The sequence below is a fragment of the Cavia porcellus genome, unplaced genomic scaffold (assembly GCF_034190915.1).
Source record: "Cavia porcellus strain 051 isolate PalLab524CR breed Dunkin Hartley unplaced genomic scaffold, mCavPor4.1 scaffold_22, whole genome shotgun sequence".
In the NCBI taxonomy this organism is placed as follows: domain Eukaryota; kingdom Metazoa; phylum Chordata; class Mammalia; order Rodentia; family Caviidae; genus Cavia; species Cavia porcellus.
Genome location: NW_026947505.1, coordinates 6,816,965 through 6,961,143, shown reverse-complemented (window position 1 = coordinate 6,961,143; position 144,179 = coordinate 6,816,965). Strand labels below are relative to the sequence as shown.

At 37.5% G+C, this 144,179-nt stretch overlaps 1 long non-coding RNA gene across 1 annotated transcript; it reads left to right on the top strand.

Moving 5' to 3' along the window:
- The first annotated feature begins 48,252 nt into the window (after positions 1 to 48,252).
- Positions 48,253 to 106,052, top strand: LOC134472183 (uncharacterized). The gene is made up of 3 exons (XR_010042058.1): positions 48,253 to 48,355; positions 97,527 to 97,711; positions 105,860 to 106,052. It is a non-coding gene; the product is annotated as an uncharacterized LOC134472183 (long non-coding RNA).
- The last annotated feature ends 38,127 nt before the right edge of the window (positions 106,053 to 144,179 follow it).

The following is a 144,179-nucleotide window of genomic DNA, read 5'->3' as shown; positions in this document are numbered from 1 at the left end:
GTAGCCTTGAGGAGAAACAATAATACCTGATATGATTGTCTAGGACAGAATAGATGTACTAGAGAAATGTATCCTGATTGCCTCTCAGAAGGGAAGAATCACTTGAAGTAATTAGAGTTTAATTTAAAATAAAATGATGAAATTATTTCCCCACTCTCATAAAGAAACCTGCATTTAGAGTTGAGAGACAGATAGATGGTAACTGGGTTGGTTTCACCAGAAGAGTACAAGGAAGAAAGGGAGAAGGCGATCACGGGAAAAGGTGAGGAGTGAAAATATCACAGTGATGGACTATGGAAAACAGAGCATTATAGGTTCTAGTAGGACCCTCAGCGTGGTTGAAATAAGAATATTGGAAAAAGTAAGAAAAAAGGAGGGAATGGTTGAAGAACAGGATGATCAAAATGATGATTATGAAATACTTAGATGTAATAATATGACAAGGTCTAGAGCAATGTGGGACACCAATGGCACATGTGCGCAGCAGGCTGTTATCACTGACTGCTCTAAAAGGTTCGCTCTTGCTGGTCAAGATCATAACAATGAGAGCAGGTTATGAAATCCAGAATGCAGGCAAGGAACCGGCAGTACAGAAGCTCAGGGAGCCTCGGGGTTGTATGGCAATCACAAGGAGTTATGACTAATGCAATGCTACAGAGACTATACAAGTAAAGTAAAACCTTCAGAGAAAATGTGAGTGAGGATTCCACAGATGACTGCAGAGAGGAAGGGCAGAAGACAGAAAGATGTGCAAGCAGCTTGAGACTCAAAGATACCATTTTAGGAGGAGAGGAGAGATAATTACACGGAAGTAGAAGTGAAGAAGAAATTCTTCTCTCTGCAGCTGAGTCCCGAGGCACACAGATGAAGAACAGTCACCATGCAGGGGGTTGCTGAGGAATTACATTACGTTTAAATCACAACTCAACATAATAGTTCAAGTCCAATTGGAGACAGATAATCAACTGAACTCAGAGGGTACTCACTTAATGAATCTCAAGCTGCTGATCACTCTATTTGCTGGACTTTTTTGGTACAATCATCTGTGGAAACTTTGTCGACATTCACACCTTGTCTGTTTCAAAAAAGAGAAATATTGCAACAGAATGGTAGTTGGAAAACACTCTAAAATTGTAAGGGAATGTCTTGGAGTGCTGATAAGCTGCAATCTATGGCAAATTGGATATTAAAAACAATCTAAAAATGTTAACAAATTGTGCTGCTATAAACATAAGTGCCAATATGTCCCTGTGGTATGATGTTTTCAGTTCTTCTGAAAATATGCCCAGAAGTGGAATAGCTGGGTCAAATACGACTTCCAATCCCAGCTTTTTGAGGGACCTCCAGACTGACCTCCACAATTTGTAAAAGCTAGATCTTGGAAACAACCTAAATGCCCATCAACTGAGGAATGGATAAGACGATGAGTTACTTTTATACAATGGAGTAGTATTCAGCTATAAAGAATTACCACATTGACATTTTTATAGGTTAATGGATGCAATGTGAGACCATACTCATAAGTGAAATAAATCAACCTCACATTTGTAAATACCGTATTGTCTCCCTAATGTAAGAAAGGGTAAGAGTGCATAAGATACAAAATCCTCAGTAAACACTGCGAAAGAGTAGGAATCTGCTCAAAGGGGGAAAAAATAATATCTCAGGGAAAGGAGAGGGGAAAAAAGGAAGGGAAAAATATCTAAATTTGTATAAATACACAAAATAGCTAAGATAATTATACTACAAATTCTATTATTTCTTGAAACAAAATAGTTAACATTCATAGGATTAGAACAATTTTGCATGTCTGTGTCTGATGATCTGAGGAACTCTTTTGACTATCACTATGTAAAATAATAACCTTAGTTATGTTCCTACCACCTTGTTTTGAAGGCCTGTATTGTCATTGTTTTGGGCTCCTTGCTATTGTTGTTGGTCTTTTTTGTTTCTTGTTTTTCTATCTAGCAATTTGTTTTCTTTTGTTTTGTTTTTCTCTTTAATGCAGAAAGGATAGATGTATACATAGAGGCTAATACATGCCTAGAAATTCTCCTAAACAGTTAACGAGAATCAATTGTATTGTACATGATGATATGAACAGCTACTTGAAGAAAAAGAGACATGGTATCCATTGTTGATTTCCTATTGTCATGCTGTGAAATCCAGTAATGATTTTATTCTTTGTTTAGAGTGGTTTTAGTCTGTTTTGTATTATTTAATTTCACCATACATGAAGGTACGGACAGGTATTTTGAAGAGAACAAGAGATGTTATGGTAGCCATTGTTGATTTTACTTTTGTCCTTTTTTGAAGGCCTGTATTGCCTTCATTATTCTGTTTTGATCAGTTTTATACTATTCTGTGCCATATGAATTCATTGTGTGTGAAGATATAGACAACTATTTAGAAGAAAACAAGAGACATTATGGTAGCCACTGTGGATCCCTTGTTGGGTTGCTTTGAAATCTGTGTCACTTACATTGTTCTCTTCTGGTCTGCTTTGTTCTGTTTGGTTATGGCTTGTTTTACCCTCTTTAAAATAAATAAAACAATGTTAACAATTATTAATTAAATAAATTCCACGTTTAATAATAAACATTAATTATTAGGGACTGCAAAGCAGAGCCTTTATTTGGGGGGTGAGGGGGTACCAGGAATCAAGCTCAGGACCTTGCACTTGCCAAGCAGGCACTCAGCCCTAAGCAGAGCGTATTTTTAATAAAGAGGTTAAGGGAAAAAACCTGAGAAAAGCATAAATATCTTCATTATTATGAAGAGTAATGATCTAAGAGTAGCAGAATCCTTATTTCTGAAAATTCAGGATAAAATGAAGAGTGAAGACAATGCTTAGAATGTAGTATTTCATTCTTTCCTCAATATCAATAATTCCTTTTTATGCCAAGAAAAAAGTAGCTGTGTGATATTCTAGAGCAGGGCAATGCATCAGCACATTTTGTATTCATGGAAATGTTCATAGTCCAACATGGTATCCACAGGAGGAACACTAAGCCCTTGAAATGTGGCTGTTGTGATTGAGGGAGGAAATTGTAAATGTTACTCAACTTCAACTGAATTGCATTTCACGGTCCACAAGCTCGCTACCATATTGGATGGTAGAACTTTCTAGAAAAACAAGATAGAAAGTGAGGAGGCAAAAGTTCTAGGCAAGGAAACCGACTGCTCTCCAACCTGTTTCTCTGCTGGCTCGGTGCTGACTGCTTGTGCTGGGAATCCCCAGAGTATTCACCTACCAAAACACTATTTCTATTTCCACTAACCTCTTTGTAGGAGTCCTTCCAAATTATTTGTTTACTAAATAGATATTTTAAAGATTTCAATCTGTTTAACCTAACAAAATTGTTTTATGATTTTATTTTAAACTAAGTCACTCCAAAACTCAAAGTCCAAAATGAATAGAGAAAGCAAACAGTTAAACGACTTGTAGTCTGATTATTTATTTTACAACCTAATACATTACTCATATGAGTTATTACAAGAATACTGTAAATTGACCAGTAGTGTTGGAAAGTCATTTTTAAAGATGGAAATGGAAGAAAAATATAGATATTTTTAAATGAGAGTTTATTTGATTTTCCTTTTGCATAAATGGATTTTATGTACTGAAAAGGTAGCTAATCTTGATAGATATGCCTGGAATTGGTTTTACAGCTGATGGCTGTTGGAGCCAGCTTTCTCATTCTAATTTCTTTTCTGAAACTTCCAATTGAAGATGACATCAATATTTATGTGAACTGGGAAAAAGACCGAAGCACAAGGTACATAAAACTGATTAATGTAAACTGGAAAGGAAAACCCTAAAACCAAACCTAATGAGCCATCAAACAAGAGCCACTCTTCTTCTTCACAGTGTAAATGCTGCCAATTTAAAGTAACAACTTAGATCACACAAGATACTGAAGGATAGCAAAAATATTGCTCTTAAGAAATAAGGTATCAAGGTGTATTAAAATCAGAGAACAAGAGAATGATAGTGAATGCTTTAGCATAAAACACGCATCTTTTGTCTATTAGCTGAATACCTTAGAGAGGACTGTGTACTTGTGTGCCATATTTAAATAAACTTTACTTGTAAAATTGCTCTGTGCCACAATTCAAAATGCATCTGAGAAATCACACTTTTTGCCATACAGATGATAACTTAATTCCAACTATTTTCATCTACTTTGTAATTCAAGTGATGCAGGCCATATATTATTTCCCTAAGAGTCAAAATTATATTTGGAATTAAAATTGGCTTTATATAGTTCAAGTTATTGCACTCAAAAGCAATGAGTCATGCACCAGAAGTACACAGATCTAGGAGGCAAATACGGAACGATTAACTGCTCAGCAAGAGCTTGCTCAACCCTTAACATGAAAAAATAAGCTTTAAAAATACTCTACAATTAATGTGGGCTGAAACAACAAGGTTACCTCTGTTCCTTTTCAAAGGTGCCATGGGTTTTTTGTCTTCTCGTGAAGGCTGTGGATAGAATCACAGTGGGGGAAAAATGGCAACATCTTGTAATTAAATTCTATGACATACATTTTATGCAAAAGTAACACTACTGACCCAAGTTCTGTACAGCTATTTTTCCTAATAGTAAAGGTGAGTATCAGTGATTGTGCCACACATTATTATCTTGTAACTATGATGAAGAAGCCAGAGAGAAAGGCAGAGAGAAAGAAAGGCTTTCTGCTTCGGGGAGATTTAACACCCGGGACCTTGATCTCATTATCATCTTGTTATAACCAAATGGACCAACAATCCAGACCTTTAGCATCCTGCAGTGATATTGTACTTTACACAGGGTTCACTTTTCACTATTACACTAACACTGAATGGACAGGAGGAGATTCACATTCAGGAAGCGCCCGCTCCGTGCCGTGCAGTCATTTCATGTCTCTCATTTAATCTCCACAAAAGTCCTGTGAAGGGTGGCCTCTTAACAAACGTGAAAATAGAAGTCTGAGTGATGAGGGATTTTTTTCTAAGATGACATGATCGTCAGGAAAGCGGTTGGAATTGGAGCGTGGGCTAGAAGATCATCCTACTGTGTCATCCACAGCTCTATAAATCCCATTAAGATTTATATTATATTCCCACTTTTGCTTTCTGCATCATTTGGCAAAGCAAAGTGAGTTCTCTGCAGCCATTTTTTTGGACACAAATCTTGTGAAAATTTTATCAAGAATTTAGAAAATCAAATGAGCCCCCATAAAACCATATGTAACTTTGGGATTCAAAACAACTAATTTCTTACCTTAGCTCCAAAATCCCTTTGCACTGAAATATGCAAACCCTATATCAGATATCCCCATGTTTGCTCATTAAGGTTAGCTGGTGCACAAAATGCTTATTTACTGCCAAGTGACAAGAAATAAAGAAAAGAATAGCAGAAATGTGTACTCCCATGAAGCTATTCTTGAGGTAATGGAGTTAGGGATAGCCCTTAACATGTTCAATAAGAGAAAATACATTTCCAACAGTGACAAAGCACCTTGTTACACTAATTTTACTGTCTAGAACATATGAAAAATCCTATTTATAAAACAGTTACAATTACAAAAATGTTTGAAAGGCATCAGACATTCTCCAAGACTCTGGGACTTAAAGAGACTCATACTCTAGCAAAAATGGAAGTGCAAAGGTGAGCATAATGTTCTCAGTCACTTTTCTTTCGAAGTCCTTTACTGTTAGTGAGTGACATGAAGTCAGGAAACCAAGGGGAAAATGGTTGTCTACAAGTTAGAGCAAATTTACTAAGGGATAAAGACAAAATGGATTGTGAGGCTAATAAGCTGGTCAAAGTGGCTGACATTCTAGAGAAAAGAAAATCAGAGAAACAAATTCAACACTTTAATATACTGTACTACATTTCCTTCTTTGGCATTTAAAAATACTAAACTGCATGAGGCGGGAATCAGAGAAGCCAAGCATGAACTCATAGCTAAGTGATTGAAAAGGCAGTTGAGGATTTCTGCAGTAGAATTGTGCTAGAGACAGAAATTAAATGACAATGCACACCAAGCAAGAGGCCTAGATAATTCCACAAAATTTTAGTTGAGATAATGAGGGCTTCCAGAACAAGAATAAACGGGAAATACCCTAGCATGAAAGCATTCAAATATCCTGGAGTCATCTCACACCTTGACTGAATAAAGATAATCTGCCATTCGTCTAACTACCAGGCAAATGTAAAGACACAGTCCATGGAAGAACAGAAAATAATCGAGATACAAAACATCTGACTTTTAATCTAAAACTATCAGTCATATCAGAAAAAGCCCAAAATCAAAATCTAAAGTAAAGGCACAGACAATAGAAAGTATCAGTTGCCTATAAAGATAAAACTGGAGTTCATCAGACACTGATTGTAAAATATTTGGAGTTTCTATATTTAAGAAAATCAATAAGAAAACAGAGAAGTCATCAAACACAAATGTAAGCTATAAACAAAAAGCAAATTGAAATTTCAGAAGTTAAAACCGAAGCAACTGAAATAAATACCTAACTAGATTTGATAACAAATTAGATACAGCAAAAATGAGGCAGACTAAACAAAAAAAAAAGAGATTGGTAAACATATGCTTGTACATAAAAGAGCATATACTACATGACAGAAAGGTCTAACACATCTGAAACTGGAATCCCCGGAGACCACGCAGAGACCAGAACAGAAGCAGTACTTGGAAAATCTTACCAAAATTATAGTACATATCGTCACAGAGCCACGGAGCTTTGAGAAAGAAATAAAACAAGACAGTCCACAATTAAACACATGATTCAATGGTGCCTCAATTTATGAATGCCTTAGTTCTCAAGCAACTTGTTTTGCAAACAAAGACGTTTGGCAAAATTCTATTTCTGTTTGCAAACTCTGCACTGGGTGACAAATATGACTACAGTCATCCTTCCCACACGAACCCATGAATGTGGCCGTCTTTTCCAGAATCATGGAATGAATTCAGTTCATGGACTGAGGTACCGCTACAGAAAAACTGTCAAAAGACAAAGATTATCTTAAAAGTCACTAGAGAAAAAGACATATCACTTGAAAGGAGCAGTAAGGAAACGGACAGTTAATTTTTCAGCAGAGCCTGTATGAACCAGCCAGGGTAAAGGCACTGAAACTTTAAAACGTTGTAATAAAATAACTGCCAGCCTAGATGCCTGTGCTAGCAAAAATAAAAGCCATATTTTCAGGTTTAAAAAAAACTAGAAAATGCATCTCCAGCAAACCCGTATGAAAAGAACAATTTCCTGGCAGGGGGAAAAAGAAGACTTCAAACAAAGGTAACAAAGTGCTGGCAGCAATGAAGGCAAGTTGGAGAGGAAAACAACAAACAGGCGAGTATAAATGCATAAGGAATGAATGGAATAACAGTAATGCTTTAGGCATCTACCTGGAGCTGCACACTGAAGATACCACACAGAGACGGAAGGTAAGTGACATGAGAAAGGATTCAAGGCGTTTATAGGACTGGCGAATGCTAAGGGCACTGAACTATAATAGACTATACTAATCAAAAGAAATCTCTCATACCCTCTAAAGTAGTCACTCAGATGATGGTTTAAAAAGTACAATTAAGCTTTTCGTTGCTAATTAATAAAGAAGGAAGTAAAATCAGAAAGTTTTTAAAGTTAATGCAAACAAGAAAACTGAGGAGGCAAATACAATGTGACAAATGACTGAGAAGGAGTAAAATGGCCAATTTAAACATCAATATGTCAAATTACATAAAATACAAATAAGTGAAAAAGTCTAAATATAATATAATGATTATCTGACCATAATTTCTTTTAAAACTCACTTGTATGGTACTTATAGAGGATGTACTTTAAATGTAAGGATGCAAAATATTAAATAGCAAAGATTAAGAAATACTGAGAATATCTGACCAGAATAAAACTGACATAACTTTACTATTATCAACCAAAGAATACTTCAGGCAAAAATTGGCCTGGCAGGAACTTTGCTGCTGAGTTAAATCTCAGGCTAAGGCAAAAAACTGGTACAGATAAAGAAACACATCATAAACATAAAATGTTAAATCCATCAAAAAGAGATAATAACTCTAAGAAGCTATAATAATTCTAAATTTCTGTGCATATAGATTCAGAATGTATAAAACAAACAGCAGTACTGAAAGAAAAATTTTTATATTCTACAAATTGTTTAGGAAACTCAGTATATCTTTTTCAGTATATGTTATAACTGCATGCACCCACATATCCAGAGAAAAGGAGACAAAATAGTGGAATAAAAGAATATAAATTATAGAGTATATTTTTTTATGAGTAAACAGATACACAGTCTCTAGTGTTTGGAAACTTACCAGTACTTCTCTAAAACAAAGAGAGAATTTAAAAGAAATTAGAAAAATCAATAAAAACCAAAGTTACTTTGTTGAAAATATAAATAGCAAGATTAAGAGAGAGTACAAATTACCCAATTGTAAGAAAAAAATGGAAAATATTACTACATATCCTAAAGATATTTTAAAAAACAAAGAAAGATATAAACAATTCAATGCTAGTACACTGGAGTAACCAGAAGAATGAAAAATATAAAAACACAATTTTAAAATTCTATCAGTGAAAAGAAAAAACGGTGAATTATCCATTAAATAAAAATAAATCTATAATTTAACAACTTCCCATAAAGAAAATTTATAAGTGCATGTGTCTTCACTACTTAATTATTTCTAACATTGAAGAAAAATCTTAAACAATCATAGGAAAAGACTTGAAAAGAGGAGAACATTTTCCAACTTGTTTTATTGGGCCCACATGACCCTGACATCAACACCTGGCATGGATACTAAAGAAAGGGGAAATTACAGGGCAATTTCTTCATAAATACGGGGGGAAAGTCTTAAACAATATACTAGCAAAACAAATCCAGCTATGTGTAAAAAGAATTGTAAGTCAATGTCACACATTATTTCTAATTTTTGAATATCAATCAATGTTGTTCACAAATTAACAGAATAAAAAAGAAAAGGCATGACCATCACAAACGACACAATTCAACTGGTAAAAACTGACATGCTCTTCACAAAATTCTACAGCAAATCAGGAATTAATGTAACATTTTAAAAGAATGTGTATAAATAATGTGAACTGCAAAAAATTATATTTAGTTAAATACTGAAGGCCATATTTTTTCCACTTGGGTACAAGAATAAGGATGACTGCTACCAACTTCTGTAAATTATGTGGATGTGGCTCCTAACTAACAGCATAAATTAAGAAACAGGCATACAATCTATAAAGAATAAAGAGGAAGTAACAAAACTTTGGCTTTAAGATTATATAAATGTATATTTTTAAAAGCTCAAAAGAATCTACAGTAATCTATTAAAATTTCTATATGAATTTAGCAAATTTAATGAATGCCATATAACGTAAAGAAGTATACGGTTGTAGTTAGGGTTTGCAAAGATAGAGCATACATAATTTACATTATTATTATATTATAGTCAGCCAAAGAGTTAAATACAAGAAGTGCAGGAAATCTGACCACATATTAAGATCCAAAGAATCCAGCTGAGGGCCTGGATCCCACAGCCATGTCCTGCATGAGTCCATCTTCGGATGGCCTCTGACAGTGCCCCCAACAAGCACAACTGGAGGTTTGGATCTCTCAGCAATGTCTCATGCAAGTCTGTTTCATGGATCTGTGCTGAGAGAGCCCAAAGGCAGTGGAGAGTCAGCAGTGGAAGTTAGAAAGTCTGTGCAAGCAGGATGACGGATCTGGGCCAAAGGATCTGCACTGGATTCACAAAGTGATGCTCAACGTAAGGACCAGAGTTTCCCCGAAAAGTACCATCCTCAGCAACAACGAGGTTCTGAGTCTCTCCAATGATGAGAATAGCTGAGTTCATATCAGGAAGCCAGTGTGACAAACTTCTTCTGGAGACTAAAAACACATATCTCCCCCTCCAGAGCCAGAAAGTGGTAAAGGAAGGACCAGAGCTCCCCCAAAGTGAAATGCAGCCATTCTCAGAGACAAGATCCAGAGCTCCTCTGATGATAACAGCAGCCAAATTTGTATCAGGAAAGAAGCTCAACAAGCTCCTCCAGAAGAACCAGTGGCAACGGGAGAACCAACAACACTATTCCTTCCTCTCTAATTCTCCTTTCGTGTTAGCAACAGTCCTCAGGTGGGATAATTTACACTTGGCACCACTCTGATTTAGTTCAGCTGGGGTTACAAGTTGATCACCAGCTACCAGTTCACCTCAAGTACCATGTACATGTACAAACAAAAATAATTGCAAAAGGAAATTTTAAACTGATGCTATTTGTGACAGAATTAAAATGTCAAATACTTAAAAATTAATTTATCAAACTATGTGAACAACTTTCCACTAAAAGTAGCAGAGCATTACTCAGAGAAATGGAGATGACTAAAATAAATGAAGAATAAACCATGCTTGAAATATCATCCAAAACTGTAACAATGTCAGTTTTTACCAAAGTAACTAACACATTTAATAGAAATTCACCAAGAATCCCAAAAGCATTTGCATGTGTATGTAGGTGTGTTTATGTCTGTGTGTATAAATCAACAAGATAATGGGAAATTTTATGAAAATACAAAGAGCCAAAAAAGGGGACAGTTTTAAAGAATAAAAATTTGAGATATCTTAAGCTACTGGATATCAAGATTAATTATTAAGCTCTTGCAATCAAAACGGTAAACACTATAGTGTTGGAACAAGGGCAAACACCAGACACATGAATCAGAATTGAGAATCCAAAATAAGACTTTATTTGTGGCAATGATGTCACAGAATTGAACTGTGTAGAAAAAAATTTTTTTTCAAAACTTGAAACAAAGTAAAAACCCATAAAATACACTATGAACTTTAAAAGTCAATGTTAGCTGATTTTTGACATAAATCTCTCAGTCAAAACATAAAAGAAAATACTTTCATTATACTGTGATCAAAAGAATTTCTTAAAAAGAACACAGACACCACTAACTATGAGGCAAAAGACTAGTGATGGGACATTGTTGAAATTATACCTCTAATCATCAAATTTATTATTAATGAAATAGGGAAGAGACTTACATTGCACGTGTTCAGCAAAAGATTCTCATCCAGACATAAACATATAAATATGTATACTCAGCCATGTATTTGTGTATATTAGTTTGCATGATTTTTTTTCCTACAGAACAAGAAGAAAAAACAAAAACAGAATTGTATTATTTCATCACTTAGAAATTTGTCTCATATGCATTTGCATATAATAGATGACACAAATATATGCCAAAAGATATACAAAAGTGATTATTGTGACATTATTTATTCTAACTTCAAACAAGGAACCCAAATGTCCATCAGCAGTGAAATATATGAAAATAAAATACTGCAAAACAATTATTCTTGTATGCAATACTCTTGTATGTTCCCACATGAATTCTAATATAATATTGAACAAACAAAGCAGGCATAAACGACTATATACTATATGCTCTTGCATATATATTAAAACAAAAATAAATACTTGACAGTGGGAGTTAAAAACAGACAGATTTCCTTGACACAGTCGGCTGGTAGAGGAACCAGAAAGCTTCTTAGTTTGAATAAGGTCCTTTTAAATTGATATTTGTAATGTTTGTATAGACATGTTCATATAAAAGATTGAGCTGCTCACTTATGATTTGTGTACTTTGTTGAATATATGTTACATTTCACCAAAAAAAGTAATTTTATAAATCATTTATATATCAACCTATATCTACATATGCAAATAAAGCTTATGGAAATTTATCATAGTTAAATTGCTTATATACATAAATAGTTGGTTGAGTAATCACAAGCATCTATAGTTATTGTACAAATGGTAATATCCTTTTACAGAGAGCTTCTCTGGTCAACTCATTGCCTTTCATTATAAAAGAGCTATATTTCATTTGATCTGTACACTAAAATCTGTGAAGTTAATGCCACTGTTTTTGCCACATCAAAGGTGAGCAAGAGTAAATAGAAGTATAAAGTGAATAGAGAGTTTAAGGAATTTCCCCAGAATTGCAGTCATAAAATTGTGGAACTCAGATTTAAGTAGCAATGAAAAGTCATTCAGTTAACTTTCAGGAGTCAAGTCCTTTGTCTTCTGAAAAGAACTCCCCACTGAAAAAGCATCTTTAGATCAATACTCCCTAACACCCAGTAATTTAGGAGTTATAGCTCTTGACCTTTCAATAAGTGAAAAGCAACAGGTATTTACTGGGTTTATATTAAGCATAAAGGCTTGTATCAGATTCACAATGCATGGCACAAATATATGCCAAATGATAGACAAAACTAAAAATAGATACTATATCTTTAAACAGCCCACAGATCCAGTAGACAAAACAGTATGTAAACAGAAAAGTGAAAATTCAAAATCACTGTGGCAGTTTTAGAACACTGCCTCCAATTTTCTGACTCTTCTTCCTCTGTGAGGAAGGTCTGTGTGCCATACTTTGAATCTGGGTGGGCTCGTGATGGCCTCGGCCACTGGAGTATGAACGAAGTGAAAAGGGTCATAAATAGCCATGTGACTTCCATTCCTTTGGAATGCTGGCACTCTTGGAATGTGCCCTCTCAGACTCTAGCTGCCATCCTATAAGACATAAAGTGGGTGACAATTTCAGCTACACCCAGCCTTTGAGTGACCTTGGGCCAAGAGCTGGACTTGTGAATGAGAAAGCTACAGCCCAAAACAAGAGATCCTAAGCCCATCTCTTTCAGCCTTCCTCCAAACTACCCCAGACACCTGCGTCTTCCTTAGTGAGACCCTAAGCATCATGGAACTCAAAGCAGGGCCCAGGAAGAGAGAAGCCTGGTCATCCCTCCCGTGAGCTGACCGGCACATGGGCTGGGAATCAAGAACCAACACCACTGCCCCCCCCCCACCCCAAGCAACAGGCTGGTTTGGAGAACAGACTGAGTTGATGGCAACTGGAGTACAAAAACCACTGAATGCTTGTATTGTTTAATTGACTTCGTAGGCCTGGAGCCAGTAGTATGCAGTATAGCAAATATGGGGGATTTCCTTCTGTCTTGCTTTTGAAATCCAATATTGTTCTCACTGCTTTGTTTTGTTCCGATTTATTGTTTTATTTTATTCAATGCTCTGTTTTGATAGGTTTTATTCTGTTTTGTTGTATTTGATTTTGTTATGCTATGGAATGGACAACTATTATAAGATAACAAGATAGAGTATTGTAGCCACTGTTGATTTCCTCTTATTCTGCTTTGGGGTTGTGTATCTCTTTCACTCCTTTGTTTTGATTCACTTTGTTCTGTTTTATTTTGTTGGGGTTTATTCTCTTTAAGATAAAATAAACTTTTTAACAAGCCATGGGACTCACACAAATACTTGAGCCTCAGAAGCCATAAGCTTAATAAACACTTGTTTTCTAGTACCTTTGAGTCATTCACTTGTGCCCCTGAGGATGATCGTTCATGCAACAGAGGTAAATGGCAGAGTCAGTCTCAATATGTGTTCTTACCCTGCTTCCCATTGACCTGTAATGTCTACAGAAATAGCAAATTTCTAGATCCATCCTCATTAGTGTTGAATCAAGATTTCTGGGAATGAGTTTCAAAAACTTGGGTATTGTCCAATACGTAGGCAATCCTTAACTTTGATATCACTGTCCTAAGCCAAGCATGTAATCAGCTACATGGGAAACTTCTCAGATAATTATCTCTGAAACAGTCAGTGATCCTCAAACATGAGTGTCTTCAAAAGAAAACAGCTCCATGAAATAAGTGTGAAGAAGTGAACCTACAGAAAGCTTGTAGCCTTGTAAACAATTTGTGCCAAAATGTGGCAGAAGATGCACGAAGGAGCTGCATGCCAGGAGCTGAAGATGAGAGCAGTTATGCCTTCCATTTGGTCAGAAAAGTTTTCAGTGAGCATATGCCATTATTACGATTGTTGCAAGATGTATATTACCTCTTCAAAAGAGAAAGATCCAGAAAATTTCTGTGTAGGCTCAGCATTGGCAAATGTGTCACAACTTGATGAGACAGGGTGTGTATTCTCCAGATCACAGAGAAGTGAGGTCAGAAGGGGAATTCGCACTTTTGCCTGAGGACGAGAACAAGCCTCTAAAGGATTTTAAATTAAGAAAACGAATCAATGCGCATTTTTCAAAAACCTTTGTACTGACGTTGTTTGAAGGAAAGAATTAAAGCCATAAGAATTCTACTGTAATAAATCAGGCAAGAAAAAACTGACAGTGGAAAGAAAGAAAAGAGTGAAATCATACATGTCAGAAGGAAGTCCACAGGACTTAATCTTGATTGAATAGGGCATCCTCAGGTCTAGGATGGTTTCTAGGTCACTGTCATAAAATCAAAAAAGAAGTAAGAGGCTGAATCCATCCCCTTGCTCTAGAGACCAAAAGCACATAAGTGCAAGAAACAGATACTTACTATTCCCAAAATATGACAAGAAAAACTAGCAAGTTTTTATTTATACTATGACATTGTTATTCCATAACCTAACTCCCAGATTAACTTTTTAGAAACTTTTTGAAATAACTGAAAATGAAGTATGGGTTTTATGGTTTGTTTTTTACTACCAAGTTAAATAAAGGTCATTTTCTCTGCAGAAAAAAAAAATTTGAAATTATTAAAAGAAGTAAATATTCTAACTTAAAATGTCTCCACTCAGCCATTCATTCAACTGGTGGTTTCTCATGCAAAGTTAGGTGGCACTAGAGCTATTATCCAGATTGCACAACAAAAAAGAAATATATGTTGAGATACGTACCATCCTTGATTGGGTTGTCCATTTCAGATAGCTAACGACAGGCTATATGTGATAGTAAAATCTTAAATCTGCGACAGGAATTGCTTCTGACATCTCCAACTAGGCAACAGGCTGCCCAAACTGGGCCATTCAGTCACTAATTCTAAGCCTAATGGAGTGAGAAGAACAGTGCAGATACAAATTAAAATCTACTTACCAAGCACAGTCAGTATTTTTTTTCCTTTTTGTGTACTTCCTTGTTTTGTGAAGAAGAAAATATCTGTAGGGAATAATCACCCTTTTTAAGTTTTAAATCAACACAGTAGACCTGTTATTAACCACAAGAAGTGGCCATCCAGTAATTTTAATCTGTTATTGAAACCTTTGGCTTTTAAAGAACTATTTTTAGATACCTTTAATGATTCTTGCTAAGCAGGTGATAAGAGATGCAAAAGAAAAAGAGCCAGTCGAAAATAATGATGATCCTATTGCTTTGTACATTTTTTTTTAATTTTATTTTTTCTTTTCCACAGCACAGTGAAAATTTTTGAAGGCCCAGTTCTGCTGTGAACTGCAGGATGACCACGATAATATACTGCGAAGAGCTGAAACTTCAGAATGATGCAGAATGATATCAATAACTTAGGGTTGTGACTAATTCCACGAGTTCACTTTCCAGTGATCATAGGTTTTATTTCTGATGTGAATTGTTTGTGAGTAACTTTGTTAACTAAAAAAAAGATAGAAAACCTTGAATATATGACTCAAAACAGAAATCACAATTTTTATATCACTTCTGAGTAAAATGGAAGCTGAAACACATTTTCTGTGACATAGAATCTCCAATAAGAAAACAATGTACTTCACGTATCTCAATAGGTCAGCTATCATTCAATAGCCAATTATACTGTCACACCTCTAATTTAGAGTTCCACAGCTCAAAGAAATCTCCTTGGGCTTTAAGAAATGGAACAGAAAGTAGTACAAATAATTTTATTCATGTTAGAAACAATAAAAGATTTATATATTTTCCAAAATGTGGATGCAACCCATATTTATAGTATGTTTTTCAAATATAAATTTGATTATTGTATTGCAAGTGAGACAGACAACATGATATAAGAAGGGAAGAAATGAGATTGGAGCCAAACAGTTTAAATTTGAATACTTCCTTAGTTTTCCTCCCTCTTTACTTACTCTGACAAAGTCCATTACCCTCTCTGATATCAGTTTTCTCCTCCTTAAAATGAGAAAATAATGCCTCCATGTGTAATACTGTATACGACAAGTGAAATAGTAACATGAATATATCAAGTTGAATTGTTTCAGAAACACCAGTATAAAAGGCTGATGGAATCCTGAAAAAGAAAAAGTACATAAACCAGGTAAATCTAAGAAAATTTAAATGAAATATAGACTTTAGTTAATAATAACATGTTAACATTGGCTCATTGATTTTGACAAGTATATGACATTAATGTTTGACATTAGTAATGAAAGAAACCAAGTACAAGGCTCAAGGAAATTCTCTATGTCTCTACAACTAAATTTGAATCTATTCTAAAAATAATGTGCATATTATTTAACAAGTTAACAAAACACTAGAATCCATCCCTTTTCCTTCTCATGTATATATTGGCCATTTACCCTTTTCTTTGAAGTCATTGAAGGCATTGGTAGTGACATATATGTATGTTTAATTCAATTCAACAAAAACAATATGTTTCACATTGCTCCCTCTAAAAGCTAAAGGGTCTCCACTGTGCCTTCTAATTAAGGAAAATAGGAACGCTTAGGGGAACTGGAAAAACTAACCAATGACAAGCATCCATTTAATTAAGAGGACTGCTTTGTAACTCTAAAAAGTCTAAAATTGAACTTGGATTCTCATACAATCTTTCCTATATTCTTAGTGTAATGACAAAAAAAAAAAAAAACAGCTGTGAGGTAACCACAAAGCTGCTGGGGATCATTGACCTGGAACAGCACCCTCTCTTCAGATTCCTTCTTTGCTTCCACTGCATATCATAAATGTGGGTTACGTGGACGTGTGGCTCAGTTTCCTTCAGGATCTTATTGATTACTATGAAGTTGCAAAGACAGAGACAGCAGAAGTACATATTGTGTCTCAGGAAAATTATTTATTAATACATATGAATTGTGCATATAAAATATTGGAACAAAAATATCGACTGGAGAACTATGCTTACATGCATTTAAAAGTTTTTGAAAATTCCTGTGATACATAAAATCAAATTTTTAAGAAAACCTGCAAAATACAGAAATTTAAAGAAATCTTATAGTGGTATTGTCTTACATTCTATGACTTTCTGCACAATATAAAGAAAAGGAAGGTCTTAATCTGATGTCACTGCAGAAAGAAGAAGGAGGAGAAGGTGAAGAAAAAGGAGAAGAGGAAGAAGGAGGAGGAGGAGGAGAAGAAGAAGAAGAAGAAGAAGAAGAAGAAGAAGAAGAAGAAGAAGAAGAAGAATCAGTGTAACAGGACTAAGAATGGACTCACCCCAAAATAAAGAGCAGGCATTTACAAATATGCACTGGTTACATCCTATGTCCTTGTCCTGCTTTTTTGCGTTAAGGAATGTAAAGCACAATCACTCATGTTTTTTGCTTTCAATAGCTTTCCTGTTCGTCTGAGCAGGAGGAGCAAACAGGGTAAAGAACACCAAAGAAGAGTTACTGGGTTCTTCTTACATCTTAGTGTAACAAGGGAATGGCATGCAATATCCAATTTAATATAACATGCAACAGTCTGAAAAGGTAAGCACTATTCCACCCATTTTACATATTAAAAAACTAAGGCTCAGTGATATGACCCCAGGTCATACCTTTAATCACTACGTAATGACAGCACCATTTTAAAGTCAATTTGAAACACTTCACTGCCAACCTTTATTGTGGTTCCTAATATAAAAATAAAACAATAGGCATTATTTGTGGCACATCTCAGTAACAATGAGAGGAAAAATTCAAAGAGGAAAATATGAACTATGAAGCCTTGTGAAGCCAAACCTCCAAGTGCCATTGAAAATGACCTGGTCGTGAATGTATTTCTGCAGCATATGTGATCCAAGAGTCCTCTGGTAGTAAGAACCCAGCAGACTTGAAACTGCTGTGGCATTCAGGCTCCTTGGCCATTCTGCACATTCTTGGAGCGTTACCATGATAAAGTGTTCACTGATGCACAGATAACAGCTAAGCCAACAAGGGAAAAACTGACTTGGAACATTTCAAGGTCAAAAGTTACCCAGCTGTGCAAGACCATGTTCAACTCTTGAATTATGAAAGTACAAACCCAGTTTCTAAAGGTCACTGGCATGAAGTCCAAATTAGATTGTTTAAAAGAGGGCTGTTATCACTTTTATAAAGGAGCATTTTTTTGGAATTTAGCCAGCTTATTTGATAACACTAGACAAAGGAATTTTTCAGCAGTAGACCCAAGGACTGAACAACAAAAAGTTAGAGACTATGTTCTGTGCTGGTGCAGATTTAACATTTATCTCAGGAACCTCTTCTCCAAGAGCGTTAGAATGCGTGCCTGCCTCTGGGGACCTGCTTCTGTTCCACTGGAGAATCCCCTGATGTGTCTCACCATCACACATCTCTCTGACTCTTAATATAAAGAGAGTGTTGGTGAGTTCCCTAAAGAAACTTTACCCAAACTAATGAATGGATGGTCAAACAATATTTAGCAAGAATTTACACGTGCTCTTTAGCAACTGAACTTCTACTGAGTTTGACTAAAGCTGAGTACAACGACTAAGCTGTTAGCCATTCCAACAGTTCCTGGCCACAAGCATTTCTTTTGCAGAGTGATAAGTTCATATACTGAGATATGAATTTAGATTTTATTTATTCTGCAATTTTTTTGTGTTCCTGCCCATCCCAGTCCAGAAAGGCAGCCAAGCCCTCTGTGTCACTGACCTCGCTTCAGACATTGCCTGAAAACATTCCAGTTCCTTTCCTGACTTTTATGCACCTGGATTACTTAAGAAGACTAAGTTAAGCTAAAGTTCATGGAGGGGCAAAGAAAGGAACGAATGTTTTAGTTGGGACAGATGGGAAGCTGGAGGCTGCTCTAGGAAGGACACAGAGCAGAAGGATCCATTGTTGATGGGGCAGGGGACACTTGCTTCATTTTGGCATCACGTTGACTTTCCATGTTCAAGGGCTCCACATCTGTGTCATTAACCAGTGGAGGGTCAGAAATATTTAGAAAAAAACCTGCAGAACACTGTTCTCTATATAATACAGTTTAATAGCTATTTGCCTGGCATTTATAGTATACATGGTGTTTTAAGTGATCCAGAAGTGAATTAAAGCGCACAGAAGATATATACAAGCTATAAGCAAACATTCTGTTATTTTCTATGAGAGTCTTGAGCATTTTGGTTTCTGTGGTGATCATGGGACCAATCACCCACAGATCCCAATAGACAACTATAATTCACAGTGTAGTAAAACTTCAAGAAGAAATGGTTTCCTGATGGATCTCGAGGGCTGGATCCTAGAAATGGAACTCCTGACTCAGGCAAATACCATCACAGCCTATTTGACACTGGAACAGCAGAACAATCTGTGTTGAAATCCACAACAGTATGGGCAGTAAGGATTTCAGCAGCAACCAGGACACTTTTCCTGATTTTTCAAGAACCATTTCAGCTTTGTGATGACCCCAGGATCACAAAAGGACTACAAGAGAGTCCCCCGTCAAATTGAAAGGAGATTCAGTTTGATTTAGCTTGTGACTCTTCTCTTACACTTGAGCTCCTTCCAGCTCTAACACTATTTGAGCTGCATTGATCTGGCTTTACTCTGCACTCACCCATTCCCACTGTCTCGGTCTTCTGGACTCCAGCCCAGATTCTCTGTCTGCCTACCTTACACACGCAGCCAAGTCAAGATCATACATACCACTTTTGCTTGTATTTGATGAAGGGAGTTTAAACTTCCAACAAAAGGGAATAGTCATTCATAACTTGCATATGAAAACCATAAAGATTTATCTTCACTCAAATATGCAACTAAAATTGCCAAATAATTTGCCAACTCATTACCTTTTGAAGAATATCCTTAAAAATATGAGCTAAAATTAAGTGAAAATTTTGCCAAAAGGAACATTTGAATTTTGCTTTATTGAGCTATTAGACTAATATGTTCTCTTCTTTAAAGTTTCAGCTGTGACATGTGTGATTCGAAGCAATCTTCCAATTGTTTTACCATTCGCTTGCAGCAAAGGAAAATGAAAAGCATGACAAGGCATAAAATTGGTCCTCGCAATATCTCAGCTTGGTTCAGCCGTGACCATCACCCTCAAAGCTCGTACAGTCTGAACAACACAGCCATAAAATTGGGTTATTGTTTTTAATTTTACAACCCATGATTTATTTTGTTTAACTTCAGTGACAGCCTGCGATCCCAGTAAGTGTCTTCAGTTAGGAAATGCAAGCAGGAAATCAAGGCCCAGAAGTCATTAGTTGAAGCACGGATTCATCTCATTTATCTTCTTGTACAACTACCAGAGTGTGATCCAGTGATTCCTATTACATAAACTAACAATAGAAATTCTGAAATAAGAATGGCTCATGGAATGAAACAATCTTACACTGTTAGATTAAATCTCTCTGATGTTCTTACCCAGAACAGCTAGAATCTATTTTCTATAATTTAAATTCAATGTTTCCCTAAGCAAAATGTTTATACAAGGAAGTAACACAGATTACTGCCAAGAGTACAAGTTAGTATTTAGGAAGACACGGTCTTTAGTAGCAGTGTAATCTTTAGTCATTCTATTTAACTCTTTAGACCTCAACTTCCTTGCTAAAAACGAGGAATAATAATGCTGCCTGCCATGGGGTCGCTATAAAAAAATAAGACAATAGATACACAGTACTTAATATAGCTAATGTTCTGTATTTGTCATTATTGATGTGCATTTTGGCTAGAGAGAGGATGATGGTTGTAATAGTGACAGTAATTAATGGATGAACTTTTCATCCTTTGTTAATAACAAATTAGCTGGCTTTTTAACAGAAAAGACATTTCCTTTCTATAGTATAATGCTACTGTGTCTTGGAATCAAATAGGATTGTGACCCATGTTTCCAGAATATTATTTTGAATTTGTTTGAAATTTTAAAATGTACAGATATCACGTATTCTTTTTTATACTGTATATCATCCATCAATAAAAAACAAACCACCCCAATGGTAAGTGACTTAAAACAACTTGCAATTTCATCATGTTTTGTGGTTTCTCTGGGTTAGTTTAGGCATGTCTGCATGGACAGTTACAGATCAAGATTTCTCCTGACACAGGAGCCAGAGTTCAGTCACTTGAAGAAAATGGAGAAACCATTTTCTATATGACCCATATGGGTGGCAAATTAGTGATGGCCAGTGGAGTCCTTCCATGTGGACCTCTTCTCAGGGCTGTGTAGGTGCTGTGGCATAACCCAAGCTGACTTCCCAGAGCTTCAGTGCCTTTTATGGCCTCGCCCCAGAAGACACGTACTATCATTTATGCCATAACTAGTTAGGCAGACAGGCCAACCCTGATTCAGTGTAAAGAGGTGACAGAATGCCAGAAAATAAGGATTGTTTGTGGCGCCCTTGGAGGTGAGTTTGCACTGCCCACACCCCATCTCACACACACACACACACACACACACACACCACACAGATGGCCACCTCAACCCAAAGTCATCATAATTTTTGTCTAATGACAGCATCCATTCAGGATCAGAGTCTAAGAACTTAATGTCTAGATTAGGTCCACGTACAGATGAGAATAATCCAGCATTGCTTTTCATACAGTTCTTCTCAAGTAGAGCTCCATTTAACCTAAAAACCTATGAACTATAGAAACACATTATCTGCCACGTGTACACCAAAGTAAAATAGGCGTGGAATAATCACTGTATATATTTTCATTCCAAAAGTGTCAAATAGGAGACATATCGAACCCATTGGTCCAAAGCAGTTCTGAAATATACATGACTGAGCACAAGATACCAGCTCCATGATTAGGGCCCTGTCCTGCTTCCTGGGAGTGACTTTCTACAGTCAGCCTCTCCCTCTGGAATCTCTGTTTTTGCTTCAGTGTCCCCCTACTTCAAGGTACCAAATTCTATTTTATTTATCTACTGCTGAACAACAAATCATTTCAAAACATGGTGGGTTAAAATCACATATGTTTTTTTCTCTTTTAAAGTTTCTGCAGGTCATTAATTCCTAAGCATACTGACTTGGCAGTCCTAACTCAAGAATACCCAGGAAGCAGCAATCTAGTCACACCTAGGTTTACAGGGACCTGAATACTGGACCAGCGCCAAAGGATCTGTTACGTAGCTCAGTCACATGGCGCACAAGTAAGCGCTTTTCATGCAGTTTTCTATATAGGACTTTTCAGTTTTCTATGTAGGTATTCTCAAAATATGGTGGCTGGGTTTTCTTAGACTGAATGGTCCAAAACAGCAACAAGGAAATTGCAGCACATTTTATGAGTTTGTCTTAAAAGTTATGCATTATCATTTCTACTGTATATTATTTGTCACGCAGGCCAGCCCTTATTCATTTAAAAGGAAATACAAAAGAGCAGGCATGAGAAAGATGACTGGAAACTGGCTACCACTATCCCTTCCCAAAAGAGAAAATTTACTAGATATTGTACTTGAATTAAAATATAACTCTACGTTTGTATTTTATATTTAAATAGGCCCATTAATACATTACACTTCCATTCATTAGAATGGAATTCCAATCTCTAGAAACTTCACACAAGCAAGGAAATTTTTACCCGTAATAAATATAATACAAAACACTTTGAAGAAAAATAGACTACAAAGTCCATGTTCCTGGAGAGAGTGGCTGTCTAGACAGAGCAAACACAACTGACTGTTATGGTTCGAGTCTAGATGTTCCCCCAAAGCCTCATGTGCTCATAGGTGGGGCTTTTTGGAAGTGGCTAGATCTAGGGCAAGTGCATATAGATTAAGGATATGTGATACTAAAATAGTGCACTGATTGATCAGCATACTTCTGGGTGTGGATGACGTGTACTATCCAATAGGCTTGTAGTCTGAATGGAATAAAACGAACGAAAGGGAAAAGGCTGCTGCTTGGTTACTTTCTGGCTACCCGGCCCCAGACTGCTTTCCCTCTGTGAGGCCACCCTGCCTTGGGGCTAGCCAACGATGGAATAAAACCTCTACAATCTCTGAACTGGAATAAACCTTTCCTCCTATAAATATGTGTGTCAGGTATTTTGCTCCAGTTATTAAAAAGTGACTAAGATACTGACATTGACTTGGGAAGTCATCAGAGTCTGAGTATATTTGCCCTTAAATTATAAAAATTAAATTAGATGCTGCATTAAAAAATAATTCGCCTTTCAAGGGTAGATTACATTAATGGAGCTTCTAGGCTTATGTATAAAAACCACAGTATCAATTTCTTTATTTAAAATGAAGCTCAAAATCCTGAGGTTTTCTGCAATGGTGATTACATTTTACCTGACAGATATATCTACATTGAAAGTAAGTGTGACTTGAAGAATTGTTACTATTTGTTGGGCACAGAATCATACACATCAAGGGAATTTACCGGAATAATTCTCATCAAACTCCAAGTTGTGCTCTTCTTTTCTCCGCTTATGAGGACAGACCTGAAAAACAACTCAGTTCTAGGTTGCATTGCCCTAAACAGCACTAGGACAGAGACTACTGGTTCTTTCTTATGTTCTTCAACTTTCCCAATACAGCAGACCAACTTGCCTTGTATCTGTCCTTTATATGCATTATCTTTATCATGTCATAGACAAATCCATGGCCACCTCATTAGTGGAAGACAGATGGGACCAGAGAGTGCTGTGTTTTGCTTTGCTTTGCTGTTTTGTTTTGTTTCTTAACCTGAGAGAAATAACCCATTTCTACCAACACTAGGTAAACTACAGAGATGGATTTAAGTAGGGATGGAAGGGGAGAAAGTTACAATCAAAATGATTATTTTATGATTTTAGGGGAAAAGCCACTATTTTAAAGATTATAGTATAAGATCGGGGCATGATAGTACACCTGTATTCTCAGCTCTCAGGCAGACTAAAGCAGGAGGATCAAAAATTCAAACACAACCCAGGAAACATATCACTTTAGATCCTTTCTCAAAACAAAAAATACATAAAGGGGCTGGAAATGTAGTTCAACGCAAAGGATCTGGGTTCGATCCCCAGAACAACAAGCTGGTGGCCTTATAGTCTGAGGAAGGTTTAAATATTTTCAGAGTGATTCTTTAAATGTTTCCATCATTTGACACTCAGTTACTTTCCTGTGTTCTAATTTTGGTAAAGTATATCAATTTATCTCCATATCTTGCCTGCGACCCCAGCTTTTGGCTTAAGCTTGGAAATAGGCGTGCTTTCTTCCAAGGTACTAGACTACATATTGACTGGGTGGATTAGCTTGAACAGTAAAAGCCATTAACAGCCCCTATCTCAAAACTTCTGTTTATTCATTTCAGTAATTTGCATATGACCCAGGGGTCTTTTGTGAGCCAGGTCCTCTCATCCGCAGTTCACCTAGGTTGTGGTCTTGAGAATTATATCACTGTGTCATGCTTTTTCTACTAGGAATCAAACCAACCATGGGCATTTCTCTGTTTAGTTTCCACCAGACTTTGAAACCATTTCACGCTCTGTATTTTCTGGAGTTTCCATTCACAACAGTTGGCATCTCTTTCTACTTCTCAATTGAATGTGAAATATAAACTTTCCCTGGCCTTATACATTTATGAGAGTTCTGGTATCACTCAAGTGTTCAACATAATTGGTGTTAAAACTGTGAAATTACAGTAACTTTACCTTTACCTTTCCTCTCTCTCTCCTGCTCTTTTTAAATGTGTGACATAATATATATATATATATATATATATATATATATATAATCCTATGGCAAATTGGCCTCTCCACCTTTCCAATTAGATTGATTTTTTGATCCAACATAACAGTCTGCTATTTTGAGGAGCAATAAAAGCAACAATTTACAACTAGTAAAGATCAAAGCTACCAAAATTTTTAGGAAACTTACATAAGTTGGCCAGATATCCTCTAATGGGAAGCTCTGGGTTTTAGACTAGCAGACATTGCCTTATTTTAGGAAATGCCCATTGTGATTATTTACTCAAGTACTTATTTTCACTGTCTAGTTTTAAGGTGTTTCAGGGAACCTTTACAGAAATACTAGGTGTTCCTGCTGTTACAAGTCGAAGTGCTTGCTTAACTGATGAAGCTTCTCCAGAAGCACATCTGCATACTGCCAGGCACCAAAACAGGATCATTCACCAGGAATGTTAATACTGTTTTAGGTAAATATGCAGAGTTCACATCGAAGCTCTGTCTATGCAGCTGTGAAACTCTCCGGGGCAGAAATCAGCTGCGCCTCACATCTCACCATTTCCTGAAAGGCTAGGAGGAGCTCCGCACAGTCTAAGGCACAGCACCTCACAAGTGCCCTATCACTACAGCAAAGTCACTGAGAGTGGTTCAAAATAGATTCCATGTGGGACTGTGGTCTGTGGAAATTTCCTGAGGACTGGAGAAGAATGGGGCATCTTTCCTGTTAAATGACTTACATAAAAAGTCCATAAACCAATGAAGTGTTAAAATTCAGCTGTTTCCTCTCCCCCACTCTACTCTGATGAGAAGTCTCACTTTGGCGAGCCGAGGCTGAAGTTTGATGATGAGTTTTGTCTAAACACTGGGGTTGGATTTATTCTTCAATCTCATTTAAATGCTCCATTTTCACAAAGTTGAAGCTATAAGAGTTCTCAGCCCCAATTTATCAATGCAAGATCTCAGCTCTTCCTTTCAACATCTCCACCAAATCTCTTTGGGATTTTTCATGAGATTTCTAGGAGGAACAGGGGCTCACGAGAGCTCAGCACAATTGTGCTTTTGCATCCCTCAGGGCCCTCAAGGAAGAGCCATGTCCCTCACAGTGGTGAAAGAGGCAGATTTGTGTGTATGGTGTGTGGCGTGTGGGTGAGATATGTGTGTTTGTGATGTTTGCGTTGCTCTGTATGTGTTGCACGTACCTGGTCTGTGCTATGCATACATACAGGGTGTATTAGAGTGTGCACATACAATGCGTATGTGTAGTGGGTGTCTGTGTGTTGTTTGTATGGTTTGTGGTATGGTGTAATGTGTGTGTTTGTGGTGAGAGTTCCTGTTTCCCAGCCCCTTAGCTGGTTCACATCACATCTGCCCATTGAACACTGTGATTTTAATCAAACCACCACTACTCCTATTTTAACTCCTGTCAGACCCTTTCTTCCCATCCAGTTGAAGAGCAATTTATCTCCAGACTCTCATTCCCTTGCCTCCTTCTCAGGTAGCCCCACACTCCTCTCCATTATCAAATTGCTCTCTACTCTTTTAGAAAAGACCCAAATCGCCCCAATCGTATCAATCGGTATAATCAATAGGGTTGTGTAAGGGGTCAGCCCAACAGTAGATGGATCTGACTTCCACTAGGGACTTTATATCTATTACCCATTAATAAAGTAATTTATTACTCGATCAATAATCCTGATCTCTTAACATCTGCTCAACATAGACCAGTAGCTACAGCCACAAATACAAATAAGATAAATGAGAGGTATCTGCAGGCACCAAACTTAGTTCAAAGGAAGAAGCACACAAGGAATAGACAATTACAATGCCGTGCCACATGCGCTTTCCTGGAGAAGACAGAGTTTTAATGGAAGCTAATGGGGGAGAAAACCCTAACAGGAGCTTTAGCAAAGCTCTTCCAGGGAAGAAATGCTTAGAAAGAAATCTGACTGACCCACTAGAATGTAGGTAAAGAATTCGAGAAAACCTGGCTTTTAATACTGAAAAGTCTAGATAAATTGTCATAAACCTGGAAAGTTGAATACAAGAGGAGAGTGCTAAGAAAATAGAAAGTAAGTTGGTTTTCCTCCAAACATGGTCCAAGGACCACCTAAATCGCAATTATTTGAAGTAAGTTTTTATAAACTATTTAGCAACTCTCCAGATTCATACATTTTAAACCAAGGATACAGGAATCTGCATTTTAAAATAATGTTCTAGGTTGTTCTTACCATGACAAATTTGAGAACCACTGGACTACACAAGCAAGGCTAATGAAGCCATTTCAAGACTTTGGACCTTTCTCTAAGACGAGTGGGAAGCTGTCTCACACCGTGCAATGACACGACTGAGAAGTATGTTTTCAATACCTATCACAGCAAACTAGACAATGAGTAAGCTGAGCAACAGAGACATTTCTTTGCCAGTGTTTAGCTGTGATCATTACACTGAAGTTCAAGATTTCAGCACATTTAAATATAGGAACTCAGCTAAAATTACTTCTGGACAATATTCTCAATATCTCTCAGCCTGTTTCGGAATGACCAGCTGTTGGGATTTCCTACAATGAGGGACTTCAGTGCTAACACTGAAAAATCTTAGGCAACGTGCAACTAGTTGGTTACCCTACATTAATTATAGTAGTTACCAGGAAGAAATTCCATAATAATCAGTAAGGTTACCTAAAATCCTCAGTACAGTTCTTTTAAAAACTGTATGACACTAAAATAGTTTTCTTAAAGGAAAAGAGAATATTAAAGAAGGAAACAACATCAAAACAGTCATTGGCAGTTTTAGAAAATAATCTCAACCATGCTATTGCTTGAATGCAAATTTAAAACAGAAACAAAAATTCTGGCAGTGCCTTTTAATTTGTAGAGCAAAGCTCTCCAGCAGGGTGTTGCAATCAGTGGAGGGCGTGTTGCAAGGAAATTGTTTTTTACTACTCATAATTAAAGTACTGAGCTTGTAAATGATTTACTCTTAAAAATACAGAAAACCAAGGTTACCTTGCTTGCAATCTGTTACGCTTTCTTCTGCAGAAGAGAAAGTGGTGGAGTTACAGTAAACTTGCCTAGAATAACCAAAAGCTGAAACTGGCTCAGAGGTTTGCATTTGGCCAAAGATATCCTTATTTCTGTATGATTGAGAAATTTTAGCTGAGTAGTGATTTTATAGGTCAGTCCTCCACCATTTACAAACTCTAAAAGAAAAAGAAAGATAAAGAAAGAAAGAAAGAAAGAAAGAAAGAAAGAAAGAAAGAAAGAAAGAAAAATTAAAATGCTTAAATTCCCAGTGGTTTTAATCAGGATAGTTTTCACTTCAGTTTTAATATCGTAATTGATGTTTAGGTTATACCAAGGTAGAGTATTTTAAATTTTATGTACTAAATTTACTAAGTAATGAAAAAATATGTAAAGCTAACACATATCTAATATCACAGATATTGCTTAAAATAAGACTAGACATAAAGATAGGTCAATTTTAAAATATCTGGTAAATAACAGTGTAGGTGTAGTCTGCAAACAATCTGTGAAAACAGTGTGGGAATGACTCAAAATGAGAAATGTATCCTTGCCTAAATGAGGGCAGAAAATAATTTTGTCTTATTTCAAGATAAAGAACAACAAAAATTTTGTATTTCAATGTTGAGTCCCTCAATTTATTTAACTTATTTAATACATGGAAACTTCAATTCATACATTTCCACCAGCTTGCATTATCTTAATTGTATATTTTCAAAGCAATTGTCCATTTGAAAAAAAAAAGAGATAAAAACAAAAGGAAGCAAGGTAACTAAACAATATAATATTTTAATTGTGGATTTTAACATCACTCAAATCACAAAGAATCTAATTTTTCAGCAACTGTGTGTCACAGTCAAAATATAATAGCAGCTCAAATTTTCAACTTAGTTACTTAAATGGCTAGCACCTATCTAGGTAGAGCCAAAAAATAAAACCTTTTAAGTCAAAAACAAAACACAAAGACATCATTTAAACATTAAAGTGCTTCAGCTATTGTGATTGTAGCTAATCTATTTCACAGATGTTAAAATGCAGACTTTGTTTGGAAAACCCATGGAATTGTTAAAAACTAGGATTTAGAGTCATTCCTGATATTTCTCCAAATGCAAGTTTTTCCAAAGCTGCATTGCAAAACTCTATAATGCAAAAAAGAAGCTTTAAAATGCCTGCTGTCATATTATATTTTCTCTCCTTTACAATCTAATTATTTATCATAAGACCACGTTTTCAGTTGGACTGACTGCTTTATGATTTTTATGGCTGAATAAGAGCAGTTCTAGATTTGAGCAAAGTACCTAGGACTGGACTTTTATACTAAAAAATGCATTTTCTTAAGTTAACAGGATTTTTCTTTTTGGAAAAAATACAATAAAATCATAAGGTATTGCATTTTGACCTCAACTTTGTCTTCTAAATAGCCCTATACGTTATTGTTCAGTTTCCAAAATCCTATTCTCATGATCTCTGGGAAGATGGCAACATTCTTCTTAACTTCTTTTTAGTCAACTTTTCATCTAACAGGGAAAAAGCCTTTTTTGTTGCAAACATTCTAATTTTCAATCCAGTTTTCCAAACTTCAGTGTTCCAATAGGGTTATAATGCTTTTGATATCACATAATCTCAAGGCTCTACAAGTGTCCTTGGGTATCAGATTTTGTACAGATGTATACCTTAAGTAAGAACTCTAAGACATATTTTTACATCAGGAACTAAAACAGTCTGTCTCCCTCTGGAAAAGCGTAAAATGGCCAGTAGTGATGATGCCAAGTGCTAGAAGTAGATACTTGGAGTTCCATCTCTTCCACTTACTCACTGTTGACTTCGGGCTATTTATTTAAACTCTAACTATTCTCATTCGTAGAGTAAGGATTATTACAGGACCCGTCTCATGAGGTTGTTTATGAGGTTTAAAAGCTAATGCATATGAATACTTTAAAAGGTGCCTACCACAGAATTTACTCGGCAAATTAGCTTTTATCCTAAGCACGAGCCCATCCTTTACCACCCTTGTGCAAGCTGCCATGAACTTATCTGGAATCACTATTTCCAAAGACCTATTTCCTTGGAAATATGCTGGGAAATAATAATAGAAGGTTTTCATTTAAGGCACTGCATGAGTGTCAATAATATGATGACTAGATGACTCAGGAATTTTTCTCAACTTCAGCATTAAATTAACATTAATTAATTTAATGGTAATGTGTCATTAAAGGAAAGTACAGGATTTTCTCCCGTTCTGATATGCTACACCTAATCTTTGTTGACATCATTTCACTGGTACTGTACTCTTTATCAGGATTGGTTCTCCTTGAGAAGAGGCAGGAAATGAATAACAGGAAGGTCCCTAGAAATATCAAAGATCACAGAAACAAAAACCACTTCCATGGCTTGCCAACAACCAGATCCCATCAGCCAACTCTCAGACAGAAATACATGAAAATCAGAGAGAATAAGAGGTGTAAAATATTATAAAGTTTATTAATACAGTCTGACATCAATAATCTGAGAAAGAACTCAATTTCACTTTACGTAGCTATGGATTTCCCAATTCTTGATGAGTCACTATGTTTCAGAAAATGAGACTTCAAAATATCCTGTTTTGAACATGAGTCGGTGTGAAAGCAAGCAACCTACATCACTTCATATTTTTATCCTGAATTTAGAGAAGACATACGAAGGTTTTTAATTAAAAGTGGTATCTAAAAATAAAATTTCACATTGTATTACTAGACTTTTATTACTAAGCACATATTTAGCACTTTGTGCTGTGACGTGAATTGTTCCCATAGACACCGTTCTCATTTTTTAAGCTCTGCAATCAGAGATTGCTGTACTCCCAAGATTCTGACAAGTGTAAGACTCAGGATCTCTTGGCATTCTCACCATAAATGTATCCGAGATGAATATCTTCTGTGCTGCATTCTAAGGATAGAAAAGCATATATTACTGTGAGTTCTCATGGCTTTTTGCTCCTTTATTGGAGTGTAAAGAAAGGAAATAATCTTTTTTTTTTTTTTTTTTTTCGCTCTAGTGCCCTTTGAAATGAGGACTGTTTCTCTAAGGGGCTTTTCCCACTATGTGAAAAGTTTAAATAAAGAAAGAAAAACGTTCTCATACATTCCACATTGACACAACAATAGAAATAAAAATAATTCTATCCTGCCAGGGCATTTCAGAGTTCCCAGCCTTTGATTCAGTGTAAATGTAGTCTTGGTGCCAAGAGATTCCAGGTTCCAGTGGAAGGGAAGAGAATCAGAGCCCATCACTGGTGCTGGGCAATTTGGATAATCGTGGCTGGGGTTCAAAATATTCAGTTGGATCTAGGATAAAAATATAGCATTATACAGACAATATTTCTGCTTAACAGCAACTTCTCTATATTAGTTCTATAAATTCCCTTCTTAAATGTCAGAAAAACTCCATACCAGGGAACATCAATACTAACTACCCAGTTGGTTACAAGCGGAAGTTCCCAACACAGTGCTGCGTTCCCTGAATTTTCCTCTGAAAATGAAGACATTAAAGTTACAGTGATACTTATAAATTATCTAGAGAAAACACAAAAACTGTTCTTTGTCCTTGATTAGCTAAATAATTCAAAATAAAGACTCCCTTTCACCTGAAATAGTAGAGATAATTAGAGCCTAAAATAGGTTTGGCTTCAATTATCTAGATAATCTACTTGTGTGTTTAGTTAGTCCAAAATTAGAAGCTTAAAAATTAATCAACTTTCAAGCAAAAGTTAAGGACTTGGAAAATTCACTTATAGTAGTGTGTGACTTTAAAGTGACCTCTTTGGGAAAGCTATTTGTAAATATACTTAAGAAACACTGGCTTATTTTAATTTAGGCTTGGATTTCAAAATTTAAAAATATTAAATTCAAAAGTACCTTCCCAATATGCCTATGTTTAATCCATTTCTCTGACCAAGAATCTCTTGGGAATTGCATAATTGAATGTGTATACACACACACACACACACACACACACACACACACACACACGTATGCCCATGTTACTATTTACATTGGTCTCATATTCAGGGATTTATGAAAGTCTGCAAAGCATAAAACTCCGAGAGTATTTTACCTGTACATTAGAGGTAATAATTGGGACACACTGATCACCAATTAAAACACTCTCTACAATGGAGAACCAAGCATCAGTTTTATAAACGTTCCAGGCGCATCCAATATCCAGCCATGGCTAACAACTTCTCTTAGAAGTTGGGTAATTTTTCTGCAAAACAGCCTTAAGAACACAGATCAAAAGCACTGTTTTTTCCTAACCCTTACTCCTGCATTTTCCGCTTTGATTGGCTTATCCCACAGTGTGCTTGACTGAATTCAATCATTTTGAGGGTAGAAAAGTCAGATCCCTTATCATTTCAAATTCTTTTATTTATTTAACCAGTTAATATTTTTGTAATATTCCCTACATGAGTCTAGATGTTATAAGAATATATTAAAACCTAAGTCTTTCCTTGAGGGATCCAACAACTCAATAAGGAAGATGGCCAGAAAAATTAATTACAGTAAGGAGAGATAGACAAGTCTTAGACAGAGGCACAGGGGTAGCATAAAGAACTGCTTCTCTTTATAAACATCCGAGCCTGCTTTACAGAAAAACTGCGTTTGAGTTGGTGAGGAAAGAGGAGTTGGTCCTCTAAGCAACCAAGAGGGAGGTGGACTGGCATTCCCAGCAGAGGGAGAAATCTGTGAAAGGGTGCAGACACATAAGCTAGTCAGACATGTCCCAGGAGCCCTAACCAGCCCTGTGGGGTACGATGCTAGTGACACATGTGTGTCTGTGTGTCTGGCGAGGAGTAGGGCGGAACTGTGCCATACAAGGCTGAGAAGACAGCAAAAAAGAAAGCATCCTCCCTGCATCTAAGACGAATGGGGCCTGAAATTAGCCCGTGAGGCTGTTATGTAAATTTGCTGCATGTTTTACAAACTCTTATGACCTTTAAAGGATGAGATTCTTCTTGAATATCAAGCTAATGAATATTTTAGAGTATATTTCACTTTTAAATGTGTGTGTGTGTATGCATGCCTGCATGAGTGTGTGTAATTATGCCCATTAGAGTGAGAAGTGAAAATAGGGTAAACCTGCAAGTTAGGAGCCAGATAACTCTTCTGAATTTGCATTTTCAAGTATGTTAGAAATTAGAAAGTGAAATAGAAAATCACTTCCTTTCAGAGTCTGAGTGAACTGACTGTGATCTCAAAGCAAAAGTATTATCTTAAATCACATATTATACACTGAGATGCCATAGATAGCATCACATATGCAATATCCTCAACATAAAGGATAAATATGCTAGACAACTAAACTAAGCTCTTTAAAGTTCCCGTATGTGCTGCATGAGATGTCACCTCACTCCAAATCTGGTTTCTATTTAATCTAATTGTATTCAATTGCTGGTGGGTAAACCATCTTGTTCGGATGCCTGTTCTTCCAGCAAGTCTCCTCATTCCGGTCCCATTTTCACATCCTGATAATCAACCAGCAACTGTTTAGCTATGTTTCTTGCTGCCTGCTACAACAGTTATGTATATATGTATTCTGTTCTTCCTTTAGGCAAGAATTGTAACTAATTTTTAAAAATAGACATTTATTAAGAACCTTCCAGGGCTCACACATGTTATCTCATTATCATCTTATATAACAGCAACCAATGTTATAGCTTAGCATCTATTTTACAAATATTTAAAGAAAAGGCAATGTCAGCTCAAAAGAGTAAATGACTTCCTCAAGATATAAACCAACAAGCATACCAAACAGCAAAGTCAAATTTGGAAACAATCTCTCTCATCCCACCTACTATGTATTCTTCATTTCTCCTACCTACTGAAAAACTCTACTATCAAATTTTGTAGAGAACAGGTACACTCTAAATGTGTATTTAATAAATAGCTTCTATCATGCTTTAGCCATATTGGTGTGAATGAACATCTAAATATGCATACACATATACATGCTCACACTCCATGTGGATTTATATGGTGCACAGACAATTTCCGAATTATACATTCTAAATACTAATTATAAGTCAATTCGCTTGAGATACAAAATACCTCGTCTACAGAAATAATAGCAAAGAAGATACATTATGAAGTGTACCCATTAAATGTCCAATGAATGTATACATTGTCACAATGCAATTTGACACTATGTACGTAATGTTTAATATAAACACACATCCCTTGTTTTGCTGTCTCCAGCACCAGGTGCTGGAACTCCTTATTCTCTGACTTCCCCAATTTCCAAGGATGTGAAAATGAAGATCTTTCTAGAATATGTAGATGCTCTGATATTTTACAGACCATATGTTCATATTAACAAAGCACATAAATATATGGAATCCGATATATGTGACACAGACCTATAATATAAGCTCTAAAACAGCAGAGATTTCTGTTGTGTTCACTAATGTATCACAAACCCCTAAAACACTGTTTTACACACACTAGGAATTTAATAAATGCTTTTGGATAAGAAAAATGAATAGTTATGAACCTTGTTAGCAGCTTCCACCCTTTTCACAACAATAGGCAAAACACTAAACGAGGTTATTTCCAAATGAAGTATGAAAACTGCATTTTTAATTCACACTAGAATTAGAGAACAAAAATTAAATTTGCCCAAACTGTGTTAAGACCAACTCATGACCACACATAATTTTGGTTTTTAGTTTAAAAAAGAAGAATGGATGGAGACAAAATTCTAAGAGATCCATTAATATAAGAATAGAGAATTGGATCAAGAAAACAAAACTGAGAAAGAGAGAGAGAGAAAGAAAGAAAACTACCTTGTCTACTTAAGAGCTGACCTAATAGAGAAACTACAAGTCATCTTCACAAGGAGGAGGCTGGCCTTCAAGCCTTGCCTCGGCTAGAAACAACACAATTCTGTACTGAAGTTATCAGATAAGGATGGAAAAGATTGATTTCGCTTGGGTGGAAAGAAGCATTTTGAGGTAACAAGTACGGTTTTGCAGAGACTTGAGTTACCAAGGTAAACTGCAGTGTTTTAAGAACAATGAAAATGCTAGTTTTTGAATTATTTAAACATCACAAACAGTAGAGAAAAGGGCTGGAGGAGGTGATCTCTTGGGTCATTCACAAGCTATGAAGCTGGGAATAAAGCCAAGATTTAGCAAAATCTACAGCTTTGTTCTCATTTCCCTGGAATGATTATATTAACTAAGTGAAAACCTGCGCATATATATATATATATATATACATATATATATATATATATAGCATCTTATCAAAGTAGAGATCTAAAACAATTTCTCAAGGGAACAAATAGCATTTCCTTGAGTTCTTGAAGCACCAGGAAGTGAATGCATATAAAACCCATTACCAGACTGAAAAGCTGTTCCCCTAAGCTCTTCTAAGTCCTAAGTACTACTTACGATGAGGGTGTTCTTGCAATTCCCTAAAATGATACATTATTTACTTACTGGGGAAAAATTAACTGGACATGACCATATAGTCCCAGTTAAAGAACTCCAATGGATTTTTAGTTTCTTATTTCACCATTTGTTAATCTACAATTGTGAAGAAATTACTATAAACTATAGCAAGATAATCAAGACAGACACTGTTCTCTACCCATGGTTGTCTGGAAGGGAGCTTTTGTACTTAGAAAAAAATTCACTGTGGGGAAAAAAATAATCCTCTCTAATACTTTTAAATTGCAATATATTAAGGAAAAAATTTCATAATAAAAAACACTGGACTTGAAGTCAAAGGTCTTGGATTCAAATTGTATTTCTATAAAACACAAGCAGTGCAATCTGGGATAAACTGCAACCTGCTTACACTTTATCATCTTCATCTGTAAAAGAAAAGTAATAGTTACTGAAATAACTTTCCAATTGATGTACGCATGCACTAACAGAAAGGATACTCAGTGTTCTGAGTACTGTAAATTCATTTTATTTTTGAATTGAAACCATAATAACACAGAGAAGACTGATAATAGTTGGCAAGGATTTAAGGAAATTTATAATAATGACATTGAAAAAAAGAGTCAGTTTACCAGTCAAATATATATACCCAATGCCACAGACACTAAGTTCCAAGTCTATACCTAGTGCCCTCATGAGCCACTGCTCACACATCAGATCCACGGTAGTTTGGGGTCCAATCATGACCAAGGCAGCCTAAGTTCTCCGGCCTTGCAGTGTGACATTAGTGTCCTCTATAATGTGTCTCAGGATGTGGTGAGAGCCTCATGTTTTCCCTTGCTTCTCGGGGGAATTTCTGCGGCTGCCTCGGTTCTCTCTCCTGCTCCCCATCTCGTCATGAAAGCCTCTCTCTGCTCTGCGGTCTGACGTGACCTGGCCATGGACAAGCTCTCTTCTCTCCTTCGGTCATAAGACAAATTTGTTTTGCACACTTGACCTCACTGCAACTTTGAGGATGATCAGAGAAATTCCAGCACAGAGCTGAACACTGCATATCACATTTCAGCTCTTCCTTTTCCTAGAAGTCTTTCTGCCTTCAATGCATATAAATCTGTCACTAGCCATAGAGTGGGGGTCTAGACTATGACTCCTTCTTCCCAACTTCTTCGGCTTCCCTTTTCTTTCCTTTTTTTCAAAGCCACCAGCAGAAAACTCTCAAATTCCTGTCACATTACACTATTTTCATTCTCTCCTTCATGCTTTCTTATCTAGACCAACACCAGGGCCTTCGGCCTATTTTTCACAATCAACAGAATGGTCAAGGTATTTTCCCAGGGGAAGAGAAAAGCAGTTTTCTCTAAGGACAGTTCTGGATAAAAACAGCTCAAACAGCAGCAAGTTCTTCCTGACTTCCTCTCACTTTCTACAATGTAGGGTAATTTCATGTCCTGCTATCAGATACAGGTAGGAGTGACTACCTGAAAGCCAAATCGAGGGCCTGTGCCAAGGGAAAACATCATTAGCAGGCAGGTGAAGTAGATAAATCTGTTCTTTAGCTTTGGTTTGGCACGAAGAGGAAATGTTTGCAATGGTTTCTGTCACCTCTGAAAACATCAACACCTGAGATTATACAGAGCATACACCTTAAACCTACCTTTGACAGCAGTGGTCAGAAAGGATACAGATAACACAAAATGGCAGGAGCCAGCAAGTCTCCTTAAAGCGTAATGTCTTGCTTTGCCATGATACTGCTCAATCGTTCTGCAAACCCACCCAGACAGCACTGGATCACTACTGCAGAGTCAAGAGCCAATGTGAAAAAGGCACAAATGATGGAAGAGGAAGTTGCCTTGAACTCTTTCCATTCCCTACACTACCAAGAGTTTCAGTGTGAGAGCAGAGGCAAGTTCCACTCCAGTACGGGAACTGGCAAGGCCTTGGGCTCCATGAAACTGACTTAAACCCTGCTAGATATTTGCAGAGAAAACTCAGACAGCTCTGTCAACCCTGAAAATTTGGGCACTTCCTTTTACCTGTATCATCACTTTTCTGGTTTGAACTGTTACAAACTGTCCCTAGGACTTCTGCAGTCACTTTTTGTCTTATCTAACCCGTACTCAGGGACTTCCTTCCCACTGTTCCCAACCTTTACAATTTTATCATTGATAATATAATGTCAGCCTCCACACCACCAACTCGCTCTTCTAAAAACCATGGCTTGATAAGTTTGTGCTCTTCTCAAGATAAAGATCATCGTGACATAGTGCGCAAGTCCATGAAAGGTCTAGTCTCTGTGATCTTTTGGAGTCTTTGCCACGATGCCCCTTTTGGTCTTCCCAGGCCGCAGAAAGTCTTCTGCAGTCTGATTCACGGCACTTGCCCTGTCACACTCTCCTTTACTGGAAGCTCTGCGTTGCCCTCTTTTCTTCATGAACTCCTCCTCTTTAGGAAGATGACAGCTGCCATGCCACCTGGTCACAAAGGTCATTGCTACGTCCTTTGGAAGGTCAAATGCTTCTAACATTACAGAGACGAGTTGACATTTATTTGGGTATTTGTTTGATAAATATCTGAGCTGCCCAGTAAACTGTAAGCTGCATGAAGATAAGAGACTGTTTGATTTTTTTCTCACCAATATATTCCCCTATTAAATGAATAAATGAGTAGAAGATTGAACAAATCGGCCACTATTACACACTTTTCTGTAGTTGAAAAATTAAGAAGTTCTTCAATTAACTTAATCACTTTTCAATTACCATAATGTTTAAAAGCTCTTTATCATAAAGAGAACATTTAGTACAAATATTTGCTATTATTAGATTTATTGCTATTATTATTGTCATCACAATTGGTTTATTGTCAACGCCATTGACCATATCAGCATTTCTAACTATTATATTCCTTACTTAGCTTACACCTCCAGGAATTACAAAGTAATGCTTCTGTGAAAGTCAAATCCCAGTGAAAAGACAGTATGCTGAGACTTTAGGAGCCTCACACCGCCTGCAGACGGTGGAGGCACGCAGGGCGGGTCTGGCTGTTTCTCCCTGCTCTCACTGTCTGCCCTTTTGTTAGGTTAGGTTTTATTCTGCCTCATTCTGTTTGATTTTACGTGTCTGACGGTATAGGTAGCCATTCTGAAGATAACAGAATATATTATATTAACCATTGTTGGTTTCCTGTTATCTTCTTTTGAAGTTCTTATCATATCACTTTCATTGTTCTGTTCTGATTAACTTTATTCTGTCTTGTTTGGCTTGCTTTTATTCTCTGTACAATAAAAAAAATTTAAAATAAATTTAAAAGAAAGAAGAACTATAATGTAGCTACAGGATAATGCTGAGTTTGCCTTATTAGTATTCAAGGACATATAAGCCATTTGGAAATTAAGACTTTAAAAACCTCAACGTGCTAGATGTGGTAGCACATGCCTGTGGCCCACCACTCTTGGAGGCTGAGGCTGGAGGATTGTGATTTTAGATGCAATGAAACTCTGTCTCAAGATTAAATATTTAAAAAATGACTGGGGATGTAGTCCAGGTGAAAAACATGAGTTCATTCTCCAATACAACATGCCCAAATTAAAAACAATATTTATAGCCATTGAAAGAATAACTTCCTCTAATGATAAGCTCATTGCATGAAATTTGAATGGGAATCTAGCTAGAAACCACTTACCCGCATTTCTTATTTCATACATTACAAAACTAAGCCTGGACTTCCATAGATCATACAACCAAGGCAAAACCTGGACCTTTTTTTTTCTGAACTTACCTATAATTATCCTATATCAAATCTACTGCAAATCTATCAAAACTGAGAATCCAAACTATTCATAACCCACCATTATAGATTCAGCTAGAATGTAAATAACTTCCCAGGTCACAGGGATACAATTCCCAGTCTTGGATATTCATCTTTATTTGTTATTTAATGCTTGTCTATATTTAGACTCTAGCTCTGCTGTGTAATTTTATACATGAAAAAAAGGATACTTCAAGATCATTTCTATGTCACTTCCTCAGAAAGGCTGTCCACCGTAAATAAAATTGCCCTGCTGCTATTAAAAATATGTGCTCCTGTGTGACCTCAACATTAGCTGGACACCTCCCCAAGGTCAGGTGCTGCTGCTGCTGGTTTCACCCACATCCAGAACGCCATGCCTACTTAATTTTACCCAAAAGAGTTCATTCAGTCAAATTTTAACAAGCAATGCAGCATTTACTGAAGTAGGAAAGGAAGAAGGTGCTATTAATTCTCAGTAATCTCAGCAAACAATTTAAAAGCCTTATTAGGTTTCAATATGTCCCTGCTCAGTCAAGCTGCACTGAAGGTTTTAATTTATTTTTTTTTATCCTCTGCAGTCTACAATCTCATTTCTGTCTTCCTCCTTTTCAAAGTTTCCCTTTGCTTGGGAGTGTCTTATTCCTTTCCTACCCACACCCTGTTTTTTAGAGCAATATATCAGCTGCTAACTCCAACATCCAGCTTGTCAAGCAATTCCACAAAACAGAAAACTTTTGGTTAACGAAATCCACTTCCTTAGAAGACCATTTGGGTTTTTTGTTATTTGAGTATATGTGTTTTGGTTTTGGTTTGTGTTTGGGTTTTGATTCTTTTCCAAACTCATAATTTTCCCCCAGAGGAGTTCTGGTGATTGAAATTTTCCCCATCCTATTTAGCAGTAAAAGGAAACTTTCTTATAGTGATCTCAGCTGATTCCTCCTGGGACATTTTGTTGCCATGAAACAGCTTTCTATAGTATTTTTGTTTTTAATGAAAAATTTAGAAATTCCTAAGAAGAGGAATAAAACAACAACAAGAGCAAACTATCTAATTGTTTTTCAGGGCTTCGAATTCCTAGGAATTCGTGTTCCTTGGGAGGAAAAAAATGCCATCAAGTCACATAATTCAAATACAAAAAAAATAAGGAGGGGAGTCTGTCCTTCAGCAAACTCAGTCTTAGGAAATGACAGTAAGAATTGAAAAAGATACCTAGTACCTGGAATTCAGAAGTATGTTTTTTTCTCATTGCTTTAACATGTTTTTCCCTTCATAAAATAATAATGAACTGATAAGCCAGTGATCGTATAGCCTCTTTGTAAGCAGCACAAACACCAGCTGCCTTCATTCTGTCACTAGGTGACTATCAGATGCCCAAACTCTCACCAGTGATACCACATCCAGCCATCAGCAAGTTCACATGAAACTCAGAAGGAAAAATATCTTCTAAGAGAGGGCTATGCTGACGCTGCAGCCCGAGCATGCAGCCTCCGAACTGCTTAGAATCCCAGTTAAAACACACAGCGGCTACAAAATTTAGAACACTTGTTGATTTTTATATCTCTCTTTGAGAATTCTTAAATTATAAACATTTTTATTAAAAGTAAAGCTACCTGGGACTGCCTTCATAAGACGTAAACAATGCCATCCGTCTTAGTGTTTTCAAAAGCGCAGGGTAGACCTCACGGAGGAGGAGAGCCTGGGGAAAATGCGTTAATTAGATACATAAAGTTCGTAAGTCCCATTCCATACATCCTTTCCTCAAACGTGTTCAAATATAATTTAGATTATAAGAGAAATTGAACAAATTCTGATAATCTATGAAGACACCAAGATCTATTTATACTTTATATTCCTATAGGGTACCATATTATAGTGGAATATTTACGTATGTTTTCAAATGTTTTTAATTTTATGATTATTGAGATTTTAAAATATAAACTTTTATGTCTGCTGATATTTTTATGATGGTCCTTTACATACAAGTAAGTTCTTTTCTCTTGTTTTTCTATATAAAAAGTAGTTTAAAATTTATCTTTAATAATTGCTTCAAAATGTGCAAGAAAAGGTGTTACTTTTAAATTTCAAATTTTGAAATTCTAAAATTAATATTTCCTTTTATATATATAGCTCTCAAAAATAATAATATTTTGCAAAATTTTTTAAAATTTTGTTTCACTGATCCCTTAAAGTGTGATATTAGTTGACAGTACCAAAAACCTGAATGGGCCAAATCTGTTGATCAAGCAGAATAGCTAATTTGGAATGATACCCACAGCTTCAGTATTCTCTCCTCTCCAGCAACATGGAGTCATTCCGATTTAATTAGGTAAGCCAATGTATGTGCAAAACAATTAAGAATGCAATTTAATTTGGGGGTTTGGCAAACATCTTGGGGTTCATTCATTATGACCTCCACACCGAGTTTACTTTTCAAACCAGCATAAAACTAATCACTTAGTACTATGAAATGGTCACCCCCCCCTTTTTTAAATCCATAAACTAGATGTGTCTGATCTTATGTATTAAGTGTACCTTCTACATGGATGTTGCCTATTGGTTTTACTGCCTTTCAAAACCATGGTTTCAGTGAATTAGCTAAATTACAGCGGCAGTAGCTGGGAGTGACTGACAGACCCCTAGTAACCCTGTGGAGGAAGCTGGAGGAGATTCCAGGTCGCGCTCAAGGATAAAGCACTGCTGTGAGCATGCGCACACCATTCCTAATCTGCAACCCACCTGCTGACCCTGGACTGGGATTTTCCTCAGGAGAAACAACCATCACGCGACTTGAATGAAACTGCGTAAACTATGTGTTGTTTTAAACGAGAGAAGGGAGCAAAAAACAGCTCACCACAAACATCCAGGGCACTGGGCTCTTTCTGAGACAAGATGTTCATATAAAATGTCTGCTCATGGCCCTAACTCCTAGTGAATTAACCTGAGAGGCCCCCCAGCCTCTCGTATTGATGCATCATTATTTTTACCCATTGATACAAGAATATGGGTCCAGAGGCCACATACTCTCATATTCTGAGAAAATTCAAGTGTTCTCTTCTACTCAAATGCTTCCCTGACTACTATTAATGTCAAAACCTCGTGAGAAAGAGTTGTTTTCAAATGACAATTGAAATGGACATCTGAGCCAGGTAACAGTGTTACAGTGACAACCCATGAAGGTACAATTTGCATTTAAAATCAAAATAGCTTGAAAATGTTATTAGTTAAATGTCACAAATATGATATTATCTTGAATGAATGACATGTTTTGTTTCTTTATCTTGAATTTAAACCTCCAGACATAGATGTAAAAAAAACTTTCAGAAATAAAAAACTAGCTAAGAGGAACAGAATAAAGACTTAGAAGTTCAAGTGCCTTGCTTATCCAGCCTACCCTAACACCAGTGATCAGTGATCAATGATCAAGTTTTAGAAAAGAAAATCTTACACTGGTTTATCAACACAATGTTGTACACACATATGATATGTTTACAGCTTGAAGTCCTGGGTGTCACTCTTGCAGTTTTGTAAGTCAGCTTTAGAAACACTACCTATTTTGCATACTGATAATGTCTACTCTCTACTACACTTAGAAGGACACTTGCTCTCATCAGGACTGGGGGTGTAGCTCAGTAGTAGAGTGCTGGCTTACCATGCACTAGATTCCATCCACAGAAACACACCCACAATTTTCAAACAAGAAAGAAAAAGAAAAGACACTTGACATCTTTTGCTTTATTTCCCACCACTGTTTGTTTGGTTAGGCAATAGCAAGCATGACCTGAGATCACAGAATGTACCCAGTGGCACAATCACGTTATACCTCCACATAGCACCATCGTTATGCTTGTCAACAGTTATTCACTGTCTACAGTCATTCATACAGGGCTGATAGCTACATGGCTAACAGAGTTAATATGTCCATATATGTACTTTGGAATGTGAGTGCTAGGTGTATTTGTGTGCACATAATTTCTTCACATATCCAAATTGTCCTTATGAAGTAGAGTTATGTATTTAGAACACACTGAAAATTCCGGGTAGATACCACTGAACTGTAAGTTGCATAATTAGGCATTTTGTCTTACTGTTTGCTAATGTATGTCTAGAATCCAGAATAGAGTCTGATGTGCAGTAGGAAATTATCAAATATTTGTTAAATAAGTGAATGTTACATTGCCTGTGCACAAAAGGTCACACAACTTGTTAACAGGCAAATGCCCTAAGCCCAAATTGGGAGACTGCCTGTCTTATGTAATAGTCAACAAGCTTAGTGATCTTATTTCCTAGACCAGCAAAAATAAAAAGCAGCAAATTACAAGGGCATGAGGTAATACTGCCAAAAGCAGGTATACTCTACAAATGAAAACTGACACTCTATAAGCAGAAAAAGAAAAGCCATGAAATTTAGTTACACATACAAACACACACAAAAGTACACTGACATTTGACTACCTCAGAATTCCAACGGCTTTGTAATGTGTATATGTTTCCAAATATAATATATGATTATTTTGGGTGCGTTTTTGAACATTATATAAATGGTATCATTTTGAATGATAGTTTCTGAGAATTTTATCATTCATAATTACATCCGAGATTTATCTGTTTTCATGTGTGTCATTTGTTTCTTTCTCTGCTTACATAGATACCACAATGTACCCATTCACACTTAGAAAATGTCCAAGTCTTTGCTATTAAAATCAATGCCTGTATGAATAGTTCAGTATATGAAGACTGCACATATATGGTGCAAGCACCTACAAATGAAGACATATATGTATGAGGCAGTAGGTTCTCCAAGGTTTGTGTCTCAAATGGAAGTAGCTGGGTGGGAGGCAGAACATATCTGCAGCTTCACTATTATGGAGATGATTTTCTAACTGGGGGTAGCAATTTACACTCATCTCAGTAGCTGGGTTCCCCTAAGCCAGCCTTCCTGTCAACATTTTATAATTATCAAATTTTTCATTTTACCATTCTTGTAAATATGGCATAGCATCTCATTTCATTTCAAGCTTTAATTCTCAGATTATTAATATGATCAGTCACCCTTCGTGGAGGGCACATATAAGCCATTTTCTTTCTTTTTTATAATATGGCCTTTTACATATTTTGTGCACTTTTATATTGAGAACTTGAACCTACTTTTATTGATTCCTAGGTTTTCTTTAATATACTGCATATTAATCTTGGTAAGTTACATTGTTTTTATAAATTGTGGCTTCTCTTTTTACAGTAATGGTAGTATTTCCAACCAAAATTTCTACTTTTTCTACAGAGCATTTTGTCATCTATGTACCCTCATGCATACAATTTTCTACCTTTATGTCACGTTTAAATCACTACTTATTCAGCTGGTGATGTAACTCAGTGAATAGCTTTTGCATAATATGTGCAGGGCCTTACATCTAATTTTCAGCACCACACACACACCACACACCACACACACACACACACACACACACACACACACATATGCACACAGAAAGAGAGAGAACCATTACTTAACCAAAAAATATTAAATGATTTTTTTTCTCCTACATATTTTAAAATTTTGACCTTCGTATTTAAGACATTGACCTGTCCACAACTAATTTTTATGTGGTATGAGTGATTTTACTCTTTCTTAAACTAAACTTTAGTTTAGCACAACTTTAAAGCTACAGGACAGCCACAAAAATAGTGCAAAGAGTTCTTATAACCGATATGCAGTTATGCTATTGTTAGTCTTCTATAGGTAGGATGCCATTGTTACAAATAATGAGCCAAGATTGGTGTGTCTGATGAACTCAGATCCATATTTATTCACATTCATCTGCTCTTTCCTCAAGACCTTCTTTATGTCCCAGAAAACCAGCCAGATGCTAGCACATTACGGTTAGCATCATGTTTCTTTAGGCTCCCCCGGATGGTGGCAGGTTCTCAGTATTTTCTACTTACTGATGAACTCAATGATTTTTAAGGATGCTGGTCAGATATTTTTGTGGAATCCACCTCAGTTTGAATTGGTGTGATGTTTTTGACACGACTAGTCTGGGGTAGTGGGGTTTGGAGAGGAAGACCACAGAGATCAATTGCTATTGTTACCACATCGTATGAAGATGACATGCTGTCAGTATGATTTACCATTGTTGATAACTTTGATCACCCAGGTGAGATAGTGTTGGTCAGTTTACCTGCTATAAAGTTACTTTTCCTTCCTTTGCATACAACATTTAGAAGAAAGTCATTAGACACTGCCCTCACTTTAAGAGTGGATATTGTGTTCCATCTTTCTAGTGGAGAAATACAGAACTGCCTACCAAACTTATTTGGCATCTATCTGCATGGGAGATATGTCTGCTCGCTTTCTTTTATGCAGTCATTCAATACTTATTTCTATCACTATGTGTTCATGAGTATTTTATTTCCTATTTTGAGGGATAGTATAATACAGTCATACATTGCTTAATGATGAGGACACATGTCATTAGGCAATTTCTGCATTATGCAAACAGGCAGTGCATTCCTTCCAGAACTGGAAGGGAAAGGTCAACCATATGACATGACTGCTTGAAGTCAAGATCAGATAAACAGAACACATATGAGACCATGGTCAGTGTAGTAAAGCGGCAGACTATTTTACTTTTTTGAACTTTTTTTTCACATGACAGGCAAGCAGTCTACTACTGCAACATCCCCAGACTATTTTATGGTAAACATTTGTTAAACAAATAAAAGAAGTATATTCTGAAATAATAGTGCCAATAAAGGAAATACAAGAAGGGAGTCCTTTAGTATTATTATTTTCAAGTTTTAAGGGCCATACACAATTGTGCATGACATACAGTTTGGTTATACCATCAATGCCACTAACCTGAGTAATACTAAGACTCTAAGACCACAAAGATGAAACTGGGCAACAGGAACCCTACAGCGGCATTATAACCTTACCCAACCAACACCGTATTTGCAGTCCGTGTTGACCAAACCTTTGTTATACAGCACACAGTTCTGCTAAATTATTCCTTCATTTTTCCCAAGTTATTCCATATTTGGCCATAAGAAATTTTTCCAGGTTCTGGGGTCTATTGCCAGCTTTTAAACTTCTCTGTCATTTTTTACTTTAGACATTTATTCTGACTCATTTTTATCTTTTTTCAGATATTCCAGTTATGCTTTTGTTATCTTTTAGTATCATCCTACAGTTCCTGAGGATTCTGGATTGGGTTGTTTTTTATTTTTTGGTTTTTCTTGTAATTTCCTTTTTTCTTCTCCTTGCATTTCAGTTTGGAAGGTTTCTATTAGGCCTTCTTCGAATTTACATATTCTGTCCTGGACCATATCTTGCACTTTCTTTCCATTCTTTCACAAAATGTCCATCTCTCTGATGATGCTATCTATGTGTTACCGTAAAATGTGGAGGACGAGGGATGTTCCATAACTTTTGAATGGTACCTCAGTCTTTTAGTGGAATCGCGCCTTGACTGTGGCCTTTACATGTGTTTCTGTCCCCCTCCGTACTAAAGCTCTGTCCCTTTCCCTCTACTGCATCTCTGCCGTAGTGTTCCCAGTCCATTTTTCTTTCAGCACAGTCCCTTGAGTGTGTTTCTTTTTTTTTTTAATCTTAGATGATACAGGAAGCCTTGAAGCAGTCTGAGTAAGAAGAAATTCTTTCCTGCAGTTGGCATACAATTTGAAAATTATACTCTGGCAAATTCCTTTTACCTGGAGAGATTTTTGGCAGAGAAGCCTCTGGATGTGTTTCACACTAGTGACTCCTGCCCTTCTCCTTCCTGTAATAATAATCTTTTTCAGATAGTGACTAAAAAAAACAGGTAGGGATCCATCTTAGTCCATTCAGGCCACTATAACCAAATATCACAAATTGGGGAAGTTTGTATAAGCAACAGAAATTCATTTCTCAATCTCTAGAAGCTGAGAAATCTAAAGTCAAGGTACTAGCAGATTAGGTGTTTAACGAGGGCCAGTTTCCTGGTTCATACATGGCACCTTCATGCTGTGTCACGCTGTTTCTTGCCATGGTAGAAGGAGCAAGGGGTCACCCTTAGGCCTATTTGCATCGCATTCAGGAAGGCTTCATATCCATAATCTAATCACTGACCAAGGGTTGCGCCATTCACACATATTTCCTAAAGTATCACCTTGAAGGTAAAGGTATCAATACGGGAATTTGGAGGTCATAAGCAGTCAGATAGTAGCAGATTCCTAGAGGGAGATCCTGTAAAAACATGCTTCTCCCCAAGGCAGCAGCCCTACCCCAGAGGCTTGTGCTCCCAAGCTGGCCCACACTCAGCCTGCAATTCAGCAAATTTACTATTTAAGTGTTCCTACCAGTTCACGGTCCCGTGATGACTGTTCCTGTCCTGCTCATCTTTATGGCCGTGTCTGTTTGGATACACTGTGCCTCCAGGCTTCAGGGTGGCCGTTTGCCCTGCAACCTTAGTTCTCTGCCAGCCAAGACAAAGAAATCAATGATGTTCAATTTCTCTCATTTTTTTCCCTGCTGTAACAATGAAAGTGACGACTATTAAACACTTTACATGTCCGAGCTAAAACCACAAATCTTCCATAATTGTTTTCTGTAATTGTGCTAAGAACACATAAAATTCACTATCTGAGTCATTTTAGAGTACACAGTGAAATAATATTATATATTGTTGCATGGCAATTCTGTAGAGTTTTTTCATCTTGCAAAATTTAAATTCTATATCCACTGAACAACTTCCCTTTTCTCCTTCCTGCTAGCACCTGGAAACCACCATTCTAAAGTTTTACTATTTTAGATACTTTAGGTAAGTACAAATCACACAATGTTTGTATCTTTGTGACTGTCCTATTTCACTTAGCGTACTGTCTTCAGGGTTTATCCATATTCTAGGATATGATCTAATTTCTTTTTTTATCTGTTTTAAGGCTGAATAATATACATTTACTTTGCCCTTCATAATTTTTTTTTTTTTTTTGTCATTGGACATTTAAGATTTTTCCCCTCTCTGGGTATTTTGAATAATACTACAATGAACATAGGTGGTATCATTTTAAATTATATTTTCAATTATGTGTGTTGCTGGTTAAAGCACTAAGTTACATCCCCAGCTCTTTTTAAATTTTATTTTGTTTTGCTTTTTGAGACAACCTTACAACTCACTGTTTCCCAGGCTGGGTTTGAATGAGTGACCCTCTTGCCTCAACTCCCCAGACTTCTGGGATTACAGGTGTGCGCCACCACACTGAGTTATGTTTTTAATTCTTCTGGATAAATACCCAGAAGTAAGATTGCTCGGTCATGTGGTAGTTCTATTTCTGACTTTTGAGGAACCTCCCTACTGTTTTTCACTGCAGCTGCACAGCTTTAGGTTACCAGCAACAATGCATGATGACTCAGATTTCTTCACACACTCTTCAACGTATCTTATTTTATGATTTTCAATAGAATCGATCCAACAGGTATGAGGTGACATCTGATTGTAATTTTATTTGCGTTCCTTTGATGGTTAATAATGTTGAATGTCTTTGCCTATCTTTGTCGGCCATTCACATACCTTCTATTTATTCCTTCACTCACTTTTAATTTGGATTGCTTGGTGTTTTGTCCTTAAATTGTAAGAGTTAGTTATATTTTCTAGTTATTGACATATATGCACATATACATATATGTATATGATTTGCTAATATATGCTAATTTATCATATTTGTCAATACGATATATATGATTTCACAATCCTTTTTCATCCCATAATTGCATTTTCACTGTGTTGATTGTTTTCCTTGTTGTGCAAGTCTTTATAGTTTGATGTAGTCTTACTCTCATTTATATTACCTGTGCTTTTGATGTCATATCCAATAAATTATTTCTAAATCCAGTGTTATAAAGTTTTCTGTACATTTCTTTGATAAGAAATTTATAGTTTCTGGTCTTACTTTAGGTCACTAATATATGTGGAATTAACTTTTTCATGTTGTGATATCAATTTCAATTTTACTTTTGCATGATGGAATTGAGTTTTCTCAAAACTCTTTGTTGAAGATACTATCCTTTCTCCATTCCATAGCCTTAGTATCTTTGTCAAATATTATTTGCTCAGATACATGAACTGCTATTCACTCTGTCCTATTGTTCTGTCTGTTTTTAATGCCTGTAGCACACTGCAGAGAAAGCTTTCTGTTTTGATATTAGGAAGTGTGAGGCCACCAATTCTGTCCATTCTTATGATTATTTTGGCTATGTGAGGTGATTTGAAAAGATGTATGAATTTTGAAAATTTTTTTCTATTTCTGCAAAAATGTCACCAGCATTTTCATAAGGATTCCCTTGTACTGGTAGATCACAATAGTCTTTCGTCCCATAGACTGCATTTTCACTCTGTTGATTGTTTTCCTTGTTGAGCAAGAAATTTAATACCATTAAGTCTTCCAATCCATGAAAATGGGATATATTATTTATTTATATCATTCAACTTTTCTTTCAGTAATGTTTTGTGGTTTTCAATGTACAAGTTTTCACTGCCTTTCTGAAGTTCATTTTTAAGTATTTTATTCTGTTTGATGCTCTTGTAAATGGAATTTTTTTCTTACTTTCTTTTCTGACTCTGTATTAATAGTTTCTACAAACACAATTGGTTTCTGTGTGATGGTTTTGTGTCTGTAACTTTGCTGAATTTTTTTGTTAATTCTGACATTTGTTTTAACCCACATAGAAGCCTTAGCACTTCTGCATATAGGATCATATCAACTGCAGTCATACTGTTTTTACTTTTTGCTTTATATGCCTTTAAATTCTTTTTCTTGCTTAATTGGTCTGGCTGACATCCAATAATACAATGAATAAGAATGGTGCTGGTAAGCACCCTTGCCTTGTTCCTAAGTTTAGAAAGAAGCTTTCAACTATTCAGTTATTGACCACAGAATAAGATGTTAGATAAGGGTTTTTCATGACTACCCTTCATTTTCTTGAGTTAATTTCCTCCCACTCCTAGTACTTTCAGTGTTCTTTTTGATCATGAAAGCACATTGAATTTTGTCAAATATTTTTCTGCAGTTGAGATGATCATGTGGATTATGTCTTTCATTTTGTTAATGTGACATATTCTCTTGACTGATTTCATATGTTGAACATCCTTGCATTATTTAAAAATAACTCCAACTTGCTCATGATGTATAATCCTTTAATGTGCTATTGCTTTGCAAGAATTTCCTTCAGGTTGTTTCCATAAATTGGTCTGTGCATTTATTTTCTTATAATATCTTTGTTTGAGTTTGGTATCAAGGGAATGAAAGTTCAAAGAAAAATTGAGAAGCATACCAATCTCGCATCTCCCCACTTTATTTTCATAAAGAGTTTAATTAAGAAGAATTAGTGTTAATTCTTCTTTACATTTTTGTCAGAATTGCCCCATGAGCCTATATAGTTCTGAGATCTTGTTTACAGGAAGGCTTTGACTACTGATCTGATGTCCCTACTATTCTTAGGTCTATTTATTTTTTAAAACTTCATGATTCAGTCTTGGGATGTTATATATTTCTAGAAATTTATACATTTGTTTTATATTGTCCAATTTCTTGGCATATTTTGGTAGGCACCTAAAACCAATACTCTCTTGCTGTTGCTACTGGTAACATATGAGACTATCTGTATCATGATTTTTCATCTGCACTGTATTTTGTAATTTCTTACATATTTAATGCAAAAATTGTGCATGTAACAAATAAATATGAGCATTTTGTACATATTTGATGCCTAATATCATAAAGGTAAAGCATCACTTTGAACAGAAGTTAGAGATAATGGTAACGATGATATGACTTGCTAGGTGATACTGTTAGAACAATGATTAGCAAACAAATTGTTTTTAAGCCAGTGTGTTATATGTAATTCAGGCTTGAACTCACTAGGTAGCCCTGTCTGCCCTCAAACTCGTGATGATCCTCTTGCCTCAGCCTCCTGAATGCTGGGATTACAGGGTGTGCCAACACATCTAGTTGGAAAATATTTTCCTGAAGCATAAAATGTTTCATAAGGTAGCATCACCAAACTTACTCTGCTAAGAATGTCTTTCCAATTGGGAAATGAAGCAGCAAATTTGCTTTTGTATAGTAAAAGTTGAATTATGGCATGAGGATTACAGATTACACAAATCAAATTAATCAAGTAAACTTTATTTGCTCTTCAATTAGAGATGTATGTGAATTTATACACTGTTGGCTTTCTTTCTTCAACTTGCAATGCATCTTTATTAGTATTCTCTCGTTAGAGTTAATGGAATGAATTAGACAATACTATGAGGAATTCGAGCCACTGTTTCCCATGGATAACATAGACAATTTACATACATTAAACGATTAGGTTTATTCCATAAATATATAGACATGTATATTCAAGAAGAGAAAAAAAAGTAGAAAGCATATCTTAAAATATACAGATTTTGTAAATTAAAAATGTACCTTCAGGCCTAGGAGAAACTTTTAGCTACGATGATATGAAAGAGTGAGAAAATCCTGTGTATAAAACTGTCCAAAATTGTCACAAAAGTGTCACTGAAAAGGGACCAAAAGGCAAGCTGCAAACTGAGAAGCGTTGGTTCTTGAAAATTGCTATGGTTTAGGGTAAAAACAACAGGAGTCTTTGACCTTCTTGCCTGAGGGTATTCCCATCCATATTAGCTCCCTGATTCATTTGATAATCAAAACAGGGCAGGGCACAAAATCAACAATTTTGCTTCCAGAGGGAAGAGACATGCTTTAGGGTGGAAGGAAACACTGCACTGGCAAACACAACAGAGAAAAAATGAGAAAGGCTCGCAGCTTGCCTAGTTTGAAAGTACGCTTTCGGACCGAGCATGTCCAGAGAGAAATTCTGTGACAAGATCCTGAGAAAGCGCCATTGAAAGATTATAAAAGTGCTCTACTTCTCTGTGGTTAACTGGAAAACTGTAGGTACACAAAATGGAAACCTAAAAGAGCTAGTTAAAGTTAAAGATGACTTGAGAGCTTGCTGACTTTGGAACATGAGTCTCAAGCCAGGAGTGCACTCATTGCTGTAAGATGGGAGTCATGCAACGCAATTGTTTGAGTACAACCTTTACCCAGATTACTGGCTCATCACTAATTTATTCCAAAACAAAGCCAACCCTTAGGAATCTAGGCTCAAAAAGGAACAGTGGGAATAAAATGCTAAGCAGAGACATCAGCAGCAGTCTTTATGATGAGGGAATTTTGTCTTTTAAACCCAGACAAGATGCAAAAATAAAAAAGACGCAAGAAATCAAAACTCACCCTCAGAACAATATATTCTCTGTTACAATATATAAAATATTCAGTTTTCAACCAAAATTACATAAATTCAAAAAAAATGACCCATGCATAAGAGAAAAAAATCAGACAATACAGACAATGAGTTTAATTTGTGTTCAATTGAAGAAAGAAATTTGGACATGGCAACTTGGCTGCACAAGCAGATGTGACCTGGAAATCACAGAAATTCAAGGGACCTGTGTCCATCAGAAGACATTCTAGTGACCAATTAGCTTATAAAAAAACAGCTCAACTGGTACCAGTCACAAAGAACTGGCCTTGGGGCTGGGGATTTAGCTCAGTGGCATAAGTGCCTGCCTGGCAAGTGTGAGGTCATGAGTTCAATCCCCAGTACCACGAAAGAAAAAAAGAAGAAGAACTGGCCTAAGCCTTCTAACGAAACAAAGGCAGACTTTTGTTAGGAAGGCCTAGCCTTGAAATCAGCCCAAGAAGTGAAGATATGAAAGGTTGCTGCCATTAACCTTCTGGCCACTATGCCCACTCTCTCGCCCGACAGAGCCTACTTTTTCCCCTTCTTTTCATTGGCCCACTCTGCTCTGAAGAACATGTTTCCTTACCTACCTTTAATAAATGTAAAACCTCACTATCTTTTGGACTTGCCTTGATCAATTCTTTGTCCAGGACAGAAACAACCTAGAAATCACTTCCAGAACGAAATTGCAGAACCCCAGAACATGGTAACACAGTCAATTAAAATATCACAACACAAAACAATGAGAAAATCTCAGTAGAAAATATGCTACTCAAAGAGGTCATTGGAAATTCTGGAATATAACAATCAAACACAAATGCTATCCTAAGATAGACTCAACAAAGACATGACATAAGAAAGAAGCAATGAACTTAAAAACAGATTAATCTAAAAAACAAAAAGCACAGAGGAAAAAGCAATGATGACAAATGAAAACACTTATATTAGTAGGTAAGGCTAAATATTCAACATTCATATAATGGGATTCTTGGATATATAAGAGAAAGAGCAAAAGACAGAAATCCTGTCACCACCCAGTGGATTTAATTAAAGAAACTGATAAATGGATCCTAAAAGTTACTGAATAAAGTCCAAAAGACCTAGAATGATCAAAGGTATTTTTACAATAATATAGTTATATTAACTGATCAAAAAATTTTCAATAAACATATAAATCAAGACAATATGGTGCTGGCCTAAAGACAGAAGTGTCAATTCATGAAACTGAGTAGCTGGTCTAAAAATAAAGCCTTACTTTTATAGCCAACTGACTTCAACAAGCCTATGAAGACAATTCCACAAGTAAAGGGTTTTTTTAACAAATTGTATTAAAAGAATCAGACGACTATGTCTTTGAATTCAAACCTTTAATCATCTTGCACACAAAAAATAACTCAAAATGTAAGAGCTAAAACTATAAACCTCCTAGAATAACTTTTGTGATCTTCTGTTAACCAAATATTTCTGAAATATGATACGAAAAACACAATCTGTAAGAGAAAAACGTAGTAAGTTGCAATATCAATAGCAGAAAACCTTCTTTCTAAAATACATCATTAAGAAAGTGAAAATATAAGCCACAGACTTAGAGAAAATATTTACTAATTGTTTATCTTGTAAAAGACTTGTAGGCGTATAGAACACTTAAAGAAGTCTTCCAACTCAATCAATAATATAAAAAAGAAACTCTCCAAAATCGGGGGAAGGGGAGAAGATTTGAATTGATAATTTAACAAAGAAGACATTCTACTGGCTAATTAGCTCATAAAAAGCAGCTCAACCTCAGTCATTAGAGCAAAGCAAATTAAAGCACAATGAAATACACTACTGGAATGGCTATCATCCAACAAACTGATACCAAGCATTGGTGAAGATGTGGATAAACAGGAATCTTCATATATTGCTTGTAGGGATGTGAATGGCACAGACACTTTGGAAAATAGCTTGAAAGTTTCTTAAATAAATATATTTATCTTATAGTCTAGCAATTCCATTTCAAGATATTTATCTAAGAATATTAAAAGTATCTGTCCATACAAATACTTATGTTTATATGGTCATAGCAGCAATTATAACCCCAAACTGGAAACAATTCAAATGTTCATCACCTAGTAAACTGTTTTTTTTTTTTTTAATGTGATATATCTAACAATGGAATACTCTACAACAACAAGAATGAATATACTACTGGCAATACAAGCAAATTTTAAAAATACTACACTAACTTAAGTAACCATACACACACCAAAGCATGTAAGATTTCTTTTGTATGAAACGTCTTGTTATCTCCACAAATATTAAGGTTGGAATTTGGCATCGCTGCACTTTCCTATCAAAAACAAGTACAAGTCGATTCTTTCAAATATTAACAAATTTAGTAATTATAATCTGTTGCTGGGGCTGCTTATTTATATATCAATTTTCTAGTTTTCTTACAGACACTATCTGCCAATATTTCAGATTTAAGTATACACAAATTTATCTGTTTTCCAGTTGTATTGCCAGTTTTTTTGTAAAGTCCTATAAAATCTACTGTACTATTTCATTTTTCAAGAGGAAATCCATAGGAATGGCAGAACATGGTCACAGAGGTAGAATTTCTTCTTGGATTGAGAAACTCAGGATCAGGAAGGTAGTTACTTGTTCAAGTGCTTGAATTTCTCAAAGGAGGTGTGGATTAATAAAGTTTTCACTTGACAGCTATAATTAAGGAATGATGTATTAAGCTAGTAAATGATTATTCTATAGAATAAAAATCAAATCAAGACATTGAATAATGAAGCTAAAAACCAGTTTTTCTTACTATGGACATTAATTACTTGTTTTACTTGACTTTATTATAATTAATAGCTCTATTATTTGAGAGACTGATATGTGCCAAGCATTTTACTATTCATTATTTCACATAAATTATTCCTCCCTATTAAAAATTATGAAGGTATATGGTTATCCCCATTTTAAGTATGATTTACCAAAACTTTAACAGAAAACTGAATTCATGTGACAAACAAAACAATAAAGTCAGGATTAGATTTCGAGTGTTTCAGATTCCAACAAATTTACTTCTAATAAATGATAATATTCTAAATCCCAGATTTTAAACTAATGCCAATGTATACCACATGGGTACACATGTCTCATCCACATTTGTTTTTGCACACGAATACACAGACATCCAAATAACCAGGCATATCTGTGCTATGTATGTGAAATGCTTTTTTCCCCCCTTAGAGTTCTATTCCCCAAACAGGCATAACTGTTTTGGAATGGTAATGGCTCTGCTCCAGGAGAGCCATGATACAAGGGACTGCAAAAACTCTAAAGGAGTTATTTCGTTCCTTAGGGACTGCATTATGCATGTTATGAATGTTTAAGATAGAGTGCACAGTCTGTCATGTCAACTTTCATCTACTTCAATGACAGATAATTTTTCTTCCAGCACTAGTAGTTTGAATATATCAGCTTCCAAAACTGGGACATTTTTCTTAGAGTTCAAATATACAAAGAAATTATGATGGAACCACAGAACAGAATTCAAGTAGCATTAAAACTCTGATTTAAACCCACAAAAACAAAGAAATGTAGTATTCAGCTAAGCAGTTCAACAAACATCAAAGCCCTAAATTCACACAGAACCAGTAGCTAATACAACCCCTAGAAACTCATATTTATTATTACTGTGTGCTAGATGTTATACATTAATTATCTCACTCTTCATCATAACACTATGAGATAGCAAAGATTATTATTTCTTTTTTTAATATGAGAAAAATTAAAGCTAAGACAGGTCAAGTTAACTTGCACAAGAGCACTTAGCTAGAAACAGAGCTCTAAATCAGACCTTATGGGCCAAGTGTATAACCTCAATACATATATGTACACATAATATATTTTCATTAATGATGAGAGACCAAATGTTAGCACCAGGAAAATTCAAATTTGCATGGGACAAACAGGAGAATGCCCAGACATCAATTTGTCTGGTAAAATATTCAAAAGATGGTATTCATTTCTGCAACATTCCCAGACTTTTACAAAATATCTTTACTAGGCTGTTGATTCCTTAAATTATGGCCTCATATAACATTTGTCTATTTTTACTTGAGGCTCTTGCTGAGATGAAAACAGCAAAAAGGAGATATTTGAAAAGGAAAAAGAAAATGTATTTTCTAGTATATTTTTACCTTTTTAGAATAGAAAGTCCTGTTTGATCCATTTGTGTTCCAGATTTGTGTTGGCAAAAAGCTCTTATCATTTGTGCCAACTCTAATCAATGCATGTGCCTAAAACAAATCCTGAGCTCATGCCCAAGAGCAGTGATTGATTAGTATTGTCTGTCATGGCAGGGGTATGGCAGCATGCATGACTTCTGTTTGACAGCCCTGCCCTAGACAACAATCTACACTCCTGAAATATACACCAAAGTAGTTCGATCTATTAACAGCTGAGTGAGGGAAGAAGAGGGGAGCATAGAAGGAGTGAGGGAAGGAAAGAAGGAAGAGATGGAGGGAAAAGGAGAGATGGAAGAAGGAGATGGAAAAAGGAAAAAATGAAAGAAAAGAGGAAAGGAAAGAGGGTGGAAAGAAGGAGAAAAAGGAGTAAACAGAGTGGAGACGGAAAGGAAAGGACACAGGAGAACTATCTTGAACACTGGTGAAAAGATAAAAGAGTACATAATGATCTGAAGTGTTCCAGTGGATGAAAAATGAGGCTACTAGGATGGCCAAGTAATAGATAAGGTGTTGGATTAACATCCAATAAAAATGAGGCTAAAACTGATAAGCTATCATTGAGCTTTGCACATACTCTGTGTTTATATCTATTCAGCAAATGGTCCTGTCCTAGCCCTATAAACAGCTTACTGGTCCTTGCAAACATCACTCTGCTCATATTTTCTTTGTTTTCCTGTGTACCTATGGGGTCCCATCCAATTTGGCCTGGCACAAGTGCTCATCCCATATCCTAAAAACGATCACTCAGGAGGCACCGGGGGACATCGTCTTTGGTGAGTTCAATATAGTTACCAGGGCATCCTTAAAGTTCACCAAATAAGAGCACTAAAGTTCACCGAACTTGGTGAAAAACTCAGGATTTAAACTCAAATTCCCACATTTCAGTTGGCCAGACTATCGTCTCCTCAGCCCAACACAGTCTTTTACTGGCAAGTGTAAACTTTTAACCAGTTTCTAGCAGACCCCTTTCATTTCTCTTTCTCTGTATTTCATTTGAATAGATGGTCTCCCCAGGAAAGCTCTGGGGGCTGAGTGCTTAGAGAAGCAGCAGCCCTGGCACTGGGGAAGGAAACAGAGTCAGCTGTCATGATATCATGCTTCTGGTTCCAGCTCTACCACACGCTAGCCAGGTGACCAGAGTTAAGTCATTCCTCAGAAACAGTTTCCTCACCCATAAAATCAGGCGAATGATTATCCATCGTTCAGGGTTGTTATAAGGACCAGGAAGACACTATTATTGTAAACAGTATGTAATTTATTAGATGTTCCACATGAATATATTGAGGCAATCGGTGGTTCCTGCTGTGTACTCTTCAGGCTTAGTTTCACAGAGATCACAAATACCTACATGCTGCAGTTTTGTCCTTTAGACTCACGACAGTTATTCCAACATGTTAGCCCTGACTCGTCTATCTGAGCCTCCCCTCTGGACCCTGTCCTAGTGCCTTCATTCAAGATGGCACTCCACAATTTAAATATGGCTCTAAATATGCTACCTGTAGGGGGTGTTCGCTGTTTTCTAGTCTTCGTCAATGTTTATGCTCTTAGGGAAGAAGGATTGTTTTAATACTTACTACTTTATGGCTGGCATCCATTGAAACTGCATTGCTACTATTCTTCCTAACTTGACTCTGCAGAAAAGGTAGTCCCCTATCTGCCAACATCTGAATGCTATAAATAGTGAGAAAAATAGAGAAACCCTAAAAGTCTATTGAAATGTATTGGATTTGGAGAGTTTCTTGGATGGCCTGAGTGGAAAAATATTTTGCTAAAAAATAGGGAGTGTTGCTTCAACCGGCATCCAGGCAGACAGTTTAGTTAGTATTTACTCAGCCTGTGGCAAGTGAACACTCGGCTGTTTATTTCGGTGGAGGGACTGTTGGGAGACACTGTTTGTCTAGTCAGAAATGCCCTTTGAGACTGCAAAGCTACCTGTGACCAATTTTCAACTAAATTTATCTTTGGACTTTGTGTAAGTAATCCAACCTTAACCAAATCCTTTTGGTCTTCTACACAACCAAGTCACAGAATCCTCACCAAAAATCTCATGGCGTTGGCCCACAAGGATGGCTTCTGAGTATTCGGCCAAAACTGAATTTGAGAACTACATATGAGTTCTGGATAAATAGACTGGGTTTTATTTAATGTAAGAAATAACTATCACTTATGAAATAAAATAGACTGATATTTAACCATTTTCAAACATTTTTGCCCCTTGCTCCGTGGTAGAATAAATAACACATACTTTTGACCATTAATCGTTATAACTAGCTTCATTTCATGAAAGCAATTTATGTTTTACTTCATTTCTTACTTGAAAGCACTGCTAAGGTTTTTAATAACTACTTTCATTGCCAATCTGACACTGACATGGTGAATACTTGAAAAATGTATTATTTTCACTTGCAGGCGCTTCAAATATATGTCCTTTTGATGAAACACACTAATTTAAAAGCTAGAATGGCTTTAATAAAGTACAAAAATATGTTTCCAAAATTGTGACTAGTGATTACTGTTTGTTAATCAGCTTTATTTATTTTCATTGGCATTAATTTCCATGTGTAATCCCACAGTTTTTTGTTTGCAGCTTTTTTTTTCTTTTGGCTATTATATCAGGCTGCTCAATTTGAAAGACAATTATTTTGAGGCTGGTAAAATACTGAGCCTGGAACTGTGTAGTTCATAAATATTTGACAAGGATAGAAACAAGGCACAAGGATTTATGAAATAAGGTCTTAATTTGGGGAATTTTACCCATCGTTTGACTTCTGTCTTGTTTATTTTCACATCCTGATTTCTGTACTAATTTTCTCAAAAATCCTGTGAGTGATCATTATTATCCCAACTTATAGATGACAAAATTCCACTTAGGAGAAGTAAGATTCTTGCACAGCAAGTCCCACAACCAAGCTTTATCCCAACATGAGTGTGAGTCCCATGCCCAGGCTCTTTCTGCAGGGCCTCCAAGTCTCGGGAGGGCAGGAATCTGCAGTCCAAGCTTCCTGTCAAGTTGACAAATGTGTTAAATTCAGAGATAAAAGCCTCCATGTTCGGCTGTCAAGGGGTCAGTTCGCCTGAGCTTTAACATCCTCCTTAGTTCTGTTCCCATAGAACGGCTCTTCTCCAGCTTGTTGCTGCAGCAACGTAGTTCAAACGTGGGGGAGTCCCAGCTACAAAGGAGTTGGACAGTTGGGCTGAAGTACATATAGGACGAGCCCTGCTTGAGCACGTCCCCGGGAGCTGGGTTTAATTTATATGGTCTTGCACCAAACCACAGTATCATTCTGTCCCAATTAACAGCCACTGCCTGATGACTAAGGCACAGAGAAACTACTATTTGGTATTAATCCAGGCAAAAGAACTGATAATTCCACACACAAAAGAAGAGATATGTGGTGAAAATAAAGGAAATTGTGAGAAAAGCATTGAGTTGTATGTTTTTACCTGCAATTTGTTGCCCAGTTGTTTCTTGATAACTTTCTTACTGAAAGCCTCATACTATAAATTCAACACTTTGAAACAAAGATGATTAATCTTAAGAATTTTTTTCTAAACACACATCACTGGAAGTTTTAAAATTATAACCTAAACCTCTTCAACAATGTGAAAGTATAATAAATAATGTGTTGTATCTACTTATTTGCTCTTGAATGTCAATACTAAGGACACACTAAAATCTGAATATTGTCAGATGCCCTTGCTGTCCCAGTGATAGAGAAATCATAGAGAAGCATGTGGAATATACAGAAGGAAGGGGAAAGTTTGGAACTCAGTCTGCAATCCCAGTATGAGAAAATGGCAGGCACAATAGAAAATTTGAGCTTTGGCACCAAACAGATCTAAGATCAAATCTCAGCTAAAATATATACAAGATCTAGGTTAGGCAGTGAATTATTTAACCTGCTTGAACATTAATTTCTCGTTGACAAATATACTACTCATAAAGATATCGAGAGGATTAAAAAGGTAAAATGATAGGTTTGATCCTATTCTTTTATGGCCTGGCAGGAAGCTTTAGGCACTGCCTCTACCTCTCTCTTAGAGAAAGGCCACCTGCTCAGTATAGAACAGACATGCTAGCAAAGCGGCCAGGATTCTCTTCTTAGCTATAATCAAACACTGTTCTTAAATCTAGCCAATGTTTACTTTACCTTGACTTCAAAATAAGCATCTTAAAACATGAGACATGGCCTGCACACGATGCACACTTGGGGGACAAAGCCCTGACAGTTCCGGCATCTGTGGTCCGCGTTTCCAAAACTGCTGTCTACTAGGCCCTGCCTGAATCTCTCCTAACAAGAAAACCTCACAGACTTTCCCATCCCTAAACTCTTCATGGTGCCTTTGATTTACATATCTGCTTTCTACTTGTAAGAGTCTTGCATAGTCAAACAAGTACAATTTGAAAGATGCACGGATAAAGTGTGAAATTTCAACCTAACTATTAACATATTGGTGTACGTCCTTCTTCCATTTCTCACCCATGCATGAGTACATATTTTTCATCAAAGGAGCGTACTTCTACAGATATCATTTAGGCCTCTTACTTTATTCAGCTTACTTAGAAGAGAGAGATATAAGAGTTCAGGGGCTTATCACCTTCTGGGATAATATGACAAAGACAGACTTACATAGAGGTAAGTGAATTACATACCTCCCCCTCCACCCTGTATAATCAAATTGAATTATACAGACTTGCTAATTTAGGAAATCAGGCTTCTGATCAAATTTTCATTATCATTTGTAACATTAAGAATGCTTCTTGAATCTTAAAAATATGGGGAGTTATCTATTTCAAGTCATTAATATCAAAAAGGCATAATCCTATATTCACCTACAAATATCCCCAAAATGTTAATGGTTTTTCTGGGCTCTGCTGAAATGCAGACATTAAGTTTCTATGATATACCTTGAAATACTTGTCTAATGGCTCCATCCACAAAAGGTAAGCGGATTAGTTTTATAGTATCAGGAATTACCAGTTCATCTTGGTTGCTTACTCACAAGAAGACAAAGCAATGTGGAGAAGCAGGTCCAAGAGCACAATCCAGCATCCAAGTTTGACAGGCCCGGGGGAAAATCTGCAACCAAAAGTTTAGGAGGGCAGATGAGGTGTGGTAATCCAAACCTGTGCCCTCTCTAATTCCCACTCTGAGTACTTACAGAAAGGGTCTGCATCAGAAGCATCGTCTAGGCGCTCCCATGGCCTTTCTCAGACTGCATCTCATACTGACCCTTGTATTGTTTGGTTTCAAACATCCTCTGAAGCCAGGTGTTAGAGACGTGGTCACCAGCCTGTGGCACTGTTAGGGTGTGGCAGAGCCCTTAGGAAGCAGAGCCTAGTGGAAATAAGTCGGTAGGCGGGCTGAAGAGGACATTGGAACCTTGGCCTTCTCTTCTTTCTCTCATCACTTCCTAGCCACCATGAAGTGAGCAACTTTGTCCTCCATGGACTCCACCATGATGTCCTGTCTCTCCACGTGCCCAAAAGCAACAGGCCAAGCACACATGAACTGAAATTTCTTAAAACTTAAGCCAAAACAAACTTCTCCTCTTAGAAATTGGTTTCCTTGGTTATTTTGTCACCATAGTGGGAAAACGGACTAAACCAAACCCTAGCTAGGGGTTAGCATGTACTTTTCCTGTTCTTCACTTTGTTCTCTCTAATCTCATTCAGCTCTCAGGAAATCCCATTATGATGACAATCACTAATTGCACTATGAAGATAATGACTGAACCCCACAGAAGCCCTGAGTTTGTTGCCCTAGAGCAAGGATTCATTTATTTATTCAAACATTAGCTGAATACCCACCACATACCAGGTACATCTGATTGCCAGGAGTAGAGTCCCGACTTTCAGGAGGTTTCTTATACTCGAGGTCAAGCCAAGAGGGAATGATAAAGAAATCAGGTAAATATACAACAAAAACCTAGAGAGAGTTAAGTGCCACAAAGTTGAAACATTACGGTCACAGGGACTGGTTTAAATGGATTGTCAGGAAAGTTTCCTCCAAAAAGGAAATTTCAGGTAAAATTTGAAACATGAAAAGAAAGATCCAGAAATGTGAAGAGCTGAAGGAAAAGACCAAGTGAGTACAAAGGCCCTAAGGCAAGAGGATACTTGACATGCTTGAAAAGAGAAAAGAAGGCAACTGTCTCCAGAGAGACTTTTATACATAAAAATCAAGCATGGTGAACAAGATCACAGAGTCAGGCCATGTCCAAATTAGGCCGATCCTTGAAGGCGATGGTAAAGAATTAGGATTTTATTCCAAGTGTGAAGAAAAACATTTGGAAGATTTGAAGCAAGACAGAAACAGGATCTGAATCATAATTTTTAGAGATAAAAATCTGTCTTACTCTAAAGACCTTTGCTCTTCACCTGAAGGCAGTGATGTGTTCCAAAGACTGGGTTGTCCAGTTAGCATAGAATGAAGAAATAGCAAAGCTGTGGTTCCAGAAGCAGCAGCAAGCCTGTAGGTGAAACAATAACTGGAATCCAAAACAAGGGTGGCACAGTAAAGATGGTTTGCTTCAGAGGAATCGATTGCTCAGGGTTTTGCTGGACCACTCATCATTGGAAGATGCGGAAGCTAAGCAAAATCAGTTGACTTAAACCGAAACCTAGTTCTTGGATGGGCAACTGGACTAGATAATCTCAAATTAGAATAGGAATGAGGATAAATAGATAAGGCAGAAGCTCAGGATTTGTGGTTTCTAAAGGAAAGGAAGGAAGAGAAAGAGGATTCTGGATAAGAGACTTGGAGAAGCAAAAATAGAAATCAGGGACTGATGAGCAAGCACCTTGACCAGTGCTGCCTGTTCTCCTGGTCTGATTACTCACGGGGAATATTATGTGGGACTTGGAGGGAGCCACATTCTGTTCCGTGTAAGCGACGTTGTGTCTTGGGGTAAGGCAAGTAGATTTCCCTCTTAGGAAATGGAGAAAAAGACAAAGTTTAGAAAGAAGAAATCTCTAGCATCTTCTTTCCTTAACTTTATTGGATTCTTATTAATCATGTTTATTTTTCCCAAAGTACACACCATGTTTATTTAATAGGCGACTCTGAAATTTTATAGGATTATTGAAGTCACAAAATCTACAGGCAAATAAAGTTGTATGTACTCAGTAAACTTAAGATAATTTCATAAATCTAATAAATTTCTTATTGTCCCTTCTCAGTCTTTTCTGTTCTTTCTTACCCTTTCTCTGTTGCTTAAATTCTCATTCTCTCTCTTTCTTTCATTTTCTCTCTCCCTACTTGTTTCTTATTTGCCCTTTTGAATGTTTGTATGTGGATAAGAAAAAATAAAGTAGCAGCTTTTTCAGGGAATCAATATGACCTTGTATTTTCTATGAGTTTATCTTTTATATTTCTTTGAATATGAGAGCAATATTTGTCATTGTCTAGGCTTCAAGAGCATTTTATATTATACCAAATTTGTATTTTAAGTTACTGAAAATAGTTTCTGCTCAGTGATTCATTCATCGTTTTTGTAAGTTCTTTCATTATGTGCGCATAACTCACTTGAATCTCGAAACATGGGTTCTCTCACTATCTCTTTCGTTGACTTGTGTTTCAATTTCCTCTTAATAATGTTTCTTTTATGCTTTTTAGTTAGAAGAGCCTTGCAGGGAAACAGTAAAAGGAAAATAAGAGATGAGAAGTTCTGCTTTCTGTGTGTCATCTGTTAGCATTGCACCATCTGCCTCGGGCAACTGGCTTATTCCTTCCCTGTTTTTCTGGGTAGTAAACAGATTTACTCAAAGGAAAAAAGGCGGGGAAGAACAAAGGCATTGCTGCACCGGGGGTGGAGGATGGGAGTGGACTGACACCCAGTAGTGCAAAGTCACAGACTGTTTACCCGGTACTACTGCTGGGTCTCCCTGTATAGCTCCCACCAAAATAAGAGGAAACAGGCATGATACAGGACCGTAGTAGCTGACTCTTTCTCTGTGAATGCTGCACCCATCTTAGAACTTTCAGAGCCTGGCTCAAGCAGCTCTGCACTGCGGCCTCCTTTTAGCAGCCCCTCCCCCATCCAAGTAAGTCTCCTTCTCAAAAGTTACAGCCAGCCCCTCCTCTGTGCCACGCCAGCACAGCGCACCGACCTCTCCTGCAAGGCTTTCTCGCTGTAACAAACTATTCCTTATGTCTGTTTCTTCGATGATTGGAATTCATATATTAACTGGCTCGAGCTACTGCAACAAATTACAGAAACTGTCACTTATTAAACATTGCAATGTACTGCTTGACAGTTCCAGAGACTGTGGATCTGAGAGTGAGAGGGCTGTAGGGTTGGTTCCTTCTGAGAGAAAGAATCTGTTTCTTATCTCCCCCTCCGCCTCTGGGGGTTGCTGGCAATCCTCAGTGTTCGATTTGTCTAGGCATCAGTCTGATCACCGTCTTCTCCCCATGTGTACCCCATATTTCTTCCTGTGATATTCTTTGCATAACTTTCATAGCACTTCAACTTTAACCAATTACAACTGCAGTGATCCTGTTTATCAACAAGTGCATATTCAGAGATATTAAGGCTTGGACTTTGACATATGAATTACAGTTAATTTTGTAAGTCTAGTTTTTATTTTTCCTTTGGCTCTGTTAAGGAAAAATACAATCTTCTCATCATTAAACTGCTCAAACTTTGTTACTCCAAGTTTAGGGAACAAACAGAGTGCCATGGAAATTTGTATTTCTTTAGCAGAATTTTAATAGAACAACACACGGAGAATGCTTCCAAATCCTATCCAGACCTCCTACTGCACCCCCTCCCTGTGTCTTCTTGAGTCCTCCGCTGTCCCTCTGCTCCTGTGGTCAGTGGCTCTCCTCTGTCTCACACCCTTCCCGCCCAGAACTGGGCTGTGCACAGTGTTCTGCAAACTGTTCTTGTTCTGTTCTGAGCTCCCCCGCCTTACTGTCCTAAGAAGCAATGTTCTGTCTCTTCCTTCCCTCTGTTTTCTGCTGTATGAGTGCACAAATGTGCTACATTCTATGGAGTCTGAGCTACTATCAAGCATTGACAACACTTCTGCTGTTACTTGTGGATTAAGCTGCCTGTTCTACAAACATTTCTCTTGGAGCAGATGTAGAGTTTACTATTGCAATCAAAACTTACAACAAAGGCAATCTGACATAAATGTAATGACATGTATAATGAGTGTTATGTTGCTGTGTGTTCATAAACCATAAACAGCTCAAATAAATGCCATTCAATACTTAATTTTTACATAGGCAGTGCAAACGTGTGGTTTTTAAACTCTTTTTAGAAAAACTAGAATTAATATTTGAGCAAATCAACAGTTCCCCAACCACATTTGATTTAAACAACAAAATTCCTAGATTTCACTCCCCTGTGATTATTATCCAACTGCAGTTGAGCCCACTTTGTGCTAACTACTTTATACCAGTGCTGTAGACACTGGGAAAGTGGCAACATCAACTTCATCATCCAGCAACCAGGGTTGTTTAATTCTCCCTCCCCACCCACAGCATTCTGCGTTGACAATTCTTGGGTTCCACTGCCACCCTCCCATCTCCCCATTCCGCTCACTGACAAATGTTGCCTGTCTTCAGAACAGATCTCTGCCCCGAAACTCCAGCCTAAGGCTCCAAGTTATAGCGGAAAAGGCTGCATGCAGATCCTAACAGACAAAGAGTACAGGGAAGACGAGGCAGGACTAGGAGAAGACCAAAATGGGGCAGGAGAGTTTGCCCTACACACATGAGCTTTAGCAATCCTCCTAGGCTGAAGAACTCTCCTCATCGGGCAAGGGACAGGGCAGGTCTTTCCTCTGAGCAGAACAGAGAGATCTCAGTGTCAGAGCAGAGATGATAAAACACATCATAGCATGTCTTGCTTGTTATGAGACAAGATCATGCTAAGCCCTAAATCCAGTCTTGTTTAGATTTCACTTTCTTAAGTACTTGTTACTGCTATTAGCAGGTAAAAGAATTAAGATACATGTATCCAAAATCAACACTGACAAAACAAAGCTTTGATAGCAGACCTTCCCAAATCAAGCCCAATATCCTTAACAGCTCCACTCTACTGACTTTGTGAAAGACATCTAAATCTGCTGTGGTTGTTTAACTTGCAACGAACTGCAGTATGATCTTAGCCATGAAGAAATTGTGCTTTCTGCCTCTTCCTTAGTGCTTGCTTTCTGCTTCTTGTAACACAACCAAAGATCTTTTTACATAAGAGGAGTTAAAGAGAAATCAGGCAACAGTGTAAGTGAGATTTGATTCAACTATAAATGGAGGCGGTGTTGAAATTAGAAAAGAGGCTGTCTCCAGTGAAAGATCTCAGGAAGTAGACCGATAAGACCAAAGATACAACTCGCTCAGCTGCCCATTTTACCAAGTCCAGCCTCATTTGTATGCAACCAAACAAAAGCAAATGGAGGCCAGATCCATGGGCTCCTCCTTCTCCATCCTGCTGAGGAGTTTGACTTTCAGCACTGAAGTAGGCAGCAAGAGCCCAGCTCAGTTTGCAGGGAAAAGAAAAAACATCACTCTTCTTCCTGTTAACCATGTCCAGAAGAATCCAAAGGACAGGCTCTAACATGACCAATGGACCTGAGATCTGAGTTTCTCAATGCCGATACCCTAATTCCTTCTCTTTCTCTTATGCGGGGAGATGGAATTAGTGACTTGAACTTCACACACAACCACACTTTCAGGTTAGTGGAATTCAAAATACGGCCTGCAGTTAAGTAACCACCTGTTTAATGGATATTAAATGGACATTAATTCAAAAGTTCAAATAAAAATTTTTGGCTCAGTGTTTGTGCCTCCCTCACAAGGTCTTCATTCATCACCCTGGTGAATTTATCAAGGTCCTGCATACTGCTGGGAACCAGGCCAGCTCAGATATACCAATTGTCAGCACATCTCTTTCGGGAACAGCTCACATTTGCCAAGCTCACGGAGTAGATGTATAAACCTGATGCCGATTTATGCCTTGTGAGGAGCAGTGACCATCATCTGGGCAGAAGGGCTGCAGGTTCCTGCTACTACAACACTTCTTGTCAAAGACGCATTTCCATGTGTGCCAAATCACACTGCAAAGAGTATTTGGCTGCTTGGATATCAGAATACAGTTTCAAAAAGAGCAAATACATAATTGCATCAGATTAAGATACAGCCATTCCACAGAGGAGTGGCTCTTTTGCTGAGGTTTCTCTTCCAAAGATACATCATGTTTGGATATGTAAACAGGCAATGGTAAGGTTATATCCAAAACTGTGTGTGTGTGTGTGTGTGTGTGTGTGTGTGTGTGTGTGTGTGTGTGCTTTCATGACTGAACAATGTTTTTACATGTCTTTTCCCCCCAAATCAAATTTTGTAGACCTAAGAGATACTCTTCTTAAGGCAACATGTCAGCTTTTATCCATCATTTGTTTATCTTAAAAGTAAATTCTCTGATTATCTTATTTCCTTCTTAGACAACGCTTTTCCAAGTTGTCGGAGAAAAAAAATATGTAAACTTTCATATGCTGGTAAGAGTACGCATATCATCAGGGAAAAGAAAGAGTGGGAGAAGCAGAATATTAAGACAAAATAACTTTCCCTGACAAAACATGATTCAATATTGGTAGACTGTATCTATATTTTATCACTTGTTCATGTACTCATTCTTTCATTCCCCAAGCATCCATTATGAACCTAATGTTATCTGGACATACTCTAAGCCCACGGAAACAGTAATAAACTAAAGTCTCTGCTTCTAGGAACTTTAAATTCAATGAGAAGTGGTAGAAAGACTGCAAATCAAACCAAATAAAAGAGAAAACACAGATAGTGGCAAGTGACCTGATGCAAGTAAAACATGTTTTAGGGAGTGATTGCACAGGGTGGTCAGAAGACCTACAAAACAAGAAGGGAAGTGTCCGCGTAACCTGGAGAAAAACATTCCACGCACAGACATCCGGGACAAGTCCGACGTCTATCTGAACATCTAACATGCTAAACATCTCTTGAGAATTTCACAAAAATTTCTACAAGCAGCAGTTGCGTTAAGGTACTCTAGGATATTGAGACAGAGCTTAAACTTTAGATGTTTGTGATTCCAGGACATCTTCCCTGGAATCTGTAACTGTCAAGACAGAGCAATTTCTCGCTGTATTCACTCCCCTATTCTATATGGGGCACACGATGAAGGCAAAAACAGAGCAACACCCGTGCTTTGGCCGTTTTCCTGCTGTTGACTTCTACTTTCCTCACCAAGAGCTCTCAAAGCCTGGTGTATTCCGAGTCTACTTCTACTGCCTCTGCCAAAGTGCTGGTGTGGACTGTGGAATCTCTCATATAGGCATTTAATTTTCTAGACAGGGAGAGGCCTTCTTGATTAAGTTTTCATTCTTTTATTAAATCTTCCTCCTTGTGACAGCCTCTGAAACAAGCAGCCTCTGAGTTTTGCTGCTACCTTTAATCAGTAGTTTTTATCCAGATCCCAGCTTCTAGTTTTCAATAGTAAAGGTCACATTTAGCTCTCGTTTATCACACAGAATTGCAGTAGACAAAGAAGAAAAACAAAGTCTAGGAAAATCGAGCAGCTATATTTTTGGTGCCTTGAATATTTAGTATTGAGCTAAAAGCAGCCCTTGTGAGAGAAAAGGGAGTATTTTGTCTTGGTCAGTCCACAGAATAACAATGTCTTTGCTTGTGGTTTGTGGGTTTCCTTTAGTATACTCTGTCCCTCTAGATACTTTGCTGTTGTTTTCTAATTTAAAACTCACCATTTTAAAATGCTCTATGTTTTCCTACTTAATGTCAGAAGTTACCTACATGTTCTAAGTTAATAGTAATTTGTTATAAAAAGTATGCAGACTCATAGTGTAGGGGCTTAATCCCACAAATATCCAGCTTCTATGTGCCTTTCAGTCAATTTTTGGAGCACTGTATCCATTCCCACACCCAAAACCTCTCCAAAGGCCTGCACCGCTGGTGTTCTAATGGGAATTAACCAGCGTCATCAGAATGAGCAGGAACATTCTAAAATTCTGTTAGCAGACATAAACCACAGACATCCAAGTCCTCCTCCGTCCTCATTCCTTACGCTTACAAAACACAATATAACTTTGTTTACTCTTCATTAGTGTGAACCATAGTGAACCGAAATTTTACTAGCCCTATACTTGTATTTCTCTCAGTTATGTCATCCTTCCCTAATTATGTGTTCCTCTGACTTCTTCTTTACCAGCTAAGAATGTGGTATGCAGTGTTCAAGGGTTTCCAAAACTACACTGGCCTTCTTAGAACTGGACCTTCTGAGATAAGAATTATTGTTCTTTCCCGGGAACTACAGAGGAAGTGCATGAGACTTTGTGCATAACACTGCTGCCAGACTATCTTTTCAGTCAAGTAATTCTATTTTTATATTTATCACCAAAATAAAAGCTTTCAGCCTAAAAATCCATACATACATACATTTTAGTCAGAATTTCTTTGATTCTTAAACAGTTAAATTTTTTTTAAATATCCAGATCTCTGGCATAGAGTGAAGAAACAAAGATTTTAACATTTGAGGGAAATGAGAGAATTATTAAAGAAATGTATAAAGTGACTATCCAGATTAACAATGTAAATATCACTTTAGGGTATTGTCATAATTTCATTGTCTCCGTTTTAGAAACTTAAAAAGTACTTGGGGACATTGCATTACCTTTCCTGTGCCCCAGCTGATTTACTAAGACCTTGGGCAAGCTGTTTCCTTCACACCTCCGCTTATTTCCATTTGTGAAACAGGAATGGGAACAACCCTAAACAGATCTCCCCAGAAAGCTCTGATATTGCTGCAAATGAGGGGGTTACATAACCAGGAAGCAGCTCTGTTGTTATTTCTTCTTGGGTGACTACTCAGAAGCACTGTCCATGGCCAAAATTGAGGCTCCCGTTGAACCTGGGAAAGTACTGCCACCCCCAGCCACTGAGCCCCAGTCTGGGAAGATGTAGCTCCACGTGTGGCCAGGTTGTCAGAGCACTATTTAGGGAAGTGTACCAACTCTTTCAACAGTAAATCACTGGAAACTCAAGAAGGCATGTGGGTGCACACACTCTGGCAGGGACCTCAACAAATAAGAAAATCACTGAGCCACTCAAGGGATGTGCCTAATTCTCGGCAGCTTGACGGTGATGCCGAGTTCTCTGCTGTGCAGGGTTCCTGAATGGAATTTGACTCAAAAGTCTGCTGCCTTCTCCTGACCTGAGAACTGTTCAAACTTCCTAGATGTTCCCCTGGTCTACTCAAAATCTGAAATTCTTTTCAGAGTTCACTTTCCCTTATTCAAAAACTTGACAAACTATACAATCACTGGATTAAAAAAGTGTTCTTATTTAATTCATAAAGCTTTTTCTGATTAATGAATTACCATGTTTTTTGACCATATGGATTCCTCTTACATTAACAAATACTAATTGAGTTACATGCTAAATATACACTGTTAAATGAAACTCTTTCCTTCATGTAGATCAAAATAACACTTTATACCCTTGAAGTGGATTTTTTTTTTTAATGTACTGGAGATTGACCCAAGAGCCTTTGCACTGATCTATATCCTCAGCCTTTTTTAAATTTTTATTTTGAGATAAAAGATATCACTAACTTACTAAATTATCCAGGCTGATTCTGGATTGTGCAATCCTCCTGCCTCAGCCTCCCAGCCTGGATTTCAAGTGGGGTTTGCTTTTTTCTGCTATGTACTGAGTGCGATAAAAGGCAGAATTCTAAGATGGATGACACAACTGTCACTCTGGCATAGTCCCGCCTCAGAGTGTGGGAAGGACTTATGTGTACTATGGAATAGCAACTCCCAGGATTAGGTCCTTTATGTCCTACTTTGTCTAACCTTACGTAATCAATGAGATTTAAAAAAAAAAAAGACAAGGCTCTTCCTCATAAAGCAATTTGAAGTGCGAGAGGTATGTGGAACACAGGGTATTTTCTGATGCTAGTTTTCAAGGACCTGAGTAGTCTCCAGTGTGAGAACAACCCCTATAATCCCTGTAATGAGAATAAAATAGAGATTTCATTCCTAAAATTGCATGAAGCCAAATGACCTTGAAAGATGACCCCCAAACCTCCAAGTAAAAACTGAGCTGGGCCAATCCCTTGAAGGTGAGACCCTGGGCGGAAGAAAACATTGAACCATGTGGAGCCTTGCAAATTCCAAAACACATGGATACTGTCTTAAACTACCTAATTTTTAAAATTTTTCTTACCAGAAAGGAAAATTACTCTAAGTTCCTCGTCCCAATGCTAACTGGTAAACTGTCTAAAAATCAACATTTTGTGTATTTCTGTACCCCCAAAGTACCTTTAGAAACAAATGTCCTAGGCTGACCTTGCCTGTGAGAATATTTCCTATAATTTGAATTATATATGGACATTTAAGTAAGTCTCACTAATTAAGTCTCTTTTATTTTAGGCTTGGGTTCTTGTTGTGGTTTCAGAAAGGGAGAGAGATGTGTCAACATTTTCAAGTATAAAAGAGAAGAGGTCATTTGTGCTTCCAAGCACCACACCAAAAAAAAAAAAAAAAAAAAAAAAGAGGAAATTCAGAAGCAAGGGAATTAGAAAGTTTTCTTAAACTTATTTCTTCCTCAGGATTCTTTTGTTGGTTCATTCTGCCAGTTGTAGCATTATATAGGAAGAACATGTAACAGAGTTTTTGAAGGCTCAGGAGTTAATTAGATGTATCAGCCAAATGAAAGCTAGCCAGGAGCAAAAAATAAATAAATAAAAGGAAGAACATTCCAAGCTAAAGGGATATTGTGTAAAATATCTGGGGAAAAAAAGAGAGCAGGCCTGTCCAAGAAATTCCATTATTTCAGTATGACTCAAATCTAGTATAGGAGGGAGTCGGGTAAGCTCTCGGACGTGAGAAACAAACAGGAACCAGAACACCATGATCTTCCTCTGGCTTTAGACCACTTTTGAGTGGGGGAACCCAGAAGCCTACTGTTATCCAAAGCCCAGTGGAGTTTCCACTGTGGTACAAGATAAGAGTTAGTGAGCTTGAGTTTCTTGTGAATGGGTGGTCAGTACAGGAAGTGGCTTGGGCTTTTGACAGCTTCAGAGAAAGACCTCACTTGGATCCAAATGGCAATGATCAAAATTGTAGAGAACTCTCAAATAAAGCCTTGTCATCAATGCCATTTAACCTTGACAACTGATAGGAAATAAGTGGGCTAGGACTTACAAGATCTGCCAAAATTACAAAAGACATAATAGATTTCAAGATCCCCCAATCCCAGAAGCACAGGACCACAGAGAAAACCTTCCCCTGGGTTCCCCCCTAGTTCTGTTAAAGAACAGAAGAGTTAGAGAAAAGAGACAAAACATGCTAAACACTCAGCCTGCCTTGGCTTTGCTTATCTATGCTTAGTAGTCTCAGCAGTTCCATTCTGCTGTGGGAAGACCTACAATATCTCCAAACAATGATTCTTATTCCTCTGTTTACTGGAAGAGATAGTAATCCTTCGTACAAGAACTTGGTATTTGCAAGGGCCGGTTAACTGCTCTTATTCTATATAGAAAGAAGCTTTTTCTGTGGTTTCAGTTTCTACATCAGGTTCCACTGCTTACCACTGTTACTGAGTTACAGAGCTGGGAAGGATGGAGTTAAGGTGAGAGGGTCACAAACCCGACAGGAGTTGGAGGTAAAAGAGGCTTTCTCTTCAGAGCCTTCTTTGACATGGAAATGTGCTTCGAAAGATAATGGCCAGGGAAGAACCCTGCTGGTACAGGAGCTGAGGAGAAGAGACCAAAACAACAAACGCCACATACCTCCCTAAAAAAACCAACTGGCGAGAATGAAAGAATCAACTGTTGTGCCCATCACCACCTCTTCAAAGGACAGCGAAGGTGACAGGGCACTCGCTCTGCACCAAGTCCCTCAGAAAAGAGATTTGAGGCTGCATTCTCAAATGACAGCATCCCACACACAATTAGTGCAGTGTAAAGTTTGGGTAAGTTCAGTTTCTTACTTTTCACATTCAGATTGTGAATAAAGGGGGCCCTGAGAAGGGAAAAAAATAGACTTCTGTTATTTTATCAATGGGTAATCAGTGAAATTCTAGAGTTTCCCACACTTCGTTCCACCCTAGTTAGGATTTTCTTACTCTGACGAGCGCCTTGTCACTGTGGTCCAAATTATAATGTGGGCTGTTGTTTCTTTGCTTCTTCAAGAGGCGCTCAGATAATGTCCGTTAATGAGCACACAAAGCAACCGGCCTGAGGTTTCCTCATCTTCTCTTGTGTAAGTGTAACTGCTACTTTGGGTGTCAGTTTAAAAGTCAGCTTTGCAAAGAGAAAGCTACCAGGACAAGAACACAGATCACTGGTCATAGAAAGCCAAGAAAGGCAAGAGCTTGGAGGCTGGCCCTGCACCAAGACACTACTGATCCAAAGAGCTTGGGGTAGAGCAGGACACATTCTAGGGACAGACCCTTGCAGGACCCCCCGTGTCCCCCTGTGAGTCTCCCCGAAACCTGGTGGGGAAGAGGATGATTCTTCACATGACAGGAATTCAGCCCATTTCTTTCTTCCTGCTGAAGGAAGGTGGGTAGAATGATTTGCTCAGGACGCAGATGGGCCAGTGGAGGGCGGGGAGGTCTTGTCATCCTCTCTTTTTCTGCATTGCTTCAGTCACGCACACTCCAAGATTCTCACTGAGGAAGGCAAAAGGGAAAGTTGCTGCTGTGGACTTTCTGTGTGAAAAACCGAAACTGATTACAAAAGGGAAAGGAAACCGTATTGTTTTCCAGGGACCTCTATGAAGGCTGTCTCACTCCTATCATGGGTAATGTCTTTCATATTATGAAAACTAAAGATGACTGTTGTTGATAGAAAAAGTTAAATACATACACACATGTGTGTGCCTGTGGAGAGACTCTCATTTCTTAGTCAGTGTTTTGTTGCTAAAACAGGGTATCTGAGACTAGACAACTTACTGAGAAAAAAGGCTTATTTGGCTCACTGTTCTGGATGCTGCGGAAAAGTATAGTGCTGCCATCTGCCTGGGTTCTGCTGAGAACCTCATGCTGCTTTGATTCCAGTGCACGGTGGGAAGCAGAAGGGCAGGCACACACAGGCCAAAGAGAGAACGTGAGGGGCCACCTTGCCTTACAACAACCCTTTCAGGGTAATTAATCCAGTCCTGCAAGGAGGGGACTCACTCACTCCTACTCAGGCACATTAACCCATTCATGAGGGCTCTTCCCCCAGGGATCCACAGGGCTCAGCTCCCCCATGCTGGCACATTGAACATTCTCACACATGAAATCAGGGCGCACACTCAAACCATTATATTTTTTGCCACCAGCATTGGCCAAGGTTACAGCATTTGTGTGTTGTGTATGGCTGACTTGGTTTGGCTCACCTGGAGAGACTATGCTCCACAAAATGTTTATTACAAGCAGTTTGTCCTGAACTGCAATTCATGAACAAATTTCCCTGCAAGTACCTATTCACCTCCATTTATTTTTAAAGGCTGCGTGTTAGTTAATCCTTTTCTGATGTTGGGTAACCCCTCCCATCAGAGTAGAGAATACAGCATCAAAGGCTTGTCTTAACTGCCATAATTGCTTTAGTCTCTGGTTGACTCACCAGTGTCAGGTGTGTATTTAGGGTGAGAAATAAGGCAAGTCTATGCTTTCAACCTCAAACTCCAATTAGAGATGTAAGAAAGAAAGGCAGTTTTACCTCTCTTGTTGATGAGAAGCGCCTGAAAGGGTTCTCAGTGAAATAGCTGAGAAGCCCAGAGCCACTGGAATATTCCTCATCCCTGTCTAGCACTGTAGGGACTTTGGCTGCCCAGACATCCTTGGTCATTTCACTAATACTTACTTATGGCTTCTTTCTGAGGTCCTAGATGATTATTAGAACTCTAAAGCATATCAAGATAAACATTTTACAGTTAGAGGCTGGCAACAGTGTTATCTGTTATCATGACCTTCACATTTGAGTGTGGCCTAGACCATAGATAAGTCCACTTCAAATTCAAACTGCACAGGAAACTGTAAAGCAAAATTACTTATCTCTCCCTGTTTTCCTCCATTCTCTGTGCCTAATGAGGATGGGTCCTTCTCCTTCTCGGTGCTCTCTTATTTAGCTTTATTCTGCCTTTTGCTTTTTAACCAAAGTGCCATGGAAGGGAACTCAAAGAAACCAGGCAGGGCAAGTGAGGAAGTTTCCCAGTCCGCTACCCCTACTGCTGGGTAACACACACAGGACGTCATCTCCAGCTGCTTTGCAGCAATGACCTGCCTAGTGATGGCAAAGCAGAGCAGAGGAAGAAAAGTGCAAGACTGTTGTGTCTGCTCGTGTAAATTCCAGTTACAATTACAGGTTTTCCTTCCTCTCAATCTTTAATTTCTCAAAGGTTAAGCATTATGTAAGCAAGTAATTTTAAACAATTATGCGCATATATATTAGATAGATGGTAGATAGATATAGTAGATAGATAGGGTAGATGATAGATCAGTTGCAACTACTCTGACACATTCAAATGCTCCTGTCACATTTTCAAGCTCCTTTTAAAAATTAATATACATCAGTGGCTATTTAATATATTACCTCCAAGTTTGTTACATATTTTAGGAGAAAACAATCACAAGAAATGAATAAAGTATAGTAAGTGCTATGGTAACAGTATCATTTCTTGCTTTGCTTACTAAATGATGAAATTGTATTTAATAAGCAAATAACTGAAAATAACTCCACAATAAATAATGACATAATTATAGAGTAGAATAGCTTCCCGATCCACTGCTATCTCTCCTTACCACTGCCTTACTAATAATACACAACAGTATTGAGTGCATATTTTTTGCTGAATACAGATCTAAGTGCTTTATACCTGTTGATTCAATTCCTACAATTTTATAAAATAACTGCTATGAATCTTTACTATTTTGTATTTTACTATTTTATCCTTGTTTCACGGGGAAAGAAACCAAGGCATAGAAACATCACATAACTTCTGAGGCCATGGCGCACCCACGGCAAGCCCAGAATTCTAACTGAGGGCATCTAGCTCTGTGGCTTCATTCACAGTCCTGGGTTATAACTTTCACCATGACTTGACTCTCAATTCTCCTCCTCTTTCCTGGTTGATTTCTCTGCAGTCAACCTCCCTGGTCCTCCATTACACAGCTACTAATGCATTTATCCATATGCACAATTACTCTGTTGCCTCGCTGTTTAAGTTCATCCGCGATGCCTCTGGCCTGTGGAACACAGTACAGCCTGCGGGCAGTGGGTTCCAGTGTGTCCCACAGTTTCTTCTACCATGTTCTTTCACTATCACTGCCCGCCTATTGCTCCATTCATAAGTGTCACCGAACTGTGTTCCCAGGGCTTCACGTTGCATTCCCTTCCTCAGTCTCTGTTACTCTTTAGAATCAGATGAAACTCTCGGCTCCAGGAAGTATACCTCAATCAACTGGCAAAGAATACTTTCTCATTCCTCTAAGTTCCCACTGTACTTTATGCCCCCATAAAGCCCTTATTTTTATTTTAATTAGGTTTTCTTCCCCCAGTATGGTTTTTTATGTGCTTCTCTGAAATACAGCTGCTACAAATTAAGCACTATGGTTTAAACAACTTTAAACTCAATCATTCCTTACAATGCTTTTCATATAGCGGGTGTTCAATCCATTTCTATTGAACATCCAGTAATTTTGTATGTGAATGAGAAATCTTTTTTTGTTGTTGTTTTTTTTTTTTTTTTTTTTTTTCCAGTGCTGGGGATCAAACCCATGACTAAATGCCCTGCCGGGGAGCTACATAGCACTATCCTGTTTTCAACTTGTCTTTTTCAGCCTCTCTTGAAAGATAAGAGGAGTTCTCTGTAGGCATGAGGCTGGTAATACTCCCAAAGGTTGTGAAGACCATGACTCCGAATATAAGGTCACCAGATTAGCACTTACGGTCTCGTATTTCTGCTGTATGAGCAAGAAAGGAACACACTCTGCAGCAGACATGGCCTTTTTCCTCCCCTCTTATTAACTGCTCTTGTCCGTGCCCCATCATGACTAGGCCTAACTGATCACTACACAAAGGTCTCCCTATTTCTGCAATACAAGGCCATTTGCTACAGAAAGCACAGCTTGCCATGGCCCTGTTCTATATTCCACATGTACAAAATCCCCTTTGCCCTATAAAGGCATTGTCTGCAAAGATGGCAAGCAGAATGTGATTAGGAATAGGTACATAAACAAATAATAAAATACTAGAAAAACTCAAAAAGACAGAAGAAATACACTAAAATATTAAAAACATTGGATAAAGAAACGAATAAACAAAAGTATAAGAGGCAAAAAGGAAATAGAGAGGAATAAGACACATCCAAGAAAAGAAACTCATTTTCCCCTTAGGTTAGTACTGACAGCCTCTGCTGTAGTCTAGAACCTTCCATCCACCTTTGCTCCCTGAACTCTGCTTTCATAGTTACAGCTATAAGAACAACTTACATTCTTATCCCATAGAAGCAAAGGCCTGGCCTCCAAGTGACCTAGCATTTTAAATAAAGTCTAACATTTAGGTAAGTTTCTACTTTTCGGTCTAAATGGACAGTATCTATGCAGGGATGACCAGTTTTTTATGGTCACCTGTCCATTTGGACCACATACTTGGGTCTTACCCTTTCTCTACTTTCTCTTCAGTATTAAAATGCAGTCCCTTCATTTTGTCTCTTGTTTACTATCACATACAGTAGATTCAAATATAGAAATCAATTTTAGTTTAGTTGAATAACACTGAGATCATCATCATACAGTGTAGAAAATCACAAATACAACCCCAGGGCAGTTGCTGTGATTGTTGATTTTGTTACGTCGACTTGACATGAGTAAGAACCACCCAGAAGTTTAGTAAGTCTCTGGGTGTGTCTATGGCTGATTGACACGCAGGCCACAAACTGAAGAGGAAAGGCCCACCCTGGATGTGGATGGCAGCAGCCAACAGGTTGATGGCCGGGGTGGGATGCAAAGGGAAGGAAGAAGGACAGCTTTTTTCTTAGGAAGTGCTCCAGTCTTCACCTTTGCCTTCGGTCACTGGTCTCTAGTTCCTTCAGGGTTCCAGTGAAGACTCCTCAGCTGTCTGACAGACTCACACCAGCGACTGCAGTCAGCTTCCAGGACTTCCCCCGCTGGGGACTACTAGATCTTTCCAGTCACCAATGCCCAGATGGTCATTTTGGATTCTTCTACCTCTGATTCCACAGCTAGCCAGTAGGACTCTTTTGATCCTGTAAGTCTATCTAATAAATCTTTTGCATAATTGTATGTATATTTTACATTGATTCTCTTTCTCTAGTGAACCCTCATGCAGTCACTTCAGTACAGGTTCAAAATATCAATGACTCTTTCTCCTAATTCTTTTCCACCACTTCTCTGTTATCCTAAGGACTCTCTAGATCCTCTTAGGTTCTTTTTTCAGATCCTGCAGATTAGTACATTGCATATGAGAATTTTATTTTACTTTTTCCTTTTAACTGGCTACAACCACCATATGTTCCTGCTATATTAGCAACTTAAAAACTCTTTCCTGAGTTCTGTTCCAGAGAGTCTGATATTCTCTTCCTAGATACTGGATACTTCTTAAAATCTGTTTTACTGTGAATTAACAAGTCCTGGTTGAAAACTCACCAATGAAATTCTGTTTTTAAAAATTCTGCAACTAGGAAAAAATATGAAAAATCACACAAGGTAAGAGAAACAGGTTATATTTGAGCAAGTAAGGCATATTTGTGTTCTTATACAGCAGCAGATTGACAGCTACCATCTAATGAGACTGATACAGTCATATATTCTTATGCTGCACTCACAGGAGAACCAAGAATAAATTATAACAAGAAATGTTCTGCTCCCTTTAGAGTTCTTGAAGTATTCTCTGCAATGGGAAACCATTTGAAAGAGAAACTGGAGAATTTCCAAAGCAGAGAATTAATGAGTAAAAAACCTTGACAAAATATATTCTAAGAATAATAAGGACCAGTTTCGCATCCCTGCCTAAAAACAACAAACAAAAACCTGAATAAAATATATAAAACAATAATTTTCTGGAAACTAGGTATTAAGCACCAAAGAAGTGATTCCTGAGAAACAGGAAATAAGTAAGTTGTATGATTCCTCCCAGTTACTGTCTTGCGAGAGGCATCAAGCAGGGATGCTAGGAGAAGAAAAATAGATGAGCCTGGGTATATTTCCTGAGTTGAAGTGACAGAGGTGAGAGTCCAAGGAGATCCTGGCAACTGGAATTTATAGAATAGAGCCCTGGAAGAAAATAAAGAACAGAGAGAACACTGTTGGGGATTTGCAGAGGGTCTACCTCAGTAGTTGGCAGAGTTTTGAGTGCAGAATTTAAAAAAAAAAAAATTACTTCAGGTTAGGAAAAGAGTCATCTGAAAGCATCAAAGCAAACAGTACTTAGAGTCCACACTGGAATGGAAATAGTCTGCTCCCACAAGCCAGAAAAGAAAAGCTTCATAACCTATGAGGTACAGATAAATTTAGAGGGCCTTGATTCCAGAGTCGGGAATAATTAACCCTACGGTGAATAGAGAGGTTCTTCAAGGAAAGTTCAGAAAGACAGAAACTATATTCAAGTTACTTAGCAGTATCACAGAAAAATCTCAAGAATGTGTTTACAAATACAAAAATATTCAGCACTCAATAAATATTCACAATGTCAAAAGAGTAAAGAAATTATATGAAAGGCATGCAAATAAGGCAAATGACACAAAATGAGGAAAAAATTAAGAGACAGACCAAAAACTGATGGCAATGTTAGAATTAGCAAGCACAGACATTAAAACAGGCATTCTAATTACATTCAATATTTTTCTAAAAATTACATAGATGCATAATCAAACTGTGAGAAATGAAAACAGATTTTGATTTTAAAATGCAATGGCTCACAGTAATAACAGATTATATATTCCAGAAGGAGGAACTGGTAAACTTGCAGAAATAGCAGAGAAAACTTCCTAAAATGTAGCACACAGAGAGAAAAATACTTTAAGAATAAGAAAAGCTTGTGGGGCAGCTTCTAGTGACCCAGTTTACTTATATCTGAAGTCCTCAAATTAAGGGATAGAAAAAAGTAGCTGAAGAAATGAAAACTTAAAACATTTCAAACTTGATATAAAAAATAATAAGCACACAGATTCACAAAGCTCAACAAATGCTAAGCCTAAGAAACAGGAAAAAATTACGGGGAGGCACTTTTAAAAATCAGATTATGCAAAACCAGTTATAAAGGGAAAAGCATAAAAAACAACTGAAGGGAAAAAGGCAAGAACAGCAGAGGCTTCCTCATCAGAAACAAGGCCAAGAAGCGAGCAGTAGAGTTTCCTGTATTTGAGGAGAACTGATACAGAGAGCATCGCTACCCCAAAATTCTACCAAAAAACCCTTTAAAACATGGAGAAATAAAGGCATTTTCAGACCTACAAAAACTGAACTTGTGCCAACAAAACCATATTATAAAATCTGTTAAAGGGAACACTCTAGGCAATAAATAAATAAAATAAATCAGATGGAAATAAATGTGGCTACATACAAATACAAATGAACAAAGGAATGAAGAACACAAGACATGACCACTACATGGATAAATATTCAAGTTGTCTTACTTATTGATTACACACTTTAAAGGACAATTATTTAATGAAAAATATTAATAATGTACAATGAAACTAAAAACACATATAAACATACAGTGGCTAACAGTAATGGTATGAAGGCTAAGAAAGAAATGGAAAAACACTAATTTAAGATCTATATATCATTTATTAAATAGTATGAAATTATAAACTAGCAGTAAATTAAATTACATACTGTAAGCCATTAAGCAAACATTTTAACAAACTATTTTAATTAATAAGCTAACAAAGAAAATAAAAAGTCATAAAACACTATTTAAAAAGATACAAAAAGTATAAAGAATCTTCAAACAGATGGCAAAATAGAAAATACAAGATAGTCATAAGCCCAAGAATATCGATATTTATATTAAGTGTAAATGTCATAAATATCCCTTTTTTTTTTTTTTTTTTTTTTTTTTTTGTAGTGGGGCTAGAACTCATGACCTTGCGCTTGCCAGGCAGGTGCTTCTGCTGCTGAGTTAAATCCCCAGCCCATAAACACCCCAACTTAAAGACAAATATTGACAGATTGTACCAAAACTGATACTAACAATATCTAATGATATGTTATTTATGAAAAATACACTTTAAATTTAAAAAAGCATAAAGACTTTATAAGTTGGAAAAGTATATAATATACTAAAACTTAAACAGAAAAATGATTGACCACATAATTATTAGACAAAAAAGAAATCAAAGCAAAAAATATTTCTAGGGATAAAAACATTAGTCTTATAGTAATCTAGGAGTGAATTAATCCAGAAGATAAAATAATGCTAAACATTTTTTTAGACATTTTGTAGTCTGGGCCTTAAACTTATTTTGTAGCCCAGGCTGGTCGCAAACTCATGGCAATCCTATTGCCTCAGTTTCCTGAGTGCTAATATTACAAGCATGTACCTCTACATCTGCCTACAATGCTAAAATATATGTATCTTATAGCAGACCTTCAAAATACAGAAACAAAGCCCAATAGAAGTCTAAAACGGAGACAGCAAATCCACAATGATAGTTGGAGGTTCAAACTCACCTCTCAATGTTTGACACAAGTAGATGAAATTATCCACAACACAGAATATCTGAAACCTCTAACAACTAAATGAACCTGACATCTCTAAAATCATCCACCTCCAAATAGAAGAATACAACATTATTTTCAAGTAAAGTACATTTGAAACACTTATCAAACTAGATCACATTTTGAGCCTTAAAATTATCAGGCTGAATGCATTTCAGAAAATTTAGATCATATAAAATGTTTTCTGACTGTAGAGGATTAAATTAGAAATCAATACCAGAGAGCTCTTTAGACACTAAATACATTTCTATTTAACCCAGAAGTCAAATAATTCAAAAATCAAACTAGAAAGTTTTTTAAGTTGAATTAAAAGGGAAATGACAAAATTTGTAGGATGTCACAAAAATAATGTTCTGTAGAAAAACTCGTAGTGCTAAACATCTGTATTAGAACAAAAAGTTTCAAATGAATGAACTCAGCCTTATTGATAAGCAACCAGAACAGAGTTTGGCAGACTGATCTTTGGACCAAATCAAGACCTGGCACTGTAGATAAAATTTTATTGGGATATAGTAATGATCATTTCTTTATATTCTATGATAAGCATACATATTACAATATTAAAGTTGAGTAGTTGGAGCTTTTATGGTTCACAAAATCTAAAATATTACCACGTAGTCCTTTGCATAAAACATTTGCTTTCTCCTGAATTGAATAAAGAGTAAATTAAATCCAAAGCAAATAAAATAAATATAGGGGTTAATTTCAATGAAATTTTAAAAATACAATATTCATAAAGTTGCATCTATTTGAGAAAATCTATAAAAGTGATTAATAATTAGCCATACTCACTAGAAAAACATAAATCTTTAGTATGAGAACTAATAAGAGTGAAATCAGTTAGACAGTAAATGAACAACAAGAGAACAACATGAACTTTATACTACAAATTTACTTACATGAAATTGACATCTCTTGGAAGATAATAATTAAAGATCACTAAAGTAGATGAACTGAGTAAACTTATATTTATAAAGAAAATTAGTTTGTAATACCAAAGCTTCTCACAAAGAAAATTCCATTCCATATGGCTTCACTGGAAAATTCTTCTAAAGTTTAAGAAATAACACAAACTTTTCAAAAAAATTGGAAAGCTTGCTTCCAATCTGAAAGATTAGTATCACCTTGATTCGATCACCAAAGACAGTAAGACAAGAAACTTTACGCCTGTACCCCTCATGAACAAAGGTGAAAAAAATTCTTTAAAAAATATCAAATAAAGTCCAACAATGTAAAGAGAGTATAATATATCATGAAATACTGCAGTTTATTACAGAAAAGCAATGTTAGTAAGTAATTCTGATGTAACATCTAAAATCTGTCAACTTAATTTATCTTATTAACACACTGAAAAGCAAAAACCATGTGATTATCTCAATAGAAGCCAAAAAAAGCATTTGACAAAATCATACATATATTTCTAACCAAATATCAACAAATGTGACTAAAAGAAAACTTTCCCAACCTGAAAATTCTCATGTATGAAAATGTACAACTAGTGCCATAATTAGGGATTAATGATTGAATATACTTATTTTAAATAAAGGAAAAATACATGGACATCTGAACTTATGTCTATTTAATACTGTTAAACATTTCTAGTGAAATAAGAATAAAAAGGGAAATTGAAAGTCCATATTGGAAAGAAAATGGTAAAATTATATTGTCAGACAATATGATTGTGCAAAAAATGCCATGCAACCAACAAAAAGTTTGCAAAGTCTGATCGTCTTAGGTGTCTTAGTTCATTCAAGTTGCTAGAACAAAGATATCATAAACTGAGTAATTCACAAACAACAGAAATTTATTTCTTACAGGTATAGAGCTCTGAAGTCTAAGAACAAGGTGGCAGCAGCAGATGCACTCTCTGATAAAGGGCTGCTTTGTGATTCTCAAAGTATCTGCATGTCAGTAGAAGAGACTAGTGATCTTCTAAGACTTCTTTTATAAGGACACTGATTCTATTGATGAAGTTTCCACCTTCATGATCTAGTCACCTTCCAAAGACCCTGTTTCCTAATATCAACTTTGTCATTAGGATTTCAACACATAAATGGGGGGGGGGGTGAAGACTGGGTACAAATATTCAGGCCATGGCATCAAGCTTGTAAAAATAAAGTACAAAATTGGTAGTATTTCTATAAACTGGAAAAGAAAAATTAGAATTTGAAAATTTTAAATATCAATAAAAATATTAACTATTTAGGAAACATCTGACAATAAATAAGACCAATAAGCATATTTTTAAAAAACATTGCCACAGGAAATTAAAGAAGATCCCAGTAATTGAAGAGATATTAATCTTCCACCGGGGGTGTCAGTTCTCCTCCAATCTGATCCACACTCTTTTCAATACCAATCAGAATTTCAACACAGTCATTTTGTGCAAACAAACAAGATGATTCCAAAATTCATATGAAATTGCAAAGTGCTTATAACAGCTAAGACAAACTAAACAAGGTAAAGTTGAAGGTCTAATCCCATCTGTATTTCAGACTTATTATAAAACAATAGTAATCAAAGATGTAAAGATAGACAAATAAATCAATGAAATGAAATAGAGATAAGAGTTAGACCTACACATATATGAATATGTATATTCTTTCAACAAATGGCACTGAAACAATTGGATATCTACTTGAAAAGGATATTTAATTCCATCTTATCAAAAAGTATGAAATTAAGATTGAACTGATTATAGACCTAAATATACAATTTAAAATTGTAAAACTTTTAGAAGAAATCATAACAGAATTTCTTTGTGAACTTGGGTTAGGCAACTTGGGTTAGGTAATAGTACCAAAAACTTGACCCCTCCTAAAATAAACAACTGGATCATCAAAATTAAAAATTCCTTTAAAAGACTATTAAGAGAAAGAGAAGACAAAACTGAGAGAAACAACTTTTTCAAATCTTGTATCTGATAAAGGAACAGTATGAAGAGAATAAAAGGAATTCTCAAAGCATGGACTGAAATGTAAAACTATAAGCAAAAGACTGAAACACATTTTCACCAAAGAAATGGATGCAAATGATAAACAAGCACATTTGAGAGGTACTCAGTATTATTAGTCATAACAGAAGTACAAATTAAAACCACAATGAAATCTTCCTGAACAACTATTGTAATGAGTAAAACGAAAAAGATTGTGCCTATCAAACGTTAGTAAGGATGCAGAGGAAGTGGGAATCTCGTATACTGGTAGTGAGACTGTAAAATAGGCAACCCCGATGGAAAACATTTTGGTTGTTAGAGATTTGCTTTAAGATAACCTTTCAGTTACTCATGTGATGTAATCATTCCAACCCTAGTTTTTTATCCATGACTTAATTCTTACGTACACATAGACTTGTTTGCACTAAAAGTTTACTTGTAATATCCAAAATCTGATACAAAACCAACTATATGCTGTTTATTTTTTTAAAAGTCGATATTTGTAAAATAGAACATTTTCTGTATATAACAGAATAAACTATTAGTGCATCCAATAATAAGGTTATACTTCAAATAATTACTCTAAATAAAAGAACTAGGTTTTATTCATTTGAACAAATAGAGTATAGTATATTATTCTATTTATGTGAAACTCTAGAAAATGAAAACTAATATATAGTGATAGAAAGCAACCCAATGGTTCCTGCAGTCTTCAAAAAAGTAAAAGAGGGCAGCAGGGGCCCAGGGAGAGTTTAAGATCATCGCTCACAGTGGCCAAGGACCCACCTAGCTCCTAGTACACTCACCTGGGCTCTGCGGGTTTTGGGCCTGCCTGGGCCATGCCCAATGACTTCTTTCAATCTGGGGAATTGGGCTACCAGATGTGATTTCCTGCACACCAGCTCAGGCCCCTAGAGAGTTTAAGATCATTGATCCCAGTGGTCAAGGACCCTCCAACCTTTCAGCCACACTAGAGTAGGCTTGGGAAGTTATGCAGCCTGGCTAGACCACACTCGGCAACCTTTTTCAATCAAGGGAGTTGAGGGCACATGAAGTGAGTTTCAGTGCATTGGAGCTTGCCAGGGAAGAGCTTTGGACCATCATCGACAGTGGTTAGGTGCCCTCCCAGCTTCCTGGAACACTAGAGGTGGCATGGGAGATCCTGTGGGCCTGAATAGACCACACTCAGCAACCTCCATTCAGTCCCAGGAGTCAAGAGTATAGGATACCATTTCCAGCACACCCGGGGGAAGCTTTGGAACAGCACTTGAAATATGGAAATATAGGAAAATGACAAAACGAAAGACCAAAAGGCAATCTCAAACTTCCAGGCCAACCCAAAAAGCCTATGACCCATGTACACAGAAGAAAATATATGCTATACACCAGTAATACCTGAAATAACAGCAACTGAAATAAAGAAGCAACTCCAGGAAGCTTTAAAGTAATGCAAACTAGAAATAACCTCCTAGGTAAAAGAAGAAATGATAAAAATAATGAAAGAGGTGCTGAACACATCTAAAGAAGACACAGTTAAAAATTTAGAGGAACAAAACAAAAGATAGAATCCCTGGATGAACAATATAAAAACAAACAGCATACATGAAGCAGATTCAAAGAGATATACAGGAAATCAAAAATTCCATTGAAAGTTGTCAAAACTACCTCAACAAAAATGAAGATAGAATTTCAGACCTCGAACACAAGATTGAAGCTAGTGAACAGAAAAGGAAAGATCTTTTAAAAATAACAAGGAATAAGGAAATAATAAGTCAACAGCTGCAAGATGATGCAAAGAAAAACAACATAATACTGATAGGGGTAAATGAAAAAGAAGGGGAAAACACAAATGATATCAAGTGGCTATTTGCAGAAGTAATACCTGAAAATTTCCCAAACATGAGAATGCAAACTGACATTAGGATTAGTGATGCATATGTAACTCCAAATAGCCATATCCAAAATAAACTATACCTAGACATGTAACAATCATCATCCCAGAAATCCAACATAAGAATAAAATATTAAAAGTTGTTAGAGACAAAAGACAGATCACCTATAAAGGAAAACCTATCAGAATTACAGCAGACTTCTCAGCACAAACAATAAAGTCAATAAGAGCATGGAGTGAAGTATTTTAGATCCTAAAGGAAAACAATTTCCAGCCTAGACTGATGTACACTGAAAAACTGTCCTTCAAAATGGATGAAGAAATAAAATACTTCCATGACAAAGAACAGCTGAAGAACTTCATGATCACCAAGCCAATCCTGCAAAGAATACTGAAAGACAGTCTAGATACACATAGGAAAAAGCCACTATGCAAGGAAAACAAACAGAATGGAAAGATAAAGAGGCAACAGCAGAAAGACAACATGTCAACAATAATAACCATTAATGTAAATGGTCTCAATTCACCAATTAAAAGAAACAGACCGGCAGAATGGATCAAGAAACAACATCCAACCATATGCTGTCTACAAGAAACCCATCTAACCCAAGAAGAAACTCACAGACTGAAAGTCAAAGGAGGGAAAACAATACTTCATGAAACAGGAACCAAAAAAAAAAAAAAAAAAAAAAAAAAGCAGGGGTAGCTATTCTGTTTGCAGACAATGTGAACTTCAAACCAAGAATGACCCTAAGAGATAAAGATCACTACCTATTGGTTAGGGGAAAACTTCAAGCAGAAGAGACAACAATCTTAAACATATATGCACCAAGTTTCAGAATACCCAGGTATACAAAGCAAGTATTAACAGAAATGAAAAGTCAAAGAAGCAATAACACCATTATAATAGAACACCTTAACAGCCCATTGACACCAAAGGGACAGATCAATCAGACAGAAAATCAGCAAAGAAATAACAGAACTGAATCACACTTGTGAACAAATGGACTATATACAAATGGATATATACAGAATGTTCCATCTAACAATATTAGAATATACCTTCTTCTCATCAGTACATGGGACATTCTCTAAAACAGACCATCTAATAGCCCACAGAACATATTTAAGTAAATGCAAAAGAGTTGAAATTATCCCATGCATGTTATCAGATCATAGCGCCATGAAACTAGAAATTAATGATAAAAATAAACTGCAAAAAAGCCACAAGCACATGGAAATTGAATAATACACTCTTGAGCAATCAGTGGGTCACAGGGGAAATTAAAGAAGAAATTAAACAACACCCACAATCAAACAAAAATACGAATACAACTTACCAGAATCTGTGGGATGCAATGAAAGTGGTCCTCAGAGGAAAATTTATTGCACTGATTTCCCACATCAGGAAAACAGAACGAGTAAAAACAAATAACCTGATGCTACAACTCGAACATCTAGAAAAAAGCAGAGTAAGTCAAGCCCAAAGCCAAAAGAAGGGAGGAAATTATAAAAATCAGAGCAGAAATGAATGCAATAGAGACTAAGAAAACAATCCAAAAAATCAATGAATCAAAGAGTTGGTTCTTTGAAAGAATAAATAAAATTGATAAGCCCCTAGCAAACTTATTTTAAAAGGGAAGAAAAAGCTCAAATTCATTCAATAAGGAATGAAAAAGGCGAAATCACTACAGACACTGTGGAAATACAGAAGATCATCAATACCGATTTCAAAAACCTCTACTCTCATAGGTTCAATAACACAGAAGAAATGGACAGATTCTTAGAAACATATGCAGTACCAAAGCTGGGTCAAGAAGATGTAAAACTGCTAAATAATCCAATTTCTATTAATGAAATTGAAAATGTAATTAAGTCCTTATCTACAAAGAAGAGCCCAGGCCCAGACCTATAAGAAATATGAAAAAGACTTAATGCCAACACTCCTCAAACTCTTCAATGAGATCAAAAGGGAAACAATTCTTCCTAAGTCATTCCTAGAAGCAAATATTATTTTAGTTCCAAAACCTGAGAAAGACCCAACTAAAAAAGAGAACTACAGGCCAATCTCCCTAATGAATATAGATGTAAAAATCTTCAGTAAAATATTGGCAAATAGGATGCAGCAAATCATCAAGAAGATTATACACCATGACCAAGTGGGATTCATCCCAGGCATACAGGGATGGTTCAACATACATAAATCAATAAATGTAATCCATCATACCAATAAAGCCGAAAGTAAGAATTACATGATTATTTCTATAGATGCAGAAAAAGCTTTTGATAAGGTCCAACACTCATTCATGATAAGAACCTTACAGAGAATTGGAATAGATGGTCTTTACCTCAATATGATAAAGGCCATCTATGACAAACCAACAGCCAGCATCATATTAAATGGCCAAAAACTGAAGGCCTTTACCTTAAAATCAGGCACAAGACAAGGATGACTTATCACTGCTCCTATTCAATACAGTACTGGAAATACTAGCCAGAGCAATTAGGTAAGAGAGAGAAATAAAAGGGGTAAAGATATGAAAAGAGGAAGTTAAATTATTATTTGCAGATGACATGATACTCTATACAGAAGACCCCCAAAACTTCATTGAAAGACTCCTAGATATAGTGAATAAATTCAGTAATGTAGCTGGATACAAAATCAACACTCAATAATCAATAGCATTTCTATACACTAACAACAAAATCACTGATAGAGAAATAAGAGAAACCACATCCTTCACACTAGCATCCCAAAATATGAAATACTTAGGAATTAATCTCACAAAAGAAGTAAAAGATCTATACAGAGAAAATTATAATACCCTGAAAAAAGAAATTGAAGATGACCTCAGAAAATGGAAAGACATCCCTTGTTCATGGATAGGGAGAACAAATATTGTGAAAATGGCCATTCTCCCAAAATTGTTATACAGATTCAATGCAATCTCAATGAGAATACCATCAACATACCTCATAGACCTACAGAAATCACTCCTAAAATTCATCTCAAACCAGATGAGACTTAGAACAGCAAACTCAATGCTAAGCAACAAAGGCAAGGTAGGAGGCAGCACAATCCCTGACTTGAAGTTATACTACAACATGGTATTAGAATAAAAACAGATCTGAACATCAATGGAATAGATTAGAAGATACAACCACAACTACAGATACATTCAACCACCTTATCTTTGATAAAGGGGTCAAACAGGTTCACTGTAAGAAGGACAGTCTCTTTAATAAATGGTACTGGAAAACCAAAACTAGACTCATGCTTATCAACATATACTAAACTAAAATCTAAATGGATCAAAACTCTGAATATTAAAACAAAAACACTAAATCTGTTGGAAGACAAAGTAGGTAAAAATCTTGAAGACATAGGGGTAGGTAGAGAATTCATAAACAGGAATCAAACCGCATGGGAAATACTTCCCAGAATCAGTAACTGGGATCACGTCTTATTAAAAAGTTTCTGCATGTCAAAAGAAATCTCCAGCATAGTGAAAAGAAAACCCACAAACTGGGAAAAAATCTTAGTGAAGTGTCCCTCAGACAAAGGACTTCTGTCTAAAACATATAAAGAATTTTTAAGTATCAGAGCTACGAAATTCAAAGACCCAGTCCAAAAATGGGCATCTGAGATGAATGCACAGTTCTAAGATGAAGAAATACAAATGGCAAATACATGAAAAAATGTTCAGCATCATTAAGCATTAGAGAAATACAAATTAAAACCACACTGAGATTCCATCTCACTGCAGAAAGAATGGCCAGGATCAAGAAAACTACCGACAACAAATGCTGGAGAGGCTGTGAGGAAAAGGAACACTCTTGCACCATTGGTGGGAGTGTAGACTGGTACAACCACTGAGGTCAGTCTGGAGATTCCTCAAAAAGCTGGGATTGGAAGTCCCATTCGACCTAGCTATTCCACTTCTGGGCATATTCCCAGAAGAACCGAAAACATCATACCACAGTGATATATGTGCGCCCACTTTATAGCAGCACAATTTTTAATAGCAGATCTTGGAAACAACCTAAGTGTCCATCAAGTGAGGAATGGATAAAAATGATGTGGTATTTTTATACAATGGAATACTACTCAGCTATAAAGAGTGATCACATTGAGATATTTATAAATAAATGGACACAACTTGAGACCATACTCAGAAGGAAAATAAATCAAACTCATGTGTATAAATACTGTATAGTCTCCCTGGTGTAAGAAACGGTAAGAATACATAAGAGTGTATGGTAATCATGATTCCCCGTTACATTGCTTTGAAGCCTTATAATGTTTTCATTTATGAGTTGGAATGGTTTTATCCTGGTATGCTTGATTTTATTATTTGTGATGGTATGAACAGCTATTTGAAGAAAACAAGACATTATAAATGCCAGTGCTGATTTAATATCATCTTGCTTTGAAATCCTACCATGCTTTTGTTCTTCTCTTTCCATCGGTTCTATCATGTTGTATCTTATTGGATTTTATTATGTGTGATAGTATAAACAAATCTTTTATGGACAGCAAGATAATATAGCAGTCATTGTTCATTTTCTGTTATTTGGTTTTCAATGCCCTGCAATACTTTCATTCTCTTGAATGATTTCATACTATTTTCTTATGTTTAATACTATTGTATATGAAGGTATGCTCAACTATTTCAAAGAAAGAGACATTATGGTAACTCCTGTTATATTGGGTTGCCTTGGGGTGAAATACTGTTGCTTAAATTGTTCTGTTCTGATCTGCTTTATTATGTCCTCTTTTTTCTTAATCTCTTTAAAATAAAAAAAAGTTTAAAAACCAGGTAAAAGAAATGGGAAAAGTCACAAAGAATCACAAATGACCCAAAGGTGTCACAAGGGTGACAAATTCATCTTGACTGTGGTAGTGACTTCATGTCACAATTTAATAGAGTGCTCATAACATGTTGAGTTGATTTTGTGTACATAAGTGCACCTGCCATGTCTCAATATCCAAATTTTTCTCATGTCAAGATTTTCTATATACCCAGGACAGATGAGTACATAGAGAAACTGTGGCATATGTTCACAATCATGTATGATTCAGAACGAAGAGAGATAAATTTGAGTCATTGGTAGGAAATGGATGTACCTTGCATCCACAATTCTAAGTTAAAAAAAAAAGCAAAAACAGAAGGTTAAATATCCCATGATTTTTCTTAAATGAAAGACCCAAAATATAGATAATTTAAATAGTAGAATAACAGAAAGATGACAGGAAAGAGGAAGGTAGTCTGTATGGAGTTAAGAAGAGGATCTGAGCATGCGGGAAGAAAGAAAGGAGAGGATGAGAAAGGAAAGTAAATTCTGTGTGCATACGTACACATACTCCATGAGGAATACATTACCTATCACAAAAATATACTACAAAAACAATTTTTAAAAAATATTTCTGTTGTGAATAATGTGCCCTGAAAATTCTAGTGACTTTTAGTAGATAAAATAAGCTTTTTTAAGAAAAAGAAGAAGAAGAAAGAAATATCTAGTAGGAATATTTTATAAAGAAATGAGAAAAATCAAGGGAAATATAGATATTTTTAAATACTTTCAAGGCTACATGTGAATCAGACAGGTCTAGATGAACTTTACAGGAAGAACAATTAAGGTTTTCTAAAAACATGTAACTCACTAAATCCACGCGGTGTAGCCTAATTTTAGATGGTGTAGTAATGAAGGAACATGGTCCAGTTAGGAAAAAGAAATATAGAAATAATCCAGCTTCTTCCCTTGCATTTCTTAAGTGAAATAAAGAGTATAGTCTCCAGTGACACTTTCTAAAATTTCTCTCTTCTCTCCAATACTTTTCCCCTACTGTGTTGACTCTTAATGACGCAATTGCTTTGTGTGCTTTTCTCTTCTATTTCTTACACTGCTTCATGAAAATCTATACGGATACTCTCACAACAGCAAATCTGTTGAAGGTCAAAAGAATAGGAATACCTTGAGTGGAAGACCCCACAACCTTCTTGATCAAACAATGATCCAAGAGAGGCTTGAGACAGTCAGGCAGTGAATGGCAGAACTCCAGTGTGATTAAGGGAGCATCTTACGGTCCTCTGTCTTGCTCCATTTGACTAGCTGTGAGACACAGATCCATTCATCTAATTTCCCTGGGAATTATTTATCTCTACTATAACATAAAGAGAATAACTTCCTAGAGTATGTGTTTGAGCAGTAAATGATTTCATACATGTGATGCTCTTAGAATGTAATAACTGGTTCTCAGTAAGAACTAGTTATTTTGCTCTCTTCATACAAAGCTAGTTTTGGGAATTCAAAGTGTAATCAACAGTCTCAAGAGACAGTGAACTTTCTGTCTCTGAACATGATCAAACGGATACTAGCTGAGTATATCACAGAGAAACTACCCATCCAATTAATTCATCTCATATCGACATACTGGGAGCCACTAAAGACTCCTTCATATATGAGAATCTACATTTCCATGCATTCCCCTTTCTAACTTTGTTATTTTTTTCCCTGCATCCCTCATTAAACCACCCTAGATCAGAACATCTTGAATTCTCTTGATCCCAGACATTTTTCTCTAGTTTTTTTGGAAGTGTTTCATAAAAAGCCTTCTTTCAGATGACAAAAACTGACAATTTATAAAAGAGGGAAATAAAATATAAAAAATCCTAGCCTCACAGGAAATAAAATATTTGATAATATAAAGGATGACCCTTCCTTGTGTATACATGAGATTTTAAAGAGCTAAGATTTTTTTAATGTGTAAAATGGTTTCAGCCAACTGCCACCCACACAAAGCAAATCTTTCTACAAGAGCAAATCTTTCTACATAAAACAGAACTATTTCTAGTTAGTATCTTCCTGTTGTAGTTAAGGTTTTCAAGGGAATCGATTTAATATAGGACACAAAATTATAGGATTATTTTTATAATATTCACCCAAAGAGTCAAATGCAAAAGAGTGTGGGAGATTTGTCCACGCACTAGAGACCCACAGAATCCAACTGAGAGCCTGGATCCTACACAAGTCCAGCTGAAGACCTAGATCCCATGACAATGCCTTCCTCAGTCCATCTACAGGCCTAGAGCCCATGACAGTGTCTCAGGCTAGTCTGTATCAAGGATCTCTACTGGGAAGGCCCAGCACAGTGGTGAAAGTTAGAAAGTCTGCACTAGCAGGATGGAGGATCTGTGCCAGCAGGCTGAGGAATCTGCACTGGAGCCAGGAAATGATGCTCAAGGTAAGGATCAGTGAGTGCTCCCTTAAAGAGAAATGCAATCATCCTTAGTGACAGGGAGGTCCTGAGCTCCTCCAACAATGAGAACAACTGACTTCACATCAAGAAAGCCAGAGCAAAAAGCTTTTCTAGGAGAAGCGACCAGCTTTTCCAGGAGACTCAATAAGCACACCATGTTCCCCTCCGTGTCTGCTTTCATGCTGTTGGTCGTGATCCTCAGGTGGACCTTGCACACCCAGAATCACTCTGACTCAGTTCAGCTGGGTGTTACAAGGTGACCATTAGTTAATCCACCACACTTCCAAAGACAGAATTAATGGGTAGGGATTAATTCATTTGTCTGTTTCTTGCTTCCCCAATTCTCTTTGCATTCAAGAAAATTTTAATTAAGTTATCAATTTTTTATTCAAGTATTCAATGAAAGATTTATTTTCCAATCAAAGTGCAGTCATGGACAACAATCAGCATTTATCCCACATCTAGTCTCATCTACTTTACTCTAGCACAAGAGTTCTGGGCATTCTTCCTTCAGCTAAAGGTTACTTCCCCTTCCTCTGTGAACTTGCCCCCTCTCTGTACTTTTCACCTTCCCTACCTTTCCAACCTTCCTGCTCAACCTGAAAATATTTGCTCAACTTTCATATTTACTCAGACCTCTTCTTTGACCTCAGTTCTGTCTCCAGCTACCAACCTGTCTCCCCCTTCTTTATCTCTACTCATCTGGTCCTCTCCACAATCTCTCTCCCTTGAACTCTGCTGACCCTTGATCCTCCAGCTAGAATCATCTTGGATATCTGCTTTGTAGCTGTGACACAATCCATCCCACCAACCCTTAGAAGAGCAGTAGATGTCTCTTAAGGACTCACACAATACTCCAGAATAATCTGTTGGAATTATCAGATTACCTCAATAGCTTTGAGAGCAGAGCTAATAAGCTTTGCCTACAGTAAAGAAAGGGATATACCTTGACTTTTTGCAATGTATTAATGATATAATTCTAGACACTATGTGCATGAAGAAAGCAACCTAGATATATGTAGTACCTTGATATGTACATTTTGGCATTGGAACTTAAATTTTTCAGTTCAATAAAGCAAGAAATCAATAATCTTTTTGGCCTTGGATTCTGTGTATGCAATAAAATGTAAATTCCAGTGTGATGTGCTAGGTTTATCATTGATGGCATCTAATCAGTAACATAATGATAAATATGTATTTTCCATAGGCCATTTGGTATAATCTTTCTGTGTTCTAAATAACATCTCTTTTTTTTCTTTCTGTGTCTGTGCTTCATAAATAATATCCATAGAAATTATGCTCCCTTTGACAGCCTTCAGATCATTATTTACCTTCTGATCAACACAGACAGAACAAACTGTAATGTAGACTTTCCTTCTAGGCATGGTAGTGCAGGCCTATAATTCCAGCACTCAGGAGACTACAACAGGGGGATCACTGTAAATTCAAGGCCAGCTTGGGCTAACATAGTGAGTTTCAGGCCAGCTGGAAATGCATAACAAGACCCTGTCTCAAAAAAAGAAAAAGAAAAAAATATATATATAAAGAAAGAAATACAGATATAGAGGTGGAGATGGAGGAGAAGATAGAGATCTGTATTATTTTTTACTACTGAAAGTCATAGAATTTGAGACAAAGATGACCCATGGAAATAGCTTACAGTTGATTAATCCTTGGTTATATAGTTTGGTAATTTATTTTTAGTTCAAGAACCTTTTGAGAGTTAACATTTTTGGCTTGTCTATTTTTTTTTTTATGTAAGCTTTCACTAAGGCTTATTTTGTGACACAAATGTATTAAAATCTTAGTTAACATTTTGTCATTCAGTCTTCATAACAATCCTATTAATTTTACCCTATGATTGTAAGCTTTATCCTTCGTTTACAGGGTTTACAGAATTCTGAGGTGTAGAGAAGTTGGCCATACGCCAGTCAGGTCTTGATCAGGACAGGTTGTTCTCACAGCCCACATTCTATCCCATTCCACCCATTTCATGACAAATCCAAGAAAAGATACTCAGAGGAAACTGACTACAGAGACCCCGGTGTGTAATTAAAAAGAGAATGAGTGCTGAGCGTTTATTTTCTTATTTACAGAGGGTGTAAGTTTTTTAATGCAGAATGACATGGGGAAAGGATGGAAAAGTATCTAAAGATTTCTGGAATAGCACTTGCATCACAAGTACTCCTCTCTTGGACCATTAGTCACAGATCTCCAATTTTTTTCTTGAGCTATCGATTATCAAGTAAAATGGCAACTTACAGATTTTGTTAGTTATTATTGACTTGGTGAGCGAATTTTCAATATGTTTTTAAAACAGATAACAGAACTAAAAATTCCTAAACTAGTTCATATGGGAAAGGAGGGGTACAAACATTTGTGCTGACATCATTGTTAACCTACTAGGGGCCCTCTTAATATTCTAGGGGAAATGACTCCTTGAGGAAGGTTTCTATTCCCAGAAAAACTTTCCACAAATCTTTAAAATAAAAACGAAAATGCTAGACTCAAGGGATGTTTCCATATGACAAAGTTATCCCAAATGTATATGAATTTATTCTCATTTATTGTCTAAAATAATTGATAAAAGATATTTCAAAGGTACATAAATGGAAAGGATTTCTTATTTGTTTTCTTTTCACATGAACTCATCACCTCCTGTCTCTCACTTAATTGCCATAAAATTGCACTAAGTCAGAGATGGCAGGGTTTGTGGTTGGCTGGGTATTGGTGTTTCTCATTGTTTGGTTATACTGTAAATGTCTGGAATGAGCTTAATCTGAAATATTTTTACCCAGCAGTTCTCTTGAATGTCTAGCCTACGGAGGAGTTGTAGGGATTTTTTTTCTTTTGTTGTTGGGTTTTTTTGGTGCTTTGTTGTTGTGGTGGTGGTTGATGATGGTGTGTGTGTGTGTATGTGTGTGAGAGAGAGATGGAGGTGGATATCTCTGTCTCTGTCTCTGTCTCTCTGTCTCTCTGTCTCTCTCTCACACACACACACATACACACACACACACACACACACACACACACACACACACACACACGGACCCAAGATGGCAGTGTCATTTATAGAATTCTTTAACAGAAGGGCAAAGGTTCTCCTGGGGAGAGGTTCTCCTTTAGGCTGATTTCCCTAGTTGTGGGATTGGATGAGAAATAAGGAGGGCAGATTTGCATCCGTAGCTGATTGGCAGTGTCTGTGAGAAAGTATCCACTCCAGTAAGTTTTATGATTTTGGTAGTTTCTTTCTCAGAAGTGATGGCGCCCTTTCCTTCCAGGGGAGAGGCAGTGTGAGGACTGGGATGTTGTTTCCGGTGACGGCTGGGAAGAGGAGGAGGCAGCCAGCAGATTGAGACAATGAAAAGATTCTGACGGATGGAATGTTGCTGTTTCTCCATTTTTGAAGCCTTTCTTCTTTTTGATCATGTTTATCCTTTAAAATTTCACAGCGTGGTCAAAGTAGGTAAGGTACCATCTAACATACCTCTGTACATATTGAGCAACTGCGCGTACTTATAAACACACACACACTCACAATCATTTGGGAACATTTAGCATGGCCACCTTTGGAGGGAAATCACATTTTCATTAACAATCAAAACCTGACCATCAAATGCTTTTAAATGCAGTCTACTTTTTGCTTTTCCTATGAGTTTTCCTATCTTTTTAGTGGGGAAAAAAAAAAAGACATATAAATCCAGGTGTTGAATTTTTCTCCTCTCAGTTATAATTTAGAATTACACTGAAGAAAAAAGTTGTAACTAAGACAAAGTTAAAATATATATTTTGGATCAAGCATTTACATTTTACTGTGACATAAAAAGCAAGCTTTAAATTTACCAAGAAGTAATATTCCACCAATTACCACAAGATTCCACAGCTGCTGATCCAAAGAGGCTATTTTTCTTTCTTGGATTCTTACTCATCAGCTCTCACAATCACCTCATAACTAATCAAGACTTTTATGAAAATGTTAGTGGCCAAAAGATCCACTTCGATTGCCTTCATTCCCTTCACATACTATTTACGGGCATGTTTACTGCCACTAATAACTTTTCTTTTTTAATTTTAAAATTTGTTCAGTTGAAATGTGCTTCAACAACAACAATAAAACATAGCCTAAAATATTCGTGTAGGATTTAGATAGAACATCAATTTTCTTAAGCATTTCTTTACAACACATAATAAAAATGTACTCAGGGAGAAAGAAAGGATACAGTTGTTGATCTTGGCTACTATCGCATGGAGGTTGATTTGAACCTCTTCTCATTATGTAAAGACATAGTGCTTGGAAGAAGAATAGTTATAAGAACATATGTGTGACTTACAGACACTGTGATAGTCAACTGAGACTAAATTGGACTGTGTGTCCATCCCTATATATGCCAAATGTTTGCTCAAGCCCTCGTACTGATTTTGCTAATACAAATATGTATCAGATGTCAATATTGCTTTTAATCTGCATTAAGTCCTGTAAGGACTTTAGTGTTCCTTACTATTAGATCATCATTGTTTCAGTCAGCTACTATCAGAACAGTCCTGCATAACAACAGATCTTGACATCTGAAAAGCTTACAAAAGTAGGTATTTACCTCTCTCTTAGATACCTGTGAATCCAATTAGGCTGATGTAAATTAGGTTCAACTGTACTTGACCCCAAATGTTGAAGTAGATCCCAAATTCACTAATTCTAAGAGCAAGCAGCTAACTAAATCAAATCATGTGCTTTTCAAAGCGAAAGGGAAGAGCACAGAAGGGCACATTTCAAACATCTGCTTCTGTGACATCTGCTGATACCTCATTTGCCAAGACAACTCACAGGGCCAAGTACGTGGGACCAGGAGGTATACTCCTCCAATAGGAAATGATAATAACAATTTTTAAACAGTCAATATTTACTGAACAAAATCTAGTTTCTCAAAACTCTCTTATCAGGCCATTTTTTCTCCAGAAAATCTCACCAAACCCAGACATTTATTTCCTATCATTGCATGAAAAATTCACTGACATCATTCTAGTTCCAATTCTTAGTTCCAATTTTATAACCAAGGAGTTATTTGGTAATTATATTTAGACATTTCAGATACTTTAAACATATTGTGGCTTGAGTAAAACTCATGACTACTCCTACTTCTTCCCCTGCACCAAAAGTGCACTTTTGCTAGTAGTTTCCACGTCACCATGTGCTGCGCCACTCACTTTCACAAACTGGAAACCTGGTACTCTACTTTCCATCAGCTTTCCGGTTAATCGCTGAGATCCACTTTACCTTTGAAATACATCTTGAATCCTTCATTTCTCTTCACCTTTACCGAATCCTCCTGCATATTTAAGAAGTAGCTTTACTCTTTCTCCCTGCTTCACCTTCAAAGTTTCCAAAACTTTTATCTCAATATTCATTGGCAACAAAGGATTTATTTTACTGTCAAATAAAATGATTGATACAGAAGTGTTTATTATCAGCATTAAGTCCCAGTGTGCTGGGAAGACATTGGGGAATTAGAGATAGAAGCAATGAGCTGGGAAAGGTGCACAACCCAAAAATAAGAGAACTCTAGGTAAGAGCTTGCAACATGAGGGCAAATCCAGGGCAGGGAAGGGAGGCAAAGGCAAAGCCTGAGAAGTGATACCGATCCCCAGAAGCTTTCTGAATCCAAAACTACTTGATCTAAGAAATATGAAACTGATCTTGCTTTCTAAAAATGGGGTGAAATAAAAATTTAAAATGTCCACGTAGTTAGATCTTGTCTAGGAAAGCCCATCTGAAGTGAATGAAATAAGAAATAAATGTTAGTAGACAGTGGATACCTCTCCGGTCCAGAAAATTGGAGGAAATAAAGAATTCCTGGATAATGGTAGAAAGGCCGATCCTGTATAAAGCTCTAGGACCCTCAGATCCACCATCTGCATTTGCTTCCTCCATTCTTCAGAGGGCATAAAAGGGCCTTCCCCACACCATATAAGCAGCCGCACCTCCTGTCCAAATATCCTTACTGTGACTCTACTAGGATAAGGGGGGATGGTCAGGTATTCACCATCCCTTCATAGAGTGGGGCTTGGGACTCACTGGGAAGTATATGCAGATGCTCTTTGACTTACAGTGGGGCTTCGTCCTGATCAACCCATCATAAATGGAAAATATCATAGGTCAAAAATGCATTTAATACACCTAACATATTGAATATCATATCTTAGCGACACAGTATGCTATAGATTACCACCCGCTTCCTGTTGTTATTGCAGGGCTTACTAGGAGCTGTGACTCACTACTGCTGCCCAGCATCACAAGATAGGACTGTACCAATACTGTATCATTAACCTACGGAAAGATTAAACTTCCAAACTCGAATTGCAACTTCCCCTGAATGTGTATTGCTTTTACACTGCCATAAAGTTAAAAAAAAATCATTAGCTAAACCATCCTAAGTGGGGGGCCATCTGTACACTTAGTGGCTGAGTTTGTTGGTTATTTTTTGAACCTGAAAAGTACATTGAAATTAAAAGAATAAATGCTGATTGTAGACTTCTGAACACAGTAGCACAGAAACCTCGCAGCACACATTAGGGACGCACACGGGCCATGAACACTTGCTATTTCCAGGGAAGCGGCTACCCTCTTCAGCAGCTCTTGGTCCTGAACAGAGACACAGAACACTCTCTGACAACTTGAAGTCAAGCAGCCAATATCCAACACATTCAATAAATTTTCATTTTTCAGACATGCTCAATGAATTTATCCCTTGCCTTTTATTCAGTAAACTCTAAACCCACTTAATAGCTTTTGTAAACTTAGCAGAAATGTCACTGACATGTCAGTAAGGAAAAGGGATAGACTACATACATAGGCCTTTTAATTTTCAATTGTAGTAGTAACTATAAAAGATCAGCAAACTACCCCTTCAAGGATCAAAAGGAATAATTATAAATTTTAAAAGAGCTTATTTTATTGTATGAACAGACACAGCCTTTCTGGGTCAGGGATATAGCTCAAAGGCATAAGTACCTGCCTAACAAGCATGAGGTCCTGTGTTCGATTCCCAGTACAAAAAAGAACACAGCCACGATCTGCCCAAAGGTAATGTTGTAATGATTTTAACACTGTGATCTTATCGTCACCTAGGCCTACAGATTCTGAAACACATAATACTCTACCTTTACTTCCACCACCTTTGACATAATGTGTAAATACCCAGCTATTTCCATTTGACATGTTCTATTAGAACCAAAGCCCTTCAAAAGAATAGCTTTTAAGACCCTCACATTTGCCTTCTGAATTTCTCTTTGGGGCTCTATTCACGCTTTCTGTGCCAGAGCTGTCACTTCTCCCACCATAAACCAGTGTTGGGTCTAACCATATTTACTCTCAATGTTGGGAATATAGAAGACAGTACTATTTGTCACAGTTTATGTGGCTCATGACAACTAGAGTCAACAAAACTTTTTTAAAAATTTGTACAGTGAAATTTGTTTTCTACAGGTCATTCCTGAAGTAATGTATCAAAAACTCCCTTCTTTCTTTGGAAGAATGTAAATTGCTTAACCATGTCTTTGGCAAGATTTTTCAACAAGTGATGGTCAGCTACAGTGAATCAACACAATCATCATAATTGTCTTGGTTACTTTTTATTTGTCACTTAGACAAAATACCTGATGCCCAAAATGAAGGAATAGAAGGTTTATTACTTACAATTTTGGAGGTTCCAGTCCATACTCGGTTGGCTCTGAGCAGCAGGGTGGCATGGTAGGTTGCCATTCATGGCCAGCTGCAAACAGCAAGAGCCAACGCACAAGAGACAGAGACACACCTTCCCACCATTATATCATACCCATCCCTAGATGGTGTAGCACTCACACACCAATCCAAGTGCTAGACAACGAACCAATCACAAACACTAGATTTGGTAGAGTCCACAATTGCATGAGGCTTGGGGGCCATTGACATAAACCATGACAACAATGTATTTTAATTCTAGCAAAAATACAGCCAAAGTTAAGAGTTTGTTAAATATGTTTATTTTTAAGTACATTGCATCATATGGAGGTTGTTTATACAATAATGCCACTCACTCCGTAGCATCCCAATGTGTTTCCTTGAGAAGGAGGAAACATGTATCATCATAGCTGGCAAGGGACCACCCACCAATCAATAGCTGTCAGTGATCTTTATGTCTTTTCTTCACCTCCTCCAAGAAAGCTCTCACCTCTAAGAAATATGTGTTTGAGCACCTGTTTGCGTATCCCCATAGTAGTGCGTTTCTAGTGACTGTGTCTTCAGTCGTGCATCTCAAGAGAGAAAAAAAACAGTAACATCAGATGGTAGGAATTCGATGAAATTTAAAAGAGCTGACGAGCTGTCTTCAGCCGAGCTTTTAGAATATCCTGAGCAGGTCCAACCTTAGGACCATGGTTTTCTTCATTCCTTCACTGCCTGTCTATTACAGTGTTCATTTTATTAGATTTGAACAGTTTATTCATGTACGTCTCCTCTAGAACTTCTAGACTTCAGTAGGATACTATTCTTGAGAATATGACTGTGTCTTTTTATCTTCGTGTCCAGGGGCAAGTCATATTCCTAACATATAGTAAAAATTCAACACTTGTTGAATGACTGAATGAAATGTTTGGGTGGGTGGATAGGTGAGGGGGTTGCTGTGATGGATGGATGGTTGGATAGATGGATGGATGGATGGACGGACAGATGGATGGATGGATGAGCAGACCAGACAGATGAATTCTATGTAGAGTATAATGTCACCTAAACCATAACTGTTGCTTTCTTTCATTGAACTTTAAAAGTTCTGACAATGTTTTGAGAACCAAGGTTATGTTTTGACAAACCTAATTTAGTGTTTCGCCAAGCATAATTTTGGAGTCCAAATGACTATGTTTGACAGCCTCTCTCTAAGCAGGCCTGCAGTTTGTTTAGGCCACGGCATCATGACTGACAAGTGATATTTTTTCTTTGTTTGAAGGTCTTTGCAGAAATGTCTGATTTCAACAGCTATGGATTCTTTCTGGTTTCTGCTGCCTTATAACCCCTGACAGAAAAGCCGCGCTTCCAGGAGTACTATGTCTTAGTAGATTTCGCAGAACCCTTAAAATGTGATACAAAAGCAAGAGCATTCTAAGGAATAGTCGGGTTCTGCTACAGTGCCTTTCAAAAATGTCTTCTTGAAAACGTTAGGGATGAGACCAAGAACAAGGCCACGGGGAGTCTGGTGTGCTCGGTGGACAGGGACGTGGGTGTCTTCCTTTGAAGAAGGGGCTGAAGGATTCTTATTTCAGAAGAATTTTACTAAGCTCAATGCAAATCCTCAAACCATATGACTTAGCAAATTTGTCTAAGCATTGAATCATTTGCTCCAATTTAGGATTTCAGACTTCCTGAGAATAGTATTTCCAAGAACACCCAGGAGAATTCAGAGTGTGAATAATCCCAGACTTGTCTCCGTCTTGTAAATTAAAAAAAAAAATAGATAATAAAAGACCAATTAAAACATTTGAATTTTACGGTTTAACACAGATTGGCCTACACAGATTGATTAGTTGGTGGCAAATTATGATGAGACATTTTTTAAAAATCAACTCCAACTTTAAAAAAGATGGTGCAAGCAAATGGAAGGCAGAATTTAGCTTTGCTCTCTGGCTTTGGCTTCTTTTTCTCCTGTGCTATCTTTATAAAGGCTGTAAGTAGCAGCTTAGAAAATACTGGCAAGGTTTTAATTTTTCATTTTTTTTAAAAGATGGATTTGGCCTGAAATTTAGTTATTTGCATATAGCAGGACGTGGACATATCCTGTGCTTTGTCTTGTCCACATTGTAAGAATGTGAATATGAACATTTAAGATTTAAAGCAAATCAGCAATTGCTGAACACTGCATTGAAAATGTATTCATTCCAAAGTGAATTATCATCGCTGGTGACGTTCTCTTTTCTAAACCTTAAAAAACTAAAAAAAGTGGTAATACAAACCACATGGTTGCTTCATTCCACCGCCACTTTTGGCAAAGCAAGTGCTGCCTGGCAACCTTCCTGTCAGCTGGGCCGTGGTAATCAGAGCAGTATTGCCCTGTAGTTAAATCTAAATGCTTTCTTTCTGAGAACTCATCAGTGGATGCTTTTTCTTCTTATCAGTCTTCTCAGTAATGTTTGAACAGGGCTTCTGTGCAAGGGGAGAACATGTCCTTGCAGTAGAAGAAGCTGCAGGAAGAATAGAGAGAGAAAAAGAAATAGAAGAAAGAGAAGAAAAAGGAAGGAAGGAAGGAAGGAAGGAAGGAAGGAAGGAAGGAAGGAAGGAAGGAAGGAAGGAAAAAAAAGAACTATAAGATTCTGGAAGGAGCTGTGCTTGGCTGTTGCTTTGATCTCTGGCCCCAAAGAGGCCTAAGACCTGGGAGCTCTGCTTTGCATGCTCCACTTTCTTTCCCAGACTGACTGACTGATTGATTTTGATACCTGGAATCAAAGTCAGGGCCTTGTGCTCACCAGGCAGGCACTGTGCCACTGCACTGTATCCCCAGCCTTCTTAAGCTTTGCTTTCTTCCTGAGGTCCCTACAAGCCTCCTTCCTCATGGAAAGTTCACAGCCAGCATGGAAATATATGGAATTAAGAAACTACACTGCAAAACCTGAAATACAAACACAGCCTTCTTGGACTGGGCTCTGGTGACAATGACAATATTTTAATCCCAACATATTTAGGGAAAAAAATATGTACTTGAAACAAAACGGATGTCAACAACATCCCTCGCAGGGCTAATTAGAAATGAGGTGACACAAACTTGTTTTGATAATTGAGCGTGTGACAATTGAAACTTCTGGGAAAGAGATCACGGGAGAGGCTACAGCCATAGAAATGATTTCTAACCAATACCAAACACAGTAGGAAACTGGAATTCAACTGGAGTTTTGCTTTTTAGCCAGATTCCATCAATAAGGGCATTATTCAGCTCTTCTTATTCGCTATTAATGAAACAGAAAGATGAGCTATAAAATGCATACGAACATTCCTACCTATTCAAACACTTAAAACTCAGTAGCTCTCTGGACAAACAGATTTGTCAGAGACGCCTCAGCCCCAGGTAATCCTGGTCAGCTCTGAAATGCGTCTGATGCTCCCGAAAGCTCCTTGGGGCCTCTTCCTTCCTTTAAGCACCTTCCATTGCTTCATCCTCTGCAATGACTAAGAAAAAGACCAAGTAATTGATGGCTCCAACCCAGGAATCCCCGCTACTTATTGGAATTAAAGTCCTAATAAGTTTTTTCTATGGTCCTTGATGTCTGGATTCTAAAACCCAATACTTTAGATGGACTTTACAAATAGTGTACCCCAGAAGGAGCAAGTAAATTATTTAAAGTCACCTAACCAAAGGACAGCATCACTCTCTAATAGTGTGACCCAGAGAACAGAAGGAACTTTGCTAGCTCTTTCTATTGTGGTTAAAGGCACTCTGCGAACAAACAACAAATTATGTAAGTGTCTGAAACCAACAGGATGCACACAGTGGAATCGTAACAAGATTAAAATGCTTACATTCCCTAAACTGAAAAAAAGAAAAAAGAAAAAGAATTTGGACTTTGGAGGTTGTTCTCATCTTATCCTCTCCTCTTGCAGGCCCTGAAATATTTAGAGTCCAAGTCTGGAGCAAAGTTGCACCCTGGATCTACAAGTGTGATTTCCCTCATTGTCCACTTCCCTCAACCAGGCAGGAGGAAGAGTAAACACGTCACCACTCGGCAGCATCATTCCATGCTGTGGGCTCCTAGATTTGACTTCCAAGAATATTACCTGCCACTCAAATAATAAATAAAATCCCTTATGTTTGCATATGCACTAGAGTGTCACAGACTTTTGTTTGTTACCTTGTTTGTCCGTCTATGAGGCAGACAGGGCTAGCCACAGATTTTATTGACTTTATTGAATTACAATAAGACTGAGATAGAAGTACAAAAATGTCTTAGGGAAATACACCGGAAGCAAACCATCATCAGGTAGTGTAAGGCAGGTTCTTTTTGTTTTAAACAGGTATTACAATGATAGGCAGAAACGGACCAAGGTAAATGAAATTTAAAATATATTATCTCATTATTTCAGTTACATTGTATTTTGGACAGCCTTAAAATAGCTTAAAGTTGAATTTATTGTAAAGGCCTTCCTCTGAAATCTGTGTTATTTATCACCACTTAAACCAGCCCTGGTCTTCCTCCCAGCCTTTTTTGGGGGATGTTTTTAAAATCCACACTGTATCCATCACCATGAAGCCCATTCGTCCTAGGCTTAACCCCAGGGGCACCTTACTCTATCTTTATGTGGCCTCTCTCCACTTAGTAGCTTTCTAGAAACAATTACACACCCAGCTTTAATTTCCTTTCCAGCCCTGTGCACTAGTGTGCAGGCCTCTGTTCTTTTTCGAACTGCCTGTCCCATATAGATGAAGCACAAATTGATCACAGATACTCTGGGTATCCCTTTATGCTGGGACCCTCCCCCGCTCCCATGATCAACTCTTCTCAATCCAAGACAGTTTTCCCCTGGTATCACTCTTTACAATAGGAGGAAAAGTCTTCCTTGTTTTGTTTAATTCTTTCTCAGACTAACAGCTGCGAGCTAGGTATGATTACTTTCAACGACAAAACATCTAAGAAGTCCGTTGCTACCAGTAACACAACATACAACTTTTTAAACAACTCTGATAACAAACTGTTCTAGCCAAAGAGTTCCTCTAAACTTCTGAACTGATTTCTAAAATAGGTGATATTCTTCCAGAACCAAACATTTTATGCTAGGTTTTTTTTTTTTTTTTTTTTTTTTTGATGGTGATTTAAATCGTCACATGACCCATTTATCCTTAAAAGCTCAACTTCTTGTGCAGTTCCATTAAATCATGATTTCCAACACAAGAATGGTGCTGGGGCCTCCTGTAGCTTCCAAAAATTTCACTGTGCTTGTGTATTTGGTATTAGAAATCCTCACAGGATCCTTCCTAAAATGAAGGCTGTAGGAAGGGGATCTGTATCAATTCATAGCAGAGATAATAATTGTTGGTGGTGAAATTTAGCTTTATGAAAAATTAAGTTATTTCCTGGGAGAGTGTATAAATTTCATGCACCCCATATTCTCCATATTAAAATCTGAAACCTTATAGCTATTTTGAGGTCCAAATGTGTGAAAGGGCTATTTTTTAAGGCTCTCTCTGTTTATTTTCTCTATATCTCACTAAGCCTGTGTCTCTGGGCCTACAGATCTGTATTATCCAATTCAGTGACCTCACATGGATATATAAATTAATTTTGTAATTAGTCAAAATTAAGCAAAACTAGAACTTCAGTTTTCAGTTCACTGACAATATTGTAAGTGTTCTTGATTAGACAGCGTACATTTCCATCATCGCAAAAACTTCTGTTGGACAGCACTTGTGTAGACAGACCATATTCTCCATTACACCAGGGACTGTGTCTGTCCTACCTAGGGCATCACAGGACCTTGTGTGTTTAGTACACAATAAGCAAACAATATTTGTTGAATAAATAACCCATCAAGAGAAAGTCATCCCTATTTAATGGAATGTTTAAAATAATCTCTCGTTAGGGAACACCAAAGGTAAGAGTTAACTACAGTGAAAAGTGGGCAGGGAGAATGGACACAAGACAGAAGTGTGTGATAATCTGGCACGGACAAAGTTTAAAGAGTTCACAGTGAGTTAAATTTCCATTAGTCACTAAAGTTCCAAAAAAAAAAAAAAAACTGTATCTACTTTATCAAAATTAGCAATTCCAAACACTGATCTGACAAGCCAGACTTTCCAAAACACTGCTTGGACCTCAAGGCCCGTTTGTTCAGCTCCTGCCCCTCCTCAGCTGTTTGCAGCTGCCCTTGGCCTGCTCTCAGCAGCCTCACTGGCCTTCTCCCTGCCGTTCCCATGTGCTGTCTTAAAACTTGCTACTTAATCTAGGAGCTCTTCACTGCCTTCTTGAGGGAACAAACTCCTAGCCAGTCTTTACATGTCAGTTTTCATCGCTACCTGCAGAAAACCCACCTTAAACCTGGGAAATGGGTTCAGGCTACACTCTGTACTCATAGCATCATAAGCTTTTCACTCATTACACTTATCCAAGCAGGGATTTTATATCTCTGCGTGTAGTTGTTTAATTTAAGGCTACCTTTTCTTCTAGTCTAGCCTGCAAGCTCCAGAAGGCCTGGTCTAGTCTATTTCTGCTCACCTCTGTGTTTTTAATCCCTTCTCTAGTATATGGCATGAAATACACAATCAGTACAAACGTGTTTGAATGAAATGTGATGAGACCAGGAAGTTCTCGGGTTTTACATGCAGAGGTTTAGGGGTCAGCCTTTTTTGAGTATGGAGGGATGAGCCCAGAGGGATAATGTTTATGTGTACTTTTGGCTATTCGTAAGGGCTGACCACAAGTGAGGAATTGCCTGTATTCGTTTGAAAGTTAAAATGTTTATGCAACTCAGTGTATTTTTCCATTCTTTCTTTCCAGCCATCCTCCTTTCCTTTCCTAGGTGATTTATTCTAAGAACCTTGCACTGAATTTTCACATGTAACCAAGAAGACAGGAGATTCTGTCCTCCAGTAGAACACACATTTCCTCTCCTTAAAAAATGTTTTAGAAAGCTAAAGTGTTCACAGAACATTCGATTTAGAATTGTCAAGGGGGAGGAGAATCAGATCAGAAAGTAGACTCTGCTTTACTTTCATCGTTACAATTAAGTAACAGCAGATCGAGAAAATAAATGAGCCTAATTATAAAGTTTTCAAGACCTTGAGAGATTTCGCAACAAAGAGCACTTGTCTTCCTCAACGGGTTTACACTAACAAGGTTAGCCGCCTAAAACAGGCTGGTATTTGCGCTTTGTGCTTCTGACCCTAAGGGGTTAACGTGAAACACTGCAACTTTTTCAGTGCTCACTTTGTCTCGTCCTGCAAAAGTCAAAAAAGAATGGCCTGTAAGGGCCGAAAATGTCATCATTTTTGCACTTACCCTGACCCCAGCATCTAAAAATACAAAATGTTGGAATTTCTAGAGCAGGTGACTTTAGAAAATGCCTTAAGAGGGCTAATTGTTTCAAAGTCTAAATGTAGCCCATAAAAAGGACAGAAATAAAAAGGTGTCTCTCCAAGTGACCCAGCTTGGATAAAACCAGGCACACAATTCATTTGAAGGACTTTTTTTGTCTCTGCTCCCCCCCCCCCCAGTTTAAAGAGAAGCATTTCTTTTGCAGACTAATGGAGAAGAGTGTCATCTTGGCAGCCTTCTGTCTATAAGTGGCGTTAATTTTAGCCTGATCCTCAGGCTGAGCTCATGGAGGAATTTATATTACTTCCCAACCTTTGCTGAAAGCCTAAGGTGGGCTGTAAGTCTCCGGGCAAGTGTGCACTGCTTGTTGAGATCCTCCCTTCTGTGCTAAAGTCGGGAAGGTGGCTGTGGACTTGGGCAGGGCTGCACCTGTCATTGTGTATCCTGTCCCTGCTAACTTCGGGCTCTCCTTTCACAGTTTAACTTTTCTTTCCTCTTTGATATGTACTCTGCAGCTTAGTTTAAATACACCTTTCAAAACACTTCCTTTGAGTTATCCTGTGAAGGAAATTGATCATTCTTTAAATGTATGTTTTTAATTGACTTCTTTCTTCCTGGCTAGGAAATTAACTTTTAGTCCTTTCTTATTTGGTCTATTAAACAGTGTGTGTGACACCTTCCAGACAACAACATTTAATGAGACCGTACATGCCAAAGACTTTACCTGACAGAGGTCCACATTCCCGTGTAACTTATAAAGATATAACAACCAAGCTTACAATTGAATTCTAGCTGCAAAACATATTGAATGACACTGCTGTCAATAACATACTGAAACAGTCAGCTCCACCAACTTATCCTCTCTGCCAGATACAGGGCACTCTTTAAAAAATCAACTATTTTCTCCCTAGGTATTGTTGCCAACAGTGAGTATCTGGACTCTGAACTACAAAGTATTTATTCATTTTTAGACTCATATCAGTTGTTTTTATTACTATTGAAATTTAAATCTAATGTGCAGACTCAGTAATGCCTGAGAACAATTATGTCTGAATATTTCACAGCCTGTAGCAAGAGGTAGCTATTATTCCTGCTGGTGGTTTGCCAAACTGCCACCTGGACAACCAGGTTGGTGACCAAACAGGTGATAATATTCTCACAGTCCTGCAGAAAACACACCCAGCATTCACATTGCCATAGCGCAGTTCTCGACTTCAGTGTTTTATAGACTTCTCTATTGTGCACATGGTCATAGTCCAATCCTGGGTGAATAACAACAGCTCAAGTCACAGGGCTCAGCTGACAAAGGCAGGGTGTTCTTCTCAGAAGAAAACAGACCTCTATGTCCCAGGATGTTTGACACTTATGACCTCCAGAGCATTCCACTGCTAAGGACAAACTGCTTTCCTAAGAAGGAAACTTTAGAGTTTCTCTGGAGATGTTTCTTACCCTGGGGAAAATGTTCTCAGCTCACCCTCTGTGTTCCTCCGTAATGTTGTTTCGACCAATGGCAGGAAGACATCCGGTGACACTACACTCACACACACACACATACACACACCATATCACATCGGCTCGCCACTGCTAAAGATAGAATTTTTCATGGAAATGAAACTTTCCTGGAATGAAATAAATTTGCCTTCTCTTCCTCAAATGTTTCCTTCGTTTATTTTTCCTTCCCTTGCCAGTGTTTTGTCCCTAATACCATTTTTAAAATACAATGACTTGCACCCCTAATTTTTTTGACAATAATTTCATTACTGTTTTTATCTTTCGTGTTGCATATTGCTTTGGTTTTTAAATACATCTTTTAATATATTTATAGCAAAGGTCATTTGGGCTACAGAAACCAGGAAATGGAGCTTTGTCATGTTTGTAAAAAGAAGAGATGAAGCCAAAGGAAAGTTGCAGGATCTGTTACTTTATTACCTCCGTAATTTTCCCAATCCAGTGTAATACTTCCAACTTTTCCCCTCCCTGCCTCTCACCCAAGTGACACACTGCAGGTGCCACAGTTTAGATTTAACAATGAAAAAAAGTCCATTTCTTTTCTAGTTCAGCAGCAAAGGCATCACAAAAGATAGAGTTATCATGAGCTAATTACAGTCCTTGAAAATTACCTTTGTGCTTAGCAAATATGCATTTTTTTTCCTACGCTGGTGATGAAGAAGTTGGCAGTTTAAATAAAAAACACTATTTAAAGTAACAGAGTACAGTTATATAACCTTTTCACATAAATCACACAATAACTCTTTGTGCTTTGTAAAAAAAAAAAAAGAAGAAGAAAGAAAAAAGAACAGCAGTGCTTGTTAAGATTTATTTATATAATAATCTACGCAAAGGGTTTTTTCCCTTTATAAAAGTGAGGTGTTCTCTTTTTTTAACCTCTCCAAGTTGCAAACTAGAGGGAGCAACATCTTCCAATCACTGCTTTGAGTTTCACACTACACTATTCAAGACCCCAATGCCTGAAGTGTTCAGTTTTATTTCTAAGCATACAACTAGACCATTCAACAAGGAAATAGATTCTCTTTACTAAATCAATAAAGCAAATAGAATCAAATACCAGTCTAGTATAAGGATTCTTTTGCATCTCTACAATTTAAAGATCATATTTTCACTTTAACAGGACTATTACCCTTTCAAGGGTATTTCATTAGTGCCACTTTCTTTAGTAAGGATTTCACTGCAGATATTTTCATGCTGGTGAAATCTAAAGGATCATGGAAGCTGTCTAGTTTCTCCATTGATTCTCCCTGCATTTCTTTCATCGGGTCCTTGTTCCCCCCCTCACCTTCTTGTCTGTCCACCCTCTTTGCTTTCCTTAAATTTCTTTCCCAATTTGAATTCTGAAGCTGAAGTCTCTCCTTATTTAAATATTGCCCCTACCATTTAAAAGTATCCCTTTCTCCAAATTACCATATCACTGACTAGTCCACCCTGGAGGGGCTCAGAGCTAAAGAGCCAAGGACTTACATAAATTGCTAAATACTAAGCTTGGCTCAAACTGACCTACTTATCCTCAGTCCAGAGGATCACTCCAGGAAGTGTGATCCTCTCAAGAAGATAAACCTAGCAGAAGCATTTCATTGGTCAAATATATCTATTCTGATCCCTGCTGAACAGTGGGGGTTCTGAAGACAGGAAAACCCACAAGGGCTTTCTTGTGTGTCCTTATCTTTCACTGAGATGCTGACCCAACTTTCAAAAGCTATCTCCATGGAAAATTCTGGGCTGCACTCCAAACCAACCAGTAGGAGGTGGCTCTCTTAATCAGTGGCTGTGTTCCGTCTTTATATAAACAGGTTAAGCCAGCTGCCAGAGCCTCTGTGACCAATTCTAGTTTACATTACCCTTGCCTGGAAAGATGGGCCAACCAAAGCTTCATTATGAAAGCAAAGAACTCCACCTCTCCCAGGTTATAGCAAAAAAAATCTGGCTGCTGTGTATGAAGCCCAGAATCATCGGTAATTTTACTCTTCCTCCAAAAAACAAATAACGTATGGCACATGTTCATTTCCAAACTGGTTAAGATTTTACTAACCTAATAGTTAGAGTTAATAGCTCAAAAAGGAAAGTAGAAATTTGCTCACTCCCATTCACGCATAGTTATTCAGCTATGCATTTCCTAGCACAGTGAAAGCATAAAAGAAGCAGAATAACTCTCTAGTTACATATGGAAAGACGTGATTGTTGTGGTACAGGTTTATCACCTAGAGAGACAATCTTCTCCTTACTAATGTACAAAGCGGGATTATGGCCCAAAATGGATCTAAGAGTGTCAGTTTGAATAAACCCCAGGTGTGACTAACACTGAAATGACACTGCTGACAAAATCTGTTACTGTCCTCAGACAATCACTCCTCTCCTTTGATCCTGAGAATGTTCCTCAAAATGAGGCTATCCCAAAGTAGCAGCAAACTATGTAGAACACAAACTAAATTAAGAAAACATGAAAAAACAGGCTTCTGAGCTACATTTATAAATGTTGGCCAAAAATAATAAAGGCAGAAAAGGTAAAAACATCATACCAATTTTCCCCTGGAAATTTGAAACTTGCTTATAGCTTAGTCAGTGCAGCAGGATGATTGAAAGAAACAAAGCAAACAAACAAAAAGTTTTCAATGCAGTATATCCTTGCTGTATATTACTGAAGAATATTCCTCTCTGTATTAATTATCGTAATGGTAATAATTAGTCATCCTGGCCCTTGCTTCTGAAAACAATGCGTTCCAGAAAAAGTATTTTAATGTGGCATTATATTGATTTAAAAACCATAGAACTAGGGCCTCTTATTTATAGATCCAGCCATATTTGAAAGACTTCAAATATTTTTTCCTCTGTCAATACCAGAATAGAGTGCTCAGTGGGTAGGGCTTGATCTTATTTTCAAGCGCACAAAATAGTTAATACAATTCCAATAAGATTTTTTTTTGACAGCATAACATTACACCCATGGAGCTGACTTTTCAAGTGTTAAAGAAGGTTTCTTATGAGAAAATGACTATAATAGGATTTAACGTAACTGAAAGTCAAGGTATGGTAGCCATCCGGTGTGGATCAGAGTGTCAAAACTTGCAATAAGGGTGGAGTGCCTTTTGCTAAATAAACAACAAAAGCAGAGAGAGAAGAAAATATTCTGTGCACAACAGGATCTACAAGGTTGGCCAACCTGATAAGCCTGCCACACTACAGTGGGTATCAAGCCCAGAGGTGCCAGAGGGGCCATGAATAGCTGCAACCTTCCCGCCCCATCAGAAAGTTTTGAAAACAAGTTATATAATAACCTGAATTCATGTTTAGAACTTGGCCAGATAATAACCCTTGGCCTTTTGGGGCACAAGGAAAAAAAAAAGGCCCATCCCTCAGCCAATCACCCTGACCCTTTCAGAGCTGGCATCACTCTGAGTCTTTAACACCTTTGCTAAATTTATTACTATCATAGCCATGAACACGTGTGCACACATGCACACATACATACATATACACAATCTCAGAGGTATACACACCAGGCAAGAACTTCCTGGCACTATAACATCACACCCCTTTTCATGAAAGTGTCACTGTCTTTCCAGGCACGGGAGATTTTCAAACATCATATTGCTATTCGAATATGACAAACCCATAGCAAATGCAGGTACCATGCACACATTGGGCGTTTTAAAGAAAATACAATCCCAATCCCCTAAGATTACAACTTGGAGACAGCCAGCAGAAGGAAAAGACAGCTGAACATTCTTTCCATCATTATAGGACTTTTTTTCACTTGACTTTGCTTTCTACCATTGTAGGGTGCAATTTGTTCTTCTTGGTCATAAAGATTATTAGAAACTATATTTTGTTGGTGTGTCAGTACGATGGTTCCACGGTGGACTTGAAGTCTAAGGCCATATTCACCTTAGACACACAGCTGGAGAATATTTTTAATCATTAATTCCAGTTCTTTCTTGCTACAACATCCCATAACAGTGTTTCAAAAGAGAGACAATGGTGCCAGAAAGACTAACAACTTAGTATTATTTCTATAGCTTCAACATTATTTAAGTATGGACTGCATTTCCCAAGTGTGAAGGTGACTTGTGACGTGAACTGCAACGCCGAATACCGTGTGTAGGCTGTGAGTCAAGGTTTCTGTGCTCTCCTTCTCCACACCAACTTCATTTCTACTTGCACTCCAGGGTCTTGGAGAGAGTTAAATAGTATCTTATTATTTTTTTTTGAAATATCATGTTATTTTCCCTTCTAATTTTTGCTGCCACCAAATTGTGAACAGTCATTTCAAAAGATGTATGTCACATTTAAAAATTTTTCCTCTTCCCTTCATTTTAATTGTGTAATAGTCAGTTGCTAAATGCTACTACAAAGGGCAATAGTTAGAAATAAGTAAACAGAGGTTAATGCAAACATAACCAGTCAACTAGCACTTAAAAGCTAATATACATATAAGCATACATGTGGTCATATATTTCTGTGCATATATGGCTATAATTTGCATATGAATATATTTTTATGTTTAAATCTGAATATGTGTTTACGGTGATTTTGAAGTTAATATTTTACTCTAAATCATGATATCTTTCTAAGGACATTATATTCAAAGAAACAATAAAACCACTCTGCTCAGGACACTTTTTCTCCCAAACCGATGACAGGATACTAAATTAAAACAAGGTTGTTACTTCTATGAATCATGTAATTACGTATTTTGACCAAAATGTCTCTCATAGAATTTTACTCTGCAGGGTTAAAATAAACAGCACAGCAACAATCTCAGAGATTTAAATAGGAAAGTATAGCAGTGGCAGAACTAATTTATATGAACTGGCATGAAAATTCAAATATTTATCATACTTTCACCGAAGGCTTCCCTATTTTTGTCCAATCTCTCCTAATCCGACGACTTTTCTTTCACTTACAATCTGTTTTCCCATGTAGGATCCTCTACATTAAACACAAATGTGACTTTGACTTCAGAGTCCATAGTTGAGAAATTCTGTCATAAACCACTTGTTCTTTTGATCACAGCTCTACCTATGTTCTTTGAGATCCATGAACTTTAGCCTCAGTTAATTCTGCTTCATTCCATTTGCACACAATCACTGCTAAGAATAATTACCTGCCAACTCTTTCATTATGGGCAACCCACCAATCAACAACTGCCAGAAAATCTCCTACTCTTTCTTCAGCCTCTCCAGGAAAACTTCCTCTTCTGAGAACTGCATATATTAAATCCAAAACTCAACAGGAGTTTGTTGATTATTTTGTATTTTATAATTATCACTGCTTGGAATTACAGCTTGTATTTTGATCTCTAAATTTTAAATGAGTATGCTAAGGGGGCTAAATTTGTGAAGATAATTTAACAAATATGAGGGATATGTTCCTTTTTGTCAAAAATGGAATTGCTGCTCTCATAACCACGTGACCTGTATTAGCCAGTGAAATGTGACGCACAGACAGCAGGCAGCTTGCTGTGGCTTCTCCTCCTTGCTCCAGTTATAATGAGAGCATGAGTCTCAATGGAGATAGTAACCTGGGTCCCTTGGGAATAATGATAAGCAGAGAAAGGCCCGCCAGCCTCCACTAATTTGTAACACAAGTGAACTTTTAAGGTTGTGGCCACTGCATACACTGTATTCTCAGAAAGAGAAACGTGGCCCTTTGCTAGGTGTCACCTCAAGACTCATCCTCGTGATAACATTGCTGCTGTCTTGTAAAGCTTTTTCAAACACATACTATCACTCATTTTCATTTGGGTTTTGATATTCTTGCTGTTGCTTCTTGCTGTCATTCCTGTGTTTTGAATGAAAAGCCTAAGACTCCAAGAAGGAAAATGATGTCATCAGTGTTTTCCTAACAGCAATTCTAAAGGCAGAGTTAGAACAAATCTGATGTCCAGCTGGTGTTCTCGCTTCTGAACCAGAAATTACAATGAAATCCAGGCTCCAATTCCAGCTAGAAAGAAAGTCACAGAGCATAAACTATTAAGACTGGACGAGGTTCAGAGTTCACCTGCAGAGTAAGATTCAAGCAAACAGGGTTGAAATGACTGTGTGGGCTAAGAATGCAAACCATGTTTGGGTTAAGGTGGACAAAAATTCAGACCCCTTATGCCATACAAACTCTGATAATATCTAGACACTGAAGGGAAGGAAACTTCCTGAGGATTCTGAGATACATAAGCATATTCTTACACATCAGACTAAGAAACTTAGTCTTTAATTTATGAATGTGTCTTTCAGATGTGAGTTATTGCTATAGAAATGTTTGCTTTTATAACTAGTAAAAATGACTATTAAAAAGTTAATTACTGAAACAAAAGCAAAAGCATTAAAATTTTTGAAAATACTCAATCCCTTATATTTCTTAGATTCACTATCCAATGTAATGCTGGGTTGTATCATCTTTATATCTGTAACACCCAGCACAGTGCCTAGAATAGAATAGTTGTAGATAGGAATTTGTAGAATAGATTCTTGTCCTCATGGAACACGTTTCAGGCCTTCTTCAGGGGTAACTTGCTAAAGTTAGTGACACACTGATGATTAGTCTGTCACTTAGTTGCCTGGATAACACAGGCGATGAGCTTGTATATCACCAGACTAATTGATTTCTTTACTGATTATCTTATGAGACATTCAAAAAAAGAAAAAATAAGTCTCTGCTCTATTTCTAACAGGTTAGAGCGAAAGTTCATTATCTTCAAAGACTATAAACACCATCCCACCCAACATACACACAGTCCAATTCCCAAATCAGTCATCTACAATTCTCCAGCAGAGCTAACTACCCAAGATGAAACAGCCTGTCCCAAGATGAGGAATTAGGTATAATATGGTAGACACTATATTTGTACAAGTTTGATCAAGGGCTCTATGTCTTCAGCTGCTGGTAAAAAAAAAAAAAAAAAAAAAAAATCAGATGAAAAATCCAGCACTCGGTTTCCATATTGTCACGTAATTTGCCAAACCAGTCCACAGGAGTGGTTCCAACACTCAAAAACACAGACAACCTGAGCTGTAGGAAGGGCCGTAGCCACAGGTCCTCCCTGCCTACAGTCCTAACATCCTGCCTCCTGTAGAGTTTAATCTTTCTGTTTCTCAATACAGACATGAAAGTGGAGGTGGGTGGATGGAAATTAGAAGTTTCTAGAAGTCTATCAATCAGAGAAACTTGATGTTAAAAGCAGAAATATCCCAAACTGAATGTTTAGACCTTTAAAAATAATCTACATTAAAGCAAATCTATTCCTTCCTCCAAGAAAACACAAAATATTAACGTGATCTCCAAATCACGCCAGCAGGCCTGGTATTTCCACTTGTTCTACTGTTTAATCTCCACCACGGTGAGGAAGCACTTCACAGCCGGGCCCTCTTCTCAAGCATTCTTGTTTTCCTAGCACTTCCTCCTAAAGGATTTCTGCACAACAAATTCATCAAGACATTTTAACCCAGGGTGCCTTTCATGTGGTGAAATGGAGAGACCCTTAAGTGCCTAAGAAGCAAAACGGTTTTAGGTTGACGAATAGGAACAAACCCGCAGTAACCCATCAACAACCAACCACACAGGACCTGAGGTCATTTAGAGAGGGCAACAAAACAACAAACAAGGGACAAAACGGCCACCGGATGTTATCCTTCCTATGTGCTAGGCTTCATGATAACTCCAGTAGTGCAGCCCATGGTCAGCTTGGTCTTCATGAAAGCTAGGAATAGGTGGTATTCACACATCAAGAAACCAAAGTTTAGACACAGTTGGTGCTTACTTATTCTCAAACATCTGGTAAGTGGAAAGCAGGGTGAATTTAAACATTAGTCTATCTGGACATTACTTAGCTCCTCAATCAGTAATCTGTACCAGTATAGAAGAGAATTCATCTGACCCTCATTTGCGTGGGCTAACTTACAGACTGCATAAGTCCTTCCAAACAATACAGGAAATATTACATGCAGTTTTGTTTTTCAGGGGGAAATGTTTGTCATCCTTATCAGATTTTCAATTGCTTTTGTGGTCCAGAATAGGGGCTGGCAGATCCTCCCAGCTCCTCCTAAGCTGTATGACTTTACACTGATAATAATATCTCTGACTTTTCAGCATGAGTCTCTCAGATCTCTTATGTCCTCACAATACATGTTTCTATATTCTAAATATCCTAAAGAATTTCTAAAGTGTGACAAGCTTTTCCACTGGCTTGCATGGCCGCTTCCCACCCTGGTGTAAACCTCTAACTTTAAATGCTCACCTGTATCTAACAAAATAGCTCCAATTTCCATGTGAATTCTTCACACCCTTTCCAAACTCTAGTTATATGATGCATGGGGTATGAGTCAGGCTAGGGGGAAGGAGGGCCTCTTCTTAAAGTTTATATGTAACTGTGAGAGCATTCAAGCATGTGCTGGCATGCCAGCCCTGTGTTTAAAGAAAAGAAAAAAAGAAGAAAAGAGAAAAGCTGCTAGCAGTGGTGTTTCCCTGCTCAGAGGTATTTCAGGGACATCTGAACCCTTAAAAGTTTTGTTCATAGAGGAGAAGAGGGGTGTGCTCAAGGCAGTGAGGAACAGTCACCACCACCATCCTCCCCGACCTTCGCCACCTTGAATTTCTGCTGCGAAAAGGTTCTCCAGCTTCATTCTCCTCTGAAGTTGCAAGCTCCAGTTGAAATTCCTTACTTAGAAGGTCACTCATTTTCTCATAGCCAAAAAAGCCTGTTTGCTTTTGTCTTCCCATTTGCTTTCAAATGAAAATATCAAACCACAGACCATCTTGCTTCCCTGACTCAAAACTTAATTACATCATGTCCAGAAGTGAAGGTTGTTGAAAGTTAATAATGTATTTGTTGGGAACACTCTGCATTCTGAATGCTTTTCCATGAAATGCAAATGTGTGCTCTCAGCCTGACCCTAACAGCAGTTCCGGATGGTGTGCACCAAAACCATGGTCACATATTGTCCACATACGTCCCTCCTGGTACTCATTCAAAAGCACACTGTCATGCACATTTTTATTATCATAAAGTGTATCCACTTCCCATTGTTTTTCAACATCTCCCACAAACTCTGAAAACAGGAGTTCCTATTGACTCTGACCATTTCAGTCTGTCAACCATTTCTACTGCCTTTATCTCTCAGAGCTTGAAATTACCACTGTGCTCCTATGTGTTTTGTATGGTGTGCTTATCAGTGGTGGTGTGCCAACTGTACCAACTGGTCATCTAACAGGAGCCATGTGTGGCCCAGGTGCTTATCCTCTCCACTCTTGGCAAGAGTTCAGCCTCAGGCTTGGCAATCCTGTGTCTTACCAACCTGCTGCTCTAGAAAGATGAAATAAAGCCTCAGCTGTCTGGGGCAGGACTCTGTAGATGTGGAGGCAGGTGTGATAAGTGAAGCAATTCAAGGGAATATACATTTTATAAATCCTTTGTATATCATATATATATACATATATATTTTATATTAAAGCTGTTCATTTAATAAGCCCTAACTGATATGAGAACAGGGGTTATTTTTCATTAAATGAAGGCATCCATCTAGCTGCATACTCCCTCCATATTTGGGATGATGCAGAAAACACATAGTTATTACACAATATGTTCTGTGTTTTATAATGCTCACTTAGACAAAAGGGCAAGTTTAAGCACCCAGAAAGTGGTGGCAGGTTGAGTCTCTAGACAAAAATAAGAGCCCAAGTATTGGAACATAGCATAACAGATTTAAAATTTAAGAACCTGATCCTTGACCACAAGTTGAGCACTTTACAAAGCTATCATACCCATAATGATGAAAGGAACCTAATCGTGGCAACGATGGGCAGACTTTGGGGACAGAAGGGCCTGGCTTGAGATCAGGATTCACCTTTTGGAGTTCACCTCCAGTGAGTGATTTAACTCCCCCATGTGGTTTGGCACCATTTCCATCCCTGCAGCCTTGCATTTTGTGTCCCATTGAACGGTTTTTCTTGGGGGTCCAAGCACGACTTCCTTCCTTACAGCTTCCCACCATCCGTGTGGTTATCACTGCCCAGCCACGCCCCTTGTCTCTTTCCTTCATGGACATGCATTCACTTTGTTTTGCTGGATTCCCACTTTGAGAAGAACAGATCTAGGCCCTTTTGTGAGTACCACTGTATTCTCAATACCAAACATCTCTATCTGGCAACAGTCAATAATTAGGAAAGAGTTGTTAAATAAACAGTCATATAAATCTCTATTTTCTGAAAACTAGAGATAATAATGATACCTACCTCAAGTGTTTTTGCAGGAATTAAATGATGCAGCATATGTAAAGTCCACAGAAAAATTTCTGGAATATAGCAAACACTGTAAAAACAAACACTCATAAATGATACTGATAATTAGGATCCTATATGCCTAAGGTCTTATTCTCATATTGAAGTTCTGTGAATCACCTAAACTTGTATGTGCATCCATACACAATTTTGGAAAGTGTCTTCAGACATTCAAATGAAGACCATTACTCCACCCTTCAAAGACACAAGAATGATTGCTATCTAGGCTGATACCATTAGACTGTGGCAAATGTTAGACTAAATAAACTAAGAGCCCATTGTACCTATGACTTTAGAGAACACACATTCTAAGTTTCAACCAGATTTAATTTGCTTTAATGATCCGGTAATCACATAACACTAAATTAGGAATCAGGGGACGTGGGCTTTCTTCTGAATCTTTTCGCTTCATTAATTCTACAATCATGGTTAATTCACCCATCCTTATAAATGATTTTGCCTTGAATTAAGCAGAGAAAAAGCAAAGAGGAATACTTTTTTAATATATTTAACTTTTTAATACACAATCTTAAAGATATAAAGATACAGTACTACATGAAAAAGATAAGGTCTGCAGGTCAGAATATCTCTTGCTCAGAGGATTCCTTGTCCTGAGTTTTGACACACATGAACTACACTAGATGACATTCAAGATTTTCTATAACTTCTCACCATAATCCAAAGATGCAAGATATAAATAGCCCCTGTTCTGGGGATTTATTTTCTATTTGACTCATCACTCTGCTAATTTACATGCTTGCCCACATCAGTGACACTATTTTTACTGACTCATTTCCAACACTAAGATAGAGACAGAAACACTATCTTAGTCTATCCAGATTGCTTCAATAAGATATCTTACACCAGAGGTTTCATGAACAACAGATAATTAAATCATATAATTCTAGAGGTTGGGAAGTCCAAGATCAAGATGCTGGAAGTTTCAGTGTCTGGTAAAAGCTCTCTATTTCATAGATGACACTTTATAGCTATAGCCTCAGGTCATTGAGAGGGAATAAGGAAACTTGGTCAAAAAGGAATTAATCTCACACAGAGGACGGGTAATCCTTGTGGCACCATCTTCCCAAGGGTCCTTTCTTTTAACATGATCACATATGTTTGAGGTCTAATATACAAAAGGTAGAAGATACCAATTTTCAAGCCATAGATGGAAAGTCAAGAGGTATGCTTTGCTCTTTGATGATTTTCATTCCATATATTTAGCACTATGGAATACTTTTTAGGGTAGCAAAAGAAACACAACATTTGATGAAACCAAAGGTACCAAAATCTTAGCTTAAAATATCTTCCCCACTCAGCCATCTCAGGAAATATGAGCTTAGAAAGTGAAGAAGAATTAAGTGGTTGATGTTAACCTTCAATAGCAGAACACTTAGAAAAATCCCACATAGAAGAAGTCAAATGATTAATAGCAGGAAGTAGAGAACCTAACTTTGTTGGCCCATTAAAAGGCAAGGAATCTGAAGAGGAAAATGAAATCAAAGTTCTGTATCAGTTCTGTATACTGGAATACACGAGTAGACCAGGTTTCTGGGAATTCATCTCTATAAATGAACCCTGGGAAGCCATCTTGAAGGGCTGAACCTTTAAATTTAATCTGGCCAGATGGGATTTTTCAGATAGAATCTAGGGAAATGAATCTACTCACACCCAGATCAGACTGCACAGTTCTATTCCTCATCCCTTTACCCCGATCTTTCTTTAAAGCCCGTGTATCTGAGGGCACACAAATAAATCTATTACCATCTCAGGTAATGACAACTTCCAGCCATAGAGGTAATTTTTACACTCTACTCCGATTTGATTTCTGTGCATTTTTTGGTAACAGCCCATTTCCTCAGTGAGGAAGATTCTGCTGTAATACAGAATTTACAGAGTTGGGCTTAAAGTGTGATGCAACCATATTGCCTATAATCACACAGTCTCACTGACTTGATTTTTATAAGTAGATAAATTCATTGAAGAAAAAACACAAGATTAAAATCTAAAAGCCACCTCATGAAATTAGGTGCCTCAGACATTTGACTAAGGTCAAATTAAATTTTCAACATTTCCTAAAATCCATATCTGTCTGTATATTTTAAATAGAGTTTTAGATTAAATAAGCTTCCTAGTAACTTCAAATATATGATCACTTTTTCTGTCATATGTATTATTTTTTATGACTGTGGTAGAACAGATGAGAACTGGATAAATCTTCTCGACTGCAGTGGATGTCATTTTACAAATGACAACACTGAGGACTAGAAAAAATAGATGACTTTCCTAGGGTAACGTATATTCACTTATTCTTCCATTTATTCATTCACTCAACATTCACTCAAAAAATATTTATTGAATTCTGACTCTAGTCACAGGTGTAGATACAGTGATATAGCAAAATATTAGTTTAGTTTTCTACGAGGCCCGTAACAAAGCACCACAAACTGGATGGCTTACACAACAGAAATTTATTACCTGACTTCTGGAGGCCGGGAGTCTAAGATCAAGGGGTCAGCAAGATTGACTTCACAAATAGGCCTGTGAAGGACAATATGTCCCATATGTTTTGGTTTTTTGCCTTGTATTCCACTATCAGTTCCTAGTTCTCGAGTCTCCTTTTGAAGATTTAATGAATGTTTTTGAGCATCTATTCCATTAAAAAGCAGTTAGTTCTTGGAGATAAATAAAAATCAAAATCAGAATCATTCTTGCTGTCTCAAAATACATTTTAAACTTCACATATTATATTGGATCAACCATGGTAACATTCTAATTTCACTTTGTAACTGATTTCTCAGACAGAAAGACCATCCAACCTCTGAGGGAATTCTCCCCATCATAGGACATTAAAGTTTCACAAGGCTCATTCTATTGGGAAGTCCTTAGGTGAAGCTGTCCTTTGTATCAATTTAAAATCTGATCCGTTTACCCTAGATCAACAGAGATAAGATATTTTTCCTTTCCAAGTGATAACTTTTATATTTTGGAAGAAAATTTAAATTTCCATTCATTTCTTTATTATCTCTTGCTATTACATGCAGCTAATGATCTTCGCAGCTCTTACCTGCCTAGAAGTATACTGTCGGGTTAGTGCGTACTAAATGCTCAGTCAGGGATATCGGTTGCGTGTGTCCTTTGAACACCGCTGCATTCAGGATATGACTTAGAGTGGTGTAGGCGTGCTTCCAGTAATCCAGCCCATGGTTACGTTACCATTAATTGTAATGATGATGCAATTTTGGGTTACATTAAATATTTAGTAAATATACATTTTTCTTCAGTATCAGACTTTTATGTTCACCATCTTCATATTTCATCTTACTGATTTTGATCTTTGAAGTCTTGATATTGCATTTTAATCTTAACTCTAGATCACCTGCAGTATGAGAGAAAAGAGAAGTCCTTAGATTCTTCTTCACCGTATGTCTTTCACTGGGTCGCCTGATTTGCTGAGCCTCGGTTCTACTCACTGTGAAAGAACAAAAAACAAAAACAGCAAAAAGAAAACCATAGGGAGGCTGAAGTCACCAAGTCTTCTCCAGAGGGCTGTGACACGCAAATGTGAGAATATAGGTGAAAGCATTCGATAAATTAGCAAACAATACGTAATTGATAATAGCAGCAATATAATTGGTTTTCTTCTACATTTTTGCCAACCATGAAGATGATAAGCATGGTGTCTGTGTCCTTAGCCAATTCATTGATTCAAATGCCAAGGTTAAAACCAAAATATTAATCAACATTCTTTAGGTTTGTTTACAACCTGTTGTAACTATCTGAAGGTATTGTGACCCAACCTGTATAGTTTACTATAGCTACAAAGACCATAATATCCTGGTTATGTGTCAACATATTATGGTGTGCTAGTTACCATCAATAGCTTTGAGGCAGACAAGATTGGCTTCAATTCTAGCTCCACTATTGGCCTAAATTACTTGCTCTCACTGATCCTCTGTTTCTTATCTTTTAAAAAGGAGATAAACAAAGTACTTGTCTACTAGGACTGTTGTAAGGTAAACAAAATAAGGCATATAGGATCCAACTATTGAACAGAATACAGCAAGTGTTTAACAGTCAGTGGCTACATTTACGATATTATTGTGAAAATTGTTTCTCCAGTTGATCCTCCCGTCCCATAAAGTAGCACTATTTCAAAAGAAAATCAAATACTCTTAACTCATTTAAATCCTTGCGAAATTATATTCACAGCTTACATTTATCAAATTTATTCATTAATACTCACAAATCATTAGCTTAAAAATCTATTCTTGACCTTTTGCTGTGACCATCTGAGAAAACCTGGCCTGATTGAAGATTAGGGAATCCATCCTCCTTTTTGAAAAAATGAATCAACTCTTCCACTGTTCACTCATTTCTATTGGTGGCTGGAATTAACCTATATTAATCCTTTGTTCACATTTACTAATTCAGAGAGAATATTTAGAGTATCTAATATTTGCCTGACTCTCTGGTAGTGGGGTATAACTGGCACCCAGCGCTGGCTGCTAGAATTCATTTACAGAAGTCAGGCTTTGTTGAATTCAGGATTGCAGTCAACTCTCTCTCTGTATTATTTGTGTGTGTGGACAAGTCACTTAAAGCTGAGTCACAATTTCCTTCCTAGCAAAGTAGGATAATAATAACTACAATGACTGCCCTGCAGGATGAAAATATATGAAATGAGATGTTAAAAAAAAAAAAGTGCCCCCAAACACAAAAACTTTTGAAGTATTATTTGTTCTTATCATTTCAGTTTGCAGACCACTTTTCCTTGCTGCAAAACTTGAAAGCAAAATATGAAATTTAATAGTTATGTTATCTGTTATCATTTACACCATCTGCCCCAGGCAGCTTGGCAATCACTTCCTTGTTCTTCTGGTTTCAAACACCAATGAAAATATCTTTCTGTGGTCTTTAACATTTTAACAAACACAAATTTCATTATTTATTTGTTATTTATACCCATATGATATTTTATATTTAGACACAAGTACAACGAGATCCTGCATAACCAGAGAAAAACAAAAAGTACAAGAATTAAAGAGACTACTGGGAAAGAAAATCTAAACTGAATACAATCTGTGCATTCAAACATATGGTTAGCTTCACTTTTAGGAAACAGAGCAAAAAAAAAAAAAAGATGGGGTAGCATGAGAGGCATCACACTGCACTCTGATTAATAAGAAGAGCTGGCTAACTGATGTCCCACTGAACTGCAATAGAGATCGTACGAAGAGTTCTTTGGGGTTTTTGTGGTACCTGGAATTGAACTCACAACATCACACTTGCTAGACAGGCACTGTGTGCTGAGCTTTATCCCCCAGCCCTGTAAAAAGAGTTCTACAGAAGGACATCGGACAATCTAATGGAAGTGTTTGGAGCTGCAGTTTTACAAGGGAGTTAATATGTTGCCTAAATCATTACTTTTAACATATATTGCTTGATAAAACAAAGTTGTCAAGCTGTAATTTTTGTGAGGATACTTCCAGGGAAAGGAAAATACACTTATAAATATTTTTAACAATATAACTTAGTGGAAGGCAAAAATTTTTAAATCTAATGTTTTTAATTTTAATTTTTAAATCTAAATTAATGGTTATCATTATGTATTTTCTCTGTTTCAGCCAGATCACAAGAAGTAGCAAGTCTGCTCATGCATAGAGGTTGGGGCTCTACCAAGGGAGCCAAGAATATAGTTTGTCCACATTGGTGATAAAATGCAGAGTTCTCTGCTTTGGATAACTGGTATGGAGGTGGAAATATCCATTTCAAAAATAAGATCTTCTTGCCTAGAAGAAAGACTCACGCATCATCTTGAGACGGGTATGCTGTAATCAAACTTTGTACAGTTTTGAAACTTTAAACAAGAACTTTTAGCTCCACAGGGCAGAGATGGGAAAACTGTCCCTTCAGGGCCAAAATCACCACTTGTTTTGTAAAACAGTTTTATTGGAATGCAGCTATATTCATTAGGTGATAACTTGTCCTTTCACATACATTACATTGCAAAGACAGAGCGGAATAGCTCTAATAGACAACATAAGGCCTCTGGTATTCAAAATGTTTCTGTCTGATCTCTTACAGAAAAGGTTTGTCAACGTCTGCCACAGAGCAGATGTAGATTTCATTCAAGTCTAATGGGATTTGAGGATCATAGTTACTTCCCGATTGATTTTTGTCTGAAATAATTTAATACCACCCATGTAGAACTTTTTATTTAAAACATCCCAAGAGCATTAAGGGCTCCTGACAATGAATTAACTGCAAAATTCACACTCAAAAGTTAAGTAAATTAGTATTCAGTTAGTGACTTCAGTGGTGCAAAAACAGAGACGTGTTCTCTGACCTCTCTCTTTCTTTTAATTTGAATCTGAATAACTTAATGACACTTTTCCATAAACCAGATGTATTGACCTCTGATCTGAAGAACAGAAAAATAGACATTCTCTTGTAAGCAGACCTGATGTATCTGCCATGAATGGGAAGTAGCTGCCGATCTTGCTTGCCACGATCAGTGTCAAAAAGGACCGAAGATAAATGGTTCTGAAACAGTCACCCTTTGGGTAGACACGCCCTTTTGCTTACCTGTTTCATAGCTAATCAGCCTGTACAACTGACTAATCATCAGTCCTGAAAATATAAATTACATGGCTAGTGTATTAGGTAACATGTAAGAAAGTTATGTTTCTCAAAAAAAGGAACTTTTAAAAATTTTGTCTGAAAAGACTTTTGTCACATTCAATGTCTAAATCTCTATGTCATGATCATCACCCATCGCCATGCTCAGGGCAGACGCGTGTTACTTCGAAATGAGGATATGTTGAGGACTACGGTGCTTTCTGTGTGAACAGCAAGAAAGTTGAGAGACGCGCTCTAAGTCAGCCCCGGCAAGCGCAGAAGAGCTCACAGGTCCCAGGAGCCCAACCCACCCCGGCTCTATTTATTTTTCTGAGTCTCACTTTCCTGTTGTCCTCTTTCCTCACCCACTTATTTTTCACTTTATATTATCTTGTGTGGCATTAATAAGTAATCCACCTTAAATCCTTTCTGGAACAAGGCAGAGTATAAGCAAACAAGTTAAAATGAACTGGCCTGTTGAATAGTTATTTAGTATTGTCCATCTGAATGCTGAAAAAAAAAAAAAACGGCCAAAAACAACAGTTTTATTTTGGCATCACAGCTTCTGGAGTTTTCTTTCAAATAGAAATTGCTCAACAGCTTCCCAGGCTTCTTGTTGCTCCCGCAAGCACATAATTTTAGGACTGTGAAGCTGGGGAGAGAGAGATGTTCGTTCTGGAGTCTGCTCTGGAGCAAAGGTGGCATTGCCACTGTCGCAGGGCACCGGCATCTAACGATGTCACCAGTATATTACTGGATACTCCTATAGCTTACTGCAAGCATCTTCGCTGCATTGCCTCTGGGAGGAAAATAGCCCAGGGTTTACCATTTGCGTAGTGCTGTACAGTCTGTGAAGCAAGTTTACACATGCGGCAACTTACTGAATCTTCACAATTGCCATGTCAATTTGGTTTATGACACTGAGCTTACAGTAGAGAGAACTGAGACTCAGAAAAGACAAAGTGTGTGGAGGAAGCAGGATTCAAATTTAGGCTTTGAGTCCTCGGCACACACTCGTTGGTTTTCTAACCCCCAAAATAGTCCTCATCTTGATCCAAGCATTGTGAAGTCTATGGGACGGGTCACAGTCCAAGGCTTGGAAATCAGACTTAAAGTTAAGTACCAGGTTTGCTTTTCTAGAAGTTACTTCAGGTCACTGTAATTCATTTGTTCAGATGACTACAAACTTGATGGTTCAAAACAATATAACTACAGGCTGTACCTTTTAGAAGCCAGAAGTCTGAAACCCGGGTGTGAGCAGGACCCTGCTCCTCTGAAGGGTCTGCTGGGAAATCTGTTGTCACTTCCTGCTTCCAGGCAGCTCTGAGCATTTCTTGGCCTGTGGCTACATCATTTCAAGCTCATTCTATGGTCACACTGAACCTTCTCTATATATCATCTCCTCCATGTGTCTGTCTATCTTACAAGAATATGTGGGAAGGCCTGTAGCACCCACTTAGAAGAATCTTCTGTTCAAAACCTGTAACTTACATATTTGTGTTACAAATAGTAACATTATCCAGTTCTGGAGACTAAATTATGGACATGTCTTTTTGGAAGCCACAATTCAATTCTCTAAAACCACTGAACCTTGGTGATGCTTTATCTTCCCTGAAACTAAAATAATATCACTTAAGGCAAACACTAATAAGATATCTCAATAAAAGGGGACAATATATAGCATGTGCTCAATAAAAGGGTTTCACTTTCGCATCATCATGAGAATTTCAATTTCAATCACACTACTCTTGAGATGATTTTCCTCATTAGGTCCTTGGAATAATTCCCAATTATGTACATGATATTTTCTCTCTCTCTCTCAGATTTTCTCTTCAGACTTTCTTTTCCCATAAACCTGCATTCATTTTCAGGACAAAGAAACTTTTTGAATTCTATTTTAGCATGAACAAGGTTCCCATCATGAAGGATTAGTTTTAAGTTTGTAAGACAAAGTTAAAATGTTGCGATAATAAAAAAATCACCTTAAAAGTACCCAAAAGTTAACCTACATCTTGCTGCAGACCAGTAAGAATTCATGTGCCCACCCTCTTCAGGGTCTTCATTCCAAGAGGCAGTGACCAAGGATGCCCGGATGCCCTTCATAATAGTTTAAATTCCAAGATTCTTCTGCCTCTTGCACTACTACCCTCTTAGAACTTCCTTATTGACATTTACCTTTCTTACTTTCTCCTTCTTTTTTTAGAGATTACATAAGTCAACATGAAAGTTAAGCATTTACCAAATGCTATAATTTTAGCAATGTTAGCTTTCTAAAAGGCAGTCATTTCTCCCCGTTGTAAAAAGACTGCTTCATAGTAAGATTTAACACCAAAAATGCAATTATCATGTCTTGGCTCTTGCTGAGTAGTCTGAAATACATAATTATAGCAATATAATTAATTTCTTGTTTATTTGGTTTCCATGAAGATGTACACCTTAGTTCTATACACAGCACTATTCTATTTTCCCACCTTCTGGATAAGATTTTGCCTAAAAGTATATCTTTCACTAGTTACTTTCCAGACTGAGTTTTGTCCCATTAAGTTTAATGTTCTCCATAACATTGATGACTTTTAGCTTAAAAACTGTGATTTCATTTTATCGTTGCCCATTGTGTTGATATCTAAGGTTTCCTAAGGTCACAAATATTATTCTTAGTAATAATTTGTTGAATTTGTTGGTTGTGGAATGAATGAAAGCATGGTAATCACTGGGGACCACCTCTACTCCACAAATTATTTTTCTGTCATGCCTCTTGCTTCTCCTCCCTGGTTAGCGGTCAGCCCTGATTCTCCTCCCTCCCCTCTGTCTGTTTATTCTTGCTCTCCATTTCGACCCAGTGCCCTTTTCCATGTCCAGTAGTACATCTTCCTGACTCTCGTCATGACCCAGAAGACAGATTCTTTCCATCGGATGGCTTCTGCCTAATCAGCTATCATCCTCCTTTCTCCTGTCTCTTCCACAGTCATGACCACATGCTCAAAGTAGAGCAAAGAGTTCCACTCATCCTCCCAAGTCCTCCACTTCCCTTACTCGACCTAGACACAACAATAGTGGCATTTGTTCCACAAGAACTGCTGGAGTAGTAGGGATCAAAGAGTTTGCTTTGTCTTGTTGCATTCTTTATTCTTTCTAGAGGCAAATTCATCTCCTATCTCCAAGAAGGCAGTGCACAAACCCATGATGATGCCGTAGTTTTTCTCACATGCCAGCTTTTTACACAGGCATTGGACAGTTCCAAACTGCATGCACTTAAGAAGCACATGTTTGCGTTTGGCTGGGAAAACAGTGCCACCATGAATGTTTAACATCTCTTGAAGACTGTGGTAAAGGCTCTTCCTGAACAAGTGTGGAGTCTCCTCTGGAACCTTATGAATGCTCCACCCAGCCTAATTTCCTCTTCTTTATCCACAGCTGTGTCAGAGCCTCCCAGTTACTGTCAGCGACTGCTTTGGAGTTGCTTTGCCGTTTCAGGGCACCTTTTTAACCTCTGCAAAGCTCGGGATATTTAATCTTAAAAAAAGAATGCCATCCCCTCCCACTCGACATTGATGATTCATTTCCCCCCAAGGTAGGCTCCCCTCTCCTCCCGGGGCAGACTGCAGTGCACAGTACGGTTCACCCACCTCCTCCCTTCCCTTTCATACCGCAGAATAAGCACACATGTCCTTCCATTGTAAGATAATATGGAGAATCAAATGCAGATAATGACAACAATCCTGAAAAAGTTATCCGAAGTGAGGTAAGCAAAGTGTTGGCCTAGTTATTTCCCTTGGCATATAATGACCAGGCCCCTTTTTATCTAGTATGCGCAGGAACCAGAGTGAGCTCTTGTTAACTTTTTATTCCTTCTACAGCCTTTGTTATAATATTTGTCCCCATGTGAGGCATGCAGGCTGAGTAATACAGCATTCTGATGGGGGCTATTTGGGGACAATGGTCAGAAATGCTTGAAGGATCTTTTAAGTCCATCAGCCACTTCTCTGCATTTGCAGATGTTTCCTTGTCCTTGCTGAAGGGATCCCAGCCTTCTGACCCTGTAAGTCCTTCCCCCTGTTGTCTTCTGGCTCCTCAGAGGCGAAGATTCTCCCCTGCCCCCTTGTCCCTGTGTAGCACATGCAGCTCACACACCGGCCAGGCCCAACAAGCTCCACTTACAGCCAGTGCTGGCTTTTTTCCCGCTATTTCAGATACCAGCTGTGTGCAGTTTCTCTGATCTTGGCCCTGATGATTTCTATCACTTTATGAACAGCTAGGACTAGTTACTTGATTTCCAGGATCAGAGCAAAAGGAAAACATGGTCCCCTTGTTCAAAAAGCATTAGGACTTTCAAGATAGCAACAGTATGGGATTAAATTGAGTGCAGGGCCCTCTAAGTGCAGGAGTCGAGGTGACTGCTCAGCTGTGCTCCCCCTGGTAGCTGGCCTTGCCATCCGAACGTCCTTCTGGAACCCTGTTCTTTGATAGTCTTCAACTTTTCTTAATCTCTCTTGCTTCACGTACTTCTCACTTGCTAACTTTACAATACTAGTATTTCAGATTTAGTGAACTTGCAGTAAAGAACAAGTTGACATCTAGCATAGGTTAACAATGTGGCCTTGTTCAGGCCGAGCTGTTATTGCCCGTGCTTGATGTAAGGACAAAACACTGAAGAAGATCCAGGTTGATCATATATCTATATATTTTTTTAAAGTAACAATGTTCTAGAAATATGGAAAGAAAAAACTGTAGAAAAATGTAAAAAGAAGGAAAGAGTAAAAGACGGAGGGAGGGCAAGAAGGTGGAAAGGGAGATAAAAAAGAAGGAAAGAGAAAGAAAGGTGTGTGCCTGACTTACACCAGTAGAAAAAGACAGCTCCTCACATCTTGCCCATCAGTCCATGAAGGAGTGATCACCTGTGTCCCGTACATTAGATAGTGCAAAGAAACCTCTCCTGTCCTGAATCTCAGCTCTGCTGACCCACCTTGATTCCTGAAATTCCACCGTTAGAGTCATTGCTGCAGGTAGTGAAGGTATTGATAAGATCCTATCCAAATAATAGCCTACCAGAGCAGATTATGGTCAGGGGAAAGGGGAGAGAGAGTAAAGGTTACCCAAAGAGATTCCAAAGAGAAAGGAATTTCTAAAGGAACAAAAACTCTGAAGGAGGAGCATTATATATATCCCAGAAAATGTTTAATTTATTGGTGCATATGGGACCAAGATAATCTTTATTCCATCACAAACTTGTTCTGAAGTTCACACTAAATTCATGCGTATTTGCCACACCTACCATAACACTGCTAATACCAGTGGACCTCACCTTCACTTCAGTGTGTGGCCATTGTCTGAAACTTTGGAGTAGCCTCACTATGCTTTCCAATTCCCTCAGAAAACACCGTGCCGAGGGACACTGATTATCCTCAAAATCCCTCAAGGGACGGGTTAGCAAACACAACGGACCTCTTCACCTCCTATTGGCAGGCCATTGGAAGAGATGCCACGCTGAGTAGAAACTACCTGTCTAGGCAGGCAGTAGCGGCGGACACCAAATAGTCTTTTCACCCAGCAGAGCAACGTGTTGCAAGGGAAAAGAGAGTGATCTTTCAAGTGCTGCTTCTTCTTGTATTTTCAACACTGATCAGGTCACCTAAATCCCGAGTCTCTGTTTCCTCACCTGTGAAATGGGGATTAAGGATGCCTTCCCTGAAAGGCTGTGGGGCCAAGGTATAGAGAGCCTGGTACACAGACAGCTTTCAGCAGTACAGTTCTTTTCCCCCACTGGCTCCCAATTGGAATAAAGCATATAAAATTGTGAAGTTCTGCATTATTCAGACTGTTAATCCCATCATAGACAAGAGTAATTTTTTAAAATTTTGATGTATAGCCTAAATATTTGAGCTAAATGCCAGCAGAGCAAGTCTAAGAACTTAGGTCCCCTCATTTGAGATTCTGATGTGATCTCTGGGCATGAAGGAAAATGAAGTTCTCTCCTGTGAAGTTAAGTACAGGGTTTTGTTGCTATTAATATTTATGTGGGTCCCTCAAATCGATGATTCTATTCTTAGAATTTATAAGATTATCTCAATGATTTACATACATTAGTAACCTCAGAGAAAAAAATCCTCTGAACTTCTGTGAATGCCTAAATCATATTTCATATTGTAGCAACACACTAGCAAACCATTGTGACAATGAGACTGCCAAAGTCTCTTCCAAAATGGTCTAGTTTATCCCATGTAGCTCCAAAAATAAAAATTTTATGGACTCCTGGGTTCAATACCCAGCACTGAAAAAAAAAAAACTGTTTTAAGCCATAAGCCACAAGGGCTTTCCCAAAACAAAGATAAAGAGTCTGAACTCAAAGGAAAAAAAAGGACTTCTTAACGCAGGCTTCAAATTCCTGAGGTGGGAGTCTTCCTAGATCACAGCAAGCTGATTGCACACGGAGAGGCTGGAATGGCATCAGGGCTGCTAAAGAAAAGGCAAGCGGCCAGAGGCAGGCGGCAAGAAGAGAAGGAAGAAGAAAAAGCGCTCGAGTGCGTTTAATTTTATGAAAGAGTTTTCAAAATACTCAACCCTGAGCGAGGATTCAATCGGTCAACTACCTTTGAAAGGCTTTTCAAACTCTAGTTAGCCAAGGAGTTGGGAGAAAGGGGGTTTATTTGGTGCTCTCATTGAGAAATACTAAATTCTTGGTGACTGGTGGCACCTATGTTCTGTTGGTCTTTAAGAGTATTTTCTGTTCTCGAGTCACAATAGAAGCTCGAGCTTGAATTTTATTGTTTGGTTTGCTTTTATTATTTTTTTTTTTTATTTTGAAGAGGGTAAAACTAAACAGAACAAAGCAGATCAGAAGAAAACAAGGTAAGTGACACAGATTTCAAAGCAAAGTAATAGGATATCTACCATGGCTACCATAACGTCTTTTCTTCCAAATAGTTTTCTTCCAGGTAGTTGTCCATATCTTCATACACAATGAATTCATACAAAACAAAATAGTATTAAACTGATCAGAACAGAATGATGAAGGCAGTATATGCCTTCAAACCCAGACAATAGGGAAATCAACAATGGCTGCCATAATGTCTCTTGTTCTCATTCAAATTAGCTGTCCATACCTTCATGTATGTTGAAATTATACAATACGAGACAGATTAAAACCACTCTGAACAAAGAATAATAGCATTACGGGATTTCTTTTTTTTTTTTTTTTTTTTTTTTTTTTTGTCTTTTTCCTTTTTTTTATTGGTACCAGGGATCGAACTCGCGACTGCCTGCCTGCTTGCAAGGCAGGTGCTTATGCCGCTGAGCTAAATCCCCAGCCCTGCATTATGGGATTTCGCAGCATGGCGATACAGTATCACAATGGATACTATAGTATCTCTTTTTCTTCCAAGTAGCTGTTCATTTCATCACAACATAATTGATTCTCATAAACTGTTTAGGGGAAGTTCTACGCACGTATAAGCCTCTACATGTAGATCTATCCTTTCTGTATTACAGGGAAAACAAACCAAAACAAAACAAATTACTAGAAAAACATGAAACAAAAAAGACAAATAAATAAAAATAGCAAAGATCCCAAAACAATGATGATATAGGGCCTTCAAAATAAGATGATAGGAGCATATTTAGGGTTGTTATTTTACATGATCTTCTTCAACAGTTCTTCAGATCATCAGATACTAACATGCAAAATTGTTCCAATCCTATGAATATTAGCTGGTTTGTTCCAAGAACTTATAGAATTTGTAGCACAATCATCGTAGCTATCCTAAGCATGATTATACAATTTTAGATATGTTTTTCATTTCCCTTCCTTTTTCTTTTTCCTCGTTTTCCCTGAGATATTATTTTTTTCCTTTTGACCAAATTCTTATCCTTTCACTGTAATTATTGCACTTTTTATATTTTATGTTCTCTTACCATTTCTTACACTAGGGAGAAAATACAGTATTTACACATGTGAGTTTGATTTATTTCACTTATGAGTATGGTCTCAAGTTGTGTCCATTTATTTATAAATATCTCAATGTGATGGTTTGCTTTTATTCTTTCCTGGGTGAGCCAGCATTAGTTTGAGGAGTTGGAAATTTATAGTTAGCAGGACCCCAAGAGATGAAAAGCCAAGTCAGGCCAAGCCAATGAGGATAAGTCAAAGATTACCTATCCTTAGTGAAAATGCAAGATTCAGAAAGAAATAGAGAAATGATTATAAAGAATGACGGCCTGTAACTTTGACAAAATATCTCAGCTAAGTTGGTGAGTTTCCCTTTAAAAAAAAAAAATAAACAAACCAAAAATATTCTGGTTGATGGTTGCTTAAACCCTTTCTCCATTTTTGGCTCACTGGGGAGAAGCCAAGCCAGTGCCATACCATAGGACCGCCAGAAAAGGTGGCGGGCTCTGCAGAGAGGCTGCAGCACTCTGTTAAAAGGAGAAGATTGAGAGGTAAAAGTCTGAACTGATAGAAAGGCAATTTCTGTTTGGTAACTAGAAGGTTTTCTGGGTGTTGATGGTATTTCTGGAGCCTTTAAAGAAGTCCTCTAAGTTGGACATTGGCCCTTCCCTAAAGGGTGCGATTTTTTTAAAAAAAATTTTTCAAGCACATGTCCGTTGCAGTTTTGAAAATCATACTTGTCATTTCCCCTAGTCCCGGTAGTGATGGAAAATCGAGTACAATAAGAATTTGGGGTAACTGGTGATCATACTTAAGCCTCATCCAGTCACTAACGATCCCGCCTGTGTTTTATTTTAGCATTCATTTCTGCCTCTGTGAAAAGCAGAGCCCTTTAGGTGCATAACAATATCAGGCACAAAAGTATGAGATTTACACAGAACAAGAGCTAATATTTTTCAGGAGTCTGAAAGACGCAAAAAGTAAACAAAAAATATTGCCTCCAGGGAGGACTGCATCCTAGTCCCAACTCTTTCCTGAACTGAGATGCAACAGTACAGGTGTTTTTGCTCTGTGAAGCCCAGAAATAGACACGGCTTTTCTCCTATGGATGGAGCAGTTCTACTTTAAAAAAAAACCTTGAGTAAATTCTCCTCTATTTTTGCTGCGTCCCGATTTCCTGTAAACCATAAAACTGTAAGACAAAGAGTAATAAGATCTGAATCTTCCCGCTGCTGACTTGATGAAGATGAATTGAACAGGGACAGTCAGGGAAGGATGGAGGCTTTCCATGACAGAGGCCAAACTAATTCAAAATGAAAATCATCAATTCGACAGTGCTCACATGTTACTTAAAAATCAATAGAGAGACAAAGCGGGACCCCTGAAGCCATTTTAGCACCCCTCACTTTTACACTCAGCTCGTACTTAGCAGCCTTGAAACATCTTGGCTCTGAAAATGCAGTCAGTCATCATTAATAATGATATTTTTATAGCACTTTAAAAGCTGGAATTTCAGAGCCACTTGAACAGATGCCCTGTCACTACCTTACAATTCGTGTAAAATTTTTTTGGTTTGTTTTTTTCTTTTTCTTTACTTCTCTAATTTTCTCCACTTAAGAAATTTTTTAGCAGAAAAAAGAAGTGAAAATTTTTTTTCTTAAACATACATTAAAAAAAACACACAGCTTTCTCTGCTAGAAATCCCTCCCATTTAGAAAGGTAACTTAGTGACAAAGAGAACGACTTTCAACTTTGTTGATCCTAGAAGTTGTCCTCAGTATGGAGTTAAAAATACATGCCTGCCTTTTGCCTTCAGAGCTGAAGTAAGAGATCACTGAGCTTGCACAAAGATGGGAAAGATTAGACTCAAAGGCCGGGTTGATATTCTCTCTCAGACACAAACACCTTCACCAACTTGCCTCTGCTTATTTCACCAATAATTTTAGAAATTACTAACTACAGTGATCCATCCAGAATGTTCAGAAATATTTCTGTGAAAATTTTTAATTTTTAATTTTATTTGTAAAGTAGTAAATGTTCATGTGCTTCTGACTCGTTTATCTGTTGCTCTCTCTCTCTCTCTCTCTCTCTCTCTCTCTCTCTCTCTCTCTCTCTCTCTCTCTCTCTCCCTCCTTCCCTCCACACATACACAGGCACACACACCACTGATTATCTCCTGCTTGGAAAATGTAGATGGAATGTGTTATTTCTGTTCTATCTTCTACAAAATTACCAAGTTTATGAGAAACCTGGCAAAAAGCTAGCCTTTTCTCTGACCCAAAAAGTTAGAGAATACCAAATTTTTCAAATGTTTGTTGTTTTTTTCTGTTTTGGGGTATGTGTTTCCCCTTTGTAACTTCCTTTATTCTTTGCCTTCAAAAAAAAACTGCAACAGGAATTTTTGTCACCATTGGAGGCCTAGTACTGTTGTTGGTGAAAAATCAAGCTCCTGTCCGGGTGCTGAACTAAAAAGGAATAAATGTCTTGGATGTATCAAGTTTCTTTGTCAAGCAAACAAAAATAAAGAATCTAGTTTACTGGAATAGTTGCTGTGCTCATTAAAATTGATGACTTCGAAGATTCTGTGCCTCTCTTCCTTTAACCAGGGCTCTGAGCCAAAGATCTGCTGGGCTGTTAAAGACATCACGTTCTTGGGGCGTTGTAAAACAGACCAGTGCCGCTGCCTCTGCTCCCTCTTCGGGTTTCGGTGCAACAGTGGAGAGGATTGGAGATCCAGATGGCAACGGACAGTCATTTTAGCCCAGGAATGTCAATGATATGAGAACTTATACGCATCCTGGTATTTCCTACCCATAAACATCGTTCAAAAAAGAAAGAAAAGAAGCTAGATTAGCATGGGGCGGAGTTTGGTTTTTCTTAGAAATTTAAGACTCTGCAGAAGTATGTCTTTATTTTTGGCACAAATTGCTACAGCAAATTACATAGCTTATCAGATGTGGTTTTTTTGGGCTCAGTGGAGAAACCACTGCAAGGACTTTCTCTTTGTTCTTTGTTCCCAGTTGGGAATTTGGGATAAATCAATGTCCTGCTATAATTCAGGAACAGGCTTGAATAATAAGTGCTAAGAGTATTTGTGAACCAATTAAATTCACATTACTCCAACTTAACAAAGTAGACCTTGGGCCTAAAAGAGATTTCCAATCTGCCCTTAGAAATGTGAGATAGTTTGAGCCTCCATAATACAGATTAGCAACTGTAAACTTTGGGGTAAGGAGAGGACAGGACAGAGAGAAGGTCAAGCCTAGTGAATGACAGAACATTCTCATCACCTCTCTCCAGTCCACTCCTTTGTATACTGGTACATTGGTTTATATCTAGATATCCTCCCAAAACCTCATGAATTTAGGTGAAACTTTTGGAAGTTGATTGGATCATGGGTGTATGATGCTAGGCAGTGGATTTTCCCACTGATGAGTTTACCGCTAAATGTGGTTGGGAGGTGAAGCCTGGGTGGAGGAGGCGGTCACTAGGGCGTGGCCTGGCGGGGCCTGTCTCCCTCCCTTTTTCTTGACTGCTCTGCTTCCTGCTGCACTGTCTTGGGTGCTTTCTCCTCTGCCGTGCCACCTTGTCTTGGAGCTAGCCACTGCGGACTGAAACCTCTACAAACTCTGAACCAAAATAGACTTTTCCTCCTTACAGCTGTGTCAGGTATAGCAGTGAGAAGGTAAGACAAGTCTTCATCTGTGTGGACTTCTTCTCAGACAGCACAGAAACTGAAGTAGGATGTCATTTTTGATATGACATACATTTATTTCATCTCTGAAATGGAAAAGGATAGATTTAAAACACAACTTTATAAACAGGAATTTTCCATCGGTTGGAAGAACCACAGAGTGTTCATGTGTTTATCAGTTTATTCATTCATTTATGCAAAGGTAAAGCACTTTAGGGAATGCAAGAGAAATTTTAAAAAACAAAGCTCAAGAAAGCAAATTTATTAAGAGTAGAGTGCACGGCAGGCAGTATGTAAGCAAGTGCATTCCACCTAGGGGTACGACACCACCCCGAGACCGCCAATGGGGAAGCAAAGTTAATGTGACAGGGGGAGGTGCTGAGAGGAGGTGAATCTTAATTGGAAACTTTAATAAGACACACATTTTCAAGGGGGTTTTGCCTTGAACCTCTTTCCTCAAATGAAAACTTACATGGAAATCCAACACAGAGAGCACTGAGAGCCGTTCCCGTCTCTTGGGGCCCTATCTCTTCATGGTTTTCACTGTTTGAAAGCCACTGAAGCACAGAACATGTGGGGGATGCAGGGAAAGATGGCAGCACTCTGGCCACAGGGAACAGAATGCACAAAGCTGAATAAAGGGCTGTGGATGGATTTCCTGGACCACGGAAGAATTTAGGCAAAGTAATCTGGGGCATCGGGGACCACTATGGAATCTAAAGGTAGACAGTGATATGCTAAAAATTAACACTTAAAACTTTTAACTTGGCAGCCACGTGCCTATATCTCAGAGGACACAACTGGGGTAACCCAAGTATCACAAAGGGGAGGAGTGTCACCAACTCTAAAGTCAAGAATGCCATTAGTCAACCAGTCTAGATAATTAAGTGGATATGAAAGTGAAAGGATTCACTTTTACCTTGAGATTAAAAAAATAAAAGGAAACAGACTAGAAAATCATTTTTGACTCATCAGACTAAGTGAATAATAATTTTTGTTACATGTAAGTAGAAATCACTAGTTTTTGTTATGATCATCATCTCTGTTAGTCATTATGTACTCATGTGACTGTTTTACTGATACCTTGCTAACTGTAGGCTATGAAATCCCATTAGATCACGGACTCTGCCTCTTTCATCACCATTGTATCACCAAGCCTTAGCATAGTAGATATATAAATGGCACACAAACATTGGTTAAGAAACTCAATGATAGCTACAGAGAGAGAATTCAGTTTTTCTTAGTTGAGGAAAACAGAGCTAAATGCACATCTCCGGCAGGACTAGGGAGGCGCTGACCTACCCATGATGGCTGTAAAAACTAGGCCACCAACAGCCGCTGAAGCCGTGAGTATTCACTTGTTCACTGGAGGAAATCTAAAGACACAAGCACAGAATGAGCTGAGGATTTTTAGGCAGAAGTCAAATGGAAAACCGGAACAGTCCAAAGTAAAGAATGCTTCTTTGAGGGTAAATTTGGAATGGTTTGCTGTACACCCACACTTGGAGACATTTATAAACTGTACCAGGAAGAAAACTTCTTTCAAAAAAGTTAAAACATTAGGAATTTTAGAAGTAGAAACAAAATGTACAATTCAAAATGTGCAATTCATCAAGGGTCAACCTTTTTTCAAATCCCTATCAGAACCCTTCAGTATATTTGGAAACCGGTTAACCCCTCTGCCTGTTACCGCATGCTGACAGCTCCCTCCTAGGAAACACTGACCATGACACAGAGCTTTTCTTTCTTTCCTTTTTCTTCTAGTGTTTCCCACTTCCTTTAGTAGTAACAAATAAAAAACCTCTTTTCTAGAATTATATAATCACACGAAATTCCAAAATCTCACTTGCTGATCTAATTTTTTTGCCATCCTCCCTAAATCTTCTTGTATATTGTTTTCGTTGTTGCTACTATTGTAGTTGTTGCTTTGGTTCCCTGAGTTTTTGTTTTATTCTATTCTTTGATTGCTGGAGAGGAGAAAACAAAATGGTTGAAAACACAAAATAGATCCCTCTTTTGTCAAGAAAAAAAAAAAAGTTTGTATCTTGCTTAGCCCACAAAACAAACAGGTCTTTCTTTTCTTAAAAACACAGATCCAAGGACATCATTATGACAAAAGTTGCAATGTGAATTTTCATCTATTTAATATTTTATTCTGCTTAGTTCTACGACATAACATGTTTAATTTATTTAGAAAATCAATAGGTATGGATTTTGAATGCTTATATATTAAATACTAAAATTAACATATAAAATTTAAACACTGATTTTTAAAGGTATTTTAAAATTAAGTCTACCATGAATGACGAGAGCCAAGGAAAGAATACTTACAGGGCCTTTATGCTGAGCTATGTTCTCTCTCTCTCTCTCTCTCCCCCTTCCCCTTTGGACAGGATCTTGCTAAGTCACTAAATTAGCCAGGGTCAGCTCAAGCTTGCAATTGTCTTGCCTCATTCTCTCAGAATGTTGGGATGATGGGCATTTGCCACCACACCTGGTGAAAAAGAAAACTTCAAGAACAAAGACCTCGCAACCACCAAAATATTTCTTCAAGAAAAGCTGCACAAGTACTTGCTGATTTCATTCTTCAAATAGTGGTGTGCAATCCAAAGAAAACACCAAATTACCAAAACCTGTGATCAGCCCAGTGACAGTACAGAGCCACGATGACTCTGTTAAACCCTAGAATTTAAGCTCAGATGACCATGGCTCTGCTTTCAACTGCTTCTGACCCATGAAGCCTTTTGGAGCATGTTCAATTATTCATGCACATCAGACTCTAGGGGAACATTTCCAATGTGCCCAGCGCTGTGCAGAGTGAATGGTCCCTGCTCTTGGGGACTCAAGCTATAGGAGATCCCACCATAACCACCCTCATTGTCTTTGTCTCCTTGCCTTCCTAAAGACTTGGCAGCTGGCTGAGTGGAAACGCATGGCTCTTTCTATCAGTGTGTTTATGAGACATAAAAACCTAGATAGCTATAATTTAACCTCATTTTCCAAGATTAGTATCATCTTTTTTTAGAATCTACATTTATATTTTCCTCTGTTCTAATTCTAAATTTCAGATGTAGCCAACTCACCTGTCAGGGTTTTCTTTGCAATAACACTCAGCAAAAAAGGCAGGGAACATCCAGCTCCATGCCCCAACTTGAAAGTTCTAAAACTTTCGCAGGCCAAGATTTGTCAGCAATTAAGGAGGGAAACTGAGGAGGGATAAGTGGAGACACGTAAGCCATAGACTAAAAAGAAAATGAGGAAGCAGATTAAGCAAAAAGTCACTGAATATATCATCACTACTTTGATGGAGCAAGATCAAAATATGATGGGCAACCTGATAGACAAACAGGAAATACTGCTGCGTGCTAGCTGTTCCTCCAGGGCTAAGCGTGCCGCTACACATTAGGCCAAGCCCAGCTCTGCACACTCACCCTCACAACTCCGTCTTTGTCAGTGATGGAGCCCAGCACCCCATCTCCTATTTACTTATTGTGGGTATTACTCGTTCTTACAATGGGTGACTATCCTAGTCTACAAAGACTTATTCTCTTTACATGTGTGTTTTAGCCTTTGCCCATTATGCAGTTATCTTATGGCCAACTGTCTTGTGTGTCCTTGATATTCCTCTATTTTTTTTTTTTTTTTTTTTGAGATGGGGTCTCACTATGCAGTTCAGGCTGGCCTTGAACTCACTTTGTAGCACAGGCTGATCTCAAACTTGCATCAGTCCTCTTGTCTCAGTTCCTAAATTCTGTTATAGGTGTTACAGGTGTGTGCCACCACACTCAGCTTCTTCATCCTTCTTAATGTCTAAGACACCAAAATATCCCTGCATATTATGATCAATAGGCAATTCTCCATGAAGAAAAAGAGCAAGTCACACTGCTTATGAGGAGTTATTGTAGTGTTCCTAGGCATTGCTCATTGCAACGTCTTCCTTAAGAAGCAAGAATTCCTGAGCAATAACTGAGTAGATCCTTTTGGTGTTGAAGTCAATGACAGTGAAGGATGTCTGACTCTACCTTGCTATCTAGCCAGTTCCCATTGCCTGGCCATTCTAAAAGTATAGATTTTGGGGCCAGGAATACAGCTCAGTGGTGTAAGTGCCTGCCTAGCAAGTGCAAGTCCATGAATTTGATCCTGGGTACCAAAAAATAAAAAGTATAGATATTTTTCCTCCTCCCTTAGCAAGGCATTGTTCTTATTGATTCTATACTCCTTCTATGCAGGAAAAGCAGGAATTTTTTCCTGAGTTCAAAATGAAGTCATTCTGCATGGCTGTTGTAGTCAGGGGTTGTGAGAAGAATTACATACAGTACAGAGAATTTATAATATTATTTTATGATGGTTACCAAGAATTAAACACAAGAAAGTGCAGGAAATCTGTCCACAACACTAAAGACCCAGGATATTCAGCCAAGGGACTGGATTCCATAGCAATGTCCTGCCTGAGTCCAGCTGAAGGCTCAGAACCCATGAAAATGCCTCCCAGGAGGCAAACTGGAGGGCTCTCAGCAGGGACTCATGCCAGTCTCTTTTATGGCTCTGAGATAGGAAGACCAAAGGTCAGTGGAGGAAGCTATAAAGTCTATACCACCAAGGTGAAGGAGCTGTGCCGGTAAGCTGAAGGTTCTACAATGTAGCCAAGAAGTCACACTCAAAATAAAAATAAAAACCAGAGCTGCGCTGAAAAGTACCACAGCCATCCTCAGGGACAATGAAGTCCTGAGCTCCTCTGACCATGAGAACAGTCGAGGACATGCCAGGAAGCCTGTGTGACAAGCTTCTCCTGGAGTTTAAACAGCATACATCTTCCCCTCTGGAGTCAGGAATTGATGCTCAATATAAGGACAAAGGCTCCCCCAAAGTGAACCACAGTCACTCTCACCAACAAGGTCCGGAGCTCCTCCAACGATA